General features: G+C 47.3%; 2 protein-coding genes across 2 annotated transcripts; both read left to right on the forward strand.

Moving 5' to 3' along the window:
• Positions 1 to 3,638: 3,638 nt before the first annotated feature.
• On the forward strand, positions 3,639 to 36,340 carry MOB3C (MOB kinase activator 3C). The gene is made up of 4 exons (XM_088458312.1): positions 3,639 to 3,796; positions 15,124 to 15,587; positions 27,879 to 28,081; positions 35,568 to 36,340. Exons 2-4 carry the CDS (start codon positions 15,170 to 15,172, stop codon positions 35,595 to 35,597), a joined length of 651 nt encoding a protein of 216 aa, XP_088314438.1. The 5' UTR covers positions 3,639 to 3,796; positions 15,124 to 15,169; the 3' UTR covers positions 35,598 to 36,340.
• A 15,380-nt stretch (positions 36,341 to 51,720) lies between these two features.
• MKNK1 (MAPK interacting serine/threonine kinase 1) lies at positions 51,721 to 101,366 on the forward strand. The gene is made up of 12 exons (XM_088458296.1): positions 51,721 to 51,913; positions 57,858 to 57,959; positions 64,812 to 64,909; positions 66,702 to 66,781; positions 68,010 to 68,083; positions 71,361 to 71,465; positions 73,101 to 73,156; positions 73,349 to 73,444; positions 98,339 to 98,533; positions 99,325 to 99,489; positions 100,180 to 100,223; positions 100,411 to 101,366. Exons 1-12 carry the CDS (start codon positions 51,904 to 51,906, stop codon positions 100,637 to 100,639), a joined length of 1,254 nt encoding a protein of 417 aa, XP_088314422.1. The 5' UTR covers positions 51,721 to 51,903; the 3' UTR covers positions 100,640 to 101,366.
• Positions 101,367 to 144,179: the final 42,813 nt, after the last annotated feature.

Consider the following 144,179-nt stretch of genomic DNA (forward strand, 5'->3'; position numbering starts at 1 on the left):
TTAGAGACTATAAAATATGCTAGCACCCATTTCCATGTACCCCAAATTTGACAGGACTACTTATTTTCCCCCAAAAATACTGCATAATGCCATTCTTCACCACTTGTGCAAAAACGCTAATAAGAAGCTATTGAAACAAGTTAAATACCTCAAATAGATTTATTAGGGCTATTCGGGCACATCTACATTGATCCCCAATGTTAGTGCATCTTTTTTGGGGGGGGGTTCAGGCTGATTTCCCCATTTCTTTTTTTTTTTTATAAAGTTTTTATTGACAGATTGACAAAATAACAATACATAAATATTGCAATGTCAAGTACACTAGACATAGTAAATATAGCGGAGAACATATATTTAAAATCAATGCAACATTGACAAAAATATGGCTATATTGTTCCCTATCAAATACAGAACAAAACACAAAATAACCATTTAAATCTATTAGAATGGTACACCTGTGGACAATACTTCCAAATTGTACCAGGCTGTTAAACCGAAACATTTTCGCAATGCATCCCTTATAACATCAGAAAGCGTGAGGACATATGGGAGCCAAACATCAAAAAACCTTTCTGTCATTTTCTCTTTATGTAAAGAAGTTTCGGTCCAGTCCATATAAAATAAAAAACAGAATTTAGTATGGAATAAGTGTACGGGGATAGGTTCTGACGAGATCCAGGGTGACAGGATAGTTTTTGTTGCAGCAGCTGCCAATTTAATCAGCATAACACGATTACCTTTTGTTAATCTACACTCCATATAGGTTGGATATATACCCCAAATAACCCATTCTCTAGTAATCGTAAACTCTATTTTCAATATAGTATTTATATAAGTTTGGAGAGATTTCCAAAATAATTGGACTTGAGAACAAGACCATAAACAATGCATAGTATCTGCATCGTGGGTTCCACATTTGTAACAGTTTGAATCTTGCACTTCCCCTATAATAAATTTTAATTTTGGGGTGAAATATGTCCTGTGCAGTATTTTTATATGCATATCCATATATGATGTTGAAACTAAAAGTTTATTGAGTCTCATATAGGCTTCTAGCATGTTTGTCATGGTAAGATCAGGGAATGTCTCCTTCCATTTCAACAAGCCTACCGAACCAGTTTCCAAATCAAGTTCAGGACGGGAATGTGTATATATGGTGGAAGTAGTGAGGGGGTCTTTAGGCTTATAATATAATATCCTATCAAGAGAGCACAGTTGATCTAGCTTAAAATTTTGACTCCTTAAGGAGGTTTGCGCATAGCTGACTGCTTGTAAATACGGAAATAATGGGATAGAAAGGTAGGGAAATTTGTCTTGTAATTGTGATCTAGTAATTGGAGTTAATTCTTCAATATTCAAAAATTGATAAATATAACATAATCCCGCATCATGCCATATTTTAAAAATGGATGAATTCTGGCCAGGTGGAAAACATGGGTTCCCCCATAATGGCAGAAAAATAGATTTAGTTTTGGGCATTTTTAGACTAGATCTAGTCAGTCTCCACGCCATACACGTAGAATATAGCAAGGTATTGTCTTTTAAGTGAAGCAGGGAGAGATGTTTGAGGAGTGTGTAAGGAAGTCAGGTTCCAATCAGGAGTAAAGGATTGTTCAATATGTCGTTGCGTATAAACATCAGAACCCCCAATCCAATCCAGCGCCACTCTATAATTTGCGGCCAGGGTATAATTACGAAGACAAGGTAAACTAACACATTTCCCCATTTCTGACACCACTTTCCGTTTGTTCCGACTTCGCCGCTTGCCGTTTTCGCATGCTTTGGAATTGAATAGGGCGAATAGTGTGGGCGCGCACGATAAGTGGGTGTATTGTGTTGTGATGTTCTCTGTGGTCAGTGTAGTGTCTGTAGTGTTGTTCTGTTCTGTATAGTTTGTGTGGTGCATTGTGCTGGTCTCTGGAGTGGGTGTTGTGTGTTGTGCTGTTCTGTATGGCTTGTGTTGTGCAGTGTGCTGGTCTCTGGAGTGAGTGTTGTGTGTTGTGCTGCTCTGTGTGGTGGGTGTAATGTGTTGTGATGTTCTCTGTGGTGGGTGTATTATGTGTAGAGCAGCTCTGTGCGGTATGAGTAGTAAGTAGTGAGTTGTGCTGCTCTGTGTGGTGGGTGTAATGTGTTGTGATGTTCTCTGTGGTGGGTGTATTATGTGTAGAGCAGCTCTGTGCGGTATGAGTAGTAAGTAGTGAGTTGTGCTGCTCTGTGTGGTGGGTGTAATGTGTTGTGATGTTCTCTGTGGTGGGTGTATTATGTGTAGTGCAGCTCTGTGCGGTATCAGTAGTATGTAGTGAGTTGTGCTGCTCTGTGTGGTGGGTGTAATGTGTTGTGATGTTCTCTGTGGTGGGTGTATTATGTGTAGTGCAGCTCTGTGCGGTATCAGTAGTAAGTAGTGAGTTGTGCTGCTCTGTGTGGTGGGTGTAATGTGTTGTGATGTTCTCTGTGGTGGGTGTATTATGTGTAGTGCAGCTCTGTGCGGTATGAGTAGTGAGTTGTGCTGCTCTGTGTGGTGGGTGTAATGTGTTGTGATGTTCTCTGTGGTGGGTGTATTATGTGTAGTGCAGCTCTGTGCGGTATCAGTAGTAAGTAGTGAGTTGTGCTGCTCTGTGTGGTGGGTGTAATGTGTTGTGATGTTCTCTGTGGTGGGTGTATTATGTGTAGTGCAGCTCTGTGCGGTATTAGTAGTATGTAGTGAGTTGTGCTGCTCTGTGTGGTGGGTGTAATGTGTTGTGATGTTCTCTGTGGTGGGTGTATTATGTGTAGTGCAGCTCTGTGCGGTATGAGTAGTATGTAGTGAGTTGTGCTGCTCTGTGTGGTGGGTGTAATGTGTTGTGATGTTCTCTGTGGTGGGTGTATTATGTGTAGTGCAGCTCTGTGCGGTATCAGTAGTATGTAGTGAGTTGTGCTGCTCTGTGTGGTGGGTGTATTATGTGTAGTGCAGCTCTGTGCGGTATGAGTAGTAAGTAGTGAGTTGTGCTGCTCTGTGTGGTGGGTGTAATGTGTTGTGATGTTCTCTGTGGTGGGTGTATTATGTGTAGTGCAGCTCTGTGCGGTATCAGTAGTATGTAGTGAGTTGTGCTGCTCTGTGTGGTGGGTGTATTATGTGTAGTGCAGCTCTGTGCGGTATGAGTAGTAAGTAGTGAGTTGTGCTGCTCTGTGTGGTGGGTGTAATGTGTTGATGTTCTCTGTGGTGGGTGTATTATGTGTAGTGCAGCTCTGTGCGGTATCAGTAGTATGTAGTGAGTTGTGCTGCTCTGTGTGGTGGGTGTATTATGTGTAGTGCAGCTCTGTGCGGTATCAGTAGTATGTAGTGAGTTGTGCTGCTCTGTGTGGTGGGTGTATTATGTGTAGTGCAGCTCTGTGCGGTATCAGTAGTATGTAGTGAGTTGTGTTGATCTGTGCAGTGGGCATAGTGTATTATCCAGCTGTTCTGTGCAGGTGGTGTAGTATATATTGTGATGTTCTTTGCAGTGGGTGTAGTGCGAGTGCTGTACTGTGCAGAGGAGGTAGTGAGTGTTGTGCAGTGGGAGTAGCATGTAGTGTATTGTGCTTCCCTCTGGGTGTGTGTCGGGGGCCATACTATGGGTCTGACTCAGTGCACACAAGTTGCTACAGGAACAGCTGTATGCTCGGGGAGAGAATCAGGATGTGACATCACTAGCAGGAAAAAGAACAGATCTTTAACACAAACTTCAGAAAGTATCTCAGGGTTCGTGTGACAGGAGCTGGGAGGATTCTCTGCATCTCCTAAATGTAGCCTGACACATTCCCAGGAGCCTGGAGTGAGGTGAGAGTGACACACTGTGTAAGGGGTGTGTGTGTGTGTGTATGTATATATATATATCTATATATATATATATATATATATATATATAATTATATATATATATATATATATATATATAATTATATATATATATATATATATATATATATATATGTGTACCTGATGGAAGGGGTCATGTAGGACGGTCTGAGTATATATATATATATATATATATATATATACTGAATACATACATACAGATATAACTACAGACTGTTATGCAGAGGGGCAGCAATATACTGCTAATATTTGTCTTGTGATGATAATTATTCATGGGGGGTTACAGGATCGCACATATGGAAGTTGTCTAACTGGATACAACAACTTGTTTGAACTTGAATTGTGATGATTCAGACTAACAGTCATTGGGAGCTGCAGATTTATAAGAACAATGTGCTGCACACAGCATCAGCATAAATGACGTATATACCTCACCTTTTATCTGCCACCTGCATCCACCAGCAGCAGATGCCTACGGTAGACTGGCAGTGGCATGCTATACAGTTGTGAAGGAGGCAACAGACTGAGCAGTATTCTAGTAGTATAAAAAAATAGATGGCTGCTGCCAATAATTGATAAAGCTCCTTTTTCTGTGCATAGCTTCGGGAATGGAAATTAAGAGTTACATTTCCATTGTGTCACTGGTTTTGCCAGTGGCGATGTTTCCTGAGCGCTGGGTAACGTACCCAATCAGACAGGAAGCTTCACCTCCCTGTGGTTAGATCTGTGTTATTAGATCAGAGACTGCAATCACACAGTCAGGTTAAGCATAGTCACTCCTATATGGGAGAGTACCTGTGTTTTTCTTGCTGTGTTTTTGGTATGTTCTATGTAAAACATAACACTAGATTACAGATACTCATGGGGAACAATGCAATTGCAGCTGGATCCTGTCATGTGACTTCTTGCATCTAATAATAACCAGCAAATTACAGAAACAATGGAACGTTACATGCCAGGAGTAGAATGAGCAGTTTAATAACTTTATGTATGTATGTGAGATATACACAGGCAGCAGCGCAGTACAGCAGCTGTAAGTAGCATCTCACATGAAATACTACAACACAGACAGGAACATACATAGTAAGGGACATTTATTATGTGATTTGGTGATGTCACGCTGTGCTTGTTGCACGGATGCACCTGGTTTAGTGCGGAGGGTCAAAGATTTACAGGTGCCCTCTTTGCACTCCCTGATGTTAGGATGGATGATGGGTGATTGCTTAGAACCGGATAAGTGCACTTACAGTATGTGCCAACATCCAAAAGCGACTATTGTTACAGGATGAGATTATATACCTGGGATAAATAGGTGCAGAATGGTGTTCTCATTTTTCCAGATGGCACACAGTCATTTCTCCAGACAAAAGGATTTGAGTATTCCATGTTCTTTGATCTGACGGAGATAGTACCGGTAAGGTGCAAAGTATATACAGTCTTCTGAAATAAAAAATGAAAGGCTGAATTTACTATACAGCGCTTTTCAAAGCAGCAGCAAGAGACAATTATATTCAATACGAGACCAGGCGTGTTTTTTATTGAATATAAGTGCCCCTTTAGTTCTAGCATCCGAAGCCACTGAAGACAAGACAGCTCTGAAAAACACAGCATAGTAAATTGAGCCCTAAGAGGCCCATTTATCAATAATCGCATTTGCAATGTGATCTGAGTGCGATATTACCATTGCAGTATGCGATCATAGCACCGAGATGTAAGAAAGTGCACTCGCAGGGACAGGGACTCAGAACAGTGCCCCTCCCTGCCATGTGCTTGGAGTGAAAAGAACGTATTCTGGAGCTTGGTACATATGGGGAAAGCAGGCAGAACTCTGAGTACGGCAGTTTTGGGATTTTTGGTCACGTTTTCCCTTTAGTACATCCCGCCCACAGTCCTGGTGTCCCCTCATTCTTATGACACATGTAATACACACAGTCCTGGTGTCCCCTCATTCTTATGACACATGTAATACACACAGTCCTGGTGTCCCCTCATTCTTATGACACATGTAATACACACAGTCCTGGTGTCCCCTCATTCTTATGACACATGTAATACACACAGTCCTGGTGTCCCCTCATTCTTATGACACATGTAATACACACAGTCCTGGTGTCCCCTCATTCTTATGACACACGTAATACACACAGTCCTGGTGTCCCTTAATTCTTATGACACATGTAATACACACAGTCCTGGTGTCCCTTCATTCTAATGACACATGTAATACACACAGTCCTGGTGTCCCTCATTCTAATGACACATGTAATACACACAGTCCCGGTGTCCCTCATTCTAATGACACATGTAATACACACAGTCCTGGTGTCCCTTCATTCTAATGACACATGTAATACACACAGTCCCGGTGTCCCTCATTCTAATGACACATGTAATACACACAGTCCCGGTGTCCCTCATTCTAATGACACATGTAATACACACAGTCCTGGTGTCCCTTCATTCTAATGACACATGTAATACACACAGTCCTGGTGTCCCTAATTCTTATGACACGTAATACACACAGTCCTGGTGTCCCTTCGTTCCTATGACACATAATACAGGCAGTCCCACTGAATAAGAGCTCCCACATTGGAGTAGGTTGGACTTGATAATGTGATGTCTCTGCTTTTCCATCACAAGTTACCTGAGGTTTTACTAGCTAAGTGCAAAACAGTGATCATGTCATCACCCTGCCCAACATGGAGGAAACACTGAGGAGAGGAATAGGATGGATGTGGGCTACAATATAATAGCTGCAGCTCGCCATCACAATGATGGCTACATGAGTGACTGTGTGCAGCATTATAGGGGAAGGAAGGGGGCTGCTTCATAACGGGTGTGAGCTGTAATCCAGGCGGAGGGTGCGTTATCACAGGGGGTGTGTGCTCCATTACAGGGGGTGTGTACTCCATTACAGGAGATGTGTGCTGCATTACAGGGGAAGTGTGCTGCATTACAGGGGATGTGTGCTCCATTACAGGGGGTGTGTGCTCCATTACAGGGGGTGTGTGTTCCATTACAGGGGATGTGTGCTCCATTACAGGGGATGTGTGCTCCATTACAGGGGAAGTGTGCTGCATTACAGGGGAAGTGTGCTGCATTACAGGGGGTGTGTGTTCCATTACAGGGGGTGTGTGCTGCATTACAGGGGATGTGTGCTCCATTACAGGGGAGTGTGTGCTCCATTACAGGGGAAGTGTGCTGCATTACAGGGGAAGTGTGCTCCATTACAGGGGATGTGTGCTCCATTACAGGGGGTGTGTGCTCCATTACAGGGGGTGTGTGCTCCATTACAGGGGGTGTGTGCTGCATTACAGGGGGTGTGTGCGCCATTACAGGGGGTGTGTGCACCATTACAGGGGGTGTGTGCTCCATTACAGGGGAAGTGTGCTGCATTACAGGGGAAGTGTGCTGCATTACAGGGGATGTGTGCTCCATTACAGGGGGTGTGTGCTGCATTACAGGGGGTGTGTGCTGCATTACAGGGGAAGTGTGCTCCATTACAGGGGGTGTGTGCTGCATTACAGGGGGTGTGTGCTGCATTACAGGGGAAGTGTGCTCCATTACAGGGGATGTGTGCTCCATTACAGGGTGTGTGTGCTGCAGGGAAGTGTGCTGCATTACAGGGGATGTGTGCTGCATTACAGGGGAAGTGTGCTGCATTACAGGGGAAGTGTGCTGCATTACAGGGGATGTGTGCTGTATTACAGGGGGTGTGTGCTCCATTACAGGGGGTGTGTGCTGCATTACAGGGGAAGTGTGCTCCATTACAGGGGGTGTGTGCTGCATTACAGGGGGTGTGTGCTCCATTACAGGGGAAGTGTGCTGCATTACAGGGGGTGTGTGCTCCATTACATGGGAAGTGTGCTCCATTACAGGGGAAGTGTGCTCCATTACAGGGGCTGTGTGCTGCATTACAGGGGACGTGTGCTCCATTACAGGGGGCGTGTGCTGCATTACAGGGGGTGTGTGCTCCATTACAGGGGGTGTGTGCTGCATTACAGGGGGTGTGTGCTGCATTACAGGGGAAGTGTGCTCCATTACAGGGGAAGTGTGCTCCATTACAGGGGGTGTGTGCTCCATTACAGGGTGTGTGTGCTGCATTACAGGGGAAGTGTGCTGCATTACAGGGGAAGTGTGCTGCATTACAGGGGATGTGTGCTGCATTACAGGGGAAGTGTGCTGCATTACAGGGGAAGTGTGCTGCATTACAGGGGATGTGTGCTGCATTACAGGGGAAGTGTGCTCCATTACAGGGGGTGTGTGCTGCATTACAGGGGGTGTGTGCTCCATTACAGGGGAAGTGTGCTGCATTACAGGGGGTGTGTGCTCCATTACATGGGAAGTGTGCTCCATTACAGGGGAAGTGTGCTCCATTACAGGGGGTGTGTGCTCCATTACAGGGGGTGTGTGCTGCATTACAGGGGAAGTGTGCTGCATTACAGGGGAAGTGTGCTGCATTACAGGGGAAGTGTGCTCCATTACAGGGGAAGTGTGCTGCATTACAGGGGGTGTGTGCTCCATTACAGGGGGTGTGTGCTGCATTACAGGGGAAGTGTGCTCCATCACAGGGGACATGCAACAAATTGCATGAACCTGGTGGCCAGTACAGAGTTGGAGGGGGTAATTTAACATGCGAGTGAATAAATAGTAGCGTGCAGAATATCTTAATGAATGGTCACACCTGCATTAGTGGGTTCATGAGCAGACTTATTGGCATCTGTGCAGGCTCATGGGCAGACTTATTGGCATCTGTGCAGGCTCATGGGCAGACTTATTGGCATACTTATTGGCATCTGTGCAGGCTCATGGGCAGAATAATTGGATCTGTGCAGGCTCATGGGCAGACTTATTGGCATATTTGCAGGCTCATGGGCAGACTTATTGGCATATTTGCAGGCTCATGGGCAGACGTATTGGCATCTGTGCAGGCTCATGGACAGACTTATTGGATCTGTGCAGGCTTTTTATGTGACCATATCACATTGTTGTGACCACAACACATGAGTAGCAGGACTGAAATACGTGTATTAAAGCACAGCCTCCTATCGCATTTACACCCCCCCCCCTTATGTCGCTGTTACAGAACCTGTTAAATGAAGAAACATCAGAACTGCCTGTAGGACGGAGCACTGCACACCCCCTATTCTGCACCGTGGTCCTGATTCATAGAAATGCGCTAGTGCCGCCATAGCTGTGAATGTGTACGCGGCGGCTTCGCAGATCCAAGCTACTGCGTCCATAGACATAGCCTGGCCACAGCTCAGTTGATTATCCGACTTCTATGTAACCCTATGAACGGGCAAAACGCCCGCGGGAACTTAGACGACGGAGCCCTTTTGACTGCGTACGGGATCATAAACGCAGACTGAGACACACCTGGGAACGGCTGCGTTTGAGGCGCCCACAAACGGTCCCTGACTGTTAATCACTTTGCGAATAAACACTCACGGGGAGTAATGACACGTGACGCATACGCAGCGCGGCTCAGACACGTGCAGATCACAGATAACCGTCAACAGAGTAACCATTGTCATTGCGGCCATGGCTGGATCAGGCCCCATGTGCACACAGCAGGTGTTACTTTCACAGTCTCCCTGAAATGCTTTCCCATGATAAGTCGGCACGTACAGTATGGTTTGGTGTAAATAGGAATATAACAGATTTTCCTACTTTGCTAAATATAAAAAAAAAAAAACAGAAGTCAGAATCTCTCTTGTACTTTCATTATGTTTAGGAAACCCCTATGTGACGGGGAACACGTACTCCTATGTGACGGGGAACACGTACTGCAAGTCGTCAGCCAATCCTGCGCCACTTCTTGACTAGAGGGCATTTCTTTAGGAGGTGGAGCTGGGCCTTAGGAGTCTTTGGGGGACTCCGATTGGGTAAACCCAGTGGCCAGTAATTGAATTAACGGAGTTAACCCAGCGAGCTATTTCCCCTAGGTGGACTTTCCCTCACAGCTTCAGGAGTCATTGGAAGGGAGGGGGTTTAACAAATTGGGAAATCCATTGATTCTGCAGTTTATGCTGAATCATTTGGTTTCTCCATGTTAACCCCTGATTTACCGTGTGGGGAAAATGCTATTTCCTTGAATAACATTTCCCAGTGCAGTGCGGGTAATTATGAATTGGATTCCCCCTGTATGTGTGATTTATTTATTTATTTATTACCAGTTATCTATATAGCGCACACACATAGGGCTTGATTCAGACCCGGTCGCAAGTGCTGAGCGCTCGTAACCGGGTCGATGGTGGCCCAGAGCGCATGCGCACGACGGCGACGGCTCCGTCGCGCCCATGCGCTAGACCTGGGTCTCATACCAAAGGGGGCGTGCTGTCGATGTTGAGTGACAGCATGCCCCCTTTAGTGGGTGGGCCGGGGGGCTGTCTATATAGTCAGGATTTTCCAGGGCAAATGCCTTCGGTAGATAGTAAGACGGAGGTGCACCCTGGAGGTTGACAATATATGCCTAGAATTTGCTCCCCCACTTTGGTTGCGATGTATAAAGTGTTGCATTGCGAGTGTGATACTTACCGTATGTATAGTGGCATTTATTAACATATGCTTGTAGATTTGCAATTGAAACCACAAAGGACTCTTACACAGAGCTGACCTTTGCGGTGTGAGGACATCCGGTTTTATGACCTGGGAGTTCAAATGCGCATGTGCGTCCGTCGGCCAGCGCATGCGTGAGCCGCGGGGGACCCTGGAAGGGATCCTATTGGATCCTTCTGGGGAATTATGCGGATAGAAGCTCATATGTTTCTATTAGGGAATGCCATTTATATAGGAGCTTGATACAATGCGGTCAAACTGCATTTTTCTGTGTTTTGATCTTTGCTGCCTCAACTACTTTCATAATAAGCCAACTACACATTAATCTTCATCTTATCATTTAGGGGCATATTTATCAAAATTTTCTCTGCTAAAAAATAAATAAATTTGTAAACGGGGCAGGATGTACTAAATGGAAAATGCCATAAAAACCCTGTTTTCGGGATGTTACCACATTTTCTATATGCACTATGGGGTGGCCGCTGGGTCCCTGACGCGGAGCGTAATGCCAGCTTTTCCTGGCGTTACCCTATAGAAGTCTATGGGCTTCTACCGCTTCGCTCTGGTATGAGGGCCCTCCCAGGATGCCCCGTGGCCGCCGCGTCACTCTGTTCATGCGCAGATAGACTCCTGGGTCATAAACCCAGAAGTCCAGGGTGCAGCGCTGATTGCAAATGACAGCTCTTATTGGAAGAACTGTCCTTTGTGGTACTGATCACTTATGTTAGTACATATGCGATCAGTAAGGATGCGGTGACTGGCGGGATGTACTCCGCAGGGTACTCCCAGGGTTTTGTTCATCAAAACCTATTTCTACTGGAGAAATAGCCTGGAGAAATAGCCTAATGGTCTGATCACAGATCCTACTCCTTGTAGCAGGACTGCTGATATAGGGGTCTATCCATGGAGCAGAGAAAAGTCCTGTTTTGCAGAAAACAGAGCTTTTCTCTACTAGGTGCAATTCACAAAGCAGGTTACAGTGGAGAAGTTCCTTTCTCTTCCCGCTGCACGCCTGCTCCGTGGATGAATCACATCACCATACTTTAGTATGGTGAGTGCAGAGGCATATTTAGAGAGGTTTCCCGTGTTCACTCACCATCCGGGGCCTCCTCCTTTCTCTGCGGCGGCAGCGGTGTACTGACAGGTTCAGAAGACTCCGGGCACTAGTCTGTGGACACCACGGGGGCAGGCGTCCGAGGGTGGGGGCGCAATCGCTCCCCCCTGCATATAAAGCCGGGAGAAGAGAGCGCTGCAGCAGCCTCTCTCCCTAGCCCGGCCAGCACACTGCGTGACGGCAGCGTGTCTGTTGGGCTGGGGAGAGGCTGCAGTCAGCCGTCTCTCTCCCTGCCCTAAGTAGCGGTGTGCAAGGGGAGGGGATTGGGGGCGGGAAGCAGGACATGGACCCCTGACGGGCCCCTCCAACATGCCCGGGTAAATCATATCCGCCCCCCCCCTCTCTGCTCCCCTGTCCATGAGCAATCTTAACTCCCTGTAACATGACCTCTGACCTAGCCAGGTTTGCCTTATGATGGCTCAATTTAAGTCCTGCACACATGGTTGCCTAACAATTCCTGTAAGAGAATCTTCCTCCATAGCCTCTCACACCTTTAAATACAATATTATCCTTGGGAGGAGTGTAGCAGAAGTAATGCACTATATTGTGGCATTTTTAAAAAGTTACCACCATCTTTGTAATTGCAAATTAAACCTTATACCTTTCCTAGTTTTGCTACGTTACCAGGATTTTGTAACTGAATAGCTAAAGTCACGACCCCGGGTTTTTGTCATGAAGAAAAGTTGCGCAAGGCGACATTGTGGTTATTTGAATCTGCCCCAATGTGCTAACTGAAAGCTGAAGGCGAAATGTGAAGCTAAAACAGCAACACAGCTTGGATTTGTAATGTCATTTATATTTCAATGGGGCCTATTCATTATCACTTCATTTTGACAAAAGCAGGTGAAAAAGCAAATTTTCACCTGCAATTGTTAAAATTAAGTATTCGGGCCATTCATTAAGAAGGTGAAGCAGGAGATATCACAGATATCTCCTACTTACCTTCTGTTTTCGGAATGGCCCGCTGTCCCCATACACTAGTATCACAGATATCTCCTACTTACCTTCTGTTTTCGGAATGGCCCGTTGTCCCCATACACTAGTATCACAGATATCTCCTACTTACCTTCTGTTTGCGGAATGGCCTGCTGTCCCCATACACTAGTATCACAGATATCTCCTACTTACCTTCTGTTTTCGGAATGGCCCGCTGTCCCCATACACTAGTATCACAGATATCTCCTACTTACCTTCTGTTTTCGGAATGGCCCGCTGTCCCCATACACTAGTATCACAGATATCTCCTACTTACCTTCTGTTTTCGGAATGGCCCGTTGTCCCCATACACTAGTATCACAGATATCTCCTACTTACCTTCTGTTTGCGGAATGGCCTGCTGTCCCCATACACTAGTATCACAGATATCTCCTACTTACCTTCTGTTTTCGGAATGGCCCGCTGTCCCCATACACTAGTATCACAGATATCTCCTACTTACCTTCTATTTTCAGAATGGCCTGCTGTCCCCATACACTAGTATCACAGATATCTCCTACTTACCTTCTGTTTGCGGAATGGCCCGCTGTCCCCATACACTAGTATCACAGATATCTCCTACTTACCTTCTGTTTGCGGAATGGCCCGCTGTCCCCATACACTAGTATCACAGATATCTCCTACTTACCTTCTGTTTGCGGAATGGCCCGCTGTCCCCATACACTAGTATCACAGATATCTCCTACTTACCTTCTGTTTGTGGAATGGCCCGCTGTCCCCATACACTAGTATCACAGATATCTCCTACTTACCTTCTGTTTGCGGAATGGCCCGCTGTCCCCATACACTAGTATCACAGATATCTCCTACTTACCTTCTGTTTGCGGAATGGCCCGCTGTCCCCACACACTAGTATGGGGACAGAATTCATCAAGCTCCGAAAATATTATATCTTCGGAGCTTGACTGTGGGAGCATTCGCCATCTTCAGCTGGCGAATACCCCCGCTTGTTCTTCGCCGCCCGCTCTTCTCTATGGGAAGAGGGTCCGGCTGGCGAGAAGGGATCCTTTTGGATCCCTCCGCCCCTGTCGGACGTCGGAGCTCTTGTGCGCATGCGTGACCTGTAGGTCGCGCATGTGCACCGCCGTCACTGCTCAGTTAGGAGCAGTGAAAAGATTCACTGCTCCGAAGAGGAGTAGTGAAGCCGCTCGCGGGGGCAGCTGATTTCACATCAGCTGCCACCGCTCCGGAACAATGATGAATTGCTCCGGTAGTCGCAGCGAATTAGGGTGTTAATTATATATTGTTCCAGAACAGAACAAGTCTTCACAAAATCATTAGCTTTTACCTGTAAGGACACTGAAATAACCTTCACAAAAGTACTTCTAAATCCAGAACGTGATCATATGGGGCCTCATTTATCAACAATTTTATCACAAAAAACGAGTGATAAAACTCGCTTTGTATGAAAATGGTGCTCCAGCCAATCAGCTCCCAACTGTCATCTGTTTGAAAATTGGGAGCTGATTGGCTGAAGCACCATTTATCATACACAGCGAGTTTTATCACTCGTTTTAAGTGATAAAACCTTGTTGATAAATGAGGCCCCATGTTGTTAAATCCAGGTACATAGCTTCAGTATCACCCAGTGGCGTTGTATATGATGGGCGCAGGGTGTGCGGCATACTTGCCTACTTTTAATTTTCCCGTGGAGAAGCTGGTTGGGGGCGATGGGGAGTGGCCTGATGTTTTGCATCATTAAGCCCCGCTCATTGTGATAAATCACCGCAAATAGATCACATTTAAATAGGGGCGGAGCCAAATGATTAAATTCTTGTAAAAGCACGTAATTAAGCCTCGTCCCCTACTGAGGGACCCAAATCACTGTGAAAATTCTCCCCATTCTGCCCACTTCACTAGGAAGTGGGCAGGAATGCGGGAGAAGTGCCTACTCTACCGGGTTGCGGGAGGTTACCCGAAAAATCGGGAACCTCCCGTGACTTCCGGGAGAGTAGGCATGTATGGTGTGTGGTGCACACAGGCCTTTGGGTCCAGGGTGGCCCACACTGCATACCCTGCACCCATATAATTTGTATACTTACCTCTCTGGAGTCCCACTTCCACTGGTTCTTCTGACTTTAGTCACCGGGAAAATGGCATGGTGGCCATTTTCCTGGAGACCTGTGCATGCACAGTAGACTCTAGCAGAAAGCCAGAGTCTACTGCGCTGCTGGAGAGGAGGGGACCTGAATGGAGGCTGCACACGGGTCCCTTCCTCTCTTTAAATGACCCTGGTATCACCAATAGTTATCTGCTTTGTATAAATAGGGGTATACTTATCACAGGGTAAACAGTCTTATAAGCTGCTCAGCCTATCACAAGCTTGTTCCCACTCTAGCCATGATGTATTGGCTGGGTGGCTAGTGACACTTCTGGGTAATTGAGGAGAGTCATTCAGAGTACAGTGCACTGTAATTAGACTTTGCTTATCCTGTATCTCTGTGAGCTCGATGTTAGTTCGATGTCAGCTGGTGAGTGTTGCACACGAGCCCTAGTATGTTTGGTTTAGTTAATACATACAACAGAGTTTTATTAACAACCTTAGATCAGAGTCAAGCCAGCTCAGCCACTGTGGTATTTAATTTATCTTGTGTAATCTCTATTACTCCTCCAGAGCCAGCACCCAGCATCTCTCCACTGATCCTCAGCCCCTGGAGACTATGGCACTATGCCTTACACAGGTGTTTAATAAAGACAGAACTTTTCGTCCAAGGAAGAGGTTCCAGCCGGGGACGCAGCGTTTTGAACTGTACAAAAAGGCCCAGGCATCCCTTAAATCAGGCCTGGACCTGAAGACGGTGGTCCAGCTGCCACCCGGGGAGAGCATCAATGACTGGATAGCTGTACATGTCGTGGACTTTTTCAATAGGATCAACCTGATCTATGGAACCATGTCTGAGTTCTGCACAGAGAGGAGCTGTCCCGTCATGTCTGGGGGGCTGAAATATGAGTACAGATGGCAAGATGAGAACAGGTATAAGAAGCCCACCAAGGTGTCTGCTCCACTGTACATGAACATGCTGATGGAGTGGATTGAAACCTTAATAAACAATGAAGATATATTTCCAACCAGGACGGGTAAGTGTTTAATTTTTTTTTAATGAGCAACGAATGATCATAATGATTTACAGTAAACAATTCCATTAGTGAGCGGGTGCCTAGCGGCACTGTGGTTATTGGGCTGTTGCTGGTCCTAGTTACTTAGGGGTATATTTACTCAAGTGGTGGTTTTTAGAATTGGACATGTTGCCCATAATAACCATTCAGATTCAAGCTATTACCTTCTACAAGGTGCTAGGTAAATGTTAAATCGAATCTGATTGGACAACAAAAAAGCCCTGCACTTTAGTAAATATACCCCTAAGTGTCTGAATCATAGATGTACGACTAATTTCCCCATCGTTGTGTCTTTGTACACAGCGGCTGTGCAAAATTAAACAAAAGCCGCAGGAAGCGTCTTAGATAAAAACATGACCACTGTCGGCTTCTCTAATCCACTGCAGCATCCGAAGATTTTAAGGGGTAAATTTACTAAAGTGAGAGTTTGTTGGAGATGTTGCCCATAGCAACCAATCAGATTCGAGCTTTTATCTTCTAGAAGGTGCTAGATAAATGTTAAGCAGAATCTGATTAGTTGCCTTGGGCAACAACTCCACTTCTAAAAAGTATTTTTATTGTAAATTTAACCCTAAGTGTCGGCTTTACAACTTCTAACATGATGGTGAAGCGTCATGTCTGAAGTTGTAAAGGCCACACTGTTAAAATACTTTAAATCGCATGATTAACATGTCGGCAGGGTTTGCTCTCACAATGGGCTCTATTTACTACAATCCGCATATTGAATGCGGATTGTAGTGTGATATTACCGAGTGAATTCGCATTGCGAATTCAGGTAATATCACAGGGATTTACTATAAATCCCTTGCAGGGACAGAGCTTGCGATAAAGCTCTGTCCCTGCGGATCCCATCCGCACTCTAGTCGCGGTATTTTCGGAAAAAATACCGCGACTAAGAGCCCGCGCATGCGCCGACCGACCACCGCTACTACCCCCCCCACCGACGCTAAGCCCCGCCCCCCCGTGATCGCGGACCCCCGCGACCCCCCCTCCCTTCTTTACACTTACCTGCATCCTCCTGGCCTCTGGTGGTCTTCTCCGGGCTCCCCGATCAGGTGATCTCCCATACTGCACTGGGGCCCGATCACCTGATGACCAGGCCCCAGTGTACTATGGGAGACCAGCTGACTGGAGAGGAGCCATCACCGGAGGCCCGATCACCGGTCCCTGGATTCAGGTAAGTGAAAAAAAAAATGTTTAATTTTTTTTTTCTTTTTTTTACAGCAATCAGCTTGCGGTCTACTTAGACCACATAGCTGATTACTGGTACCGGCTCCCGCCTCTGCTCTCCCCGTTAGAGCAGAGTGGGAGCCCGGTAACCGGGGGAGACCCTGGATAACGCCACCTCCAGGTGGCGTTATTATCACAGGGCTTCCCCCGGTATTTTTTTACAATTTATTTTTAGTAACTTGCACACAGATCACATTTCCCATTACAATTATGGGAAATGCGATCTGCTTTACTAAAAATAAGTGATACTGGGGGTTGGAGTAGAATTTTACTAATTCTACTCCAATTGCCCTGTAATAAATACAGGTGAAACTAAAATAATGTGAAAAGGGTGTGAAAACACCCTTTTTCACTTTATTTTAGTAAAAATAATGTTAATAAATAGAGCCCTATGTCACCGTTCTCAGTGTCGGCATTTTGACTATCAAATTTGTCATTACATCCTTGGATCAAAGTATCCACTGTGTGCCTGATAATACATCTGGGGGTCTGATTCTATTCTCTGTCCGCAAAATTTCCTAATGTGTTGTTTAGCAAAATCATAGGGAGACGCTGACATCAGAGAAGTCACAGGGATCTTTCTGTCATATGGAATCTACCAAGCATGGAAGGGTAATAGAGCAAGCTTGCCTACCCTCCCGAATATCGGGTGCTGCTCCCAGCCCCCCGGAAAGGCAGGCAAGCCTCCCGGTGGCCGCCGACTCTCCCTACCCCCCCAGAGTAAACTAGAAACCCCCGAAGCGGGAGGGGGGTGATGCGGTTTGCGCTGAATCGCGTCATTGTGGCCCCGCCCCTGCTTCACAATGCCGTGATTTTTGGCATTGTGAAAAGGGGGTGGGGCCTCGATGATGTGATCGCGCAAACCGCATCGATACTGTGCTGGGTGTACTACTTTGAACATAATAGTAAAGCATCATGTTTAAAGTTGCAAAGCTGGTGCAGATAGCATTAGTACTATGTTGGCATGCCAGGTTCGAGATTATGCTGCCCCCCTACCGTTTGTCAAAATATGACTACATCCCAACAATACAATACTGTGTTCTCCCAAGGACCTTCTTGATGGTCGCTCTGTCTGGCATTTTTCTAACACTGCCTGGCTCCCAAAGTGCACTGTCGCCGGCCAGCAGAGAGTATTGTGGCCAATGAGCGGGGCCCACCCTGCACTAGGTATGGCCATAGACCATCAATGATTCATAATCAATGGTTAATGGCCACTGTCGAATGGTATTACCATCGATGGTGGAGAACCAGATGGTTTCCCTCCATCGATGGCACAGCATAACCAAATGTTTTTTTTTTTAAGTTTTACAAGGTGCTGTGACGCTGCACATAGCACCGCCCCAACACCCGCATAGCCCCCCCCCAGGCTCTGATTGGCCCATGGGCCAGTCAGTCAAAGAACAGGGATGACCAGCGGATGCCTCATGGTGTCTCCGCTGCAGGCTTTGCGGACTCGCAGCCCCCCTTCTCCTGCCTGGAGGCAGTCTGGCAGTGGGTGGGATACCGGGTTGGAGGGGATGAGGGTACGCGGTGCCCCCCCCTCTCCTTTCCCCAGCTGCCTCATGGTGTCGCCCGGCTTTGTGGAAATTCTGGGGAGAACACTGCAATAGTATTAGCATAAGTGATATACAAAAAATACAGCTGACAATCGTGCTGATCATCAGTGTATTTTTTGCATAAGGGGTCATAAGTGTAAAACGCATCTCATTGGGCATGGCTGAGGGTGCATAAGAAACACAATAGCATTTGCATCCAACTCTACTTTAGCTCCTGGATATATATATATATATATATATATATATATATATGTCAGGTCCATAAATATTGGGACATTGACAGAATTTTCAGATTTTGGCCTCTATTCACCACCACAATGGTTTTGAAATGAAACAAACAAGATATGCTTTAACTGCAGACTTTCAGATTTAATTTGAGGGTAATTACATCCAAATCAGGTGAACGGTGTAGGAATTACAACAGTTTCAATATGTGCCTCCCACTTTTTAAGGGGCCAAAAGTAATGGGACTATCAACTCAAAAGCTATTTCATGGACAGGTGTGGGCTATTCCCTCGTTATTTCATTATCAATTAAGCAGGTAAAAGGTCTGGAGTTGATTCTAGGTGTGACATTTGCATTTGGAATCAGTTGCTGCCAATTCTCAATATGAGATCCAAAGAGCTGTCACTATCAGTGAAGCAAGCCATCATTAGGCTGAAAAATCAAAACAAACCCATCAGAGAGATAGCAAAAACATTAGGTGTGGCCAAATCAACTGTTTGGAACATTCTTAAAAAGAAAGAATGCACCGGAGAGCTCAGCAACACCAAAAGACCCGGAAGACCACGGAAAACAACTGTGGTGGATGACAAAATAATTATTTCCCTAGTGAAGAAAAACCCCTTCACAACAGTTGGCCAAATCAAGAACACTTGATTTGGAGGTAGATGTATATGTGTCAAAGTCAACAATCAAGAGAAGACTTCACAAGAGTGAATATAGAGGGTTCACAACAAGATGCAAACCATTGGTGAGCCACAAAAACAGGAAGACCAGATTAGAGTTTGCCAAACAACATCTAAAAAAGCCATTACAGTTCTGGAACAACATCCTATTGACAGATGAGACAAAGATCAACTTGTACCAGAGTGATGGGAAGAGAAGAGAAGGAAAGGAACTGCTCATGATCCAAAACATACCACCTCATCAGTGAAGCATGATGGTGGTAGTGTCATGGCGTGGGCATGTATGGCTGCCAATGGAACTGGTTCCCTTGTATTTACTGATGATGTGACTGTTGACAAAAGCAGCATGTTATGTTCTGGGTTGTTTGTGGATCCGGGGTGGTAGCAGGAGTGATCACAGAAGCAGATTTGAAAATAAAACTAGGATTTTTAATAAGTGCTTGAGTAGACATATAATGTGGCAGTAAATAAAAGTCCAGGAATATATAAATGTGCACAAGAGTTCTGTGGTGGGAGTAAAAGGGTTAATGTCCAAGTAGAAACAATTAGAGCTATCCAGGTGTGCAGGTAGTGAAACTGAAAATAATCAAACCAGGTATGCAGGTAGTGAACTGAAAATAATCAAGCCAGGTATGCAGGTAGTGAACTGAAGCGCAGGATGTCAGCAGGCTCAGGCACTCAGGTATGGGCAAGGGTGATGGAGGAAGCGGGGTAGTCCAGTGGGAGCTAGGAGCTGACTGGCAGACAGCGAATTCACAGGAACAGGATAAGCACAGAGAACTCCCTCTCAGCTAGGCTGAGATACATGTTGCACTGGCCAAAGAAGGAAGGCACTGACCCTTCCTAAATACCCCATGCCGTGCTGTTACTGGCCGGAGGGAACATGTGACTCACCAGGATTGGCCAGTCACATCACATGGCCAGAAGGCAAGATGGCGGCGCCCATGCCAAACGGAATGGAGACGCCGCCAGGCCTTACCAGCGCAGAGTGACAACAGGCCCGCACAACAACACGCGCAGCCAAAGCCCTCCGCCAGACACCAGCTCCGCCACCAGACAGCCCGCACCACAATGACCTCACAGGTAACACTCGCTTAGCGCCATGCTGAAATACCCTGGCCGTGACACAGCAGAATGAATTCTGAAGTGTTTTGGGCAATATTATATGCTCATATTCAGTCAAATGCTTCAGAACTCATTGGACAGCGCTTCACAGTGCAGATGGACAATGACCCGAAGCATACTGCAAAAGCAACCAAAGAGTTTTTTAAGGCTAAAAAGTGGAATGTTATGCAATGGCCAAGTCAATTCCCTGACCTGAATCCGATTGAGCATACATTTCACTTGATGAAGACAAAACTGAAGGGAAAATGCCCCAAGAACAAAGCAGGAACTGAAGACATTTGCAGTAGAGGCCTGGCAGAGCATCACCAGGGATGAAACCTAGCGTCTGGTGATGTCTATGCGTTCCAGACTTCAGGCTGTAATTGCCTGCAAAGGATTTGCAACAAATTATTAAAAAGTGAAAGTTAGATTTAGGATTGTTTAGTTTGTCCCATTACTTTTGGCCCCTTAAAAAGTGGGAGGCACATATAGAAACCGTTGTAATTCCTACACCATTCACCTGATTTGGATGTAATTACCCTCAAATTAAATCTGAAAGTCTGCAGTTAAATCACATCGTGTTTGTTTCATTTCAAAGCCATTGTGGTGGTGAATAGAGGACAAATTATGAAAATTCTGTCAATGTCCCAATATTTATGGACCTGACTGTATATAATAGAAAATGTAAGACTTAAGTAACAGTGACCTGGCCCCAGAGCAAAACTGCAAGAGAAGGAGCAATACTTGCCTGTTCACCACTCAAGGCTCACTGAGGGCATGGTCACACCTCATGGGGGTTGTGCCATGTCACACCGGGGGCAGGAGTGGCCCTTTCAATAACTCAGGTTAAACATAACTCAGATACCAGCATGGCCATGGGTAACCTCATTTATGCATTTGCCAGGTCCCTTCCCTAATAACACTCTATTAGTGCAGTGCACGCCTGCTGCTGGTACATCCAATTATCTCCCAACCGTCTTTGTCAGGATAAAAGTTCCACTATTCAGTTTCCTCAAATCAAGACAATTAGGAGGAATGCTATGCACTAATGGGCATATTTTTCAAAGTGCAAAAAGCCCTATTGATGCTGACTACAATGACCAGCAGTCAACCTTACTATTGGTAAGATTTCCCAGTAGAGCCTTTGCATAGGAAAGTCTATTTAATCAGTATCACAGAGGTACTTTACCCGCCACAATATCTATTGCTATCTGCATCTCAGGATGGCGATAGCATATCGTCATGATGTAAAATGTGCTTAATCCCACCTCCTCATTTCTGCAGTGACTGACCTGGTGCAGTGGTATGTTAATCCCTACTGAACTAGGCCACCATCGCCAAGAGCTTTTTTTTCATATTGCAGTAATAAGTGATTTTCTTAGAACTGCAATAGGTAGCGATAAAAAAAAAAAGAAACCAGCTTTATCACAATCGGGATGATCTGATAAATCGGCCATTTGATTTTATTTAATTAAATACATGGTAAAGCCAAGGGTTCATATTAAATGTTTGATTGTAAATATGCATTTCTTACAGACAGTGTGGACAACGTATAAGTGAGGGTAGAAGGTGGAGAACATGCCAGTACATGAATTTATAACGGAGCAAATACATGTGTAGAGAGTGCCCTTGATGTGACTGATACAGACAGCACATGTTCCAACTTGCTCATCAGCACAGTATAATTCAACTAAAATAAATATACTCAATACAAGCACCCAGGGATAGATCTGAATAAGCCCAATGCAGAAAGTTATGAACTCTGGAGATTGTGTTTCCAGCTCACACAGTAAAGTTTGCAGTGAATGCAGGGGACGTTCCGTTCTACTTCCATGATCTCCATTAGAGGGTGCATTTGTGATGCAGGTGGCACAGTGAAACGCGTCATGTTGTCATGCAGAACAAATGACCATGTCCCAGCAGCCTGATACAGAGACCCCTTGCCCCAGCTGCTACAAAGAAGTTGGCACAGCATCACTGCAACAGGTAGCGTTCGACTGTGGCAAGACCATGCATCTGAGAGGAGATAACAGAAGATGTAACACGGTGGCCTCCATCTGTCACAGGGGATGGGTATGGCTGATTGACCGTTAGAATATTGGCAAGTACAAAGGGCATATTTGTCTACTCCTGGAATGACTGGGAGGCTCCCCAAAATCGGGTGGTGGCCGCGGCCATTTTTCCTGCGTTCTGCGCATGCGCAGTAGACTCTGGGCACACTCTAGTGCCTGGAGTCTACTAAGGCTGCGGCGGCTGGCTAGCCGCGTCAGTCAGCTGCCGGCCACCGGGGAGAGACGCCCTCGCCTCACATTGCAGGTATATTCTGATGTATGATACTCAGTCCAGGTCCTGCTTTGTGCCAAGCCTACATCTCATACTGTATTCGTACTTCTATCATTAGCCAATTTTCCAGGCCGTCAATCATCATCGTCATCAGTGCATATTTTGCATCAAGGGTTGCGCACCTCCTGACAGGCGCACCTGAATCTCTGTGCTCCCTCCCTACAGCCTGTCTAAGTACAAGGAGTTGTAATCGCAAAAGGCACCAGAATTTACATACAGATGGAAGAATAACAATTTCTGTGTGCAAGTGCAGCATGAAACAGCGCAATAAGTACTGTACATCAGCCTCATGGATCCTGAGACGCCCACTTACAGCATCTTCGGACAGTGGATTTCCATCGCTGCATGTATTTAGTCGCACCATCCAAACCTGCATCAGCCCTATGGCAGGCGCCGTTTTCTCCGATGGAATGTGGCCTCCTGTGTAAGTGGCTGTGTATCTTCATACGCAGCCGCATTCAGCAACCCGCCCACGCCGACTTTGACATGTTACCTCTCAGGAATTCTCAGACCACGTGTCCACTTCTGTGCTGCATCTCTGTGCGCAATCGGGATGCAATGTATAGTGCGACTCAGATGCATGGGCAGACTTAAAACATTGGCCATTTACGTGCAACATCGCCAATGCGCCCGCGTATGAATCAGGCCCGATGACAGTGTAATTTGCAATACATGTTTGTGGATATCCGCTTTGCTAGCAATATAGAAGGTTAGTGTTCACTCTAGCTACGGCGGCAGGCAGGGCGCCGAAGTTAGAGAGTGCACCTCTGTGCGCATGAAAAGAGGGCGTGGCTATTGAAAAGGGGGCGTGTCTATAAGACGCGTCCCCTTTTCGTTACTCTTGGGGGCGTGCCTGGCACTTACGGACAGGCCGGGCAGCCCCCAAGCGCTGCCGACAGGGAGAATAGATGCTGGATGCACAGCACATTTCCCCACCCGCGGGACACTGCAACCCGCGGGTGAAGACGGCACCCGCAGGCTGTGAGGGCAGGGCGCTTTTTGCCCTCCTTCTGGAGGGCAGGGTGCTCTTTGCCCTCCAGAAGGAGGGCAGGGCGGCGCGCCCCGCTAAAACAGCCTAGCGGGAACGCTAGAAGGTGCCACAACAAGCGTGCTTTCAATCCGTTCATATATCTGCAATTCACTTATTAAGGGTATCAGCTGTGTAAGTGATTTAACAGTCATCCAGTGAGAAGCAATGAGGTAATATTGCTTTTCGTCAAAGTTGTATATTTACACCTGACTGTAACATGTGTAATGGGGTCCATCCATCAGAGATGGATTGCTGCGATGCGGCAACTCGGCATCGCGGGATCGCAAGACATCCAACATGTTGGATTTTCCCGATTTGATGATCGCGATCAAAAAATGATCGCGATCGTCAAATCGGCGACATTTAACATGGAAAATGTCTGTGATCCGGCGACGGATCGCAGAACACCGATGGTGGGAGGTCGGCGTTTCCACCCGGAAATGCCGGCACTTCCCGTCACATCGCCGGATCGCAAAATCCGGTCTCTGATATATGGCCACCTTAATGCTGGGCATACACTATACAATTATCTGTCAGATATCTGTCCAATCTGGCTGGTTGGAATGAAAACCTGGTAATGTATGGGAGCAAATGACAGTCATCCATTTGTTCACAAACACTGGAAAACAGACAAAAATAGACGTTCAGCCAAATTGGTTAAATAAACAAATTTGACCAAGTTGAACAATCGTTTTTGTCTGTTTTCCAGTGTTTAAAACCATATAATTGACTGTCATTTGCTCCCATACATTACCAAATTTTCATTCCAACCAGCCAGATTGGACAGATATCTAACAGATAATTGTATAGTGTATGCCCAGCATTATACAGTATATAATCCTTCTAATGTGAGTCTATGTGCAAAGCTGCTTTTGTGTATGAGACACTTAAAAGTGGAGTTGTTGTCCATAGCAACCAATCAGCTACTAGCTATTATCTTCAACAGGGGTCTTCAACCTTGGCCCTCCAGCTGCTGTGGAACTACACATCCCAGCATGCACTACCACCTTTTTGATATAACAGCGTGCTAAAACTATGACAGTGCATGCTGGGATGTATAGTTCTACAGCAGCTGGAGGGCCAAGGTTGAAGACCCCTGATCTTCTAGAAGAGTGGTTCTCAAACTCGCCCTCAGGACCCCACACAGTTCACGTTTTCCAGGTCACCCAGCAGGAGCACAGGTGTATTCATTACTCACTGACACATTTTAAAAGATCCACAGGAGGAGCTTATTATCTCACTTGTGATTCTGTGAGGAGGCCTGGAAAACATGTACTGTTTGGGGTCCTGAGGACCGAGTTTGAGAACCTGTGTTCTAGAAGGTGCTAGGTAAATAAGTAGAATCTGATTGGTTGCTATGGGCAACAACACCACTTCTAAATACCCGCACTTTAGTAAATATACCCCTTACAGTTCTTACTATGGGGCCTATTCATCATCGAAGGCCGTACGGCCTCCGATGATGAAGTTTAGAACTCGCTGGGAGGGGGAAGCCTGACACCGGAGCAATTCATCATTGCTCCGGTGAGGGGACAACTGCTTCGAAAAGCAGATGTCCCCGTGGAAAGTATCGCCGCTACTACTGTAACGGCGTTATTTACCTGCTCCCCGTCGTCCGGGGAACACATGCGTGACAACGGGCTGCGCATGCGCAAAGCCGCCGAGAGGGAGTGAGGAGGCGGCATAGGGATCCGCTCGGATCCCTCTTTGCATCCTTGGAACTCCTTCCCATTGGAAGGAGCAGGGATCCGAGAACAAGCGCTGCCTGAAGATGGCGCTTGTTCTCGGCAGCAAACTCCGAAAACTTTCAGTTTTCGGAGCTTGTTGAATACTGGGGGGGGTCCTATCGGACCCCTAATAATGAATGGCTCGGCATCTTAAAAATGTGGAAACTAGCGTTTCCGCCTGGTTACCGGGCCATTAATCGATTGATGAATAGGCCCCTGTATCTGGCCTATGTGGAAATGCCCTTTTCATGTACATTCCGCATTTTCAGTCATACAGAGTGAGTTGGGCACAGGTCTGCCCTCACACATATCTAATACACCCGCTGACAGCTGCATATGCGTCTTTGTAGGGGTCTGCACGAGCCCCATTTGCACGCTTTGCAACAGCCGATGCTTTGTGAATCTAGCCGAGAATTTAGAAAAATGATAAAAAAAAATATTAATCAGACCAGAGTCTGATTAATCGACTCTGGTCTGATTAATATTTTTTTTTATCATTTTTCTAAATTCTCGGCTAGATTCACAAAGCATCGGCTGTTGCAAAGCGTGCAAATGGGGCTCGTGCAGACCCCTACAAAGACGCATATGCAGCTGTCAGCGGGTGTATTAGATATGTGTGAGGGCACACTGACATTGACTGTTGCTTCCTCTATGATGGTCGGCTTCATGTATAATGACGCAGACAGTTCCTTCCTTCCTTGTGAAAGTGTTTGTTCACAAATGTCCTCTTTTGAAGTGGTTTGTTCTTATGCTGAAGGGGCTGAACACTAAAGATACATGAAAGAAAAATCAGTGGTGGGGTTTGGTTAAACATAACAAGGGAAATACATTGTGATGCATGTACCATGTACCTAAGGTCACTGCAAGAGAACTAGCAGGAGATCTATCTGGTGACAATATCTATGTTGCAGCCTTTTGTAGTGTGCAGAGATGACTGTAGTACAGTGTGGTACATGGTACCATGAACCTATGCCCAGCTCCCTGCTATCAGTAAGGGTCGTTTTAGGACTTGGGGTAATTGTGCAGCCGTTTTAAGGGGTTACCCGCAAAATGTAAGAATACCCAGGATGAAGCAGATATGAGTTATCTGCTGTGGTTTCCCTACTTCCGTTCCCCCCATGGGCTTTTACAAAGCTTGGCCTCTTTTAGCCAGTGTAGCCTATAGGGTGCTAAAGTTACCAGGAGGTATCCATAGGTTTCCTCCCCAGTAATGGCTGCTCGCACATGTGTGATCTAATGACAGAGCAAGTACAGTAGTGCGGACAGTCCCAAACCAGCAAGTGCAGTGATTGCATAAGTGTCTATCTGGCTTTTCTGGGGGGGTAGTACATTTACTGTAATCCAACTTTTTCAATAGTCTTGGTTTGGATCCGGCTTTTCCTATATATAGAGGGTCGTATTCAATTAGCGGCGAAAAAGCCATAATCTGCGAAAAAATATCGCGGATGACGTCAAACTTTTCGCTGTATTCAATTGCAAAGACTTTTCGCGTACGCGAAAAGCCAATGCAATGTAATAGGCGAAAAAGTTTCACCTATGAATAAAAGGCGGAAAAAAGTGCAGAATTGCGGTTTTGGGGTGCAAAGGTGCGGAAACCACTCTACACCCTTGGGACAGCCCCCCCAAAGGGTACCTGCGTAAAAAAATTTGACAGGACTACTTATTTTCACGAAAAAATACTGCTTAATGCTATTCTTCACCACTTGTTCAAAGACGCTATATAGAGGCAATTGAAAGCACTTAAGTACCCCAAATAGCTTCTGGATGGCTATTTGGGGACATCTATACTGATCCCCAATGTTAGTGCATTTTTTGGGGGATGTCAGGCTGATTTCCCCATCTTTGACAGCACTTATCGCCTGTTTGAGTTTCGCCGGGATGCATTTTTGCGTCCTTTGGAATTGAATACAGCGAATAGCGGGGGAGCGCACAAAAAGTTTTTGAGTACAAAACACGTGAAGTAGGCGAAAAGTGCGGCAGGTGGAAAAGTATTGCGGGTGCAAAACTAATTGAATACGGCCCTTAGTATGGATCCAGCTTTTCTGGAAGTGTGTGTGAATTTAGTGTGGATCAGGCTTGCTCAATAGACATAGAAAGGGTCCGGAGTGTGTGTGTGTTTGTGTGTTTGTGTTTGTGAATTTAGTGTGGATCCAACTTTTTTTAATAAACTTAATATGGATCCGGCGTTTCTGGCAGATCCGGTCTATGGCTCAGCACATGAGAGTCATATACTGGATTTCATCATAAAGTAGTGACTGAAAAGGCTGCTGTTGTAGTGACTGGTTCTTATCTATGCAGTGTCTATCTCGTCTCCTTTTCTGACAGTCCTGTGTTATTGTTGTTGATATCCACAGGGATCCCTTTTCCAAAGAACTTCCAGCAAGTTTGCAACAAGATCCTGACCCGTCTTTTCCGGGTGTTTGTTCATGTGTACATTCATCACTTTGATGGGATCATAAGCGTGGGAGCCGAAGCCCACGTCAACACCTGCTACAAGCATTTCTACTACTTCATCACCGAGTTCAGCCTGGTGGATCACAGAGAGCTGGAGCCGCTGGTAAGAGACAACGGTAACAGTGCAGCAAATTGTGATACCGGGTGTATGACGGCGTCTGTATGGGATGCCGGCACGCAGGATCCCGGCGGTCAGAATCCCACCGCTGGCATCACGACAGGGTTAGGATACCGACACTTGTCGTTCAGTATCCTAACCCTCCCCCTCTCCCTAACCCTCCCTCCTCGTTGCCTAAACCTAACTCCCCCCTAGTGCCTAAACCTAACCTCCCCCATGTGCTCTAAACCTATCCTTCCCCCCTAGTGCCTAACCCTCCCCCTAGTGCCTAACCCAGGCATGCCTACCCTCCTGATTTCGTTGCCGATATTCTAAGCGTCTGCATTCCACTTGCCGGGATTATGACTGGATCCCGTGTGTGACCCACTGATGATTTCTCTATTTTTAATGGACGGAGATTTTCAGTGGGAGTTGTGCCCATGGAGATGATGAATTATACAGTGAATAGAGTGGAGAAGTGGTAACAGTGCAGCAAATTGTGATACCGGGTGTATGACGGCGTCTGTATGGGATGCCGGCACGCAGGATCCCGGCGGTCAGAATCCCACCGCTGGCATCACGACAGGGTTAGGATACCGACACTTGTCGTTCAGTATCCTAACCCTCCCCCTCTCCCTAACCCTCCCTCCTCGTTGCCTAAACCTAACTCCCTCCTAGTGCCTAAACCTAACCTCCCCCATGTGCTCTAAACCTATCCTTCCCCCCTAGTGCCTAACCCTCCCCCTAGTGCCTAACCCAGGCATGCCTACCCTCCTGATTTTAGCGGGAGGCTCCCGATTTTTAATGGAGTCTCCTGCAGCCCCGCAAATTATAACTCATCTCCCGGTTTCTGAAGCTGGAAATACTGAGGGCGACTGCTGCTAGTGAGCTCTGAACAACACTCACAGTGTCATGCAGCTCCAGCGTCGGCTCCTCAGTCCGTCCTCCATAATCACTCTCCCAGCACCAGCAGTCTACAGTCTTCTACACTGGCCGGTGTGCAGGAGGAGGCGGACCCGGGAGGCGTCTCTAGCACTGCACTCCTGACGTCATGGTAAAAGCCGGCTACCGCGGGGTGGGTGCCGGCGGCCAGCATAGGTTACAAATCAAACAGGCACACTAATGCTGGCGGCATCAGCGGCGGGGACGACCACAATGGGTCACGGGTGCAGGCCAGGGAGTCAGGAGTGCAGTGCTAATGCCCGCAGACGCTTCCCCCTGCACCCAGCTCATACAGTGTAGACTGTTGGGAGACTGATTATGGAGGACAGACGGAGGAGCCGGCGCCAGAGCTGCATGACACTGTGAGTGTTGTTCAGAGCTCACTAGCAACTCTTACAAAATGTATTGACTGCGAGAGGAGAGGAGGGGAGGATCTATTTGTGTGAATGTGTCTGGGTAAATGGTTGTGGAGGAGCATGCAAAGGATCTGTCCCACTTTTCAGGATCCATAAAGAATATTTTATGTCCTAGAGAGTATCAGCATTTTTTTCACGACAGCCCTTGGCCAAAAGGTTATTGAGAAATTCAGCAAAAATTATTAAAATAAGTACATTCTTCCTATATGTCATTCTTAGGTTCAGTTATGTGGCGGTGGTGAACAGGGCTGTACTTTTGTTTGTCTGCATATTTTATGATTGTCAGACACCAGCACTGAATTGCCTAAAACATTAGCCATAAATAACTTAATTTGGTACAGGACACACCCGAGTGGCAATATATACGCCCATAGGTGGAGCTTGACACGCCCATTGGGTGGAGCTGGTCACGCCCTCATGCTGCGCTGCGCGTGGAGCCATCTAAAATCTCCCTGAAACTAGTTTTCAAAAGTAGGCAAGTATGGCCTAACCCCTGACCCTAACCCTCCACCTAACCCCACTACTTACCTTCGGGATACCGGCAGTGGGATTCTGACAGGTGTCAGGATTTCGTTGCCGATATTCTAAGCGTCTGCATTCCACTTGCCGGGATTATGACTGGATCCCGTGTGTGACCCACTGATGATTTCTCTATTTTTAATGGACGGAGATTTTCAGTGGGAGTTGTGCCCATGGAGATGATGAATTATACAGTGAATAGAGTGGAGAAGTGGAACATTGGAGAAGTCGCCCATTACCAACCAATCAGCTTTGAGGTAGCAATAATCTATAAAATGATAGTTAGAAGCTGATTGGTTGAGATTCTGAATTCACCACGGGTCCACTTCTTCACTCTTTTCACTGCTTGATACATCAACCCCTAAATTCCTTTAGCCCACTCATCACTCAATACAAACTGACTATCACAGCAGCTCCATTAGCATTTAAATCAACTTATTTGTGCTTGTTTCTTTTCTAATACTGATCCAAACACTGTGGTTGATTCACTACAACTTTATTATATTTTTGAGCTTGCCGCTGGTATTTAAAGAACATCCCCGCCCCCACCACGTCTATGTACAGTACACCAGGCACAGCAACTATTGAGAACATGTCAACTGTTTCCACTTTAAAACTCTCCTTTCCTCCTTTCAATCTGCCGTCATTAAAGCAAAATAACTGAACTGCATAAGTATCAGTAGCAATTGTTGAAAGAGGCGTGCGCTACAGTCTTCCTGCTCTCCAGCCCTGTCATGGCTGCCATGATCACTACTGAGCATGTGCAGGGGTCATCTTGTCTTTACTATGTAACATTGATGGTGGGAACCTGCGTCTCCTACTTAGCTTCTAAAGAGAACCTGGTTTAATACCTGCTTATAAAACTGTTTCAGCATCCCTGCACCGCTACTCGTCTGCAGCTTATAATCCTACAGGTATGCATCATCAGTGCATACCTCCCAACTTTTATGTACCTCGAGAGAAGGAAAAGGGGGCGAAGTGTCTGTGAAAGGGGTTGGAGCATGGCAGCACCCTCCGTTTGCATCACTGTGGGGGCGTGCCCAGCACACTCTGAGATGCTGGGCTGCCCCCAGGCTCCCCCTACGCTGTGAAGAGATGCTGTCCGCTGCATACCCCTAACCCCCCACCCCCACTGCGTGACACTGCGGGCCGCGGCTGGGACAGTCCTAAAAAAACGGGACAGTTAGGAGGTATGTCAGTGTGCAAGTAACAGTGAGTACGGCTATAGCTGCTATCTCTCAATGAACCAACGGCTCGCAGTTGCTAAAATATGCTAATGTTTGCCAAAGCACAGCCGACATAAAGACGCTCACTGCTGCCTTCTCATATCCGTCCAATGCCACACTTCTGTGTACACATCGGTACCATCCACGTACATCGGGCAGTCACGCAGCATTTATTAGCAGTCTAACCAGTTGCTAACACAGCAAGTCTCATCGCACGCAGAGACCTCTCATGCTGCGTATGGAATCGCAGTGGCTAATTTATGCACGCCCTTGAAACAGCGTTCAAATGGACACACGCCTGCGCTTTTACGACCACACCCCTGCCGTCACCACCCCCAAACGCTGACAGCCTGTCACTCACTTTGCGATGGATTCCTGTGTGCGTTCGGAATCACAATGCAGTCACTGTACACACGCATTGTGGCTTATATGCATGCGCGATGGCAAACAAACTCTCGATCTGCATTTGTAATTCCCATCCGCTGCTGAATCAGGCCCAAAGAACAGACTGAAGCTGTACAATATAAGGCCACAATGCACACACACAAACTGGTCACCACTGTGTTAAACTTAATACAAGCTACTAGTGTCAGAGCTGGTATAACAGGTGTATTAGCTGTAGGTCATGAGACCAGCTGCAGACTTCACACGTGTGTCCACTATGTAGCAGGATTATGTAACCGATCTATCGATAACACAATGACTCAGCTATCCTATCCGATGTTTCCGGGTGAGACATGCATGCCAATGTTATTTACAGCTATGAGATAGCCGCTTTGCACTATACAGATAACACAGAATATTCCATAGTTATATTATAGTACATTAAGTATATGATACTATACAGGGCCAGATTGGCCATCTGGCACGCCTCCCAGCGCACTGCTCGGCCGGGATACTGAAAGAAGCGGGCGTGCAGCAAGGCAACACCCCCATGCCGAAAAAACACACCGCCATCCGGTGAGGTCACGTCCCATCTGATGAGGCCACGCCCCCTTTTGACGAGCACAGGGATTCGTGCCAGGGCCGTCCCTGATGTTATATATAGTATGGGGCTCATGTAGAATTGGACACATTTATTTTTGTGTAACATACACATTTTCGCACTGTAAATGTGCACAAAAAAAGTTTTGCATTTCTAAGCGCATTTATATTCCGTTGCATATTACTCTTAGAAAGGTGCGTCTTTAGAGTGGAGGGGGCCCGTGTGCCCCCTCCTCTCTTCCCGCCAGCCGACTGAAGCGGCTGGCCGCCCACTGGAGCATTAGTAGACTCTGGGCACTAGAGTGTGCCCAGAGTCTACTGCGCATGCGCAAAATGCCGGAAAAATCTCCGCCACGGCCATTTTTCTTTTTTTTTGTACAGCGCTGACACCCAGCGCAGGACCTCGGAAAGGTAAGTTTTAAATAATATTGGTGCAGGGTGTGCGGTGCGGGCCCCCCTGGATCCATTGTAGATACGCCCCTGCGCTTAGGCATACCTCCCAACTTTTGAAGGCAGTAAGGAGGGACAACTAATTGGGGGCAGGGCCTATCAACAAGGGACGTGGTCTCGCGGGGAAATGCCGTGCCCTCGAGCCACGTCATGTCCTTTTTTTTTTTTTAATGCAAAACTATGTGTAACCCAAGGAGCCAAAATTCCACAACTGCTTTGTGCTCACCCACATTTCTGGAAGATTGTTAAAAAGTATCTACTGCTAATATATGCTATTTACTTTCAATTAAAATCATGTTTTTTTAACATAAAGCTCAGTAAATCTTTCCATACCTGGCAGTGTCCACTAATAATTATTATTTTTCTCCTGGAATTCACTGTCCTTATTTTTTCTTTAAAAAAAAAGTTTTTATTGTCATTCAAAGCGCTGAACATCAAAAATACGATCAAGGATGAACATGGCTATACAGAGTTGGTTAAACATATTAAATCATGCTTATTTGAAAAAATAACGTCTGGATCTCTCACAGCAGAATACAATCAACTATCATAAATCCGTATAAAATGGTCACAGTGGATCATTTGGAATATCTTGTAATATGGACATATTAGCTCAAAAGAAGTAATTATCCATTAACCAACATATTGAAAAAACAAACAATACATTTGAACAAAAAAAAAGAAATTACACAAAAAAAATGTATAAAAAGTTTTCGTTCAGAGCTGTATACCACCCTGTTCGAATATTAATGAAAAGAAAAAGGATGGGTTACCTATGTCCCTCCCCTCCCCCCCCTCGCCAGACACTTAAAAAAACTAAAAAACTCCTAAATAATAAAGCAAGGTCAGGCATCTAATCTAATTGGAGGATCACCTGCCGCACATTGCGTCAAGTACCACGATGAGTTTTGTAATGTTCTATGGAGCTGGAGAAGAAGAGTACCCGAAAGAGTACCTATGTAGCTCTAAAACATACCAAAAAATCTTTCCATCTTAGATTCTTTTTCTTCACTGTCCTTATTAATGGCATTGTCACACCTGTGTGTAGCATATAATGCACATATTGGTTCTGCACTCAGACACAAAGCAGGGCGCACACATGTGTGCAAATTTAGATTTTTTTGGATTTGACACTTGTGTCATTTAGCAACCTCAGAGGTGGGACAGAGGAGGGAAGAGGCGGCCTAATGTACGCCGAGTACAGCAAAGGTGAGTTTTCCTAATCGCTAGCAGATGCAGACCAGCTCAGGGAGGCATATACACCTAACAAAGCCATACCAATTGTGGGTGTCTGAGGGCTGGTGCAAATCCACACTGATAATGATCATGGCCTCCAGTGCTAGTCTGCTGCCGCTGATTAAGGATTCACCTCTAAAGCTGAGTTTGTGAGTGTATATTAGTAAATTAGTCCAATGCATTTTATGTTTGTGATCTCAAACACAAATACATTCAAATGTTGAGGCCCTTTATGTGCTTTAATGTGTCAGTTGTGTCCCCCTTTCCTCTAAGCCAGCCTGGACAACCTGTGACCATACCTGCCTACTCTCCTGGGAAGACTCCCGGCCGGCGCAACCTGCCCCAGTCCTGTCAGTATCTGCTCCCCCCCTTGTATAAGTGGCCAGTCCGGTGGAACCCGATGTCGCGCTTCTCGTCATCGAGGCCCTGCCCCCGGCTGCACAACGGGGATGGGGCCGCAATGGGGCGATCACGCAATACGCCCCCCCCTCCTTGCTGTGTCGAACTGCCAGATTATCAGCAAGTCTGCCTGTGACTCAACAGGTGTTGTGAAACTATAAGTCACAGCATACCCTGCCCTGCCAACTATTAGTTAGCGCTAATAGCTGCATATGGAGAACCACAGGCTGTCCAGTCCTGCCCTAAAACCTATACAGAGTCTGACCACTGTGGAGAATACTCGCCTTCTCTCCCGGGGACTGTCGGGAGCCTCCCGAAAATTGGGTGCAGCTCCCGGCACCCCACAAGAGTAGGCAAGTCCCCCAGATTTTCAGCCGGTCCCCTTGCGACCGCACGTGAAAGTGGGAGGTTTGGGGGTGGGGGGGTGTGACGTGATTCGCGCTGTAGCTCCATTATAAAACGGGGAGCGGGGACGCAATCGCGCTGGCACGGCCCCGTTCTGCCCCACCCTCCCTGCTGCACCGACCTGGCAGCCCCCTCCTTGAGTTTGTACGTTCTATCTGTGCTTGACTGAGGTGTCTCTGGGCACTCCAGTCTCCCACCACACCAAAAGCATTCTAGGTCTAGGCTAATTGGCTGCTGTCTAAAATATACACTAGAGTGTAGTTGTGTGTCACAGCCTTTACCCTGTAAGCTCCAATGGGGCGGGGACGGGTGTGAATGGCAAATATTCTCTCTGTACGCTGCTATAGAATTGGTGCTGCTATATAAATAAGCAACAGTAATGATCCCTGAAGGTGCGTACACACATAACGATTTTCTGAACGATTTAACTATAACGACGTCGTTATCGTTAAATCGTTTGTAAAATCGTTCATCTTTTTAAGCTGAACGATGAACGATAATCGTTCATGCGCGTTCACGTTTGGAATTTGTAGTTCATCGTCCATTCTGACTGTCCAACAAACAATTTTCATTCAGAAAATCGTTCATGTTGTGCAGAATGAACGATAACCGATGAACAATTTCCATTCACTGTATGCATGATTAAAAAAATCGTTCATCGTTTTTGAAAATCGTTCATTATTTTAGTAACCAACGATTTTTAGTCAACGATTTTCATTCACTTTTTCAAAGGAAAATCTGAACGAAAATCGTTCACTAAAATCATTGGTTACTAACATTGTTGTGTATGTGTATGCACCTTAAGTATTTCATTGTAAGCGTGCGCTGAAGATCCTTTACCATATTGTTTGTGAACAAAATATTTTCATTTACTGAGAGTTCTACACTCTTATACGTTTTCCTTTGTTTCTATAGAGAGAAATGACGGAGAAAATCTGCCACTGACCCAGATCTCCTCTGATAATGTGACCGATCCATTTAATGTGAATCCAAGAAGAGCCTCAATATTTCTCATTCGTGGAACTTGCATCAAGTCAACTAAAACGAGGACCCGATTTATTTATTAAATAATTCCCTCATGATCAGATCAGACTCATTTTCATGGAAATAGCACATGAATAGCATCAATGCAAAACCCTGATAATGAATGAATGTCTCATCGGACCAACAGATGTCTGTGGTCATTTTTACTAACCTGTAATTACCCCATTTCATTCAGTCACTTACACAGTGATTGAAGCAAATGGTCCTGTGTATCGGAATCCCTCTTCTTAACATAACAATGGAAATGATGCATCCCTTTGTGTGAGCTTGCAGCACCCAGTAACAATGCCCTTTATAATGGGCTGTTCCTGCAGCAGATTTACTCCAGACAGAGTGCTGCTGTGACATCCATTCCACACACTCTTTGGGCACGTAGTTGGCATTGGTGGCCCTTTGTGCTCGGCACATGATGTACTGAAGTGCAGTAAGGGATGGGCACACGCAGATGCCCCTTACAGAAGTGACTTATTTTGAAATACATGGATCTTGAAGTACATATACTGAGTGCAGGTTTGGAAGCTGAGGATCATTGTTGCATCTTTGCTTTCGAGTGGACGCATCTATATTCTAGCTATAACGTTCAACACTACAGAAGTGCAAGTCTAAATACAGATGTGGAAACACAAGTCTGCACAAAAGGGGCATTTTTACAATCAACTCCAAATAAGTCCCATAGTAATACAGGAGATAATATTATTGGTATTCCTGGATTACGCCAATGTTTTCCTTCATGTCAGGGCTTTTCAACATGTGGCCCTTCATCTGTTGTTAAACTACAAATCCCAGCATGCTGGATCGTACTCTCACCCCTGGCCACGGACATCTTTCCAAGTCGCAGTGGATTTCTTCTCAATGATGTTCTGCAGTCTTTTTACATGCAGTGGAAGCCATTAGCAGAGGTGTGTGTATGTGTGTATGTTTAGTAGCTCTGGACACTTTACTTGGGAGAACAGACCCACACAACTCAACCTATTGACTAACTGAATCTGCCCTGTAATGCTGTCTAACATGATAACTGCTCCCCTTTACTTTAGCCAATGATGCTGCTCTGATTTATCCTGCTGATATAGAGTCCTTATTACAGGACAGTCATCATTCTGGGGAAAATGTTTGGAGCAAAGGACTGTCCTGTGAAAAACGATATTCACCCCCTACACATTGAAGGACTTCTCTGGAAAATGGGGGAAGTTCCCCACTAAAGGTGGTGCCATCGAAAAAGTAGTTCTTCATGGACTCGAGATGACTCCAGGAATTATGAAAGCAGGTGTCGCGTTTAGCTGCAGGGTGTAACCCTCAGGGTCACGTGTTAATGTGAGCTTGTATGTACAGTGGGCCTGATTCAGAGCAGGACGCTCTGACCAGAGCGCTCGCTCTGAATCAGGGCCCTCCTACATGAAAATGGAGCGGCCTCTTGGACGCTCGCATAGCTGTGGGTGACCACCCACAGCTATTGCGAGCGTCCATGATGATGGTCTTGACCATCGCTACCATCGGGCTTGCGACGGAGACCCTGCGGTAGGGTCTCGCTGCCGCAAGCCCTTTAGTAATTTTGGCTCTATCAGAGCCAAAATCACTCCCACTGACATCACTACTGATGTCAGTGGGGCCGGCTTCAGACGGTAGGCGTTCCCATGGGAACGCCTCCGTCTGGCAGCCACGCCCCCGGCACGCCCACCAAAGGGGGCGTGCTGTCAATCAACATCGACAGCACGCCCCCTTTGGTGCGAGACCCGGAGTGACGGCTACCCCGTCGCTAGCCGGGTCTCGCGCATGCGCACGACGGAGCTCCCTCCGTCATGCGCATGCGCAGTAGGGCACCATCGAGCGGGTCTGAATCAGGCCCAGTATTCTGAGAAAGAACAAACTCTTTGTAGCACTCGGTTGAGAATCCTATCACAGTAAATGTATTCCCAGAATGCACCTTGTTTCTGGTATGTATACCTGAGATCAGGACAAAGTCTGCATGATAGAGGGACCTATTTATCATTATATACTTGCAGCATATTCCCCAAAAACACCTTTTTCAGGGGATATCTGCAAATATTAAGTATCCCCCAGATGTACTATGGAGGAATTGCAGCAGAGTTTGGCCCCCGTAGCTTACACCATTTGAAGATGGCGTTGTGCTGCTGTAGCCTATGGGTTACACTTTGCAAAATTTATACCGGCAGAGGATTCCTCCGGAAACCTCCACAGCAATGGCATTCACATGCGTGGTCTGTAGACCGCCGCACATGCGCAGGAGTCCAGATAGAGGAAAGAAAGAAGAGACCTCTGATGGGGTCACTTTACTCTAAGCACACCGTAGGGATGGGCTCCTTTCATTTGGGTGATATTATCGCATACTGCAATGCCATCATTGCATTCGCTAATATTGCGCCCAGATCGCACCGATTATGTGATTATTGATAAATGGGCCCAAAGCCTTTTCATTATTAATTTGTGTCCAGCTAAGGTTTAGTAAGCTGTCCTCTTTAGGGGGTATTTCTCTTTCGGATTTACTGTGATAGGATTGTACTGCTTGGCATTGTATCGTGAAGCACTGAAACTTTGTGAATGGTTTTGTCATATATGTGTTTTGCTCACTCATAAACCATTTCATAGAATATACAGTGCACATTCTGACCTGTGTCATCCTACATCAAGACGTGGTGAGCGGACACATTTAGACACCCCCCCCCCCATCATTCTGACCGGGACCAACTAAATCTTGTCTGTGTGAACAGGGGCCCTCATTCAGAGCCGGACGCTCTGAGCAGAGCGCACGCTCTGAATGAGGGCCGTCCTCCATAATTATGGAGCGTCCTCCTGGACGCTCGTATAGCTGTGGGTCACCACCCACAGCCTATACGAGCGTGCAGGTTGATGGCCGCGATGGTCTTGACCATCGCCACTGCGAGCCGGAGCCTGCAGTTGAGTTTCTCAACCGCAAGGCCTGGAGTGATTTTGGCTCTATCAGAGCCAAAATCACTCCCACTGACATCAGTAGTGATGTCAGTGGGCCGGCTTCTGACGGTAGGCGTTCCCTTGGGAACGCCCCCGTCTGGGAGGCACGCCCACCAAAGGGGGCGTGCTGTCAATCAACATCGACAGCACACCCCCTTTGATCAGACAACGAGCGAAGGAAAGTCCTTCGCACGTCGCGTCTGGCGCATGCGCACGATGGAGCTCCCGACGTCGTGCGCATGCGCAGTGCACACCATCGACCCACTTGCGAGCGGACAGCCGCTTGCGAGTGGGTCTGAATCAGGCCCAGGGTCCTCTGTGAACTTATGTTACATTAGATCAGTTTTATTCTATTCTCCAACTTCTGCCTTTAACAGCAGTGACGCTAGGAAAAATTATCTCAGTAGCCAACAAATAATTGCAAAAATATTTCACTTTCTGATGCTTTTTGTCTAAACGTTGGGTCTCATCCAAGCAGCTGGGTCTGTTTCCTGTTTCACAAACTTATTTTCTAGAAATATATTTGTTATAATGTTTCTGCTATTATTATATTTTTTACATAATAAAAAAAACAAAAACAAAATCCCTTCTATTGATTCTTGTCATTATTTTCACTGAAGATCAGCAGAGAATAGGTAATTTCTTCCTCAGGGAATCCACAGGGATACCATGGGGAATATTATGGTTGGAGACCAGGCACCAAACAGTTAAAGCTTCAGCTCCCAGGATGCCTTGGGTCCTCCATATATACCCCCCCCTACCATAGGACTTCAGTTGTTCGTTTGGTGCGGCAGAATCAAGGCACACCTTTATAATGGAACTGCCTAAGCTTTTATTTTATGTTTAATTTCATGTTTTTGGGTGGGCAGTACTAAGCGTCTGAATTAAGACGCATATACTGTGACTCCATCTACCTCCAGCGGGCTGCAACACCAGTAACTGGGCTGATTTCGGCGGGTTGCAGCTAAGCTCACTAGCCGCAATGCTGCGACCTGGACTGCAACCGATGTCAGCTAAGGCGATTCCTCGCTGACGCACGGCAGTCCTTGCTTCTGGTGTCAGAGATGCACCAGAAACCGCTGTTGTCAGGGCCCGGGATTGTCCACGTCCTCACTACACCACCGGGGCCTTATCCTCTGATGCCGGGAATTGGCAGCAGACGCATATCTGATGCCACGAGACCAGCGTACCCAGCTGGTTAATGCAGCTTAGGGGAGGTAGGCACTCCCCCAGCAGCTCTTACCCCGACCCAGCCCCTTTCGCACGTCTGGGTTACACCACCAACCCTCCATGTGTAATGAGACGCTCACAATCCACTCTCAGTGTGCCCTGTAGCTGTTAGTCTCAGGAGGGTTTGGGCAGTCTCCCTGTATACCTCTCCCTTGGTTAAGGTATATAGTGCTCTATAACCTACCATTCCTTTGTGTTTGTGTAGTTGATTTAGAGTCGATTGTAATTTTATTACATATGCATTGTATGTGACTGTTTGCTAGCTGCTGTATTGACACTGGGTCTGATTCAGACCTGGATGTTATCCGCAGTGCGCTCGCTATTGCTGAGGTTGCTAATCTGCGCATGCATCGCAGTGTACGTGCGCAAACTACACAGTGTGTTCGCAGATCCCTCGCTCGCAAGCAAAGCCAGCCCAGCAGAGTGAGTGACAGGAGAGGCCGTTTGTGGGTGGTGACAGGGGCAGTCCAGTAAAAACGGGGGAGTGGAGGTGCGAACGCAGGCTTGCCCGAGTGTTTCAACGCTGTTTTAGAGGCGTACATAATTAACAGGCAGCGTCATAGTACACATCACCAGCAGCCATTTTTTTACTCTGCTTTCCTCGCAATGCTTGCGGTAGAAAAAGGCTACCACAAGCACTGCGTTCACATCCAATAGTGGTCAATGTACCAATGTTTTCACAAACTTCGAGATGACGTGGGGCAGTGGGCGTCTCTGCATTTGCTATGGGGAGTCTGCATACACAAAGCAAACGTACGCGAGCGTAAGATGGGTGTGCTTATGCCTTGGCGAGCGACGTACGCTCATAGTGACCGGGTCTGAATCAGGCCCACTGTCTTTTATTTCTGTCTGTCAATTATATCACTGTTTTTCTCTCCATCCTCTTGGGGTGAAGCTTTATTCTGAGTACTTCACATTTGTTAAGATTTTGTGAAGGCTGTCACATAACATTGCAACTATCTCCTTTATATTGAATATGTCAAAAGATAAAAGAATATAGGGGGGGAGGGGGAAGCCCTCTGTGCTGATTTCATATAAATCATGTATGGCTTATTTGTCCCCTCACGACATTAAGGGGCATATTCAATTAGCCGTGGGGTTTCACCAGCGGCTAATTGACAGGCTAAAGTCCCGCGACGCGGGGTTTAGCTATTCAATTAAATAGCTATTTCCCCGCATCATTAGACCGGGACTCTCGCGTGAGAACACACTGATTCCGCGAGAACTGCGGAATCAGTGTGTAATAACCTTTTGGCGAGGCCGAATAGGGCAGCCTCACGCTGATTTTACCTCGCACCTACATGAGGTGCGAGGTAAAGGCAAACAGCGGGGACTCGCACGCGGGGTCTCAGGGACACCCGCGCGTGGAATCCCCGCTAATTGAATCCCATCCAGCACGACAATTAGCTGTGGGGTAAACCCCGCAGCTAATTGAATATGCCCCTAAGTATGGTTTGTGAGTTGTCTGTTATAAAGAGCCACCTCTCCAGTTCAGTTTATCTGTCCCTGGACAAGAGCCTTCTTGGCTGCTCCCACTATGCCTCCTTGGATGGGGTGTCCGCAGCACGCTATGTTGTACCTCCTACGCATCCTTCCTAGAGGGATTTTGATGGCCATTCTAGTCAGAGTATGGCACCATCTATTGTTGATAGCAGACCGGTATGCAGGGCTTTTTGGTTAAGATTCTGGAAAGCTGATACAGGATCAAAGAAGGTGCTGGAAGTTTTACCTTTTTATGGAAAAAACTTTTTGAAGCAGAGTTGGATAAAATGATAGCGACTCTGGCAGCTTCAAAGTCAGCAGGTCTGCCATCTACGGAGACTATAAAGTCCGGACAGGTTTATTTTCAGTCCTTCCGTTCTCAGGGACGAGCAAGAGAACAGCCTTCCTCTAAGATGTCTAGTTTTCGCAAAATATCAAGGCGACAAACTAAGAGGTCTGGCCCGGCAAGACGTTCAGCTTCAAAGCCGGATGACAAACACGCTGCCTGATGGGACGGGCCTCCTTGGGGATCTCAGGGTGGGAGGTCAACTTCTTCAGTTTACGGATTGTTGGCGTCAAACAACAAAAAATGCCTGGGTCTGAGAAGTGGTCTCTTAGAGGTATGTACTCACTTTCAGGAGGTATCCTCCCCAAAAGTTTTTTTGCAGATCCTTCAGCAGATGCGGTAAAAGCTTTGGCCCTTTAGGAGGTCATTCACTCCCTGCATGCATGCGGAGGTAATAGTCCTGGTTCATGTGTCGCAACAGGGAAGGGGTTATTACTCCAATCTATTTCTGGTTCAGAAACTGAATGGGGTACATCGCCTTATAATAAATCTAAAAACCCTCAACAGGTTTTATTCATGTGCCCAAGTTTCATATGGAAAATCTACGATCAATTATTTTGGCAATGGAGCCGGGGGATTACATGGTTTCCCTGGACACTCTGGATACATATCTGCATGTTCCTATTATACCATCCCACCAGCAATTTTTACGGTTTGCTGTCCTTCAGCAAAATTACCAACTTTAGGTTCTACTCTTTGGCCTATCTACAGCTCCTCGAGTATTTATTAAAATAATGGCAATCATGACAGCCTATCTCAGGCGTCAGCGAGTCAGAATTGTGTCATATCTGGATGACCTTCTGATAATGGCACAGACTCCGGTCGGTTTACAAAACTATCAACTGACCATAGCCTGCTTACAAAAGCACGTCTGAATCATCAATTGGAAGAAATCGTCACTTTCTCCAACACAGCAGATGGTACATCTGAGAACTCTTCTGGATTCTCTCGGGTACAGACGGTGTTTCTGACAGAGGACAAGATTGTGGCCCTATCGTTGCAAATATGCAAGCTGCTTCACAAACAACGGGTATCCATTCTGCTAGCAATGAAGGTCCTGGGATAAATGGTATCCACTTTTGACATGGTGGGGTATGCTCAGTTCCATTCCAGGTCTCTGCAAAGATTGATTCTCTCCAAGTGGAACGGACAGTATCATCAAATAAACTCCGGAGGTTCGTCACTCCCTCCTGTGGTGGCTGAGAAAGGATCATCTGAACAAAGGACGCCCATTCTGGATTCCAAATTGGGTGCTTCTCACCACAGACACCAGTCTTCGTGGATGGGGAGCAGTGACATGTCATCACACCTTTCAGGGAAGGTGGACAAATCAGGGAAGTCATCTATAATAAACATTCTGGAACTGCGAGCAGTATACAAAGCACTTGTCATGGCACAGAACCTGTTCCAGTCCAGATCCAATCCGACAATGCGACAACAGTGGCCTACCTCAATCATCAGGGAGGCACAGGAAGTTACACAGCCATGAAAGAAGTGACAAGGGTTCTGGTTTGGGCAGAATGTCATCTTCCAGCTATCTCTGCAATATTCATACCAGGAGTACTCAATTGGGAAGCAGACTTCCTAGGTCGCCATGACATACACGCCAGAGTGTGGTCTCTCCATCCGGGAGTGGTTCAGCTCCTGGTAAACAAATGGGGTCTACCAGAAATAGATCTCATGGCGTAACGTCACAACCACAAGGTCCCCAGGTACGGGTCCAGAGACCCATCAGCAGGCTTTGTGGCCGCACTAGCAGTAAGATGGGACTTCAAGCTGGCGTATCTTTTTCCTCCAATTTCCCTCCTCCCAAGAGTTCTCAGGAAATTCAAGCAGGAAGGCGGAACAGTCATATTAGTGGATCCGGCTTGGCCCAGACGTCACTGGTTCACCGGCATACAGAATCTATCCATAGACAGTCCGTATTCTCTTCCGCTATGCAGGATCTGCTAACGCAGGGTCTCTGCCAGCATTCGGAACTTACCTTGTCTGGCTTTGACTGCGTGGCTCTTGAATCTTCCATCTTTAGAGCAAAAGGTTTTTCCAGTTCTGTAATTCAGACAATGCTTAGGGCACGAAAGCATGCCTCTGCCCTCATCTGTTATAGGGTTTGGCATTCTTTTGGTCAGTGGTGTGCCCACAGAAAGTATGATCCTAAGGTGTTCAGGATTTCCAGGATACTGGCTTTTCTTTAGGCAGGTTTAGACCGTGGTCTCCACCTGGTCACTTTGAAAGTGCATGTTCCCACACTGTCAGTCTGGTTCCAAAGGAAGATTGCCTCATTTCCAGATTGTCAGGATGCAGCCTGGGATCGGCCGCTACTCATCTCTGCGCTGGCGTCCTTGGGCTTAGGTGTCCAGACGCTGGGAGTGAGTGGTGACTGAGTATTCTCCCTGGGGTCCGCTAGGGCTTCTGTGCATGCGTCCTGGTTTCCGGGCATGGGCGCAGCCATGTTGGTTCATATCACCTGACTAGTCTCTCCCAATGGTAGTCCTGTGGTCACTCAGCTGATCCTCTGATCAGCTACCCAGGGGTATTTAAGTCTGACTCCAGGCACAGTTAACTGCTGTTTAACTTCGCTGTTCCAGTGACTTGTGATTTTCACCAGTGTTGCTCTGTGTTTTTCCTTCAGAGTGTTGCTTCAGCCCACTTACAGTTCTCTAGTATTCCTGCATTAGCTTCCATGCTATTTTCTGTCTGAGACTTAGAGCCTGATTCAGACCCAATCGCGAGCGGCTGTCCGCTCGCAAGTGGGTCGATGTTCTGCACTGAGCATGCGCACGACGGAGGGAGCTCCGTCGTGCGCATGCGCCAGACGCGACGAGCGAAGGATTTTCCTTCGCTCGTAGTGTCTCTTCAAAGGGGGCGTGCTGTCGATGTTGACTGACAGCACGCCCCCTTTGGTGGGCATGCCTCCCTGACGGGGGCATTCCCACGGGAACGCCTCCCATCAGAAGCCGGCCCACTGACATCACTAGTGATGTCAGTGGGAGTGATTTTGGCTCTGATAGAGCCAAAATCACTCCGAGCCTTGTGGTTGAAAAACTCAACCACAGGCTTTTGTACGCAGTTTCGATGGTCGCGATGGTCTCGACCATCAAACTGCACGCTCGTATAGGCTGTGGGTGGTGATCCACAGCTATACGAGCGTCCAGGAGGACGCTCCATAGTTATGGAGGACGGCCCTCATTCAGAGCGTGCGCTCTGCTCAGAGCGTACGGCTCTGAATCAGGGCCTTATTTCTCTCCCAGTACTGCTGTCTTGTATGTTTCCATGCCTGTGTGTCTTGTTATGTTCTGCCAGTTCTTCTGCAATTTCCCTGTTACTGAGATGTCAGATTACCTGCTATTACTAATTAGCTCCCAGCTGCATCTCTTAGCATTCGCAGTATATGCCTGTGTTCACTCTGCTCTGTATCTTGTCTGTGCAAATTAGCACCTGGATTTCTCAGTACATTTTTCAGTATTCCCATGCAAGCATGTGATTAGGATCTCTACAGTGTCCTAGCATTTACGTCATTAAATATAGTTCTGGTCTTCTGCCATTCCCAAGTACCTGTCCAGAGGGCCACGACCTGCTCTCTTGGTGCGGCGAAAACAAAATCCCAATTAGAGTGGTCACTGGAGAAAACCACCAAGTGAGTTAGACTCCGTGACTCTGGGCAGGTCTAGCCAAACTTGGGTTTGGCCGCAACTAGGAGACCTAGTTCAGTCACTTCCTTAGTCATCCGGACCCCCCTGGCTCACCGTCCTCCACAGAGGAACACCGGATCGTGACACAGATATTACAATTTTTTTCAGGGAGTTCTGCGAGTTTAGCCTGCTTTTGTTCCACTGGTAGCACCGTGGGATTTGTCGTTGGTCCTTAAGGGGCTACAAGCTCCCCCCATTTGAACCCCTAGACTCTGTAGATTTGAAATGGTTGACACCAAAGACGTTTTTTTCTCCTCACTATCTCTTCTGCCTGCAGAGTCTCTGATTTCGCAGAGCTTTCTTGTTGCTCTCCATTTTTGATTTTTCACCAGGATAAAGCTGTCCTTCATACAAGGGAGGGTTACCTTCTTAAGGTAGTGTCCCGTTTTCATGTGAATGAAAACATTGTTGTTCCAGCTTTTCAGGCTCCAGATCTTTCTGTAGGTGAAGCCTCCTTGGATGTAGTTCATGCTCAACGTATCTATGTGGAGCGTACAAGCTATGTTAGAAAATCAGATGCTCTTTTTGTGTTATATTTTTCACAAACGAGGATAGCCAGCTAATAAGCAGAGTCTGGTGAGATGGCTAGGCATGACTATCTCTCAGGTGACAGCACATTCTACTCAGTCTGTAGGGCCATCGTGGGCATTTAGCTGTGATGCCTCTGCTGAACAATTGTGCAAGGCAGCTACATAGTCTTCTGTCCACATTTTTCTTAGTTTCTATGCCTTTGATAATTTTGCCTCTCAGGAAGCTTCCTTTGGACTAAGAGTTCTTTCTGCTCAGGAGCGTCCCCCACCCTAAGGATGCTTTAGGACATCGCTATGGACCCTGAAGAAAATTAAGAGTTATGGTAGACTTACCTAGATAACTCCTTTTCTTCAGTCCATAGGGTCCACAGGGCACCCACCCTGACGCACCTGGCTGCATGGGTAAATGTTTTCTTTTTGGGCACAGGTTCCTAATTTTGTGTGTGTTTCTGATGTATGATTGTTCTTCCTTCTCCTGCCTTGAGCTTGTTAACTAAACTGAAGTCCTATGGCTAGGGTATATATGGAGGAGGACCCAAGGCATCCTGGGAGCTGAAGCTTTAACTATTTGGTGCCTAGTCTCCAACTATAATATCTCCATGGTATCCCTGTGGGCCCTATGGACCTCGAAGAAAAGGAGTTATCTATGTAAGTCTACCATAACTCTAGCAGTCTAATTATGCGCAACGATCATTTAATTATTAACCACTTGCCTGGAATGGTCGCAATTTTCCGACCACACCAAGCAGATCTTTATCTCGACCAGTCAGATAAACATGAGGCCGGCTGCAGGGAGAGAATATTCCGGCAGCTGCTGCTCTCAGAGGAACCTTTCCGGTCCCTCTACTTGCCTGTACCCTCTTTCCCTGTGTCTGCTATGCTGCCAAGCCCACCCAGCAGCTGTAAAGATTAGCAGCCACTGGGAAAAAGTAAATTAACCTCCCCCCTCAGTATACCTGGTGACTGAAACCGGTGTCAAATTGAAAGTCGCAATGTTTCCGATGATTTCGATGTTCCGAAGTTTGAAAACCTGATTTATTTTTATTTTTTACAAATCTTAAAAAAAAATAAGAAAAAAATGTTTTATTATGAAATCATTTTGGATAAGTTGAAATAGATGTTCCTGACCTAATTCACTCATAAAAAAAAAAAAAACTGACAATTTCGGAGCAGTTCTTAGAAAAAATAAAATAAATCATCAGTTAAGTGGTTAATAGTTATCTATATAGTGCCACCATGTTCCGTTGCACATTACCATGAGGAAGAAAACAGTAAATAAAACGGTATTGACATACCGTGTATGCTTGTGTACTCTCATGGAATTTCTGTCAAATTCCTGCATTTGTGGGAGTTTTCTCGGGTCCTGAGAGCGTGCAGATGCCTCCCACATCAAGGTGGGAATTTGTTAGGCATCGCATCAACATGGCTCCATCCGCGTGTTGGGATGCAGTGAATCACACCATTATGTCTATCATGGTTTGAGTACTGTGATGTGCTGGGAGTGAAGTGACTGCGTCAGCAGTCTCTTCAGTCCTGTGCCGGGGATCCTGCACATGCTATTGCTGGGGGAGGTTCCAATGGACCCTCTCCCAGTAATTTTTGCTATTTGTAACTTATAGGCTATAGTGGCTTACACCATCTCCCCAGATTTCTTGGAGGCCTGACATGAAAAGTAGGTATCAGTATGAGGGCCCTGCTTGTACCTTACAACCTATAGGATGACTGGAGTTTAATACATAATTGTGTAACAGATGGGCTTACTACAGCATCTGGGTCACTATTATAGGGGTTTCATGGAAGTGCCACTAACTGCCTGTTACGGACTCCTCCTACTGCCTTGTAAGACGTTTAGTCGCTCCCATCAACAGCTTCATGGAACTGCTTACTTCTGCGGTTATACAGCTGCAGCACCTATTTGATGTTTCATTTCTCGTGTCTGCTTACTATGGATCAAGACAACTATGGAAGGGTGAGCTCAGAGACAGGAGGATGAACCCATAACAGCCGGAGTCTGATAAGCATTTGCCTTTATCTGCTGGTCGCAGGATACACAGCATGTGTCTTCAGGAAGTAAGATAATGAATAAAAAGGACAGTGTTCTAGAAGCTATTACCAACATGCTGCATATAGATTCTACAAAACTCAGATGTCACACATTCAAGTTGGTCAAGATGAGGTACACACAGTTCATGGGACTCAAAGAGCTTTTTATATACACTTGGCTGGATCAGAAATCTTGCATGTAACTCAATCGGGATGTTTGTACACATTCACATTTAGGGCTTGAATCGGAGTGGGATGTATCTTCAGCCGTTTCTGTACGGCCGCGGCAGCATGCTTACTACCGTTTGCTAATGTAAAAATTGACCGTCTATGCCGAATATATGTCCGTCTCCGAGCAGGTGACCAGGACGCCCACTTTGTGTTTCTTTCCGAAGCCATCATTATTAGTATCAGCACTTACACCCGTCAGAAAAAGGCCACAGTCCATCCGCAGTCTCCAAGCAGGGAGTCGTTCAATTTGCCCACGACACTCCCACAAGACAGAGATCAGGTCACATGGTCACTGCCCAGAAACGCCCATCACACGGAGTGGTCTGTCAACTTATAGATCAATCCTTCCGCATTTTCAATATCCAGCTGTGTGCCTATGCGCAATATGCAACTGCTTTATATAGCGCATGTGCATTTTGCAGATATACGCGAAATACACGTACTTATTTGGCCTTGCGTCCGACTAAGACCCTTCATATTTAGCATTAAGAAGTGATACCTTACAACACAGGTTCTCAAACTCGGTCCTAAGGACCCCAAATAGTGCATGTTTTCCAGGTCTCCTCAAAGAATCACAAGTGAAATAGTTAGTTTGAGAACCACTACCTTACAAAATTGGATTTCAAACTCAATTAACAGTAATCTATCAACTAAGTTCATTCTTTGAATATATACCACAGAGAATACAGAAAAGGGCAAATTAGCCCATGCCATTCATCAGAGCCGTAACTAGATCTTTTGGTGTCCTGTGCCAGAAAGAGCATTGGTGCCCCCCCCATTATTATTCAAATAGGGACATAAGAAAAGCCATGGCCTCATGGGTAAGAGATAGGGGAGGCGAGGAGATGTTGGGGATAAAAGAAGAGGAAGCTACAAGTGAGAATGATAATAAACAGAAATTTGACAGGCTCAAACAGTGTCCCCTGCCCTGCAGTACCCTGTGCCATGGCACTGGTTGCACTATCCTAGTTACGGCCCTGACAATCATTCACACAATACTGCACAAATCAAATCATTTATTTGGATTTCAAGAGTAATATGATTACCAAACTGCATGTTTCCTCAATTTCAAACTAGTAACTCTAAAAAACACAATTTCCAACAACCTGTTTATTTCCCCCCCAAAATTACACGCTATTAATACAACTTGTACACACAACACACAATGGAGAAAATTTACGAAGCAGCAGCGTCTGTAAGCCGCTGCTACCCGGCGGGTTGCAAGTATTTAAAACAGCACCCACAGTCAGTGTTAAGCACGCCGGGCTTTACACTAACTGCAGCTGCCGTTTTAAATATAGACTTGCCGGGAAGCAGCGGGCTTCGTAAATTCTCCCCAATATCTCCTGAGGTGTATCAATGCTAACGAAATGTGTTGCTCGATATAACACCTTCGGGTAATTCCATGCCAAATCATCACAAAAAAAGTAACTTTTCAACCCGGCCATCTCAGATTTTCGTGAAATTTGGTAGAGTGATAGACGGCATAAAGAAACTTTCATATGTAAAATTTTAGCCCTCAGTGATACACGGTGTTCATGCTACAGGGCTGCAAACATGACGAAAAAAAATTAACATTTATGCTAGCACGACGACTAAAACGAATAATAACTTGTTTCTAATTGTAGGCCTGATTCGGAGATGGACGGAATTGCACAGCCGCACACAAGCGGCTGTACAATTTCTTCCATTTAAAATGCAAATGCAGGAGGTGTCACACATTTCCTTGCTACATTTGCATGATCCCAGCGCTGCGACCCAGGTCGCAGCTTGGGGTCACCATCGAAACAATTGCGACCATCCCAAAAGTAGGGAAGTATGATACAGTCTCTCTGCGAAGAAATGCTAATCCATTGCGGTCGCTATGACGTCGCAGGACTACATAAAGACGCCTGCCTTACTTTACACCAGGGGTCTAGCCCGCCACCCGGGGAATCGTGGAGCTGCGCCCCGCGGCCCGCCGGCAGGCTCCATTTGCCAGACGCTCGCTGAGATTTTGTTATCAGCAGGCACCCGGCTCTCTCCACAAGCCAGCGGTAGCCGGAGCTCACTCCTGAGCTCCGGCTTCTGCAATGTGTAGTGCACTATGGGAGAGATGTCATGACGTCTCTCCCGTAGTTCAGAGGAGCAGCCAGGCATACCGAAACGGCAGCAGACGCAGGAGCAGGGCTTAAGGCAAGTTTTAGGGGTTTTTTTTGTGTGTGTAAGCGGCTTCACTACAGGGGGTACTACTTTTGGAGGCATTACTACTGGGGGAACTATATGAGGCACGACTCCTGGGGGCTCTGCATGCAGGCAGCTTTGCAATTACAATCCTTGCAATTATGGTAATGCAGCAATAGGCATCACGCCTCCTGCTGCATTACGTATTTGAGCTGCGTTATCTAACGCAGCATCGGATACTCTGCGGACCATCGGCCGTCTACGTGACCCACGGGGTCCCGCAGCCAGCATTAGAATAAAAGGCCAGGAAATATCCGTCAGCCGATGGAGATCCTGGCCACTTCCCTCCTCCCCAACGGCGGCGAAACGGAGGCCATCGCCACCCCCCTTCCTCGCCCACAAACGACAGCAGACTGTCAATCACTGACAGTCTGCGTGCGGGATCACAGAACGGGTCCAGCAGTGCACGCTGAAATAAGCCCAGAGTTTGGGAACCTCTGAGATAAAATGTCTTAGGGCCTGATTCATTAAGGATCGCTATTGTGATTGCAGCTCTGTAATCGCACACAGCTGCGAAAATATGCTAATGAATGCTATTGCAATACCGTTGCACTGCTAGCATAGACGCCCACTGCCTCACATCCGTAACACCTTGCAAACCTCCATAAACATTGGTAACATTGAGTACCATCGGTACCTCATGCAGAATTACAGCAGCCCTGACATTATTTAGAAATTGCTAACCCTGTTGCATGCAGTGAGTAGTCAAGCTGCGTATGCAATCACTATGGCTAATTTATTCACGCCCGTGTATCGACGTTCAAACAGACACGCCAGCGTTTTTCCACCACCCCCAAATGCTCACTGCCTGTCAATCACTCTGTGATGGATCTCTGTGATCACCGCAGTGCCTTCGCGCAGTGATGCATAAGCATGCTCAGTACGCAATAATCGGCCATCTGCGTAAGCTTTAGCAATAGCAACATTTCTCATCCTATACCTTCAAATCAGGCTGAACGGAGGAATACTCCATCACACTTCAAAACCCTCAGGTTCCCATTTCCCTGTTACCACACTCAAAGTAGTGTGAGTGGAAATCCCCACTTTTAGTGACTGAGAAGCCATACACCCGCCATTTTGTTACACTCCCGCCATTTCCCGGCTCACAGTCACACACACACCCACGTCCTGTGGACTATTGGAAGGAAGTTCAATGAACCAGCAGCCGGAGAGTCCCAGGACAGTGACAGACAGTTACATCAGCGCCGACACTTCCGCACTTCCAGGTGTGCGTTCCACGCCTCACTTCTGCACCGAGATCTGACCAATCAGACGCAGTTGGGTAACAGGACAGCTGAGACGTGGCCAATCAGCGTAGGGCGTGTGATGACAGGCAGCGCTGTGCCCGGCTGCCTGCGGCTCGGCCGTCGTGAAGTGGGCGGGACGAGCAGGTGGTCACTGTGTACGAGCGAGCGGCAGTGGCCGGGTCACGGGTGTCTGCGGGTCAGAGTGGGCGAGATCTTCTCACTGTCCTGGGGAAGCTGATGCCCGCAGGTGAGAGGGGAACCGCGGTCACGGTGCTGTTCTCAGAGCGCTGGGTTTGTTGTCAGAGAGGTATAGTATCTGTGCGGTTGTGTTCTGTGAACAGGGATATCCTGGATTTTGTATATATGTGTGTTTGACCGAGTTATCCTGAGCACCTGATGTGTGTGTTATAGTGACCGGAATATCCCAGGCTCCTGGTGTGTGTGTGTTCTGGGGTATAAGAAATATCCCAGGCTCCTGGTGTGTGTGTGCTCTGGGGTATAAGGGATATCCCAGGCTCCTGGTGTGTGTATTCTGGGGACAGAGTTATCCTTGGCTCCTGGTGTGTGTGTGTGTGCGCGCCCCCTTTGGGAACAGGAATATACAGTATAGTGCTCCTGGTGTGTGTGTGCTCTGGGGATAGGGATACATCCCAGGTTCCTGGTGTGGGATAGCGATATCCTGTGCTCCTGGTCTGTGTGCTCTGAGAACACAGATAGTTAGTGGCTCACAGTTTGGCAGGGTTCTGCCATATTGAGCAATAGAAGGTTTGGACATCAGTTTATGATAAAACAAAAAGGAGAAGTAATTGTCTGTAAAATGACAGTTATGACTGTAGCTTGCAGCCACACATGTATTTTCGTCACCTATGTGAATGTCTGTTTCCATTATTTGTTGTAAATGAGGTGTCCAAGGGTGGAATGGATTTGTGGCCTGTCTGTTGCCATGTAATAAATATAATTTGACCGGTCGGTTTCTTTGTAGTGGGGTAAAATGTGGCCTGTCAGTTGCAATATTATGTATTCGTTGGTGGCCTGTCAGTTGCCATGTTATGCATTAATTTGGTGGCCTGTTGGTTGTCTTGTAGATTTATTGGTGGCCTGTTGGTTGCCGTGTTATGGATGTATTGGTGGCCTGTTGGTTGCCGTGTTATGGATGTATTGGTGGCCTGTTGGTTGCTGTGTTATGGATGTATTGGTGGCCTGTTGGTTGCTGTGTTATGGATGTATTGGTGGCCTGTTGGTTGCTGTGTTATGGATGTATTGGTGGCCTGTTGGTTGTCTTGTAGATGTATTGGTGGCCTGTTGGTTGCTGTGTTATGGATGTATTGGTGGCCTGTTGATTGTCTTGTAGATGTATTGGTGGCCTGTTGGTTGCTGTGTTATGGATGTATTGGTGGCCTGTTGGTTGTCTTGTAGATTTATTGGTGGCCTGTTGGTTGCTGTGTTATGGATGTATTGGTGGCCTGTTGGTTGCTGTGTTATGGATGTATTGGTGGCCTGTTGGTTGTCTTGTAGATGTATTGGTGGCCTGTTGGTTGCTGTGTTATGGATGTATTGGTGGCCTGTTGGTTGTCTTGTAGATGTATTGGTGGCCTGTTGGTTGCTGTGTTATGGATGTATTGGTGGCCTGTTGGTTGCTGTGTTATGGATATATTGGTGGCCTGTTGGTTGTCTTGTAGATTTATTGGTGGCCTGTTGGTTGCTGTCTTATGGATGTATTGGTGTCCCGTTGGTTGCCGTGTTATGGATGTATTGGTGGCCCGTTGGTTGCCGTGTTATGGATGTATTGGTGGCCCGTTGGTTGCCGTGTTATGGATGTATTGGTGGCCCGTTGGTTGCCGTGTTATGGATGTATTGGTGGCCCGTTGGTTGCCGTGTTATGGATGTATTGGTGGCCCGTTGGTTGCCGTGTTATGGATGTATTGGTGGCCCGTTGGTTGCCGTGTTATGGATGTATTGGTGGCCCGTTGGTTGCCGTGTTGTGGATTGTGTATATATAGGTAGAAATGTGTGCGCTGTTTTGAAATTATGACCCTATAGGCCGAAACTGCAACCTACTCAAATAGGATGTGCACCTAGTGAGAAACCTTATTAAAAGGATGAAAGTGGGTGCAGCGCTGAGTCAGCTACACAAGCACTAAAATAAGTATCTTAGTAGTACTCTAAATAATTAAATAAAAACAATGACCCTACATAAAACTGACTGCAGTCATCACATCAAGCAAATAGATCAAATGTTATATAGAAAAGTGATGTTTTATCAGTAGCTCATCGTTCCAAAAGGGATACACGTGTAAGGTATATTCAAAGGGGGTTAATATGGAGAAGCTGTTGATACAGACAAGTTTGGCCCCCTACAGCCTGGGTGACTATCAATATGATAGTTCTACATTAAAATACCCAGAAAAATTGCCTCCCTTGGTCTTTAGGAACAATCTGTCCCTCCAAGGTATAAAGCTGGGTACACAGCTATACAATCATCGGGCCGTTCATCCAATATCGAGAGAACGGCTGCTGGATTGTATAGGTGTATACGCTGTCCCGATGCTGGAGCGTTAGCCGATAAACAGCTTTTAACGCTCCTGCAACGGTCGGGATCGGGAGGTGGCATATTATGTACTGTTTAGTATTTATCGGTTCGCCCTCCCGATCCCATAGAAGCCCGTACACACTGTGCTATGTCTGCACAGTGTGTACGCAGCTCACAGGCAGCTGATGGGGTCACACTGGGGACAGACTGCACGGATGATTGGGACCTGATCAGCCTGCGATCGAAAAAGTGTGTACCCAGCTTAACTTAGATGAACATGTTTGCTGATGTTTACAAGTGGAAGTAGCAGAAGCCACAAGTCTTTCACTGGCTGTTTCTATCTATTGTCAATGGATTGTCCTAATTGTTGTTCTGTTGTACCAGAATACAGTAAGTGGAAGGGACAATTACAGTAATGGTGGATGTAAGTGTACATTTCAGTGTCTCAGACTGACGGCTGCTTGCTGTCTTATGCTCCTTACACTCAGAGCGATCAGCCAGCGATACAATGTCGCTGGCTGATCGTCCTGCACTTGCCCTGTTGTGCTGGATGATCGATATCGATTCCAACGACTATAGCGACCCGCGATCAACGATCGTGTGTCCTTTATAGTAACTTGCTCGATATCGAGCAGGTTGGCCAGTATGCACGGCCGACGGACAATATCGCTATCGTCCATACGAGCCCGCACATCGTTGGTGGGGCCTAAAAATTAACGATATCAACTAAATCGTTCATGTAAATCGCTGCGTGTGTACGCAGCATTAGATGTCCATTGTTATATTAAATGCCACTTTCCAGCAAATCTTTTTGGAGTACATACAATATTAGTATATATCGCATTATTTGCTGCATGTTCTCACAGGTTTGTATTCTATCTTCATTCTGTTAGACCTTCTTCCCATGAAATCTTACTACATACGTGACAGTAAATCATAGCCGGAAAGCCTGTATTTAGTGAATGTGCATGGTCATTTAGTCCAGGAATGGAGGACCTCAGGCCTAGGGGCCGTATAAGGCCCCCGGAATCATTTGGTCTGGCCCTCTGAGCTTTTTTCTGCTAGCCTCATCTGGCACACTGCAGCCAGAATCTATGCAGCAGTGGCCCCTTGAGCGTCCTTAGAACATGTCAGACGGTCACGCCGCTGCCCTTACAGCTCCCTGGAGCATCCTCAGGATGCTCCGGACATTGCTATAATCACTGTAGATTGTGGCCCCACCCCTGTGACATCACACGGAGGGGGCGTGGCCTGCGCCAGGCCCACGAATAATGTTATATATATCAAAATGGCCCTCGGCAGAGAAAAGGTTCCCCACCCCTGATTTAGTCTATGTATGAACCTCAAGCAGTGGTGGGGTCACATCAGCAGTGGTGGGATATACATGCAGCAGGCGCAGTGAGACATACAGATGTCACTTTGTTATTGGGAGCACCATAATAAGTCTATCTTTGCTATACAGTCCGTTCCTATTTATTTTAATTCCTCTTGAACGTTTTAAAGCCTCCAACCTGTCACTGTCCTTAGCCAGGAACACATGCTCTGATTTTAAGTCAAGGTCCTGGATTACAGCTGTTTTGTTGTTCTAACTCTGCTAGGCAAAACTTTTACATGTAGCTTACACGCCTGTGCATGCATGTCTTCCCACATTCCGCAGTCCTATTCATATACCATTATTTTCCCACTAGTTCATCCCGTATAGGGCCTGATTCTGCTTGGATCACAATTGCTAATACGCACTCAATCGTTGCGTTCTGCACGTGCGTATGCATCACAGTGTGCTTGCGCGAGCCGGCCACTGCGATCATCTTCTACGCAGACCCTCGCAGAGTGATTGACAGGAAGTACCGTTTGTGGTTGGTGACGGGGGGGCTGGTCAGGGAAATGCAAGCGTGCCAGTGTGTTTGAACGCCGTTGCAGGGGCGTGCATAAATTACCCACTGTGATGCCCTACGCAGCCTGAGGCCTCATAGCGTGCGTGGAAGTGAGCAAATTCTGAGTAAGGTCAGAGCTTGTGCAAGTGTGCGTGAGGCTGCGGTGGTACTCCATTGTACCAATGTTTTTGCAGTCTTGTTAAACGTTACAGGTGTGTGTAAGGTAAGATAAGATGGGCGTCCTTATGTAGCGCTACAGCGGCATTGCGATCACAATTAATTGGCATACTATCGCAGTTGAACTGCATGCGTAATCGCTATCGCAATAGTGATCCTTACTGAATCGGGCCCATAATAAAAACTACTGGTCTTTCTTTACCTGCTGATAGAATACTAGGCAGGGTTTCTCCAAGACAACCCCTGACGGGCACTGCCACCTGGGACTAAACTAAGACTCGTCTCTGCTACTCTGTTACCAAAATCAAATATTTGATGTTTTTTTTTTGCTAACAAAAAAATACTAAACTTTACTCTTAATCAGAGAGATGGATTTACCAAAGTGTCCATCAACTTTAGGGCTGTGCCCGCCGGTGTTGCATTCGGATAGTGGCGCCCCATATTTAATGTGACTGGATTTGGCATGCAGTGGTTAGTCAGCACTTACCCCTGGGGGGCAGGGTGCTCTTTTTGACCCCTATGGATACCCTTACAGTGAACACAGATCAATTTAGCAGCCAGTACCACAAAGAGCACTAAGGGGCCCATTTATCAATATTCACATGCTCAGTGCGACCTGTTTTCTCCCTCCTGAGGCAAAACGCCTATCCAGAATAAAATAGATGTTGTAGTTTTAAAATCTGCTCTTTTTAATGAATGTTGTTTCAAGAAAATCGGTTATGCTTCTTTTTTGCTATTGGCCTTCAAAGATGGTGGAAAATTGAACGTGAGATTTATGAAAGCAAGTTTAGATGACATTGTCACAGATACAAAGTAACTATTTATAGTCTGCTATTTTATAATTGTGATGGTGTCCACTTAGATCGTTAGCTATCTAATAATGAGATCTGGGCAGCTGAATTCCAGAAAAAATGTACACGATGGATTTTTTGGCCTACTTTTGGCCTCATACTGTCAAACGTACATTTTTGTAAGCCTTGAGAGCGATTTTTGAAATCTGCATGAGAAGTTGTATAAGCCTGTGCACTTCCACAGCGTGTGCTCTCATAGATCTGCCACAGCAATTACTTCAACGTTGCTGATTGTGCACTGTGGAGTCTGTGACCGTTTCACCTAACTCCACTACTACTGCATACTGTGACCTGACACTTTACCAAAGTTAGTCCTACATATATACCAACCTTCATGCAAAATTTCAACAAAACCTGAGATCAAGTGGGAACCCCTGGTCCACTTCACATATATTCTTCTGGGTGTCCCACATTATTTTGGGCTATAACTGTATACAAGAGCTGTGTTCTGGTCTGTACCCTTCAGATACATGATATTGATACTAATATCAGCCAGGCTGTGTAGATACAGTGCTCTATGTTGCGCCCGTACAGCATTGGGTGCGGGGAGTAATGTCACTTTCTTTCTTTGTGGTGCATATGAACCCTACAATGCTGCCATCTATGACTGCTGTTTATTAAGCAGCATGGCAAAGGGCTTCCAGATTCCAGCAAACTTGTCTGGGACACCCCCTTACTGCGTGTGTTTGTATAGCACCACCTAGTGGTCTCAGTTGGTAGGGTGGCTTTCTTACTGATGTAACCTTTATTTTGGCACAGAAATGGTCAGCAGTCAGCACATCCCGATAGATGACGCAGGGAAAAGGAAAAAGAAGAAGCGACGGACGAGAGCAGCAGAGGCCTTCACTGGGAAATTTGCAGGTCATTCTATAGCTAAACACCCATTCTGTTTGTGCTTTGATGAGGAAGGACAGTCACGTACTGTTTACATTAGAGTGAGGCTGTAAACAGCCCCCTGTCATGGATATGATTGCTATACATACACATTTCATCCATTACTGGTCGTCTTTCATTGGCAATTCATCATATGTAATGAGAACAGTAAAACCCTTCAAGTTTGATATGTAACATGTCCCTGGAGACCTTGGTATAGAAATAAGAGGTTTACACCCCCCAGCCACTTAATGTACTGAGCAAAGGATTCCATCGCTTAGGCTGGGGAGAAAGGATGTTCTTGGGGATGAGAGATCGGATGTTTTTGAGCTTTTTAGTTAAATCTAAAAAACCATTTGAGAGTGACTGACTTGTAACTAGTAAGAATCTACAAGGAACTCCCCAATACAAGCCTTCCTCTAATTACCAGTCCCTGAAGGTGCCTCCCCGGGCGCTAGGTTATCGCCCTACAGTCATAACCTTCATTACTAAAGATTCCAGACATTCTTTTTACTCTAAATACTGTGCAGTAATGGCCTTTTTCAAACACCACTGGTTCTGACCTAACTAGGCAAGCATCAGCACATGGCTTGTGACAATGAGGGAAAAACTAAGCAAAAGGCGATTTTTAATTTTTTTTATTTTATATTTTGAAGAAAGAACAAATGATCTACACACAATAACTTTACCACAATTTTCTCCTTCATCCGCTAGGGGACACTGGAGGTGCTTACGCTGGGGTATAGAGGCGTGGATAACTGGAGCTGGCACTTTAAATAATTTAGAAGTGTGAAGCTCCTCCCCCTCTATGCCCCACCAGCCCTCAGTTTAGAAAATGTACCCTTGGAGCTGGTCACAACCTGCTGTGCTCCAGCAAGTCACATAGTTCATTTCTTTTATTTCATATGTGTTTTATTTTTATTTCTTATTTTAAAACATCTTTTACATGTTTCTTAAGTACCCTTCGCCACCTCTCTAAATGTGGGGTCCGGGTTACTGGCACCCTGTTAATGGGTTACAGGAAGGAGTGTGCAGTGCTGAACCAAAAGCATCTGACAGCTCCTTAATGCCGCACACAGCACACACACCACAGGAAACCACATGTGAGTGCTGTTCAGAGGAGCCGTCCGGAGAGGGAGCGCAGTGAGTACTAATCACATGCACATCCCCGTCTCCTGTACCGTGGCCAGCGCTGGCTTCAGAGCGTTAATTACACTTCTCCCCTCTCCCCGCTGTTGAGTAGTGTTCACTCTAGCTCCGGCGGCAGGCAGGGCGCCGGAGCTAGAGAGGGCAACCTTATGCGCGCGCCCGAAAAGGGGGCATGGTCATGAAAAGGGGGCGTGTCTATAAGACGCGTCCCCTTTTCGTCATACTTGGGGGCGTGCCTGGCGCTTACGGACATGCCGGGCAGCCCCCAAGCTCTGCAGAAAGGGAGAATAGATGCCGGGTGCATGCGCCCGGCGTCTATTCTCCGGCGGTGACCGGGACACCGCATGTTTCTCCACCCGCGGGACACTGCGTCCCGCGGGTGAGAACGGCTCCCGCAGGCTGTGAGGGCAGGGCGCTTTTTGCCCTCCTCCTGGAGGGCAGGGTGCTTTTTGCCCTCCAGAAGGAGGGCAGGGCGCAGCGCCCCGCTAAAACAGCCTAGCGGGAACGCTAGATGAGCGCGGCTAGCGGCTGCTACTCAGCGGGGCTTGCACAGGGGGGAGATGATCCTGCAGCGGGGGCAGCCATTTTCCGGCCCTTAGGGCATAAAGAAAGGAGGTGGAGCTTAACAGCGCGGACTCCCTATCTCAATAGAGCCCTGTCTAAATAACGCGGCAGCGGCTGTGAGCACAGCGTGGCTGCCGTGTTTAACCTGTTTTTTAAAAAAACTGCATCTCTTCACTACAGGTCGTATGCAGTATATACAGAAGGCTGATTCTCCTGACTACATCCCTGGCAAGAGGTTGTGAGTAACACTGGGGTGTTTGGCAGGGAATCTAATCTGTGGGAAAGAGTGGGGAGTGTCTCTTCCTCTGTGTCCTAAACCAGCCTTCTGTTTTATTTCTAAAACAGAAGGCTGTGTCTGGGTGACTGTGTGTATCCATGTCAAACAGAACAAAAGCGGCTCAAAAGATGTTTGTCTGTTCTAAGTGTAACACAAACTATCCAAGCCGCATGCTGCTGGGTCCACTTTATGTGATGCTTGTATAGCAGTAGATCCACCTATGGCTATTACGGCCACACCTGCTCCCCCATGGGCCGCTGACATGGTAGGAGTAATGACGAATTTAACGTCTGAGTTAGCGGAGGCACGTAAGTCTCAACTTCCCTGGGTGGCGGGGCTAACCAAGTCTCTAGACACCCTGGTACAGGTTATGGGTACAGTGGTGCCTGCACCCTCCACCTCCTACCAAAGACCGACACAAAAGCGTACCCTGTCGACTGTTCTCCAATCAGAAGAGTCGGACGAAGAATTCCTCGCTACGGAGGAAACAGAAGAAGGGGAATTGGAGGAAGCGTTACAGGACGCTTCCCCTCAAGAATTGGAGTACACTTCTCCCGGGGTGGAATCTCTAATTTTGGCAGTCAGAAAAGTTCTGAATTTACCTGAGGATATAATACCTGCATCCCAGGAGTGTGAATTATTTCATGAACAACCAAAGAGCTCTGCGGTTTTTCCGTTCTCACAGCAACTTCAACAGCAGCTCTCAGTGGCCAGGAAGCAACCGGATAAACTGCTCAAAATTCCACACCGGTTTCCGTCTAGCTATCCTTTTCCATCATCCATGATGGAAAAGTGGGAAACACCCCCTCCAGTAGATGCGTCAGTCTCCTGTCTCTCTAAGAAAACAGCACTCCCGGTAGCGGGAGCTACAGTACTAAAAGATCCTTCGGATGGTAAGTTGGAGACAACGCTAAAATCAATTTATACTGCAGCGGGTGCTCAACTTAGACCCACCCTTGTTACCGCGTGGGTTAACAAGGCAGTGGTCTGCTGGGCTGACCAGTTGATTTCCGGTTTGGACTCTGGTACCTCCAGAGCAGAGTTACATCTACTAGCAGAACACATCCGTGAGTCTGCAGTTGACCTGGGAGAAGCTTCGAAGGATATTAGTCAGATTAGTGCTCGCATATCTGCTTCAGCTATTTCGGGCCACAGAGCCCTCTGGTTGCGTGCTTGGCAAGCGGACGCAGAGTCCAAGCGTGCGGTGGAGGGTTTACCATTCACTGGCGATATGCTGTTTGGCCCAGAACTGGACAAATGGATATCCCAGGCCACGGGGGGGTAAGTCTTTCTTCCTCCCGTCGGTTGCTCCAGCTCCCAGAAGATCTTACAATGGACCTTCGTTTCATTCCTTTCGTGCGCCACATTCCTTTCGTGGTAGAGCCAGAGGTGCTCCCACACAACATAGAGGTGGCAGAGGTAGAGGTCGTCCACACCCTGTTGCACGTAGACCAGAGCCTAAACCAGCGGAAAAGCAGGTGGCATGACGGTCTTCCGTCCCACCTGGGACCTCCTGCAGTGGGAGCCCGCCTGCAAAACTTTCAACAGGTTTGGAACCAGACCTCTATAGAACCGTGGATCCGCAGAATAATTTCCCTGGGGTACCGAATAGATTTCGAAGTCCCCCCTCCACCTCGGTTCTTCACTACAAGTCTGCCAAAGCCTGCAAGCAAGGGCAAGGTTTTACAGGAGGCTATCCAGTCTCTAGTAGTATAATCTGTACTAGTTCCGGTTACGGAACATCAGAGAGGTTTGGGGTTTTACTCTAACCTTTTTGTAGTACCAAAACTAGATGGCTCGGTCAGGCCGATCTTTAAACCTCAAGTCTTTGAACCTGTATCTGAAGATTTATCGCTTCAAAATGGAGTCTCTGCAGTCAGTCATAGCGAGCTTGGAACCAGGGGAGTTCCTATTATCCCTGGATATCAAGGATGCCTATCTCCATGTTCCCATTTGGGAACCTCACCAGGCATTTCTGCGTTTCGCCATATTGAAGCATCATTATCAGTTTCGGGCATTGCCGTTCGGGTTATCCTCGGCTCCCCGTGTCTTCACCAAACTCATGTCAGTCATGATCGCTCTCCTTCGGTCATCAGGAGTGAACATAATCCCTTATTTGGATGACCTGTTACTCAAGGCTCCATCGGTATCTCTTCTATCAAATCAGGCCTTACTGACATATCAGACCATAATCCAGCACGGTTGGATAATCAACTTCAAGAAATCAAATCTCAATCCGTCCCAGAAACTTCTGTTTCTGGGCATGATCTTGGATACAGCATCACAAAGGATTTTTCTTCCAATAGACAAGGCCCGGGATATCCGGTTGTTAGTTCAGCTGGTCCTCAGAACAAGGAAGGTGTCCCTGCTTCTTTGTCTGCGTCTCTTGGGGAAGATGGTAGCAGCTTTCGAGGCACTACAGTTCGGCCGGTTCCACTCCAGGGTGTTTCAGCTGGACCTGCTGGCACAGGGGTCAGGGTCTCATCTGCTTCTTCATCGACAGATCCGTCTGAACCCGGTTACCAGAGTGGCCCTTCTTTGGTGGACACAATCCAACAATCTGTTAGCGGGCAGAAGATTCGGAGTGTGGGACTGGATCATCGTAACAACGGATGCCAGCCTTCGAGGATGGGGAGCAGTAGTCCTCGATTATCACTTTCAGGGTCGATGGTCCCCGCTAGAACAGAAGTGGCCCATAAATGTGTTGGAACTCAGAGCGATTTACAATACTCTGATAGTGGCAAAATACTTTCTAAAGGCTCGTCCGGTAAGCGTTCAGTCCGACAATGCGACGGCCGTTGCTTACATCAACCGCCAAGGAGGGACTCGGAGTCGCATGGCTATGCGGGAAGTATCTCAGATCCTTCGGTGGGCCGAAAAACAGTCTGTAATCCTGTCATCGGTATTCATCCCGGGTGTGGACAACTGGGACGCAGATTACCTAAGTCGACAGGATATGCATCCCGGGGAATGGAAGCTTCATCCAGAGGTGTTCAACGCGCTGATACGTCGATGGGGAGGTCCTCAGGTGGACCTCATGGCATCGCGATTGAATAGTTCGCTCCCAGTATACGTCTCAAGAACTCGGGATCCGCAGGCTGAAGCGGTAGACGCCCTGACATGTCCGTGGATCTACGACTTCGTTTACCTTTTTCCTCCGATTCCGCTTCTTCCTCGTCTTCTAAAAAGGATAAAACAAGAATCAGCCTCTGTAATTCTCGTAGCTCCGAATTGGCCTTGGAGAAGTTGGTTCTCGGACCTTCGGTCCCTATTGTCAGACGATCCGTGGCCCCTTCCTCTACGCCCGGATCTTCTGCAGCAGGGTCTATTCATACACCCCAACTTAGCGCAACTGCGTTTAACGGGGTGGCTCTTGAAACCGATATCCTAAGACGCAGGGGCATCCCAGACGCGGTTATTCCCACCATGCTACGTGCCAGGAAGCCTGTTTCGGCTGCGCATTATCATCGCATCTGGCGTGCTTATATCTCATGGTGTTCCAGTCGGGGTCTTCCGTCTAGAACTTTTCGGTTGTCCCGGTTTCTGCTTTTCCTTCAGACTGGTCTGGATTCTGGCCTTCGGCTGGGAACTTTAAAGGTGCAGGTTTCTGCCCTCTCCATTTTCTTTCAAAGAAAATTGGCCCTCATTCCTGAGGTGCAGACGTTTCTTCAAGGGGTCTTGCGCATGCAGCCTCCTTTTTGTACCTCCGATAGCTCCCTGGGACCTAAACTTAGTGCTTCTGTTTCTTCAGTCGCCCATGTTTGAGCCTTTGGAGGAGGTCGATCTTAAGTACCTGTCTTGGAAGACTGTCCTCCTCCTGGCTCTCGCTTCGGCTCATAGTTTCGGAATTGGGTGCTCTGTCCTGTAAAGCCACCTTACCTTGTGTTTCATGCTGATAGGGCGGAACTCCGGATGGTAGCCACCTTCCTTCCCAAGGTTGTGTCGGCTTTCCATATCAATCAGCCTATTGTAGTACCATCGTTGCTGGAGGACTCTGATGGATCTTCTACCTTGGATGTGGTTAGGGCTCTCCGCATCTATGTTGCCAGGACAGCGTCCCTCCTTAAGTCTGGGTCGCTTTTTGTCCTCTATGATGCGGGTTCGGAGGGGTTGGCCAGGGTCTAAGCAGACTCTGGCACGTTGGATCCGGCTGACTATTCATCAGGCTTATGATAGTGCTGACCGTCGGCCTCCTTCGTCCATTTCGGCTCATTCCACACGTTCTTGGGGGCGTCATGGGTGGCCGGTAGAGGAGCCTCCACGTCACAATTGTGCCGTGCAGCCACTTGGTCTTCAGTTCACACGTTGTCAGGTTTTACAATTTTGATACGTTTGCTACTTCGGCATCCCGTTTTGGCCGCCTTGTTCTGCAGGTGCCACAGAGCGCTCCCGCCCTTGGGGAAAACTTTGGGACGTCCCCAGCGTAAGCACCTCCAGTGTCCCCTAGTGGATGAAAGAGAAAATGGGATTTTGGTACCTACCGGTAAATCCTTTTCTCTGATTCCACAGGGGACACTGGACGCCCACCTCTGCACTCTTAGCCTGCCAGTTCAGCTCGTTCCATATGTTGGATGCTTGTCTCGTGTGTTCTTCTCTCCTTTTTTGGTTTGTTTACTCCGCTTGTTCTCCATCTCCTCTCGGTCTTCATTTTCTAAACTGAGGGCTGGTGAGGCATAGAGGGGGAGGAGCTTCACACTTCTAAATTATTTAAAGTGCCAGCTCCAGTTATCCATGCCTCTATACCTCCAGTGTCCCCTGTGGAATCAGAGAAAAGGATTTACCGGTAGGTACCAAAATACCATTTTCTAGCTTCTTAGATGTCCCTGATTGTCTGTGTTTGCCTTTTGCAGACTTGTACCGGCTGACCGATGAGCTGCTTGGAGAGGGGGCCTACGCCAAAGTTCAAGGATGTGTCAGTTTGCACAATGGAAAAGATTACGCCGTTAAGGTAACGTAGCAGTAAAGACCAATGCTTTCGGCTGTTCTGGCCAGCCCGGTCTTCCTTCTGTAATATTGACTGTCTTGTCAGTGTTCGACAGATGATTCGGTCTGAAACCCACCAGTAAAGCTGGGTACACACTATACAATGTAACGATACATCGATCCTGCGGTACACACTGTACAATCCGCTGTACGTTGGTGCAATGTGGTGTTACATGCTGCATGTAACTGCACCGCATCATTTATTGCATCGTCCCATCTGTGCAGAACGCTATACGATGTGTATGATACATCGTTCCGATCCGCGTCAGAAGATAAATCGTATAGTGTGTACCCAGCTTAAGTTGTAGTCTAGTTTGAGCTGGAACTCGTGCAGCTGTCAGAATAAGGGTAAATGTGTTTTGTGTGGATGCTGCGCACCGTACTGACGCAGATTGTGCTGCCATCTGGTAATGATCTAGAATGTGAGAAGATTGTTTAAAAGACACATTAACATATTATATGGTTTTAAATGAAAGTCCCCCACCAGTTGCAGCTACTTCCCCTTTCAGCACCCAATTTGTATTCTGAATGGGTTTGTGGATTACAGAAGCCGACCAGTACTGAGTGTGCATAGATGTGTAGATCCTTTAGCAAAGTTTGTTATTGTAACCCAATCATGTCAAACTCCTAAACCAACAATGAAGTTTATGCAAGAATTCCCTTTGCCACTTGACCCCCCCTCACATACACTTACTGCCCCCGTCTCCTCACACACACGCTGCCCCCAATGCTATAACTGTGAAAGGTAGGCAGTGGCTGTGTGACTGCACTGACTGTGGCACTTATTAGAGGATGGCAGCACCAGGCAGTACTTACAGGTGTGATATTATGAGTGACTCCAGTCCCGGCTGCAGCGCTTGTCCTGTCCCGGCTGGCTGAGCTTGTTTCACAGGTGGCCTGTACAGGGGTCTGGGTGTGCAACAGATTCAGCTGGGAGCGCGGTGGTAGGCCTTGTGGCGTCTCTAGCAGTGTTACTGCCGGAAGGCAGGCTTGCGGGAACACAGACCTTGTGTGTGGCGTTACTGCCAGAAGGCGGGATTCTGGGGGTGCAGGTCTTGTGGGGTGCGGCGTCTCTTCCCGGCAGCACAGCGCATCATCACGTGACACTGTCACTGTTGGGCTGCATAATATGTGTATTTAGGCCCACATAAAATGTGCATTTGGGTTGCATGTTTGTCATGTCTGTTGTAATCAGTTAGTGGTGATATCACTGTGTGGCTGTGATAAATAGTGACCATATCGTGCTGGTATTAGTTACTGGATCACAGCAGCCGTGTTCTAGAAGTGGCTCTTTTTGATGGTATCAATGCTAAATGTCCATGTATTATACTATTGTTTCATTCATATCTGTCTTCACTAATGGATGTCTGCAATATCAGGGATGTTGTGTAAAGTCGTTAACATGTCCAGTAATCCTTAAACAAGGTCAGTTATTAAATTGTATTGACCTTTGTAGAATGGTCAACCTGCTTGGAAGATCGGTCCAGTGGTCGTCTCAAAGTAGATCTTCTGACACGCTTTGTTGTGGCATAATCCAACTTCATATGATGAAATTGTGGGTCGTTCCGCAGTGAAACGCGTCAGTACGCTACTTTGGGACTACCGCTGAACAGATATTTACAGCACCCTCAGCTTAGTGATTGGTTGTTCTTCTCTTGTGTCAGAGGCAAGAAAAAATGGCAGATGTGAGGCTGGTGAACGCGCTTCCATTTAGTGGCATTGCTGGTAACATCTCGCTTGTTTCCCTCTTCCTGCAGATCGTGGAGAAGAAGGCCGGGCACAGCCGCAGCCGAGTATTTCGAGAAGTTGAAACTCTGTACCAGTGCCAAGGCAACAAGTAATATCACATGTCAAAAATAATCATTGCTTTGTGCCTTTTGATTTGTGTGGATGGGAAAACTGTAATTGAGCTACAAGTTCTGTAATGTGCGGTTTATTGGGAGCACATACAGCAGCTGCTAGAAACTTGATTACTCTTATAAATCTTGACTCCTATACAGAGCTCCCTAATGATACTGCGGAGATGAAACTGGCATGGAGAGGGTGCTGTCCATAGAATGCTAAGAACCCAGAAACCCTTGGAATGAATCATTGTGCAGAGGATAGACTGATAGGTTTATATAGAGTATCTTTTGTGAGCGTGAATCATCTTAGGTGTCTGACTTAGGAGCTCATTCAGATCCGCTCGCTAGAAGCAATCGCTTGCTCCGAGCGTATGGAAATTCGGGTAAGTGATGTCAAGGCAGCCGCTTGCAGGACATGTCCTAAGCACTCCCACTTTGTTTTGGCGAGCGATCACTTTTTGTTTGTAGACACCCACCAACCTGTCTAAAGACGCCCACTTGCGTACGGCATCTCCTGGAAGTGCATGAAACCATTGGTACATTGAGCAGCATCGAATGCAAATGCAACGCTTGAGGTTGACTATACCCTTCCGCAAGCACTACAGTGTGAAATTCCACCAGGTGACGTGACCTATGACGCTGCCTTTTAATTATGCACGCCTCTGAAACGGCGTTGCAACACTCAGGCACGCCTGCGCTCGCACCTCTACTCCCCCATTAGTAGTGCCCTGCCCCTGTTACCACTCACAAACGGCCTCTCTTGTCACTCATTCAGATGGGCTGTCTATGCTGGGCGAGCAAGCCCTTCCAGACCACTCGCAGTGGTTCACGCGCGCGCATTGGGATGCATACACGTGCAGATTGGAAATATCGGCCATGAACGAGCGAGCGGCCGCTTGCGAGTGGGTCTGAATCAGGTCCTTAGTACTTCCGATTTAAGTAAAACAGAAATGGAAGTCCTAAAATCACAGAAGAAGGCAAGAACACCCCTATCCCGACCTTCTCTACTAGGGGTGGGCAATAAATGCCCCCCCCTCCCAGATATAGTAGTACTACACATCCCAGCATGCCCTCGAAACAGTTTTTCTATTTGGCCATGCTAAAACTGTTGCAAGGCATGCTGGGATTTGTAGTTCAACAACAGCTGGAGGGTAATTTATTGCCCGTCTGCAGCCTCCGCCTCTTGGCTTTTGTGTTTATTCACTTGCTTTCTTTTCTTAGGAATATTTTGGAGCTGATTGAGTTCTGTGAAGATGATGCCCGTTTCTATCTGGTGTTTGAGAAGTTACGAGGAGGTTAGTAGGGCAACTTTATACCACAAGTCATCGGTGGGGGGGGCATGTTGGCATGAGATTGCGTTAGCTAGAAATGCGTACTCCTGTTCCTGAACATTTATTGCCGTCCCACTGACAGTGAGCGCATTCAGGTTTTCACTTTCCCGTTTTACCTGCTTCATTGCATATATACTGTCGTCCTGTAGGGGGCGTGCTCCACTCCTGTGTCCATTAGGGGCATATAGGAGGCGATTCAGTTGTTTTTACCATGGCTATTTCTTTTGGGCGCCCATCGGAGCATATGAATTGTTGCTCCATTGGGGCGTGAATAGCCGTGGTTGCACACATTTCTGTTCCCAGCCCCGCGAGGTGGCAAGCAGAAATATGCGATGTCTGCACTTTGGGTCCCCAATGCAGTACTTTTAGATGGGCTTACGGCTAAATCCGGTGCTTCTGGGCGCGCACACGTGTCAATCGCACCCTAATTGTGGAGTAATTAAGTTGCTACGATGGGCGCCCATTACATTTTGGCCACTCAAAAACAATTGAATCGCCCCAATAATGAGGGACATTCTGTGCCTCTAAGCACTGTATATCTGCACTACGCTTTCATTTTATTATCATTTAAAATTGTTTTCTTTGAATTGAGCTGGGCTAAAAATGCAAGCTGTACCAATAGCTGTTACTGGATTTAAAGTATAACATATCCTTAGAGATCATGGTGGAAGGTCTTTTTGGTGCAACTGTATTGAAAATGACGAAAATGCATAAGTGTGCACTGTTTTTGAATGTTTTCAGTTCTGAATGTATGATAAGTGACTAATTCGGGGAGAAGGTTGTGGTTGTTTTGTTTGTTTGAGGTTGTGTTTGTTGTTTTGGTTGTTTTGTTGTGGTTTTTTTTTTTTTTTTTTTTTTTTTTAGCTATTATCTTCTAGAAGGTGCTAGATAAATGTTATGTAGAATCTGGTTTCAACGTCTACACTTCTAAAAACCCACTCCTTAGTAAATATACCCCTAAATACTTATCAAGGCTTCCTGGTTTAGGCAAAGGAGTCTATAAAGCTCCTATGAGATGTATTCTTGATTTTGGTTTACTAAATTGTGACTGTAGTATAACCCCAAAAAAAATCACTTCAGCCTTTTTTCTCTGTGTACTGAGATGTGAATTAGTTCAGAAATAACCCCATGTGTAGACTCCCTAGTGTAAATATGTAACAGATGTAGAATCCTCTGGCTGATGCAATAATTTCATCTCTTCCTTAATAAGGTTTAATTGGTAGATTTTGCAAACCGACGATTCTCTGCATTTTTCACCTCGAAATTTAAAACATTGATATTAAATACATAACCACATGTGCAATTTAGCCTCTCCATAGGAAATGTATACCACCCCCTGCAGCCTTTGAGTGACTTCATCAGTGAAATCTTCTAGGGGTGCATGCTAACTAATTTACAGAGTTGACTAAAGAGCAGTAATATCTTACACTGAAGGGCCAAAAGTCATGGGATAGATGCCAAATATCGTGTGAGACCCCCGTCTAGCCCAGCGAAATGCAGCATCTTGACATGGCATTGATTCCACAAGTGGACAGAAGACCTTGGCGAAATGTTGACCCATGTTGCCTGGATAGCTTCACACAGCTCCCCGATATTTGTAGGTGCAGGATCTTGGGTGTTAATGGACCTCTCCACCACATCCCACATAAATGCTCAATTGGGTTCATGTCAGGCAACGAATGGTGTGACCACCACTCATCAGAACTATCCAAAGTGCTCCTCGAACCAATTCTGGACAACTTGGGACAGTTGACATGGTGCATTTTCCTGCGGGAATATTCTATCGTTGTGGGGGTATGTGAAGTCCTTGAAGGTCTGCAAATGGTTATCAAACAATGCAACGTAGCGGTTACCGGTTAATGACGTGGTCAGTCGGGCCAGTAGGCACAACCCATGCCACATGAACACACCTCACACCATTATGGAACCACCACCAGCCTGCACGGTGCCTTGTTGACAACTGGGGTTCATGGCCTCCATGGGGTCTGTGTCACACCTGAACATTACCATCAGTCTGAAACAACTGGAACCGTGACTCATTGGACCATGCCACATATTGCCAGTCCTCCAGGGTCCAATTAGCGATGTCTCAAGTACAGGTCAAGCGTGATGTTCGGTGTTGTATTGTTAACAGGGGCACTCTGGTGGGTGTTTTGCTTCCATATCCCATGGAAGCTAAAGAACACTGCACTGACCTGCTGGATATGTGTCTGCTACCTCCTGCACTGAAGGTGGATGGGATTTGAGCGAGTGTCGCTTGTCTGTTACCACGGACAATTCTGGTCAAACCCCACTGGTCACGATCTTTAAGCATCCATGTCAACCACTGTGCTCTTCACGATGGGTGGTAATGCCTTCCATGAGGTATTCCTCGTATACACGTGACATCGTAGATCGAGGAATGTTGAATGTCCTCACAACTTTGGATATAGAATGTCCCATTTGTCGGGCACCCACTATCATGCCTCATGCCAACCCTGATAATTCACGTCACCTTGCCATGAGCAGCCTAGCTGGTGTTCATACTGACTCACGAGATGTCAGATTACAACTGATGAAGGTCTGGGCAATTCGAAGACATCACAGTACGGTGATGCTATCCACCATTAGCTTTACGTACTGCTTTCCTATGACTTTTTGGCACTTTAGTGTATTTATCTTCTAACCATAAATTCATTTATTAATGCATTTTCTCAGAGCACTTATGGTGCATACACACGATCAGATTTTTCCTTCAGATATGAACGATAACGATTTAAAAATCGTTCAATCGTTCATATCTGAAGGAAAATCGTTCATATCTGACATGCCTGGACGATCAACGATGCGCGTTCCCGATGGTCAGATAACGATTTCTGACATCTGATGTGTTTGCAGTCAGACTTGGACGATTCCATTCATTTTAATGCAGTCAAAAATCGTTCAATCGTTCAAATCGTTCAAAACTTTGGTAAAATCGTTCAAATCGTTCAATCGTTCAATCGTTCATCTGACAAATCTGACAAGTCTGACAAATCTGACCGTGTGTATGCTCCATTAGAATTGTACTAATTCACTTAATGTGTTTTATAGGGACCAAGATTGCTACAAATTAAATCTGTATAACTGGTACTTTCACATTTATGGCTTCAGCTCTGTACTATGTATACTTTCCATGAAGAAAATAAACTATTATCTGTTCACTTATTATACATACAGGGTGCAGCACTAGTACTGACATAATGGTCTGCATTTTCCCCAGGTTCCATCCTGTCCCATATTCAGCGGCGGAAACACTTCAATGAGAGAGAGGCCAGTAAGGTGGTCCGAGACATCGCCTCTGCCCTGGATTTTCTTCATAACAAAGGTAGGAATTAATTTCCATTATAAATGGTATATATAGTGCTAGAATCTGAATTTAAGATATGTACTGGGAGTACAAGTCTAGTTTGGGAAGACCAGTAAGCAGGAGATTGCAATAGTCCGTGCGGGAGATTACAGTTCTTGCAGTGTCTTGTGTAGGAGGATTTGGATGCAGATTGGATCTGGAACGAAGGGCAGTTTGGGTGTCCTCTGTAGATAATCTTACGAGCAGGGCCCTTTTACCTCATTGTCTGGTAATCCCCAGTCTTGTTCTAGTACCACTTTTGTTCACCATTGTAAAGTGCGGCTGCTAAACGTCTATATATAATATATATCAGTGAGCTTGGGTTGTAGGTTTCATTATCGTGTTGTCACCATAAATACAGATGTTTGGTAGCATATTGGCTTAGTTTGAGGTGGTGAGAGAACATTAAAGGTGAATTGGTACAAAAACAGTAGCGTGGGCTAATACAAATGGTGAAAGTTCTGGGGAGGATAGGTACATTTGGGTCCCATACATCTAGAGACAATCCTGTAATGTGAAAGCGGTTTTCATTTTCCAAGCTAAGTGATATAAATCGCTAGAGGATAGCCAAGGACCTAAGACTGAGCCTTGTGGTCTCCATCTAATAAAGGAAGCGGAGAGGGCTGGATTAAGAGGAACAGTCGCTGAAGAGCAATATGATGAGTAAGATGAGACCCAGGATAGGACAGTGTCCTAATGACCTAGGAATGTAGTGCTTGTGAGAAGAGTGATCAACAGTGTCTAATAGAGCAGAGATATACAGTACCAGAGTATTAGAGGAGCAATGGCCTTTAGACTTGGCAGTGATCAGATCATTCACCACCTTAGTCAGTGCAGTCTGTGTGCAGAGTTGGAAACAGAAGTGGGAATTATTGGTTAAGGCTGGGATGAGTACAGGAGACAGTGAGTAAGCATTGAGTGGGTAGGCCTGAGCGCGAGGAGGAGGACAGGAGATAGTTACCCTTCATTTATGGGCTAGATAGAGAAGGTGACAGAGGGTACAGGGACTAAACATATGTTAATATGACAATATTGTTATGTTTGTGACCATATATAATTTAAAATCCCAAGTTGTTTAAACTCCTGTAAAGTTTATGGGGGAATTCAATTGTTGTAGCCTCCATAATAATAAATAGGCACCTGTCGGAGCAATTTAAATATTTTGAGTGCCCATTAATTATTACGCTTGCTAAATAGCGGTTGGACGCCAAAAAGCCAGGGCGTCCAAATGGAGCAACAATTGAATTGCTCCATCGGGCGCCCGCCACCGACAGCCATCGGCGCAAATTGTTTTTCCTCCCTATGTGTTCTGTATATGTTATGTTCTGTATATGACCACACCTGGGCTAATCAGCTTTGCATAGGAAAAGAGGGAGCTGACCGACTCGGAACATTGGTTCAACACCAGCCACTTGGGATAGAGCTGGGGCAGAGCTAAGGGTTTCTAAGTGTGTGGGGGAGCTGGCTTATGTGACGGGTGTGTGAAGATTGTTGAACATCCTGACAATAAATCACCACCTTATTTAATCAGAAACACTTCTCTAGTTCCCAGTAATGAGATCATTATCTCGTTTTATTTACATTTATTGTTCATCTATTTCCTCTGTCTCCCAGGAATTGCACATCGAGACCTGAAGCCAGAAAATATATTGTGTGAATGTGAAGATAAGGTACACAGCGCTAATGTTAGTGGCAATATCTGCATCACAGATGGCGTTGGCAATAGCATATTAGTATGAACAATAGTGGTAGCATTTTATAATAATGCCAATGTTACTTGGAGTCTACATTAATAGCCCCTGCAGCGGCACCAGTTATTGTAATGTATTCTAAAGTGATGCTTTGTATATGTCTGTTTCTAGGTCTCGCCTGTGAAGATTTGTGACTTTGACCTGGGGAGTGGCGTAAAGCTGAACAGTGCTTGTACCCCTATAACAACCCCCGAGCTCACAACTCCTGTAAGTACAGACTGTACCCGATAATCACTGTACTCTATAATTGGTTCACAGCCATCCACATTAGTCCTATATGGGACTGTAACCCTGTATTGATCTGGTGTACGTCAACGTTTTGTACCTGCTTATAATGTTGTTTCCATGTGCTGGTTACAGCATATAACTACATTGCTATTGATCTGTATATTATACAGCTGGGCTTTCTTTTTGTCACTTTGCTATTTTCTGAGGGATTCTTGTGTTCTAGATCCAACACTTGGTATAAAGTACAGTTGTTTCCAGACTCTAGTTGTGATTTATGTGTTTGGTGCTCTTCCAGCGACTTGTCTGAAAATGTGTTGAGAATTGATGTAAATACAGACCGTGCATAGATGACTGCAAGGAACAGGCGTTAGAGGCCACAGGACTACGGCATTCCCCCTAGATACTGTATGTCTGGTTCTATAAACCTGTCATTCCTTCTTTTCCCAGACCAGCGTTTACCCTCTAACCAGAAGCAGATTTAGCCAATAACTCCGGTGTGGAAACGATAATATGTGTATGTGGATTCAAATGCAGAAAATTGAACTGTTGAGCAACTTTAATGACCAAACCCCTCAAGGACTTTGGTGCCATTCATAGTCACATAAGTGACATCAAATATTTAAAAAAAAAAAAAAATGCTCATTACCTCAATGACCTAAGCTATGATATCATCAATCACCTTAGGTTATAAACATTAGATTTTTTGTGTGTCTAATTCTGGTGGGATGGTTACAGCAGCAGGTGCCCTTAAGAAATAGTAACCTCGCCACCTATTTAGGGGCCTTCATACTATGGGTCCACATAACGCCATGACCTATATAAAGCAGCCCTTGTCCTATCCAGTTGTGGCTGGCACCTTAATTCCCATGTAATGACAAATACCAGCCTGTGGGCTATTCAGTGCTGAGTATACCCTCCCCTCTTTCTTACTAAATCAACATTTTTCTTTCTCAGCACCCTGGGTTCCCCCGTTCCCCCGTATCTGTCCATCATGTGGGCTGCAATAAATGGACATTGCAGGTTCTGTATCTATGCGACATACAGTACATACATACATACATATGCCGTAACGTGGACCTTAATTGTATGAGGAGTAGTCGTATAGGACGATTGGATTATACTCGTATATATTGTTGTACAATCAAAGCAACATTATAACTTCAAGGCCATACCTGGTGTCATTCATTTACATTTCTGGGCTGAATCATTTCAATTTGTTATGCACATAGCTTTGGGGGTAGGAGGGTCAGGTTCTGTCTATGGGTCTGATTCAGAGATGAATGCAATGGCGTTTACAGGTGTGGATCGATTGTTTGTTTTCGCAGTGTGCATGTGTATAAGTCTCACTGCGCGTGCGCAGAGATCGGTTTGCGATTACAGACGCACTGAGGATCCACTCACAAGTGAGTTACAGGTAGTGTTTGGGGTGGTCAGAAAAACAGGCGTGTCTGACCAGTTGTACGCCGTTACATGGGTGTTCATACATTAGCCCTTGCGATCTTGTAGCATGAGAACCCTCTGCGAGTCTGGAGAGTTCCCGAGTCTGCAGCTGGTCAGACCTGCCGCAAGGGCAAGATGGCCGCTTGATGTGTGTCGATGTTACCGATATTGACGCACGTAAGCGACGTCTAACGCATATAAGAAGGCAGACGTGGGCATCCTTATGCTCGGACATTCTTTGAAACCATTAGCATATTTTCACAGCTGCGATCACATTAGTGTACATCTCTAAATCAGGCACAATGTTCACCACTGGGTTGGAAAAAAAGCTTTTCTCATTGCTTGCTTTACGGTTTACACAACAATATACTCACGTTTTATGGAAAGACTCGGTTTTGCGTTGTATTTGGACCATTCCACACTCTCTATATTTTAATGAAAATTGCCAATTTGTGTCTCCGTGTATAGATCAGGTGAATGAGGGCTAGCTCCACACTTACCATTTCACTTGACAGCACTTTTGATTACATACATCTGGGGGGACCTTTCCTAGACTTAAACAAAACTGCAGGGATTAGGGAAGGATGGGGGAACTTAATATTTTAAGGCAACAATTGAGGTCGTGTAGGATATCTGCCGCTACAATTGAGGTCGTGTAGGACATCTGTCGCTACAATTGAGGTCGTGTAGGATATCTGCCGCTACAATTGAGGTTGTGTAGGACATCTGTCGCTACAATTGAGGTTGTGTAGGATATCTGCCGCTACAATTGAGGTCGTGTAGGATATCTGCCGCTACAATTGAGGTCGTGTAGGATATCTGCCGCTACAATTGAGGTCGTGTAGGATATCTGCCGCTACAAGTGAGGTGATGACGTCAGGCATCGGGCACCATAGAGTTAAGTTTTCAGCCTCCCATGATGCACCAGGTTCCCTCTCCTATACCCCACCCCCGAGCAAAGGCATCTCAGTTTCGTTGGTGCCCGGCTCGAAGTCGGAGCACATATTTAGAGGGGGCTAAAATTAGCCCCTAAAGTTTTCTTCAACGGCAGCTGTGGCTGCACATCTGGGAGCACAGCATGGACTGGACAGTCAGTACTGACATCCATGCGGATCTCTCCTTCACCCCGTCGGTACTGATCCGGGGATGCTGGTAAGTATCTGGGGTCACAGCTAGCGGTGACCCCCAGATGCTACAGACCGTGGCCGGATCCAAGGGGGACAGGTAAGAGGCGGGGTCCCGCGGTGGCTCCCCGCTGAACACACGGTCTAGAGTCCCCAGGCAAGGGGCTCCCTGGGGACTGGCTGCAGCATGGAACCAGGTACTAACCTGCACTTCCACTATACCCCAGGGACAGCAGGCCGCGGCTGAGTGGCAAGCGCTACGGCGTCCCGGGGGTTAATTGCATGCCAGGGGAGCGCGCCTTCCCTGTTCTCAGCCGGCGCCTCCCCTGCTGCACCCAGTCCTGTCTGCACCGACCAATTGGTCCTGTGGCAGCGCTCCTCCCCCAGGCCGGCCTCCTCTCTGCTCCTCGGTGGCCATCTTCTTCAAGTATGGTGAACGCTGCTAGAAGCTGAGTGTCGGTGGCATCGTGGTCCCCCTGCATACCTCTCCTCCGATAAGGTCAGTGTATGCAGCGCTGTGTCCTACCAGACTCTGTGTCTGTGTAGTTGAAATCAGCGCTGATAGTGCAGGGAATTGATTTTCTTTGCATTGTATGTGACTTACTGCTAGCGCTGCTGCCTGTACTTTCACTTTCTACTGTCAGCCATTTACTGTCCCTGCTCTTACTCTGCTAAAGCCCTTGCAGTGCGGTGTTGCAGGGTGTTCTCCCACTATACTAATAAGTATCCGTGAGAAGGACACATACTTTACCATCATGTCTGAGTGACTTTCCTCGCCAGCTTTGTGTACTACATGTAGTGTACCAATAGCGGATGGAGATGGTAACGCGGAGGGGTTATGTTGACAGTGTTACTTATTGGCGCGCCCAATTACTGTCACTGCTCAGGTGCAGGAACCTCCCTGGGCTTGTTTCGCTAAGGAGCTTACATCCCTGGTGGACCAGTTAGCTCCGCCTCCTGCGTTCAATCAAATGGGATTATCCCAGCAGCCAGTGGTGTCGTCACCCATGCAAGGATTTCCGGGACAGCTGATGGTACCAGAGCCTGCGTGGGTTAATTCATTGACAAATACGGTACAGCATTTGTCGGATGTTTTACAGGGAGAGTCTGTGTTGCGGCCACATAAGCGGCCTTTGGCGTCTCAGTCTGCTCATTATGATGATGACGTGACGACCGATGATGGGGAGATTCTTGACCTATCTGATCAGGAGCCTCTCCGTACTAAAGAGTCGGACGCTAGGTCCAAGGTATATATTCCTGGCCTTATACGGGCAGTCCGTACGGCTTTAGTCATTGATGATGACGATCCTCTGGTGGCCAAATCCAAATATGCCTTTTTCAAGGATATTAAGGGGGATGCCACAGTATTTCCTCTTTCTGGTCAGCTGTTAGATCATTTAGAGGAGGCGTGGAAAAATCCTGGTAAACTGTTTCAGCCTCAGAGGCGATTGGCGGTGGCTTATCAGTTTGCAGATAATTATTTTTCTAAGTGGGAATCCCCTCCGCAGGTGGATTCTCATGTGACACGTCTTGCCAGAAGTGCTACTTTACCCATGCCCTCCATGTCCTCCCTGAAGGATGCTATGGACCGCAAGGTTGAGATATGCCTTAAGTCCATTTATTCCCTTGCTGGAGGGACTTCCAGACCGACTATGTCTGTGTGTTGGGTAGCCAGAGCTATGGAGCGCTGGGCTGATAGCCTGCAGGCGTCCTTAGACTCGGACTTTCTGGCGAAACAGGCTGAGTTAGTGGGCAATCTTAGGGACAGCCACTTATATTAATGAGGCGGCCCTGGATATCAGTCTCCTCACCTCCCAGGATTGCCTCTGCAGCTATTGACGCTCGTCGCACCTTATGGTTGCGTTCCTGGAAAGTGGACGCAGATTCCAAAAAGGACTTAGAATGTTTGCCTTTTAAAGGAGAAGTCCTCCTTGGTCCTGATCTGGACAAGATAGTAGCTACGCTGGCAGCAGCCAAGTCTGCATGTCTCCCGTCTGCAACAGTCCCTTCAGGTTCTGGTACGTCGTCCTTTCGGCCTTACAGGGCCCACCGTAGGCCCAAAGCACAGTCTTTTCCACGACAGGCTGGCCCCAAAAAATCTGCCAAGCCCAGGAAACAGGCCTGGAGTACCAGACGTCCGGCTCCCAAGTCGGATGACAAGCCTGCAGCCTGACGGTCCGGGCCTTCCTTTGGGGGATCCCAGTGTGGGAGGCTGCCTGCTTCAGTTCCCCCAGTGTTGGTTGACAAAAACGCGGGACACTTGGATTCACGAGGTGGTTTCTCGGGGGTATGCCCTCTCCTTCCGGATCAGGCCTCCCTCCCGGTTTTTCACCACCGGCCTTCCATTAGACCAGCACAGGGCATTGGCTCTGTGGAAGGTATTGCACACTATGCTCCAGGCTGGAGTTATAGTACCTGTTCTGTTATCCCAGAGGGGCCAGGGTTTCTATTCCAATCTATTTTTGGTGCAGAAACCCAGTGGGTCTTATCGTCCAATTCTCAACCTCAAGGCCCTCAACAAGTGTTTGAGGGTGCCTTGGTTTCGGATGGAGACCCTACGGTCCATTATTCTGGCTCTGGAACCTGGGGATTACATGGTGTTGGACATCCAGGACCCCTACCTGCATGTCCCTATTCTTTTGCGTCATCAGCAATTCCTCAGGTTTGCAATCTGCAACGACCATTTTCATTTCCGGGCGCTGCCTTTTGGCCTAGCGACAGCACCACGTTTTCACCAAGGTCATGGCTGCTCACTTGCGAACGCAGGGAGTCCGATTGTTGCCGTATCTGGGCGACCTACTGTTGTTGGCCGAATCCCCGGAGATCCTCCTATGCCATCTGGAACTGACAATTTCGGTCCTGCAGAATCACGGCTGGTTGATAAACTTGACAAAGTCCACTCTTAACCCATCTCAGAGGATTCGACACCTCGGGGCCTTGTTGGACTCTCAGCAGCAGCAGATCTTTGTGACTGAGGAAAAGATCTGCAGGGTCACCGAGTGTCTGTGCACTCGGCAATGAGGCTTCTGGGCTCCATGGTGTCAGTATTCGACATGGTGGAATATGCCCAGTTTCATTACAGACCTCTGCAACAATTGATCCTGTGTAAATGGAATGGGTTGCCTCAGAGCTTAAGGTCTCCGACAATGGTACTCACTCCGGAGGTTTGCCTGTCTCTAACCTGGTGGTTGCAGACGACCCATCTCAACAAGGGTCGCCCATTTTGGGTGGTGAACTGCGTCCTTTTGACAATGGACGCCAGCCTCCGGGGATGGGGAGCTGTCACGGGTCCACACTTGTTTCAGGGCATGTGGACTCAGGAGGAAGCAGCGCTTCCAATAAACATCTTGGAACTCCGCGCAGTGTTCAATGCTCTCCAACAGGCACATCAAGTTCTCAAAGGACAACCGGTGCAGGTCCAGTCGGACAACGCCACCACCGTGGCCTACATAAACCGCCAAGGAGGAACCAGAAGTCGGGCAGCACTAGCAGAAGTGTTCCGCATCCTGGTTTGGGCGGAGCACAATCTCCCGGCCATATCAGCCGTATTCATCCCGGGAGTCCTCAACTGGGAAGCGGATTTTCTCAGCCGGCAGGACGTGCATCCGGGAGAATGGTCTCTGCACCAGGAAGTCTTTCAACTTATGGTGGACAGGTGGGGTCTTCCGGAGATAAACCTCATGGCGTCCCGTCACAACAACAAGTTGCCGGTGTACGGGTTCCGAACAAGAGACGAAGAGGCGTCTCTGGTAGATGCACTGTCCATCCGGTGGACGTTCCAGTTTGCCTACCTCTTCCCTCCGTTTTCCCTTCCGAGGGTAGTCCGCAAGTTCAAGCAGGAAGGAGGCACGCTCCTGTTGATAGCTCCCGAGTGGCCCAGACGGCGCTGGTTCTCGGACCTAAAAAGTTTATCAGTAGACGTTCCTCTGCGGTTACCACTACGTCCGGACCTGCTGTCACAGGTTCCTTGTCTTCACCCGGACCTGACTCGGCTGTCTTTGACGGCGTGGCTGTTGAGACGGCCCTGTTAAGGTCCAGAGGGTTTTCCGGCTCTGTGGTGCAAACCATGTTAAGAGCTCGGAAGCCTTCCTCTGCAAGAATTTACCATCGTGTGTGGCATACTTTCTTTCAGTGGTGTCTGCCCTGTCAGTCTGGTTTCATCGTAGGATTGCTGCGCTCCCTGATGTCCGCACCTTTATGCAGGGAGTTCTTCGCATTCAGCCACCTTCTATTCCACCGGTGGCTCCTTGGGATTTGGCTGTGGTCCTGAGAGCTCTTCAGGGACCGCCGTTTGAACCACTGGGCTCAGTGGACCTCAAATGGCTTACAGCTAAAACTATTTTCCTTCTGGCCATTGCCTCGGCCAGACGTGTCTCGGATGTAGGGCTCTCTCATGTCGACCCCCTTCTCTAATTTTTCATAGGAACAGGGCGGTGCTTCGCACTCGTCCTGCATTCCTTCCTAAAGTGGTATCAAGTTTCCACATCAACGAAGAAATCGTTGTGCCGGCCTTTAATTCCCCTGATCTTTCAGCGGGTGAGGCTACTCTGGATGTTCTGCGGGCTTTAAGAATTTATGTTGACCGCACCTCTTCATTTCGGAAATCGGACGCCTTGTTTGTCCTCTCTGGCTTCCGTAAAAAGGGTTGGCCTGCTTCAAAGCAAACTTTAGCAGGATGGATTCGTATGGCAATTTCGAAAGCTTATCTTCATGAAGGCCTTCCGGTTCCATCCTCTTTGAGAGCTCATTCCACTAGGTCTGTAGGTCCTTCGTGGGCAGCTCGACGTGGTGTCTCTGTTGTCCAAATTTGCAAGGCTGCCGCGTGGTCTTCTGTCCATACCTTTGTAAGGTATTACGCTTTTGACACCTTTGCCTCTCAGGATGCTTCCTTCGGGCGGCGGATTCTCCTTTCAGCACAGGAGCGTCCCCACCCTTAAAGGATACTGCTTTGGGACATCCCCAAGGTATCCTGTGGATACCTTATGGACCCTGATGTAGAAAATCTGAGATCTGGTAAGAACTTACCTTTGTTATCTCTATTTCTACGAAGTCCATAGGGTTCCACAGGACTCCCGCCCTGACGCACCTGTATTGCAGATGGGCTTTCTTCTAGTCTCCTTCTGGTGAGAATGTGATTCTTGTGTGTTTCCAGATCTTTCTTCTCCTCCTCCGGCCTATGGCTTGTTACGTAACTGAGATGCCTTGGCTCGGGGGTGGGGTATAGGAGAGGGACCCTGGTGCATCCTGGGAGGCTGAAAACTTAACTTAACTCTATGGTGCCCGGTGCCTGACGTCATCACCTATACCCCAAGGTATCCTGTGGAACCCTATGGACTTCGTAGAAATAGAGATAACAAAGGTAAGTTCTTACCATATCTCATATTATGTATGTAGGATACTATCCTGGGGGAATTCAATTGGTTTTTGTTTTGGACACCCGTTAGTAATTTGGCACCTAACTGAGCTATTCAGTTGTTGCTCCGATCGGGCGCCAGTGCCTCGTTTGTCGCGCCCAAATGCACTGGGTTCAGCAGTCTAAAGTACCTTGTAGCAGACCAAACAGCAGTAAGACCAAACGCCGACTTTACGTGATTTATGCTCGCCACCTCAGGACAGTGCAAGCAGAAATCTACGCGGGCATGGCACTCGCACCCGATCGCATCGACAATTAAATAGCTCCGTCAAGCGGACATTACTAAAGGGCATCCCAAAAATTTCCCCCTTGGAATATACCATCTGCTTTCCATGGTATTGAGTTGGTTAATGATAACTTTGTGTATATAACATTCAAATCCCATTACTTGCTGGGGATTTGGGCTGTGAGCGCTGTATTAACATATAAATTAGAAGCTTTGATGTCTGTGTACGAGAATTTAACATGTGCTGGGTTTATGTATTTGAAGACTGTGGCCCCCTCCCTTGAAGACATTCTTACTGATAATATATTCTGATGTAATTACTGGTTGTTTACGCTTTATTAGCTTGAACGCCAGAGGACATGTGACCTGCCACATTTAGCTGTATCCAGTCAATGGCCGGCCCACCGTCAGACGATAGAAATATCATGCGTGTTGCCTTTTGGAGTATGCATTATCATTTCTGCACATTACCACTATAAAGAGCCTAAAGCCAGATTGAAGCCCTGGCTCTCCAAGTATCGGTGAGAAACACCGGTTTCATATCCAGTTTTCAAACTCTCCCAGTTATCAGTAATTGGATCAGAACAAGCAAAACAGCTTATCGGTATATTAAGGCTCTTTTACAAATGTGCGCAAATGCTACTTTGTGACATCCCATGCAGCCTTTTGCAGAAATTAACCAGTATGTACAGGTATGGATGGCTTCTCTTGCTTGGTGCAGGCTAGGATCGTGAATGAACCTACTTATGGGCTGTGTTCTGCTCAGCGGAAAGTTGCTGAGTATTTTTCTCCCTGCAGAAAGACCTATTATTTTCTGGTGCTTTTACATTTTATATTGGTGATGTAGGTTTTAGGCACGGGTGCACTTAATATTGCACCCTCATTGCAAAAGGATGGAACGTTTATTAAATCCTGACGAAGGCATATTTCGTGGTATTCCCAAAATGATGCATGAAATCTGCTTAGGAGGGTGTACAGCCCTTTTCTCCCTGCACATTGAGCCTCCTTTTCCATGGCCTCTGAGGTGTTGAACACTGAGCCCAGTCTTATACTCTGAGTATTTTCACCTTTGCAGTAAACTGCGTTTCTGGGTGCACTTATAGTCATAGGTGCCAGCGCTATGGGTGCTTGAGCACTCCTATTATTTGTTTTGTCAGTAACCCAACCTTGTCTCTGTATTTTTTTTAAATAATTTCGGCGGTGGGGGGGTTTGACTTGAGCACATACATTCATTTTAAAAAGGTGGCTCCACCGCTTGGTACAATGTATGTACAACTTAAAACGCAGTAATGCCACATGTAATACTGACCTTCCCTAGGTCCCCTCCCTCTCATGATCAATTGTATCCATAAATGAAGCCAAGCTGAAGTTTATTGAATGAATGAAGGTGGTTTTGCAGTGTTTGTAGGGAATACATTGTAGTAGCCTTTGTTTATTATGAATTAATGCAGATAAATTGTAATTCCACTTTTTTGTGCTTGGATACAGCATGTTTCTGTTCCTAGACCTTTCATCAGGTGTAAGTGATTGCACAAATATGTATATTGTGTAGTGACTCCGGTTATGTGGGATCCTGTCATTTTCACATAGTTGAATTTAAAAGAAGGCTTATGCCAAAATGTGACTTTACTCACCTTTCATGATGAGTGACACGGCAGCATTGTTTAGGAGGAGGTCGATGTAGGAGTGACACAGAGAGGCTAAGAGCCACTGCAGCCATGTGTTGGTGGAGGTCACTGTAGGAGTGACACAGGGAAGGGTAAGAGCAGCTGCAGCTGTGTTTTGGGTGGAGGTCACTAGGCGTGACACTGGAGGGTAAGAGCAGCTGCAGCCATGTGTTGGTGGAGGTCACTGTAGGAGTGACACAGGGAGGGTAAGAGCAGCTGCAGCCGTGTGTTGGTGGAGGTCACTGTAGGAGTGACACAGGGAGGGTAAGAGCAGCCGCAGCCGTGTGTTGGGGGAGGTCACTGTAGGAGTGACACAGGGAGGGTAAGGGCAGCTGCAGCCGTGTGTTGGAGGAGGCCACTGTAGGAGTGACACAGGGAGGGTAAGGGCAGCTGTTGCCGTGTGTTGGTGGAGGTCACTGTAGGAGTGACACAGGGAGGGTAAGAGCAGCTGCTGCCGGGGCGTGGCACACACAGTTGTGAGCTCTCCAATACTTACATCCTGCATCACCTCCTGCTACAGCACTCTGGGGACACAGTGGACTGGGTAACCGTCGGAGGTTCTGGAGCACCTGTTGCGCCGGCTGCGGGAGCATTTTACAGCCTCCTGAGCCCATAAGAAGCAGTCTTCTTGGCGGGTATAATAGCCGCGGTGGGTCACGTGGGATGCCGGCGGGCTCCGTGTCTCCGCGCAGCACTGCCATACACAGCCCTGCTTGCCTTAGCCCTGCTGTCCTTGGTAAGGAGTCCTTACAGCTGGCTCTAGTGGTTAATCCTATCACCTACTGGAGGCCCCTGGAAGCCCTTGCTGTTGCCCTGATCCCTTGCCTGGTGCCTTTCTCTCCTGAGTGTTGGAAGTGCTGCTGGCCGCCATTTCACTCCCTGGACTGTGTGTTGAGTCTGTGACCTCCTTTGTTACAATAACTGCAGTGTTGGTGCTCCTGATATCTATTACTTTATATTGCTATACTGCATCACCTATTTAATATGGGGAAAACTCATCATGCTGCTGCAGCAGCGAAGCTGGAGCGTTATTCTCGTTCATCAATGCCGCAACCCCCGCCCTGCGATGAACGGGATGTCGGATCTCCTCTTGCCGATACTATACCGGTGGACTCCTCTGCGGCCACTTTGCAGAGTGTACTTTATGCGGTCACGGCCAGTGAGAAAAGGCTCGCTGATAACATTTTCAAAGTACAGTCTGACCTATCTATAATTCACCATGATCTGCAGCGTGTCTGGGAGAGAGTGGGAGAGGTGGAAACACGTACCTCTACGCTTGAGGATACAGTATCTCCGTTAAAAGAGAAAGTGGCTGCTTTGGATTCCCAGATGGCTGTGGTACATAAGATGATGTCGGATATGGAGGGGCGCCTTCGGCGTAATAACGTCAGATTTGTGGGGCTACCAGGAAAAGAGGAAGGCTCGAATCCGGAGGAATTTCTTGAAAAATGGCTGCTGGAAACATATGGCCAGGAGGCCTTTACTTCACACTTTGCAGTAGAGCGGGCTCACCGTGTGCCAATCAGACCGCTTCCTCCTGGAGCACCCCCGCGTACTTTCATTGTCAATTTCCTACACTATCAGGATCGGGATACTGTGATAAGGCTGGCTCGCACTAAAGGTCCTATGGAACGTAATGGCTCTAGGATTTCAGTGTTCCCTGACTTCTCCGTCGAGGTTCAAAAGGAGAGGGCACAGTTTCTTCCAGTCAAGCGTCGCCTGCGGGATCTCAGTCTTCCATACGCCATGCTGTTCCCTTCTAAATTACGAGTGGTCGCGGATGGTGAAGCAAAATTCTTCACCCCGAGAGAGGCTGCTTTGTGGCTGGATCGCCGTGTCCCGGCCAGGAGGCCGTTAGTTAATGACTGAACATGGACCATAGCTCCTGAATTGCGCAGCACGTAACTATTCTATATATGTGTCTGCCAACATGGTCAAGTGTTCCTTTTTTTTTAGGTCTTACTAATATTGAACTAGAAATGTTATCTTAGATGGTATGGGAATACAGTGACAAAATTCACATATTTTTTTTTTGTTCTCTGAGATTACGTATATAGTTATTTTAATTGCTGTGGGATAGTGCGGTTTGATATAATAACTATTTTCTCCAATATCTGTATAATATTTATGCTCCCTAGCCTAGTAGTATTCTATTTTGGGTCAGGACAATATTTTGTTTTTATTTTTATTCCCATGGTGTGAAATATTGGGGGGCTCCCTGTGTTCAGGGGTCATTATATATTTTGCCTCACCCTGTATACGGGATAAATTGTTATGTTTATTTGGTAAACTTATTTATTTTATTTTTTTATTGTTTACCTGTTGAGGGAAGGGAGTGGGAATAGGTATGCCACAGTTGAGGTTGGGTATACAGGGAGGGGGGACAGAAGGGATAAGGGTTGTAGTTTTATTATTTTACTATTTTTTGTATTTTTTTTTTGTTTGATTTTTTTATGTGGTCACAAATTATTATATATTGCAATATTGTGTTTAATTCAGGGTGTGCTTGTATCATGGGTCTGTGCGGGATTGCCCTCTGGATATATATCTTGGAAGGAGATGTTATAATAGCTGGAATATTATGACGCAAGCTAATATCAATGTTCTCACTTGGAACGTACGAGGTCTTAATGACAAAATAAAACGTTCCCTAGTGCTGCGACAACTTAAACATTATGGGGCAGATATAGTCTGCCTTATGGAAACGCACCTGATAGGTGGTAAATTGCTCTCCCTTAAAAAGACGTGGGTGGGTTGGGCTTATCATGCATCACACACGTCCGTTTCTAGGGGGGTTTCTATTCTTGTCCGCAAATCGGTCCCTTTTGTAATGGAGTCGGTTCAGATTGACCCAGGGGGTCGTTAAGTTTTTTTGAAATGTAGGATTAATAATCTAACGCTTTTATTGCTGGCATTATATATACTGCCTCCTTATTCTCCTATAGTTTTAAAGAGAGTGGCGGAGTTTATGGCCCTGCCCCCGGGAACAGCTACAATATGTGTTGGGGATTTCAATAATGTTTTGGATCAGGATTTGGATAGAAAAGGTACAACTCGGAGGAATCCCTCATCACACGGCAACAGGTTTTCAGCTTGTATCTGGGCTGGGCTTGGTCAATGTGTGGAGGACGAAAAACCCTACTGCAAGGCAGTTTTCCTGTTTTTCGTATTCTTATCTCACGGTCTCCCGGATTGACCTGGCGCTGCTCACGCGGGATATGCTGCCTAGAGTTAAGTCTGTGCGTTATGAGACCAGGGGAATCTCTGACCATTCTCCATTGACACTTAGCTTAGATCTGGGATGTCAAAGAGGCCAATCGTTTTGGAAACTTAATTCATTTTGGTTGACCCTCATGGGGGGAGGGCTCTGATTTGGAAGAAATGTGGAAGGAATATTTTGAACTGAACTGTGGTACGGCCCCAGCTCAGATAATATGGGACACTTTTAAGTCTTTTCTTAGGGGGACTTTGATTAAACGTGTCTCTGATTTAAGGTCTTTTTACAAAAAAAAAAGGAATTAGAGCTGGAGGCTTCCTATCAATCACTAGAGCTTACTTACCTTGCTGATGGATTAGAGTTGTCCAAGGTTGTATGGCTGTCTGCACAGAAGGCATGAAACGACTGTTTGACACAGAAGGCTAGATATAAATTGCTATTCAATTCACACTCTAGATATGCCAGACAGACCTGGAAGCTATTTATGCAATTTGGCAAGATTGGACCGTCCTTCAATAACTATAGTAGAGATTGTGGGTCCAGGGGGTATAATTTATGACCAAACACCAGATCTCACACAGGAGTTTGTTAGATACTATCAACGACTATATAGCTCTGGCGTGTCATATAGTATTACAGAACTACACCACTATCTTATGAATATAGTTCTCCCTAAATTATCCTCTGGGGCTAAAGATTTCCTCAATTCTCCTTTGACTATGGAGGAAATTGATACAGCTATAAGATCCTTCCCAAACGGCAAGGCCCCGGGGTTAGACGGGATTCCCTTGGAATTATATAAAAAACATTGCCAGTTGTTCCCCGCCTACTAGAGCTATTCAATCAACTGTATGAATGTAATTCTCTCTCTCGCTCCATGTCAGAAGCCCTTATAGTAGTGTTACCAAAGCCGGGAAAAGACCCTAAACAGACTGAGTCATATCGGCCTATTTCTCTCCTCCCTACAGACATTAAAATCCTTGCTAAAGTTCTGTCCATTAGGTTAAATCAGGTGATTGCCCAGTTGATACATCCGGATCAAACTGGATTCATGCCAGGAAAGTCAACCTCGCTTAATCTCCGACGGCTTTTTACCCAATTGCAGATCTCACATGAGGACCCCTCTTCTAAAATAATAGTGTCACTAGATGCCGCTAAGGCGTTTGACTCTGTAGAATGGCCATTTCTATGGGAGACAATAAGTGGCTTTGGGATAGGCTCTGGTTTCACTAAATGGGTTAAATTGCTGTACTAAGCACCTGTGGCCAGGGTATCGGTCAATGGATATACTTCATCTCCCTTCCCTCTTTCGAGGGGTACACGGCAGGGCGGCCCCTTGTCACCCATTCTATTTGCTATGGCCATTGGCTTGTTTGATTAGGGCTAGTCCTGCTGTTCAGGGATTTTCCATGGGAACTAGATCGGATAAAATAGCATTATATGCTGATGATATCCTGCTCTTTGTCTCAGAGTATGACACTTCCATGCCTAATGCTCTTGCAATTATTAATTCCTTTGGAAAATATTCGGGTCTGTCGATAAATTGGGACAAATCGTGTACTTCCCATTAGGGGAGCGCGTCCTGTTGCTTCGCTTATACCACTCCCATTAAAATGGGTAGACTCGTTCAAGTATTTAGGTGTATGGATAACTAACGATCCTCATAGTTATGTCTCTTTTAAATATTAAGCTGCAAATAGAATATTTAAGGTCCCGGGTAGATACATGGGGGAAATTGCCATGAACGCTCACTGGCAGAGTAAATCTTATAAAAATGGTTCTACAACCCAAACTCCTTTATGTGGTGCAACATTCCCTAATTTATCTCTTGAGTGTGTTCAGATAAATAGATAGATTGTTATCCTCCCTGATTTGGGTTAAACGTAGAGCCGGTATTCAATTGAATACACCTACTTGGCCACGGGATGCTGGGGGACTGGCACAATCCCATTTTAAGTTTTATTACTATGCGTCACAATTGGCGCAATTGTGGACATGGACACAGGTTTCGGAGGTAGATGAATTATCTGTTCTTCTGGTGGGACAGGAATCTAGGGGGCATACTCCACTTCAAATGTTACTTAATAGCAACCTGAAGGGTGTTAGAGCTCCATTAGTTAGACAAGCGGTTTTGATTTGGAGACAGGTCACGCAGATTTTTCAGGGACAGGGATGGGATCCTGATACCCCCCTACTTAATACCAAGGGGCTTGAGGAGCTTGCTTTGCTGCAGATTAATAAGGCCTGGGGGAAATGGGGGGGTGAACGTGTTAGGACAATTATATACGTCTGGGGTGTTTAAGACGTTTGAACAACTGCAAAGTGAGTTTAATATCCCAAGACAGTATTTTTATAGATATCTTCAGCTTCGTCATGCTATAGACGCACAATTTGTGGATGCCCCTCCAGTATTCCTAGATTCCCCTGTTAAAATTTTATTACAGGCTGCTGGACCAAGACATTTGGTGTCTGTTATGTTATGCAGCCTTGATGAGAGAATATCATGGTACGGATTTACCATCTATTAGGCAAAAATGGGAAGCTGACCTTGGACTATTGCCAGATGATGTGTGGAAAGGAGCACTGGGTAGTCCAAAAATGGCTACTACAACAATTCTGTTTCAACAAATTCAGTTGTTCCTGTTACATAGAATATATTTAACGCCAGATCGCTTCTTTAAATTCGGTGGTAGATCTGATTCAAAATGTAATTCCCCTAATGGTAGTTTTTGGTACTTATTATGGACATGCTCTACAGTCAGTTCCTTTTGGGAGAGGTCAATTGTATATTGGTGTCCACTGGTGTTCCCCGGGATGTGCTAACTCCAATGGTGTACACTCTAGCTGCTCTTGGAGAAGATACATTGGATAAATATTTTGCACAATATGTTGTTAATTTATGTATGCTTGCCAAGGTTTGCATAGCTAGAACGTGGATGGCCCCTGAAGGTCCAACGATAGGACAATGGATAGCACTGGTAAATGAGACCTTGGCGTATGAGAAATTTGTGTACTAGAAAGGCTGAAAAGAAATGTCATCTTATTTGGGGTAGATGGCTGGATTCATCATATGTGCGGAGACTGGGTGAGACTAGACTTGATACTATGCAGATAACCACTGGGGATAGAGCTGTGCGTAGTACTGAGATTCCTCGTATTTAATGTGATGTAGATGAGGTGATATGTATGTGAACAGGGATATATATTTGCATAAAGAAGTTGTGTAATTGCTTCAATCTTGTTGTATAATTTATGCCCAGGGTGTATGTCCTGAATGAGAACCCTTACTGTAGTATGCCCTGTTTGATTTATACTATTGTATAGAATATATGTAATATGACCCCACACAGACTGTTTACTGTGCAGTAAAACAATTTTTATTTTTATTACTGTTAATATTTAAAAAATTTTCTTGAAAACAAATAAAAAATGATAGAATTAAAAAAAAAAAAAGAGCAGCTGTTGCCGTGTGTTGGAGGAGGTCACTGTAGGAGTGACACAGGGAGGGTAAGAGCAGCTGTTGCCGTGTGTTGGGGGAGGTCACTGTAGGAGTGACACAGGGAGGGTAAGAGCAGCTGCAGCCGTGTGTTGGGGGAGGTCACTGTAGGAGTGACACAGGGAGGGTAAGAGCAGCTGCAGCCGTGTGTTGGAGGAGGTCACTGTAGGAGTGACACAGGGAGGGTAAGAGCAGCTGTGTGTTGGAGGAGGTCACTGTAGGAGTGACACTGGGAGGGTAAGAGCAGCTGCAGCCGTGTGTTGGTGGAGGTCACTGTAGGAGTGACACAGGGAGGGTAAGAGCAGCTGTTGCCGTGTGTTGGGGGAGGTCACTGTAGGAGTGACACAGGGAGGGTAAGAGCAGCTGTTGCCGTGTGTTGGAGGAGGTCACTGTAGGAGTGACACAGGGAGGGTAAGAGCAGCTGCAGCCGTGTGTTGGAGGAGGTCACTGTAGGAGTGACACAGGGAGGGTAAGAGCAGCTGCAGCCGTGTGTTGGGGGAAGTCACTGTAGGAGTGACACAGGGAGGGTAAGAGCAGCTGCAGCCGTGGGTTGGGGGAGGTCACTGTAGGAGTGACACAGGGAGGGTAAGAGCAGCTGCAGCCGTGTGTTGGAGGAGGTCACTGTAGGAGTGACACAGGGAGGGTAAGAGCAGCTGCAGCCGTGTGTTGGAGGAGGTCACTGTAGGAGTGACACAGGGAGGGTAAGAGCAGCTGCAGCCGTGTGTTGGAGGAGGTCACTGTAGGAGTGACACAGGGAGGGTAAGAGCAGCTGCAGCCGTGTGTTGGAGGAGGTCACTGTAGGAGTGACACAGGGAGGGTAAGAGCAGCTGCAGCCGTGTGTTGGGGGAGGTCACTGTAGGAGTGACACAGGGAGGCTAAGAGCAGCTGTGTTTTGGGAGGAGGTCACTGTAGGAGTGACACAGGGAGGGTAAGAGCAGCTGCAGCCATGTGTTGGTGGAGGTCACTGTAGGAGTGACACAGGGAGGGTAAGAGCAGCTGCAGCCATGTGTTGGTGGAGGTCACTGTAGGAGTGACACAGGGAGGGTAAGAGCAGCTGCAGCCGTGTGTTGGAGGAGGTCACTGTAGGAGTGACACAGGGAGGGTAAGAGCAGCTGCAGCCGTGTGTTGGGGGAGGTCACTGTAGGAGTGACACAGGGAGGGTAAGAGCAGCTGCAGCCGTGTGTTGGGGGAGGTCACTGTACGAGTGACACAGGGAGGGTAAGAGCAGCTGTTGCCGTGTGTTGGGGGAGGTCACTGTACGAGTGACACTGGGAGGGTAAGAGCAGCTGTTGCCGTGTGTTGGAGGAGGTCACTGTAGGAGTGACACAGGGAGGGTAAGAGCAGCTGTGTGTTGGAGGAGGTCACTGTAGGAGTGACACTGGGAGGGTAAGAGCAGCTGCAGCCGTGTGTTGGTGGAGGTCACTGTAGGAGTGACACAGGGAGGGTAAGAGCAGCTGCAGCCGTGTGTTGGGGGAGGTCACTGTAGGAGTGACACAGGGAGGGTAAGAGCAGCTGCAGCCGTGTGTTGGAGGAGGTCACTGTAGGAGTGACACAGGGAGGGTAAGAGCAGCTGTGTGTTGGAGGAGGTCACTGTAGGAGTGACACTGGGAGGGTAAGAGCAGCTGCAGCCGTGTGTTGGTGGAGGTCACTGTAGGAGTGACACAGGGAGGGTAAGAGCAGCTGTTGCCGTGTGTTGGGGGAGGTCACTGTAGGAGTGACACAGGGAGGGTAAGAGCAGCTGTTGCCGTGTGTTGGAGGAGGTCACTGTAGGAGTGACACAGGGAGGGTAAGAGCAGCTGCAGCCGTGTGTTGGAGGAGGTCACTGTAGGAGTGACACAGGGAGGGTAAGAGCAGCTGCAGCCGTGTGTTGGGGGAAGTCACTGTAGGAGTGACACAGGGAGGCTAAGAGCAGCTGTGTTTTGGGAGGAGGTCACTGTAGGAGTGACACAGGGAGGGTAAGAGCAGCTGCAGCCATGTGTTGGTGGAGGTCACTGTAGGAGTGACACAGGGAGGGTAAGAGCAGCTGCAGCCATGTGTTGGTGGAGGTCACTGTAGGAGTGACACAGGGAGGGTAAGAGCAGCTGCAGCCGTGTGTTGGAGGAGGTCACTGTAGGAGTGACACAGGGAGGGTAAGAGCAGCTGCAGCCGTGTGTTGGGGGAGGTCACTGTAGGAGTGACACAGGGAGGGTAAGAGCAGCTGCAGCCGTGTGTTGGGGGAGGTCACTGTACGAGTGACACAGGGAGGGTAAGAGCAGCTGTTGCCGTGTGTTGGGGGAGGTCACTGTACGAGTGACACTGGGAGGGTAAGAGCAGCTGTTGCCGTGTGTTGGAGGAGGTCACTGTAGGAGTGACACAGGGAGGGTAAGAGCAGCTGTGTGTTGGAGGAGGTCACTGTAGGAGTGACACTGGGAGGGTAAGAGCAGCTGCAGCCGTGTGTTGGTGGAGGTCACTGTAGGAGTGACACAGGGAGGGTAAGAGCAGCTGTTGCCGTGTGTTGGGGGAGGTCACTGTAGGAGTGACACAGGGAGGGTAAGAGCTGCTGCAGCCGTGTGTTGGAGGAGGTCACTGTAGGAGTGACACAGGGAGGGTAAGAGCAGCTGTGTGTTGGAGGAGGTCACTGTAGGAGTGACACTGGGAGGGTAAGAGCAGCTGCAGCCGTGTGTTGGTGGAGGTCACTGTAGGAGTGACACAGGGAGGGTAAGAGCAGCTGTTGCCGTGTGTTGGGGGAGGTCACTGTAGGAGTGACACAGGGAGGGTAAGAGCAGCTGCAGCCGTGTGTTGGAGGAGGTCACTGTAGGAGTGACACAGGGAGGGTAAGAGCAGCTGCAGCCGTGTGTTGGAGGAGGTCACTGTAGGAGTGACACAGGGAGGGTAAGAGCAGCTGCAGCCGTGTGTTGGGGGAAGTCACTGTAGGAGTGACACAGGGAGGGTAAGAGCAGCTGCAGCCGTGGGTTGGGGGAGGTCACTGTAGGAGTGACACAGGGAGGGTAAGAGCAGCTGCAGCCGTGTGTTGGAGGAGGTCACTGTAGGAGTGACACAGGGAGGGTAAGAGCAGCTGCAGCCGTGTGTTGGAGGAGGTCACTGTAGGAGTGACACAGGGAGGGTAAGAGCAGCTGCAGCCGTGTGTTGGAGGAGGTCACTGTAGGAGTGACACAGGGAGGGTAAGAGCAGCTGCAGCCGTGTGTTGGAGGAGGTCACTGTAGGAGTGACACAGGGAGGGTAAGAGCAGCTGCAGCCGTGTGTTGGGGGAGGTCACTGTAGGAGTGACACAGGGAGGCTAAGAGCAGCTGTGTTTTGGGAGGAGGTCACTGTAGGAGTGACACAGGGAGGGTAAGAGCAGCTGCAGCCATGTGTTGGTGGAGGTCACTGTAGGAGTGACACAGGGAGGGTAAGAGCAGCTGCAGCCATGTGTTGGTGGAGGTCACTGTAGGAGTGACACAGGGAGGGTAAGAGCAGCTGCAGCCGTGTGTTGGAGGAGGTCACTGTAGGAGTGACACAGGGAGGGTAAGAGCAGCTGTGTGTTGGGGGAGGTCACTGGAGGAGTGACACAGGGAGGGTAAGAGCAGCTGTTGCCGTGTGTTGGAGGAGGTCACTGTAGGAGTGACACAGGGAGGGTAAGAGCAGCTGTGTGTTGGGGGAGGTCACTGTAGGAGTGACACAGGGAGGGTAAGAGCAGCTGCAGCCGTGTGTTGGTGGAGGTCACTGTAGGAGTGACACAGGGAGGGTAAGAGCAGCTGTTGCCGTGTGTTGGGGGAGGTCACTGTAGGAGTGACACAGGGAGGGTAAGAGCAGCTGCAGCCGTGTGTTGGAGGAGGTCACTGTAGGAGTGACACAGGGAGGGTAAGAGCAGCTGCAGCCGTGTGTTGGAGGAGGTCACTGTAGGAGTGACACAGGGAGGGTAAGAGCAGCTGCAGCCGTGTGTTGGAGGAGGTCACTGTAGGAGTGACACAGGGAGGGTAAGAGCAGCTGCAGCCGTGTGTTGGGGGAGGTCACTGTAGGAGTGACACAGGGAGACTAAGAGCAGCTGTGTTTTGGGAGGAGGTCACTGTAGGAGTGACACAGGGAGGGTAAGAGCAGCTGCAGCCATGTGTTGGTGGAGGTCACTGTAGGAGTGACACAGGGAGGGTAAGAGCAGCTGCAGCCATGTGTTGGTGGAGGTCACTGTGCTAGTGACACAGGGAGGGTAAGAGCAGCTGCAGCCGTGTGTTGGAGGAGGTCACTGTAGGAGTGACACAGGGAGGGTAAGAGCAGCTGCAGCCGTGTGTTGGGGGAGGTCACTGTAGGAGTGACACAGGGAGGGTAAGAGCAGCTGCAGCCGTGTGTTGGAGGAGGTCACTGTAGGAGTGACACAGGGAGGGTAGGAGCAGCTGCAGCCGTGTGTTGGAGGTGGTCACTGTAGGAGTGACACAGGGAGGGTAAGAGCAGCTGTGTGTTGGGGGAGGTCACTGTAGGAGTGACACAGGGAGGGTAAGAGCAGCTGCAGCCGTATGTTGGAGGAGGTCACTGTGCTAGTGACACAGGGAGGGTAAGAGCAGCTGCAGCTGTGTGTTGGAGGAGGTCACTGTAGGAGTGACACAGGGAGGGTAAGAGCAGCTGTGTGTTGGGGGAGGTCACTGGAGGAGTGACACAGGGAGGGTAAGAGCAGCTGTTGCCGTGTGTTGGAGGAGGTCACTGTAGGAGTGACACAGGGAGGGTAAGAGCAGCTGTGTGTTGGGGGAGGTCACTGTAGGAGTGACACAGGGAGGGTAAGAGCAGCTGCAGCCGTGTGTTGGTGGAGGTCACTGTAGGAGTGACACAGGGAGGGTAAGAGCAGCTGTTGCCGTGTGTTGGGGGAGGTCACTGTAGGAGTGACACAGGGAGGGTAAGAGCAGCTGCAGCCGTGTGTTGGAGGAGGTCACTGTAGGAGTGACACAGGGAGGGTAAGAGCAGCTGCAGCCGTGTGTTGGGGGAAGTCCCTGTAGGAGTGACACAGGGAGGGTAAGAGCAGCTGCAGCCGTGGGTTGGGGGAGGTCACTGTAGGAGTGACACAGGGAGGGTAAGAGCAGCTGCAGCCGTGTGTTGGAGGAGGTCACTGTAGGAGTGACACAGGGAGGGTAAGAGCAGCTGCAGCCGTGTGTTGGAGGAGGTCACTGTAGGAGTGACACAGGGAGGGTAAGAGCAGCTGCAGCCGTGTGTTGGAGGAGGTCACTGTAGGAGTGACACAGGTAGGGTAAGAGCAGCTGCAGCCGTGTGTTGGGGGAGGTCACTGTAGGAGTGACACAGGGAGGCTAAGAGCAGCTGTGTTTTGGGAGGAGGTCACTGTAGGAGTGACACAGGGAGGGTAAGAGCAGCTGCAGCCATGTGTTGGTGGAGGTCACTGTAGGAGTGACACAGGGAGGGTAAGAGCAGATGCAGCCATGTGTTGGTGGAGGTCACTGTAGGAGTGACACAGGGAGGGTAAGAGCAGCTGCAGCCGTGTGTTGGAGGAGGTCACTGTAGGAGTGACACAGGGAGGGTAGGAGCAGCTGCAGCCGTGTGTTGGAGGTGGTCACTGTAGGAGTGACACAGGGAGGGTAAGAGCAGCTGTGTGTTGGGGGAGGTCACTGTAGGAGTGACACAGGGAGGGTAAGAGCAGCTGCAGCCGTATGTTGGAGGAGGTCACTGTGCTAGTGACACAGGGAGGGTAAGAGCAGCTGCAGCTGTGTGTTGGAGGAGGTCACTGTAGGAGTGACACAGGGAGGGTAAGAGCAGCTGTGTGTTGGGGGAGGTCACTGGAGGAGTGACACAGGGAGGGTAAGAGCAGCTGTTGCCGTGTGTTGGAGGAGGTCACTGTAGGAGTGACACAGGGAGGGTAAGAGCAGCTGTGTGTTGGGGGAGGTCACTGTAGGAGTGACACAGGGAGGGTAAGAGCAGCTGCAGCTGTGTGTTGGAGGAGGTCACTGTACTAGTGACACAGGGAGGGTAAGAGCAGCTGCAGCTGTGTGTTGGAGGAGGTCACTGTAGGAGTGACACAGGGAGGGTAAGAGCAGCTGTGTGTTGGGGGAGGTCACTGTAGGAGTGACACAGGGAGGGTAAGAGCAGCTGCAGCTGTGTTTTGGGTGGAGGTCACTGTAGGAGTGACACAGGGAGGGTAAGAGCAGCTGCAGCCATGTGTTGGGGGAGGTCACTGTAGGAGTGACACAGGGAGGGTAAGAGCAGCTGCAGCCGTGTGTTGGAGGAGGTCACTGTACTAGTGACACAGGGAGGGTAAGAGCAGCTGCAACTGTGTGTTGGGGGAGGTCACTGTAGGAGTGACACAGGGAGGGTAAGAGCAGCTGTTGCCGTGTGTTGGGGGAGGTCACTGTAGGAGTGACACAGGGAGGGTAAGAGCAGCTGCAGCCGTGTGTTGGGGGAGGTCACTGTAGGAGTGACACAGGGAGGGTAAGAGCAGCTGCAGCCGTGTGTTGGAGGAGGTCACTGTAGGAGTGACACAGGGAGGGTAAGAGCAGCTGCAGCCGTGTGTTGGAGGAGGTCACTGTACTAGTGACACAGGGAGGGTAAGAGCAGCTGCAGCTGTGTGTTGGGGGAGGTCACTGTAGGAGTGACACAGGGAGGGTAAGAGCAGCTGTTGCCGTGTGTTGGAGGAGGTCACTGTAGGAGTGACACAGGGGAGGGTAAGAGCAGCTGCAGCTGTGTGTTGGGGGAGGTCACTGTAGGAGTGACACAGGGAGGGTAAGAGCAACTGTGTGTTGGGGCAGGTCACTGTAGGAGTGACACAGGGAGGGTAAGAGCAGCTGTTGCCGTGTGTTGGAGGAGGTCACTGTAGGAGTGACACAGGGAGGGTAAGACCAGCTGTGTTTTGGGAGGAGGTCACTGTAGGAGTGACACAGGGAGGGTAAGAGCAGCTGCAGCCGTGTGTTGGAGGAGGTCACTGTAGGAGTGACACAGGGAGGGTAAGAGCAGCTGCAGTCGTGTGTTGGGGGAGGTCACTGTAGGAGTGACACAGGGAGGGTAAGAGCAGCTGCAGCCGTGTGTTGGGGGAGGTCAATGTAGGAGTGACACAGGGAGGGTAAGAGCAGCTGTGTGTTGGGGGAGGTCACTGTAGGAGTGACACAGGGAGGGTAAGTGCAGCTGTTGCCGTGTGTTGGGGGAGGTCACTGTAGGAGTGACACAGGGAGGGTAAGAGCAGCTGCAGCCGTGTGTTGGGGGAGGTCACTGTAGGAGTGACACAGGGAGGGTAAGAGCAGCTGCAGCCGTGTGTTGGGGGAGGTCACTGTAGGAGTGACACAGGGAGGGTAAGAGCAGCTGCAGCCGTGTGTTGGGGGAGGTCACTGTAGGAGTGACACTTGGTAAGCCAGTCTCCGCATTCTAATTGCAGTTTATGGGAAGGCAATGAAGGAACAGATAAGGAAGGGCAGGACATTCTTGCAGAACCATTCATGGCTGGCTGCATGCTGATAGTCTCGCCATCCATAGCCAGGCAGTAGTGTAGGTGGGGAAATTCTAAAGAATTGGATATTCTAAAATATGCAATTTAGCTGGGTACATTTTTATTGCCAACATACAACATTTATATAAGGTAAAAGATTTTTTTATTTTTTTTTTTAACCTGAGGATCCTGGGTTAGGGCTCAATACGAACATTTCCTGCTCACTCCCCAAATCTCATCCTACAGTTCAAATTGTCACTTCTTTCAGCTGTCCCATTCCTTGTCCAGTATATGACGTAACGTTATGTTGCTGCTGTGGTGCGGCTCGGCACTGATGTAATGGGTCATGCAGTGTGACTTGATGCTGATGTACCTGTATATTATTGTTGTTGCAGTGCGGCTTGGCACTGATGTAATGGGTCATACAGTATAGCTTGCCATTGAAGTACCCATATGTTGTTGCAGTGCGGCTCGGCACTGATGTAATGGTACATGCAGTGTGACTTGATGCTGATGTACCTGTATGTTGTTGTTGCAGTGCGGCTCGGCACTGATGTAATGGTACATGCAGTGTGACTTGATGCTGATGTACCTGCATGTTGTTTTTGCAGTGCGGCTCGGCACTGATGTAATGGTACATGCAGTGTGACTTGATGCTGATGTACCTGCATGTTGTTTTTGCAGTGCGGCTCGGCACTGATGTAATGGTACATGCAGTGTGACTTGATGCTGATGTACCTGTATGTTGTTGTTGCAGTGCGGCTTGGCACTGATGTAATGGTTCATGCAGTGTGACTTGCCGCTGATGTACCTGTATATTATTGTTGTTCTAGTGCGGCTTGGGAATGATGTAATGGGTCATGCACTGTGGCTTGCCATTGACGTACCCGTATGTTGTTGCAGTGCGGATCAGCAGAATATATGGCTCCAGAGGTGGTGGAAGTTTTCACAGAAGAAGCCACATTTTATGACAAGCGCTGTGACCTGTGGAGCCTGGGGGTCATCCTGTACATAATGCTGAGTGGCTACCCTCCCTTTGTGGGTAACTGTGGGACAGACTGTGGCTGGGATCGCGGGGAAGTCTGCAGAGAGTGCCAGGTAATATGATACACTCTATAAAATGTTCATTGTGAACCATGTCTTCTACCTTCATTACACTAACCAGTAGGGATTTGCTTGTATCTTCCATATAATATAGTACTTTTAGAAAACCCTTTGCCAATCTAACCTTTGCCAATAGGCCGCCTCTGCTGCCCCATGAACTTGCCATTACACGGAATTGGGGAGGCGCTCTAAGACTGTAAGCTCTCACGAGCAGGGCCCTCTTCCATCATATGCTTTTCCTTCCCTTACTTCTACCATCTTACCTTTCCCACTGCTTACAATGGCACCCAATCATTGGGTTCTGCCACCCTGCTGCAATGTTTATAATCAATGTCCATGTTCTGCAATGTTCTGTACTGTATGTCACTCTCATCCTGTGTTTCTGTTCATACGGTTTGTGTTTTTGTACTGTGTAAGGCGCTTCGGACCCCTTTGGGGCGCCATATGAATAAAGGATGATGATATTGATAGTGTATTAATTCCATAAGTCTTACACAATAGAGCTCTATTTGTAGATTTATGGCCATCCTGTATGCACTAATTTGTCTGTAAGGCACTGTTCAGCCCTGTAGTTTCCTAGTGCATAATGGAGTGGACCATCCAATCATATTTGAAAAACTGACCACCGTATGTGAAGCTGGGAGTTATCACAACCATTGTTTTTCTGCTTATTAGCATCTTAGTAGTACTAACTCTTATGAAGATGGTCTTTTGGCTTGTGTTAGTAATAAAAGTTCTTATTAATCATTTTACTTTTTTGTTTTCACTCATGTGCTAATATATAGAACAAGCTGTTTGAAAGTATTCAAGAGGGCAAGTATGAGTTCCCAGACAAAGACTGGTCCCACATCTCCAACCCAGCCAAGGATTTAATTTCAAAGCTGCTCGTACAGGACGCCAAACAACGCCTCAGCGCTGCCCAAGTTCTTCAGCACCCATGGGTGCAGGGGGTAAAGGAATTAACTTTCAATCCTTTGGAGAATTTTCTCAGTCTGCCCTGTAGCCCTTTCGTGATAGTCCAGTCTCTTCATGTTCTAAATCTCTGTATACCTCTGCTGATACCCCAGTCTGCTCATGCTCTAAATCCTGTGTATGTGTACCCCTATCCTGATACCCCAGTCTCTCCACGCTCTGAAACACCTGTACCCCTATCCTGATACCCCAGTCTCTCCACGCTCTGAAACATCTGTACCCCTATCCTGATACCCCAGTCTCTCCACGCTCTGAAACACCTGTACCCCTATCCTGATACCCCAGTCTCTCCACGCTCTGAAACACTTGTACCCCTATCCGGATACCCCAGTCTCTCCACGCTCTGAAACACTTGTACCCCTATCCTGATACCCCAGTCTCTCCACGCTCTGAAACCCCAGTACCCCTATCCTGATAGTCTGTTCATGCTTTGAATTTTGTGTACCCTCCACCTGGGGTATCAATCACAGTACCCCTATGTTGTTACTCAACTTCTTCATGACCTAAATCCTCTCTACCCTTTGTAAGATAATGGGTAAATCTTAGGTCAACATTGATGGTAATGATGATGGATGCTGTTGTGTCTAGAAAACTCCAATGAGATAAGGAATAGTGATGAGTAAAGAGAGATCACTATAGATAATCTTATCTTCTTTCTTTTTTTTTAGGGTGCCCCAGAAAGAGGACTGCCGACTCCACTGGTTCTTCAAAGGTAAATTTCTGGTTAGATCTTATGGCAAGAGCATGACCCCATTTATCTCATTGCAGATAAGCTCCTACTTTCCTAAGCAGTGTACTGTAACTTTTATACTTCCCTCCCGATGTACACACCTCCCCATTATTACCATGCAGATTATCTGCCAGGCTTTACTGCTGTTACTAACCTCTTTCCCCAACAGGAACAGTAGCACAAAGGAATTGACCCAGTTTGCAGCAGAAGCCATTGCTGTGAACCGTCAGATTTCCCAACACGACAGTGACCTGAGTGAGGAGAATGAGAGTTTCATCCAGAAGATTTGCTCCATGAGGCTCTCCCCTCCATCTAACTCTCGTCTGGCAAAACGGAGGGCGCAAGCCCACGCCAGCAAAAGTGGCGGCATTGGGAGTGCGAGCTTCGTGGGTGTCTGAGCTGTATGGACAACGTACCGCTCTTTTCTCCAGACCACTCTCAGTGACTGTTCTAAAATAATTTTTAACGTTTTAATCTACCCCCAAATGCCTTTCCGCTGCATTGGAATTAACTTTTTTTAAAGAAATGTATAAATAATATTAAATAACTGTGACACACAACTCGTTATGTGTTCCCCAAATTATACCAATATCCCTGGTGCTATCGGTGACATCTGCACGTCTGTCACCATTGCTATAGGAACACAAACCTCTGTTAGGAGATAAATGTAAAAACCTTCCCCCCTCCCCTTATTTATTGTTTCACAGTTTTCCAGCACAACTGCCTCATCTTTATTTTTGTACAACTTTTTTTTTTTCACACACTGGTTTTTATTTTCATTTTTTTCTTTGTGTGTTTGTTTTGTATTTTGTTTTATGTTATGTTTTTATCACAAATCCACAGTGAATGCAGCTGAGCCTAAGCTGTGTTCTTGTAACTTTTTTTTCCAGAATATTTAAAGATACATTTTATTTTTTTAGCACTTTAAATAGTATTTTTTTAATGTGGGGTGGGGGAGGGAGAGCGTTTTGTATTGAAGCTGATATGTAGCTGCCTTGTCAGTGACTGATCTATGAGACACAATTACTGCATAATATGTGAAAGTCCTAACGTCATCTGGAAGAGTTTTGTTTGTTCATGTTATTTAACACTTATACTAAAATAAATTTCCATATTTTTATCTTATGAGTCTTGGTTCATTCTGCACGTATGCAAATAGTAGATGACAAATCTGCTTTCTTTGGTGGGTGCTGTATAAGGTGGGTGCTGTATAATGTTTCTTGCCTGGGTTTGTTGTGGCACCTAAATGCATATTCCCCTTTTTGGATTTTCATAGGTATAATATCCCATATATAATGAAGTTACATAACACAGCCAGAGGTCAAATGTCATTTTTTATTTTTTTGTATTTTACTTGATTTCCAGTTGAATCCCAATATTTCAGAATTTCTGTATTTTATTTTAAAATGTGTTTTATTGATTTCAAAAGCATTTTGAACAAAAAAAAAATCTAAACAATGTCATATGGATAAAGTCATACAGACAAACCAAATATGTGTTTGTCCTACGGATATATTGTATGTGGTTTCTGTATTTTTTAACTAGATACAAGGCTACTTTACACTTTGTGTGTGTGTGTGTCTCTACACTGCTAATTGAAAAATCTACTCCTGTGGGACAGTCTTTATATTCTTCTCAAGTATGTGAAGTATTAATAGGGCTATACAGAAGACTGCTGCCACACTAATTCAAATAAGGGAGTTGTTTGTGTTCATATATTCCATAGACAAACATTACGGTTTTACATGTCCCGTTAAGGCTTCTTAGACATGATCTGAAATTTCACAAAACCTACTGAATTTGTGCCACTCTAACTACAAAAAAAGCAATGAAATGCCGATCATTAAGTCTGACGCCTTAATGGACGTGTTCCTTGCGCAATACAGATATGGTATGCCATCACACCCTGTGGTTAACTGCAGACTCAGCACTCACAGAATGAGATTGCTGTCGCTCACAAAATGGTGGAGCTGATAATTCACAGAATTGTGTGCTCATTGGAATACACACATGCAGGTCTCGGATCTGAACGATATGTGATATCTGTATTTAAATAAACACAGAAGCAGGGACGTGTCAGTGAGACCCCTCTGTGCTTCTGTGTTTAATTAGAAAAAAAAAAACCTGTGTAAAAAAAAAAAAAGGGAGGCATATAGGGGAAAAGAGTTGTTAGCAGCTAGGGCAATACCGGGGGCAAGAAAGAGATTGGGGCAAGCAATACTGGGTGTAGGGAGTGGTAAAGGTAGATAACTAGGGCAGTACTGGGGGGCTAGGAGGGTGTTAGGGGCAGTGGTGATGGTCAGGGTAGGAGCTGGGGCAGCACTGGCTGTAGGGACAGGGCAAGTGTAGATGGCAGCATGGGGGCCAAGAAAGAGGTTAGGGGTAGGCAGTACTTGGGGTAGGGTAGATATCAGCTAGGGCAGTACTGGGGAGGCAAACAGGGGGTTAGGTGCAGTCATTACTTGGGGCAGTGCTGGGGGTAGGGAGAGGGTTAGGGTAGCTAAAACGGGGCAGTGGGTTACCTCTTTTGCTTCTGCTGGGAACCCTTGGCCGGGTCACTGTTGTCCGTCTGCAGCTCCCTTCTGCCCCAAGCGCTGTCCACCTCCTGCGTACGGAGAGCTCAGCTGGCTGAAGGAGTGCCGGCTGCTAGCGTGTCCTGGCACCAACGACAACGCTGCTGCAGCCAAATCGCCCACTGACTTCTGGCGTGGGGACCTGCTGCACAGCAATTGGCTGGGGGTGACGGGGCCGAGTGGTGTATGGTTGGACGCCGCTGCATGGCGATTGGCTGGGGAGAAAGTGCCGTATGATTGGCTGGAGGGGCGGTGCCTCGTGAATGGCTGGGGGATGCCACTGCATGGCGATTGGCTGGGGGGATGGCGCCGCCTGGTGATTGGCTGGGGGGAGCTGCTGCACTGTGATTGGCTGGGAGGACGGCGCCATGTGGAGAATGGCTGGGGGCATGGCGCCCTGTGGTGAATGGCTGAAGGGACGCTGCTGCACACTAATTAGCTACTGAGGTAAACACAGCGCCAGAGCGTCCTCCGGGACCCGATCAGTTTAAAAACTGGGTCCCAAGTTTGATATAGCGCGTATTTTGCGAACCCTGCACACACCGTAGAAAAGTACAATTTTATTAAGACATACATGCACACACACATGTATACACACATGTATACACACTATCTCACCTAGTATCCCTGAAGCCAATCTGTCCTCTTCTCCAGTAGACCAAAAATATACTGGTAGGTTAATTGGCTCCCAACACAAATTAACCCTAGTGTGTATGTGTGTGCGCATGTGATAGGGAATATAGAGTGTAAGCTCCACTGTCGCAGGGACTGATGTGAATGACCAAATATTCTCTGTAAAGCGCTGCGGAATATGTGTGCGCTTTATAAATAACTGGTCATAAAAGAGCTTAAAGGCCGCCGCCCTCCAGGTGAAGACTCCGTAGAAGTCCTGGGGCGGCGGCAGCCATGGAAAAGAGCTTAAAGGCTGCCGCCCCTAGGTGAAGGTGCGACTAAATAAAATATTTTAAAAACTGTTTCTTTGTTTTATTTTAATATTTCTTTTGCAGGGGTACTATAGGTTCCAGCAGGCCCTTAATGCCCCGCCTGCTGGTAGGTGAGGGGGTGATTATGGAATTTTTATTACAGGTAATCCATTGGATTGTCTACTGGAGAAGAGGACAGATTGGTTCAGGGATACTAGGTGAGTATGTGAGATAGTGTGTATACATGTGTGTGTCTTAATAAAATTGTACTTTTCTTTGGTGTGTGTGTTCTGTGGATTTTTAATGCTTTTGCTGTGGAACTATAGGTACCAGCAGGCCCGTAATGCCCCGCATGCTGATACTTGTGGTTTTCCCAAGTACCAGCATGTGGGGGAGGCTTGCTGGGAACTGTAGTTCCACAGCAAAAGACAATATTTTAACTACTTGCACAACACTACACAATCAACCGGGCTATCGGCCTGGGATGCCTAGGAGAGGGGGACCCCTTTATTAGGGGGGTCCCCAGCTCCCCAGGGAACCCCAGCCTGGTCTGACTAGCGGTCGGGGTGATGTTTTGGCTGGGGGGCCGGTGAAAGGGCTCCCCTGGCTGTGGCATCATCCCCCCTGCTAGAAAGAGTCTGGTTGTGGTTCTGGTAAATACAGGGGGACCTTACGCATTTTTTTCCCCCTGTATTTCCAGAACCAGGGCCGGCTCAGAGCCCAGTGCTGGTTGTGCTGAATACAGGGGACCCCTATGTCATTTGTCCTTCGTATTTTGGCAACTAGGACTGGTTCTGAAAAGCATGGTGCTGGTTGTGCTTCATACGGGGGACCCTATGTCATATGTCCCCTGTATTTAGCACAACCAGTACTGGCTTTCCAAAGCCCGGTGCTGGTTGGGGAGGGGGCCATGCCATTTTTTTTTTTTAATGAAACACAAGCGTCTCACTGACCCGTCCCTGCTTCTGTGTTTGTTTGGGTTTTTTTTTTAAACAGATAGATGCAGGTATTATGGACATTCCAGGTCCGAGCCTGCATCTGTGTGCTGCTACCTCCCCCAGGTCCTAACGCCTGCTACACCACCGCCCGCAGTGCCGCCGTTCACGCCCACTACCGTTCCTGGCCGCAGCTAATGCCCGCTACCCCGTTCCCCCGCAGAAAATGCCTGCTTTCTTCCCCCGGCCCCCGCTACCGTTCGCAAAAGGCAGCCATCTTGCTCCACCCAAATTAAGCCACATTGATTACACCTGCTGAAGGCTTGTACTGCGGCTGCGCAAGGAATTGAAACTTCCTATCAATAATGGTGGATTTGTGAGGTAATAGTTTAAAAACTGTAACTTTCTACTTCAGGGTCCATAGGGTATCCACAGGATACCTTGGGTATAGGTGTGACGTCAGTCGCAGGGCACCAAAGAGTTAAGCTTTCAGCCTCCCAGGATGCACTAGGTCCCCCTCCTATACCCCGCCCCCGGGCCAAGGCACCTCAGTTTAGTTTGGTGCCCGGCCGGAGTCGGGTGCACCTGTTGGAGTGGGGGCTAGAAGAGCCCCTGAAGCTTATTCTTCATGCAGCTGTGGCTGCACATCTGGATGAACAGCATGGACAGTCAGTCCTGACGTCCATGCTGTCTTCCCTACACCCCGCCGGTACCAGAACGCCGGTACTGATCCGGGGATGCTGGTGGGCGTCTGGGGTCACAGCTAGCGGTGACCCCAGATGCTCCGGACCATGGCCGGATTCAAGGGGGACAGAGGTAAGCAGCGGGGTCCCGCGGTGGGTCCCCGCTGATCACATGGTCCTAAGTCCCCAGGCAGGGGGCTCCCTGGGGACTGGCTGCAGCGTGGAGCCAGGCGACCAACCTGCGCTTCCACTACCCCCTGGGACAGCGGACCGCAGCAGAGCGGTAGCGCTGCGGCGTCCCAGGGGTTAAATGCATGCCAGGGGAGCGCGCCTTCCCTGTCTCACAGCCGGCGCCTCCCCCGCTGCACACAGCCCTCTCTGCATGCTGCCGACTGGTCCTGTGGCAGCGCTCCTCCCCCAGGCCAGCCTCCTCTCTGCTCCTCGGCGGCCATCTTCTCCAGAACGCATGGTGAACGCTGCTGGAAGCGCTGGACGGAAGCATCGTGGTCTGGGTCCCCCCGCATACCTCTCCTCCGCTGTGGTCAGGTCTGTGTATGCAGCGCTGTGTCCTACCAGGCCCTGTGTCTGTGTAGTTGAGTGATCAGCGCTTTTAGTGCAGGAATTGTTATTTTTCTGCATTGTATGTGACTGTGCTAGCGCTGCTGCCTGTAATCTTTTCTTCTCTAAACTGTCAGCTTTATTACTGTCCCTGTTCTTTCTGCTAAAGCCCTTGCGGTGCGGTGCTGCAGGGTGGTCTCTCGCCTATTTAATACTTAATTGGTGAGAGAGGTCACATACGTGGTGCCATCATGTCTGAAAGTGATTTTCCCCTCCGGCTACAGTGTACCACGTGCAAAGTACCGTTAGCGGAGGGGGAGGGTAGCGCGGAGGGCCTTTGCCGGCAGTGTTTGTCCATGGCGCGGCCTATTACGGTTACAGCACCGGTACAGGAGCCGCCCTGGGCTTGTTTCGCTCAGGCGTTAACAGCTTTAGTGGGCCAGTTAGCTCCGCAGCCCGCGTTTACTCCGATGGGTTTGTCCCAGCAGTCTGTGGTGTCGTCACCCATGCAGGGGTTCCCACGACAATTGGTGGTACCCCACAGTCTCCCTATTTCCCCGCTCCCGGGTTCTCAGGAGCCAGCGTGGGTTAACTCCCTGACAAGTTCTGTACAGCACTTGTCGGATGTGTTGCAAGGGGAGTCTGTGATGCGGTCTCATAAAAGGCCGGTGGCGTCTCTGTCCGCTCCTTATGAGGATGACGAAGGGACGTCTGATGATGGGGAGATTCTAGATCCTTACGATCAGGAACCTCTCCATACTAAGGACGCTGATGCTAAGTCCAAAGTATATATTCCTGGACTTATTCGGGCGGTCCGCACAGCCTTGGTGATTGAGGACGAAGTTCCCCCAGCGGCTAAATCTAAGTATGCCTTTTTCAAAGATGTGAAGGGCGATGCCACAGTCTTTCCTCTTTCGGGTCAGTTGGTGGACCATTTAGAGGAGGCGTGGAAACAACCTGGCAAAAGATACCAGCCGCAGAGACGCCTGGCGGTGGCTTATCCGTTCGCGGATAATTATTTTGCTAAGTGGGAATCCCCTCCACAGGTGGATTCTCACGTGACCCGTCTTGTCCGTAGTGCCACATTGCCGATGCCATCCATGTCCTCCCTTAAGGATGCTACGGACCGCAAGGTAGAAATCTGCCTGAAGTCCGCTTATTCCCTTGCAGGGGGGGCAGCACGGCCGGCTATGGCCATTTGCTGGGTTGCCAGAGCGATGGAGCGCTGGGCGGATTCATTAGAGGCTTCTTTTGAATCCGACTGTCCGGCCGATCAGGCGGAGTTGATTGGCAATCTCCGTGATTCGGCCACCTACATCAACGAGGCGGCTCTAGACATTAGTACTCTGGTGTCTAGAATTTCTTCAGCAGCGGTAGCTGCTCGTCGCACCTTGTGGCTGCGATCCTGGAAGGCGGACGCAGATTCCAAGAAAGGTCTGGAAGCGTTGCCGTTTACCGGAGAAGTTCTCTTCGGTCCGGATCTGGATAAGATTGTGGCCACGCTGGCGGCAGCCAAATCTGCCTGTCTCCCGTCGGCCGCTGCTCCTTCTGGTTCGGGACCATCGTCCTTTCGGTCATCTAGGGCCCAGGGCAGGCCCAAACCACAGTCGTTTCCTCGACAGGCTGGCCCTAAGAAATCGGTCAAGCCCCGGAAGCAGGCATGGAGTACCAGACGTCCGGCCCCCAAGCCAGATGACAAGCCTGCGGCCTGACGGTCCGGGCCTCCCTTTGGGGGATCCCAGGGTGGGAGGCCGCCTGCTACAGTTCGCCCAGTGTTGGTCGACCACTACGACAGACACTTGGGTTCTGGAGGTGGTTTCCCACGGATACGCCCTCTCCTTCCGGCACAGACCCCCGGCTCGCTTCTTCACCACGGGTCTCCCATCAGACCGGAACAAGGCTACGGAGCTGCGGAAGGTATTGCACACTATGCTCCAGGCTGGAGTTATAGTGGCGGTTCCATTCTCCCAGAGGGGCCAGGGTTTCTATTCAAATCTATTTTTGGTACAGAAACCCAATGGGTCATATCGTCCGATACTCAACCTCAAAGCACTCAACAAGTCTTTGCGGGTCCCGAAGTTTCGGATGGAGACCCTACGGTCCATCATTCTGGCGCTGGAACCTGGGGACTACTTGGTGTCATTGGACATACAGGACGCTTACCTGCATGTCCCTATTCTTTGGCGCCATCAACAGTTCCTCAGGTTTGCAATCAGCAGCGACCACTTCCAGTTTCGGGCGTTACCTTTTGGCCTGGCAACAGCACCACGTGTTTTCACCAAGGTGATGGCGGTCATGGCGGCTTCTCTGCGGCTGCAGGGAGTCCGCATGTTGCCGTATTTGGACGACCTGTTATTGGTGGCAGGATCTCCAGAGCTCCTGTTACGCCACTTGGACCTGACCATTGCACTGCTGCAACGGCACGGCTGGCTAATCAACTGGCAGAAGTCCACTCTAATCCCGTCTCGGAGGATTCTGCATCTTGGAGCCTTATTGGACTCGGGACAGCAAAGGATCTTCGTGACGGAGGACAAGATCTCTGCTTTACAGTCAAGGGTGCGCAGTTGTCTGCACAGCCGCCGGGTGTCCTTACACTCGGCGATGAGGTTACTGGGCTCCATGGTGTCGGTGTTCGACATGGTGGAATACGCCCAGTTTCACTCCAGACCTCTGCAGCACCTGATCCTGTCCAAGTGGAACGGGCTGACTCAGTCTCTGAAGTCCCAGACGATTGTGCTCACCCAGGAGGTTCGCCTGTCCCTTACGTGGTGGTTACAGACGACCCACCTCAACAAGGGACGTCCGTTCTGGGTTCCAAATTGGGTCCTGTTGACAACGGACGCCAGTCTTCGGGGCTGGGGAGCAGTTTCGGGTCCACACTTGTTCCAGGGCAGGTGGACGCCGACAGAAGCGGAGCTTCCAATAAATATCTTGGAACTCCGTGCGGTCTTCAATGCTCTCCAGCAGGCACAGCGGTTTCTCCAGGGTCGCCCGGTGCAGGTCCAGTCGGACAACGCTACCACCGTGGCCTACATAAACAGGCAAGGAGGAACTCGCAGTCGGGCGGCTCTCGTAGAGGTCTCTCGGATCCTGGTTTGGGCGGAGCGCAATCTTCCGGCCATATCAGCGGTCTTCATCCCGGGAGTGCTCAATTGGGAGGCGGACTTTCTAAGTCGCCAGGACGTTCATCCGGGGGAATGGTCCCTGCACCCGGACGTTTTTCAACTACTGGTGGACAGGTGGGGTCTTCCAGAAATCGACCTCATGGCGTCCCGGCACAACAACAAGTTGCCGGTGTACGGGTCTCGCACAAGAGACGAAGGGGCGTCTCTGGTGGATGCTCTGTCCGTCCGGTGGACGTTCCGGTTCGCATACCTGTTCCCTCCGGTCTCCCTTCTTCCACGGGTAATCCGGAAATTCAAACAGGAAGGAGGGACGCTCCTGTTGATAGCTCCCGCGTGGCCCAGACGGCACTGGTTCTCAGACCTTCAGGGTCTGTCCGTGGACATTCCTCTGCGGTTGCCGCTACGACCGGACCTTCTGTCTCAGGGTCCTTGCCTTCACCCGGACCTGACTCGGCTGTCTTTGACGGCGTGGCTGTTGAGACGGCCATGCTGAGGTCCCGGGGGTTTTCCAGCTCTGTGGTGCGTACCATGTTACGAGCTCGGAAACCGTCTTCCGCGAGGATATACCATCGCGTGTGGCATACGTTCTTCCAGTGGTGTCGACCGAGAGGTTATGCACCGCAGGAGTTTCGTCTGTCTCGGATTCTCGCCTTCCTGCAAGCGGGACTAGATCATGGGCTTCGCCTTGCTTCTTTGAAGGTACAGGTTTCGGCCCTATCTGTCTGGTTTCACCGTAGGATTGCTACAATCCCGGATGTGCGCACCTTTATGCAGGGTGTTCTCCGCATTCAGCCGCCCTTTGTTCCACCTGTGGCGCCTTGGGATTTGGCTGTGGTCCTGAGGGCTCTCCAAGGACCGCCGTTTGAACCACTGGGCTCAGTGGATCTTAAATGGCTAACAGCTAAGACTGTTTTCCTTCTGGCCATTGCTTCGGCCAGACGTGTTTCTGAGTTAGGGGCTCTTTCTTGTAGACCCCCTTTCTTGGTTTTTTATGGGAACAGGGCAGTGCTCCGCACTCGGCCCGAGTTTCTTCCCAAAGTTATTTCCCAGTTTCATATTAACGAGGAAATAGTTGTTCCGGCCTTTAACTCACCGGGTCTTTCCGTGGGTGAGGCCTCTTTGGATGTTGTGCGGGCCTTAAGGACTTATGTTGACCGCACTTCTTCGTTTAGGAAGTCGGACGCTTTGTTTGTCCTCTTTGGCTTCCGTAAAAAGGGTTGGCCTGCTTCAAAGCAAACTTTGGCAGCCTGGATCCGTATGGCTATTTCTGAAGCTTATCTTCATGAAGGCCTACCGGTCCCTCCTTCTCTGAAGGCTCATTCCACTAGGTCTGTGGGTCCTTCGTGGGCAGCTCGACGTGGTGCCTCGGCAGTTCAGATCTGCAAGGCTGCTACGTGGTCTTCTGTCCATACCTTCGTGAGGTATTACAGGTTTGACACCTTCGCCTCTCAGGATGCTTCCTTCGGGCGGCGGATTCTCCTTTCTGCACAGGAGCGTCCCCACCCTTAAAGGATACTGCTTTGGGACATCCCCAAGGTATCCTGTGGATACCCTATGGACCCTGAAGTAGAAAATATGAGATATGGTAAGAACTTACCCTTGTTATCTCTATTTCTACGAAGTCCATAGGGTTCCACAGGACTCCCGCCCTGTCGCACCTGTGCTGCAGATGGGCTTTGCTCTGGTCACCGGTTTTCCGTCTCCCTCTGGTGAGAATGTGATTCTTGTATGTGTCCAGATCTTTGTTCTCTCTCTTCCTTCTCCTCCTCCGGCCTATGGCTTGGTAACTAACTGAGGTGCCTTGGCCCGGGGGCGGGGTATAGGAGGGGGACCTAGTGCATCCTGGGAGGCTGAAAGCTTAACTCTTTGGTGCCCTGCGACTGACGTCACACCTATACCCAAGGTATCCTGTGGAACCCTATGGACTTCGTAGAAATAGAGATAACAAGGGTAAGTTCTTACCATATCTCATATTTTCTCAATTACCTGAATCCCAAAATGCCCTATTCTGGAACAATAGCTACTTAATAAAACAAACCCCAAGTCTAAATTTGGCCCCTACCCTGAGTTATGCCTTCCCAAAAATCCCCCATTGAGAACAGCAGAAAAGTTGTCCTAATTGAGAATGTCAGAAAAAAGTTGGAGCTTTTGATTACTCCCATGTCCTCATTTTTTTTATGTTTTTGCCCTGAAATTTTGCATGCAGCATCGGGCAACACTTCTACCTGTCCGTGCCAAATTTCAGCCCGGTACCTCCAATAGCTTTTGAGGTGTTTCCTCTTAAACACCCTGCCCCCCCCTTTGGAATTCTCTATGGAGATTTGTGTTTTTTCTATTCAGCCTTAATAAATAAAATATATATATATATATATAAATTATATTATAGTACTGTGCAAAAGTTTTAGGCAGATGTGGAAAAAGTGATGCAGAGTAAGAAAGCTTTCAAAAATAAGTGTTAATAGTTTTATCAATTAACAAAATGCAAAGTGAATGAACAGAAACGAAATCTAAATCAAATCAATATTTGGTGTGACCAACCTTTGCCTTCAAAACAGCATCACTTCTTCTAGGTACACTTGCACACAGTTTTTGAAGGAACTCGGAAGGGAGGTTGTTCCAAACATCTTGGAGAGCTAACCACAGATCTTCTGTGGATGTAGGCTTGCTCAAATCCTTCTGTCTCTTCATGTAATCCTAGACAGACTCGATGATGTTGAGATCAGGGTTCTGTGGGTGTCATATCAGCACTTCCAGGACTCCTTGTTCTTCTTTACGCTGAATATCGTTCTTCTTAATGACATTGGTTGTATGTTTGGGGTCGTTGTCCTGCTGTAGAATACATTTGGAGCCAATCAGATGCCTCCCTGATGGTACTGTATGATGGATAAGTACCTGCCTGTATTTCTCAGCATTGAGATCATCATTTAATCCTGACCAAATCCCCAACTCCATTTGCTGAAATGCAGCCCCAAACTTTGTTCGGTATGCCGGGCTCCTGACGTAGGTAAAATGACAGGCGTCGAGATTTCGACGCCTGTCATTAGACCCCTGCCGGGATTAGACAGTCGGGAAGCCGGCGGTTGGGATTTCGACCATCGGCTTCCTGACTGCATCCCCTGTGTATTGAATTGATAGGCTCATGTAGTAGTTGATGAAGTAGTTTGTTGATATAAAAAAATAAATATGGGAGATTACTGGAAAAATGCTCCCTGGAAACGTATATGTTAGATCTGTAATGTGGTTACTGCAAGGTAAATCCGACATGCTTGGTGTAGTCTGGGGCATGATGACGACCTACTAGGAATAACTGGGGAATAGGAGCCGAATACGTCTATGATTGGAGCATCCTGACTTTCCCTTCAACAAGTGTCCGATTTCTCTGCTTCCATGGAAACTGGTTGCCAAGACAACTCCTAGGCATATGAGGTATGTGGACTATTGGATTGTTTGGTGTAATCCTCGCATGATTCAGCTGGAGATACTCTCTAATACGCTGCTATTTATGAAATACTTTCAGTACTAATAGATTTAGGGCCTGATTCAGAGCCGCTCGTAAGCGGCCGCTCGTTCGTTCCGAGCGATGTTTGCCCAACTGCGCATGCGTACGGATCATAATACGCATGCGCGAACCAGTCAGTGCGGCCGAAAATCGTTTGTTCGCTAAATAGCGAATGCCTGCTATTTTGAGTGACAGGAGGAGGCGTTTGTGGGTGGTAACGGGGGAAGGTGCTTGAAAACGGGGAGTGGAGATGTGAACGCAGGCGTGCTTAAAGGTCAAAACGGGCGTTTTAAGGGTGTGCATAATTAATACAGCAGCGTCATTGACCGCGTCACTGGGTTATTTTATAGTCAGAACTGCTCGCATGATTGCGGTAGGAAAAACCAACCACAAGAATAGCGAGCAGTTCATACGCTGGTTGATGTACTCGATTAATCTAATAAATAGCGGACATGACGTAGGATGCGAGCGGCCAGGGGGCGTAGTTTCCCTAAAAACGACCGCAAGTTTTGTTCGCTCGTTCAGACATAAAGGCGTGAACAGACCGCAAAGAGCGAACGGTTCATTTGAATAGCCACCCCTTTTTTCAGAACGAACGACCGCAAATAGCGTCCGGCTCTGAATCAGGCCCTTAGTCTCCAAACATCACATTTACTCAGCCCACAACTGCCCTCCAGGGTAATGTACAGGACGGCTCTGCACTGTTCTTTTAAATCACTTTAGATTGTGAGCTCCTAGTGACTGTGTTTCAGTCATTGGATGTAAAGGAATTGTTGGCAGAATGTTCTGATGTAGGATAGTACTGTAGCCTGTAACTACTACGGTAACATCTAGGAGGTTAAATACCTTTAGTATTTACATTGATGTTTGTATGGTAATAGGGATCTAGCAAAGTAATCTGATCTGTGTGTACAAATACATAACAGTTCTGTGCAATCCAATAGCTTTATATGGTGCAAAATGTTATGTATCAGCGATGACAGCCAGTGCAGGAAAAGGGCAGATAGACAATACTGTAGCTCACAGGTTCTCAAACTCAGTCCTCAGGACCCCAAACAGTGCATGTTTTGTAGGTCTCCTCACAGAATCACAAGTGAAATAATTAGTTCCACCTGTGGATCTTTTAAAATGTGTCAGTGAGTAATGAATACACCTGTGCACCTGCTGGGTGACCTGGAAAACGGGAACTGTGTGGGGTCCTGAGGACCGAGTTTGAGAACCCCTGCTGTAGCTGTATGACTGGGAGAGTGACAGGGTGCATTATCCTACTGGCAGCAGCCCTAGGATGATGGGTAAACTCAGGGCTGGCTCTACCATTAGGCAGCTGCCTAGGACGCCAGGGGTGGGGGGGGGGGGGCGCCACTGGGTCTGCCCATCACATATTAATGATTTCTCTGAGAGAGACATCCTTATTGTACTCAGTGCAGGCACTTTCACCCTTACTGACTGGTAAGTGGGTATAAGTGATGGCAGGTAGCAGTAGGCTGAGGTTTTGCCTAGGGTGCCCATAAACCTTGCACCGGCCCTGGGTAGACTGTGCCCATAAATGGATGTACATGGTCAGCAACAATATTCGGGTATATTGTGGCATTTAAACTGCTTAATTTTTGTTAAGGGATCTAATCTGTACCAATAAAACATTCCCCTCACTATTATACTGCCAGCACCAGCCTGAGCCACCATGGCATGTGAAAGGAGCAGGGCATTGACAGAGTCATGGGTGCCGTGATGAAACGGCATATTACACGGTTTGACGAGCTTCATGCCTTACGTGCACTTTCAATGGCCTCGGCTCCCATCCGATGGAGACTGTTTGAGCTTCCTCTGGGACAGATCTCCCGGTAATCCTCCACTGGGGACCGGAATCGGAGACTAATGATCTCGGGAGTGTGCTCCTAAATTACAGATACTCCTCTCAGCTACACGATCTCCAAGGATACCCGCACTGGTAACCTGTTCTGGACTTTATTATTATATGGCCCAATAACACTCTGAAATTATATATTTCTTCTTCAGGGTCCATAGGCTCCACAGGGAGACCTTGGGGTGTAGGTTGGATCTGGAGGCCGTGCACCACGCAGTTAAAGCTTTTGCTCCCAGGATGCACTGGTCCATCCTCCCTATAGCCTGCCCCCGAGCCAGAGACACCTCAGTTTAAGTTGGTGCCCAGCCGAAGTCGGGTCACTGTATATGCAGGGGGGCTGTTTAGCAGATTTTGGTATTTTTTTTTTCCATCTTCAGAGACGAGCTGCAGCAGACTGTCCATAGGACGCCTGCACTGCCGCTCCTTCACCCTCCCGGCGCTGCAGAACCAGTACCAATCTGGGGATCTCGGCGGGACCCAAGGGTCTGTTCTAGCCGGGCCCTGCGGGACATCCTGAACTGTGGCCGGACGTACGGGGACAGGTAAGGCAGGTCACCGCTTGCAGTGACCCATGTATTAGCAGTCCTACCTCCGATCTCAGGGGACAGACCGGAGGTGCTGACTGTGGAAGCAGGCACACAATACCCTGCGCTCCACTAGACCACCAGGGACTTTTATTTGATGAGGGAGCCAGTGTCCTAGGGGTTAATCGTCAGCCAGGGGAGATAGCCTTCCCTGTTTAGTGACTCCTCAGCTCAGCATGCCTTTCCTCTGAGGTCTGGCTTTGCTGAGCTGCTTCCTCCTGTGGCCACGCAACCTCTGAGGTCTCCGGCGGCCATTTTCTCTTGGTGCATCGCAGATCTCTCAGACAGCGTGTGGTCCAGTCCCCCTGCGTACCTCTCCTTAGGGTCAGTGTATGCAGCACTATAGCCTTCCCAGACCCTGACTCTGGGCAGTTGATTCTAGTGCCAGTTTGCAGTATATAATAAAATTCTGCTTTGTAAGTGACTTATGCTAGCGCTGACTTTTTCTTTTTTCTCATCTGGCAGTTTATATCTATCCCTTTCCTTTACTACCAGCCCTAACAGGTGTAGTTAGGGTGGTTCTTTGGGTATACAGTCGGGATGCCGACGGTCTAAATGCCAACCGTCGGCATCCCGACTGTCTAATCCCGGCAAATGTCTAATGACAGACCTGTTATTAGACCTACGCCGAGGAACCCGACTTACTGATCGAAGGTAAGCCGGGCGCGGACAGCCGCGGGGAAGGGGAGAATTAAGTTAGGGGCTCCCGGGGGGGACTTAGGGTTAAGCACCCCCCTGGGAGGTTAGGGTTAGGCTAGGGGAAGGGAGGGTTAGGGAGGGAGCTGTCGGGCTTACAGGGCTGGGGGCGTGACATGGCCAAAGGGGGCGGGGCCCAGCACCTGATGTGTTGTTGGGGGCGGAGCATGGGGCGATTCAGCGCGAATCGCGTCACCGGCCCCCCTGCTGCCGGTGTTTTTACCTAAAAGTGCGGGGGGGTGCGGGCACATCGCCGGGGCCCGGAAGATTGCCTGCCTTCCCGGGAGGTTGGGAGCGGCACCCGATTTTCGGGAGGGTAGGCAAGTATGCCCTAAGGGAGGGTTAGAGGGGGGGGAGGTTAGGTTAGTAAATAGAAAAGATACCTGTCGGGATCTTCACTGCCGGGCTTCCGCTGTCGGGCCGGCAGCAGTTAATCATACTGATTCCGGTTCTATGACCTCACATAGATTACTGTATGTATGAAGTCTGTCACATACGGTTGTGTGCTGCACGGTGCCATATTGTTGGACCAGTGAGTTGCATATGTTGTGAGTGGGGTCTGACCGCTATTCTTAGCGTTAGTCAGCTCTAGTATAGTGCTTCCTGATTTTCCAAAATATATATACACAGTGGCAAACGCAGGATTTCTAGAGGGGGGTTTCCAAATGCCTGATTTTAGAGTGAGTATGGCCAGTCCATGAAGATGATAGAATTAGCAATTAACCAGCTTTTTTTGTTTTTATTTTAGATGTGGGCACCATTCCAGAGTATTAGAGCAAGTCCGGGAGTCTGGGGGAGCATCAGAATAACCGAGCACTGCCCTGGACATATATGTACATATTGGGCTCTATAGCAGCACATCCCTAACAGTGAATGTTTTCCAGATCTCCTAGTTGGTGCACAGGTTATTTATTACTGACTGATACATGTTAAAGGTTTCACAGGTGGTGCTAATTATTTCATTTGTGATACTATGAAGAACATGCAGCACTAGTAAAATTCTATTATATTACTATTTCTATTGTGGTCATGGTGTGGGCTGGGAGGGGGGTTTCCAGGCAGACGGAAACCCCCCTGCGTTTGCCTATGATACATATATGTGTGACATGTCTGACAAGGAGGTCGAGCTGCACCCACTCTGCTCTCCTGCCGACTCAGTGCTGCAGGGGTGAGTAAGGAGGATTTAACTCAGGATTGGTTGTGTGAGGTGCTATCAGTTGCCTGGCCTCTTAAAACCCCCCAACAACGGGACAGGATCCCCCTTGGGCGGTTATTTCTCAGGTTCTGGCCTCTATTGCCGGTCGCCTGGTGGTCCTGGCTGTTTTACCCCATATGGGGGTTACCTCAACAAGTCATCCTTCCCCCTCAGGGTATCCTGCATTGTTTGCAGTCTACTCCTGTACCACAGTCTGTCATACCCTACCAGGGATTACCGTCAGGCCCACTGAGAGCCGCGGCGGGCCCGGGTAAAGGGTGGGTGGCCTAATCGCTGGAGGCATGGCCACGCCTCCTTCGAGAAAAACAAAGCAAAGTTTGCTCTGAACCCCCTCACCCCGGTGCATGCATAATCAGTGGGGGGAGCGATCAGTTTGAGACTGCTGTGGCTGCTTTATAGCAGCCGCGAGCAGTCTCCCAGTGCAGCCCAGCACACAGCAGCGTGTGCTGGGCTGCTGTGATGAAAGAGGGGGGGGGAGTGGTACCGGGCCCCTCCAGCAAGCCCGGGCCCAGGTAATTTGTATCCGCTCCCCCCCCTCTCAGCGCCCCTGATTACCACAGTATATTCAATTCCCTTTGGTATCACAACAGTCTGTTATTCCCTTCCAGGGATTAACACAAGCTGTACAGCCGCCCTGGGTGGATGTTTTATCTAGTTCAGTTCAGAGTTTGGCAGCTTCCTCTACAGCCTTTCAGACCATGTTGCGGAATGAAAGACCTAAGAAGGCATCTACACGCACTGTATTGTCATCCCAGTCTATACACAACTATCAGACTTCACAGGAGGTGGAGTCTAAATCAAGTGTTAATGTTCTGGCTTTGGTGCGGGCGGTCCGATCCATACTAGATAGAGAGAATGAGGTTCTGCCCCTAAATCCAAATACCCTCAGTTTAAACAGGTAAAGGTGACTTCTGCAGTTTTTCCTCTCCCTGATCAGCTGGTAGACCATGTGGCAGAGGCTTGGCAAGCACCTGGTAAGAGGTATCAGCCGCAAAAGCGTTTGGCCTCATGTTATCCATTCCCTGAGGGGCACTGTATGAAGTGGGAATCACCTCCTGCAGTGGATTCTCATGTTACTCACTTAATAAAAAGTGCCACGCTACCCATGCCCTCCATTGCTTCCTTGAAGGATTTTACGGATAGGAAGGTGGAGACGTGCCTGAAATCGATTTACTCTCTCCGTCCATGGCTATCTCATGGGTGGCAATAGAAAGTTGGTCAAATGTTCTTGAGGACACTTTACCCGAGGAGGCTCCTGAAACTTAGAGGTCTTTGGTGGACCACATTAGAGATGCAGCTGCTTATATTGGTGAGGCTTCTATGGATGCCAGTCTGCTGACCTCCAGAGTCTCGGCCGTGGCAGTGTCTGCTTGCCACTCCCTGTGGCTACGCTCCTGGAGGGCGTACGCTGACTATAAAAAGGGCCTGGAGGCCTTGCCCTACAATGGCGAGATATTGTTTGGCCCGGACCTGGACAAAATCGTAGGCACACTGGCAAAATCTAAATCAGCAATTCTGCCATCAGCATCTGCACCTTCCAAGGCTAAGTCCTCAAGAAAAGCCCAAAGGACCATCTTTCTCTATACCATCAGCAACCAAAACTACCACCAAGCCTAAGAAACAGGCCTGGAGCGCAAGACGCCCTGCTTTCAAGTCTGAGGATGAACCCTCATCCTGATGGGATGGGCCTCCCTCTGGGGGATCCCAGAGTGGGAGGCCGACTTCTTCAGTTCGCCCAGTGCTGGTGTCACCCCACCAAGGATGCTTGGGTAAAAGAAGTGGTCTCCCAGGGGTACAATCTCATTTCGGTGAAGACCTCCCCACCAAATTTTCTGTACAAGCCCTCCTCCCAACAAGAACAAGGCCTTGCAGATCCAGGAAGCCATAGAGTCCTTGCTGAAAGCAGGGGTACTTGTACCAGTTCCACTATCTCAACGAGGGACTGGTTATTATTCTACTCTGTTTCTGGTTCAGAAGCCGAAGGGGGTTCTCATCGACCTATCCTCAACCACAAATCTCTGAACAAGTTCCTCAGGGTGCCCAAGTTCAGGATGGAAACTTTATGTTCCATCATACTGGCTATGGAACCTGGGGATTACATGGTATCCCTGGACATTCAGGATGCTTACCTGCGTATCCCCATAACGTCTTCTCACCATCCTTATCTACTGTTTGCTATTCTGCACCAACACTTCCAGTTTTGGGCGCTGCCCTTTGGCCTATCCACGGCTCCAAGAGTCTTTACAAAAGTTATGGTTGTCATGGCAGTCATGGTATATACAACTCCTCTCATACCTGGATGACCACCTCTTGCCGGCAGGTTTTCCAGAGGTGCTTCAACACCACCTACGCCTGACAATCGCTTGTGTACAAGCGCACAGGTGGCTAATCAACTGGAAAAAATCCTCCCTAATTCCCTCATTTGAGAGCCTTTCTGGATTCTCACCAGCAGAGAATCTTCCTAACTCCAGAAAAGATCTCCTCGCTGCAACTGCGAGTGCGCAGATTACTCCGCAGTCGTTTGTGTCAGTACACTCGGCGATACAGGTTCTAGGGTCCACGGTGTCCAAATTTTACATGGTGGAATATGCTCAGTTTAATTCAAGGCCGCTGCTGGGGCTAATCCTCTCCAGATGGAACAGCTTAGCCCACCGGATCAAGGCTCAGACGATGGTGCTTTCTCCGGAGGTGCGCCTGTCTCTGTCATGGTGGCTACTGACGCCTCATCTCACCAACGGTCACCCCTTTTGGATCCCGGACTGGGTACTCCTCACGACAGACATCAGTCTTCGGGGCTGGGCTGCAGTGACCTGTCCGCACTCATTTCAGGGCCATTGGACAGCAGTCGAAGCAGCCCTGCTCCTCAACATATTGGAACTTTGGGCCATGTACAGGGCCCTCAGGATGGCAAGTCACATTCTTCACGGAAAGCCCATACAGGGTCAGTCCGACAACGCCACCACAGTGGCTTACATCAACCATCAAGGAGGCACTCGAAGTCGGGCAGCAGTTACAGAAGTGTCACGCATTCTGACATGGGCAGTTGCCATCTCCCGGCCATTTCGGCAGTGTTCATTCCAGGAGTTCTCAATTGGGAAGTGGACTTCCTCATCCATCACGACGTGCATCCAGGGGAATGGTCTCTTCACCAAGAGGTGTTTCAACTCCTAGTGGACAAATGGGGCCTCCCAGAGGTGGACCTCATGGCCTCCCGACACAATCACAAGTTACCAGTGTACGGATCCAGAACCAGGGATGCCGAAGCAAGCTTGGTGGACGCTCTGTCAGTAAGGTGGACCTTCCAGTTTGCTAACCTCTTTCCTCCAGTATCTCTGCTTCCTCGGGTACTTCGGAAGTTCAAGCAAGACAGAGGCACAGTCCTGCTGGTGGCTGCAGCTTGGCCCAGAAATCATTGGTACTCAGATCTTCAGAGTCTCTCCATCGACACTCCGTTCCTGCTGCCTCAACATCTGGACCTGTTGTCTAAGGGTCCTTGCCTTTACCCGGACCTGGATCGTCTGTCTTTGATGGCGTGGCTCTTGAGACGTCCATCCTAAGGTCCAAAAGATTCTCTAGCTCAGTCATCAGCACGATGCTCCGAGCACTTAAACCTGCTTTGGGCAGGATATACCACAGGGTGTGGTATACATTTTTCCAATGGTGTCGCTCTCAGGATTACGACCCTCAGGTATTTTGTATTTCCAGGATTCTGGCATTCCTTCAAGCAGGAATGGACCTCTGCCTTCACCTGGCCTTTTTGAAGTTACATATCTCCGCACTGTCAGTGTGGTTCCAACGAAGGATAGCTCAGCTCCCGGATATACACACCTTTCTACAAGGTGTTCTCTGGAATCAACCTCCTTTTGTCCCTCCAGTAGCTCCTTGGGATTTGGCAGTTGTTCTTCAGGCCCCCCAGAGTCCTCCATTTGAACCACAAGATTCGGTGGATCTCAAGTGGTTAACAGCTAAGACGCTCTTTCTCCAGGCTATTGCTTCTGCCAGGAGGGTGTCAGCATTGGGGGCGCTCTCCTGTCATCCCCCTTTTCTGATATTTCATCTGGACAGGGTTGTGCTTTGCACCCTGAGTTTCTTCCTAAAGTGGTTCCTAATTTCCATACTAATCAGGAGATTATTGTACCGGCCTTTCAGTCACCTGACCTCTCGGTAGGTGAGGCCTCATTGGATGTGGTCCGTGCTCTGCGGATTTATGTGCTCCTGATCAGTTCCCTTCGGAAATCAGACTCCTTATTTGTGATCTATGGATTTTTACAAGAAAGGATGGCCAGCCAATAAACAAACATTGGCCAGATGGCTTCGTATGACTATCTCAGAGGCTTACAAACAGGCAGGCTTGCCTGTTCCGGCTTCTGTTATTGCTCATTCTACTCGGTCTGTGAGCCCCTCGTGGGCAGCTCGCTGTGGTGCCTCGGCTGTTCAGCTTTGTAAGGCGGCCATGAGGTCTTTCATTCAGACCTTTCTAAGGTTCTATGCATTTGATACCTTCGCCTCTCAGGATGCTTCCTTTGGGCACCGGATTCTCCTCTCAGCGCAGGTGCGTCCCCACCCTTAAAAGGACTGCTTTGGGACATCCCCAAGATCTCCCTGTGGAGCCTATGGACCCTGAAGAAGAAAATGAGAGTTATGGTAAGAATTTACCTTGGTAAACTCTCTTTCTTCGAAGTCCATAGGGTCCACAGGGTACCCACCCTGACGCACCTGGCTTCATATGGGCTATGTTGCTGGTAAAAGGTTTCCTGTCTCCTCTCAGAGTCTGATTCTCCAGTGTTCCAGTCTTCCTTCTCTCTTTTTCCTCCTCTGGCCTTTGGCTACTTAGCAACAGAGGTGCCTCTTGCTCGGGGGTGGGGTATAGGGAGGGTGGACCAGTGCATCCTGGGAGCAAAAGCTTTAACTGTGTGGTGCCCGGGATCCAGATTCAACCTACACCCCAAGGTCTCACTGTGGACCCAATGGACTTCGAAGAAAGAGAGTTAACCAAGGTAAGTTCTTACAATAGCTATCATTTTTTTTTTTACTATTTGCAGTCATACAGCTATGCTTAATTGCTGCTATGCTGGCCATAGACTGAGATAAAACTCCCCATCTGATAGACAGACCAATTATCTGACATTGCCATACACTGTCAGATAATTGGTGCCTCTGTCTGATGGGGAGTATATCCACTATCACAGAGGTTCTCAAACTCTGTCCTCAGGACCCCACACAGGTCACGTTTTGCAGGTTACCCAGCAGAAGCACAGGTGTACTCAGTACTCACTGACACAATTTAAAACATACACAGGTAGAGCAAATTATTTCACTTGTGATTCTGTAAGGACACCTGCAAAACATGCACTGTTTGGGGTCCTGAGGACCGAGTTTGAGAACCTGTGCTCTATCCGATCTGAGCACAAGAGTTCTCATGCCCTACTGTGTAAAAATTTGTGCTCGGTCACGGCCATACACTGCAATTATCGGCCCAATCAGCTCTCTCTCCCTTTCCCCCCATCCCTTTCTCCCTCTTAGCGAATTATGCCTCTATTAGCTCACCCCCCAGCCCCCGGCTCTCTCTCCCTTAGCTCAATCTGCCTCTGTTAGCTCACCTATCTCTCACTCACCCCCTGTCCCTCTCTCTCTTAGCTAATCCTGCCTCTGTTAGCTCACCCCTCTCCTGCTTTCTTAGCTCTTCTTCCTGCTCTATGGCAGCAAACCCTTTGGACATGCACCAGGATCTGCCTGGACATCAATATGGGGACTTTACAAAATGATACACAGTGCAGAGGCAGCTCCCATTTGTCCATTTCTTCTGTTCCAGAACTTACCCTAGAGCTAGGGGTCTTCTTTTAGCCCCTTACATGTACTTGCATGCATACATACATCACTACATACATACATACAGTGCCAACAGTAAAGCATCCTGAGACCATTCATGTGTGGGGTTGCTTCTCAGCCAAGGGAGTGGGCTCACTCACAATTTTGCCTAAGAAAATAGCCATGAATAAAGAATGGTACCAAAATATCCTCCAAGAGCATCTTCTCCCAAGCATTCAAGAACAGTTTGGTGATGAACAATGCCTTTTCCAGCATGATGGAGCACCTTGCCATAAGGCAAAAGTGATCACTAAGTGGCTCGGGGAACAAAATATTGACATTTTGGGTCCATGGCCAGGAAACTCCCCAGAAATGAATCCCATTGAGAAATTGTGGTCATTCCTCAAGAGTCAGGCGGACAAACAAAAACCCACAAATTCTGACAAACTCCAAGCACTGATTAGGCAAGAATGGGCGGCCATCAGTCAGTATGTGGCCCAGAAGTTGATTGATAGCATGCCAGGGCGAATTGCAGAGGTCTTGGGGAAAAAAAGGGTCAACATTGCAAATATTGACTCATTGCATAAACTTAATGTAATTTGCAATAAAAGCCTTTGACACTTATGAAATGCTTGTAATTTTACTTCAGTATACCATAGTAACCAGAGACGGCCCTAGGCCTAGGGGCGACTGGAATGCCCTATGGGCATTCCAGGGCTCCGCCTCTATCAGCCAGCCACTGCCACCACCTACCGCACTGTCAGGAACCCGTCCCTGCCCGCCCGGTGCTGCTTCCCTCCCTCTCTCCCAGCGCGCTGCCACGATAGGAGCTCTCCGATCTGGCAGCGCAGTGGATGGCCAGGCCAGTCATGTGACTTTTGGCCGTGATCCGCATCCGCCTGGCCCTTAGACAGAATGAGCTTCTTCACAGAAGTCATTCTGTCTATAGGAGGAGACAAGCTGGCCACCGCCACTGCCACACCTCCCATGGGCCTTTGCGGAGCAGAGACGTGAGTGACCTCACGGCTCTGCTTCCAGATTAGCCGCCGCCCACCACTGCCCAGCGCCCAGCCCTTGGACCAGGCATCAAGAGCAGCAACATTAGCTGCATCGAAAAGTGAGTTTAACCAGGCACTGTAGGCAGAGAGAGGGGCTGAGCTGTGTCATTTATACTGTATATATCTATATATTATAGATATATCTATCTATAGATAGATATATCCGAAAAAAACAACATTATCATATATATATATATATATATATATGATGATAATATATAAAGTGCACAAGAATGTCAGCACTCTGTGAACTTCAAGAAAATAACCACAGCACAAAGCTTAATATTGGTGAAATGATGCATTGTGCTGTGGTCATTTCCTTGAAGTCCATGGAGTGCTGCGCTTCTGCGTTTGTTTAAAGGATGTGCACCCTTGCCGTTTATATTTTGTGGCACCGGCCTCTGTCTGTATTCTATATATATATATATATATATATATATATGTGCATGTATATATGTGTGTGTATGTATATATATATATATATATATATATGCCACTGTGATATTTTCGGCATCCACGTATAAACACTTAGGCCCCCGTTTATCAACTATGGTAAACAACAGCGCAATTTGTCGTTTAGTATCACTGTGATACAAACTAAAAATGTACTGGTATTTACTAATACTTAAACCTCCTGTGAGGTCCACCTCCTCTACGAGGTCCTCCCCTGGGCTGCTGGCTGCCTAACGCTGCCAGCGACAGGCCTCTGGTGTTATGCGCATGCGCAATGGTCCGTCTGGGCATGTGCACAACACGGGGAGCCGGCAGTGCCTGGAAGGCTTTGCTGAAGCCGGAAGGCACTGCTGGTTCTCCATTGCTGGCAATGGGGGCCGCATCACACTCACCATCTAAAAGATATTGAGAGTGATGCTTGACAAACAGCTGTTTGTTAAATCCAGAAAAGATGGCATAACCCCTTTAGCGAGTGTAAAAGGGGGATATGCTTCGTTGACAAATGGGGGGGCTTTGATTGGTGGTGGGATTATGTGCTAGGGGGCACTAGTCAAAATTTGGCCTAGGGCACCAAATTGGTTAGGGTTGGCTCTGATAGTAACATCTGACATAAAGGTCTAAAAACACTGAAGCGGAAAACTTTCTGAAAACCAATACTTGTGTCATTCTCAAAACTTTTGCCATGGCTGTATATAGGTAGATTAAAGACCACAAAAACACCTAATGCATATGTTTTAATAAGGCTATCATTTCTTCAATATTAGTACAATTAACACATTTCAGGGCTGGGGTGTAATATTGTTACCCTTTATTTATTGAGGCCAGTATTTGACAGCACATTACAGGGTATGGTTTACTCACTCACACCAGTCACTGTCCCAGTGGATCTTACAATGTGAGTTACCTACCAAATAAACATATTAACAAATATATATATATATATATAATAATATATTCACACCACACACAGTGTAATAACTGGTGTATAATTACCTCTCCGGAGCCCCGTGTTGGCCGTTGCTGCAGACTAAAATCTAAAAGATTTGCGCATGCACAGCAGTGATGTCTCCTGGAATATAGCATGGACTCAATGCTTCCTGAGGCCTGCACATGTGCAGTAGACTCTGGCACAAAGAGTCTACTGCACTGCTGGAGTGGACGAGGCCCACTTGTAGGCTGTACACGGGCCCCCTCCTCTTATATATATATAATTTTTGAGATGTGCGCCGACCCCAGTGTTTTGGATCTGGATCTCCCCTGGTTTTGGATCTGGATTGGTTTTGCCAAAACCTCACCTCTGTGTTTTGTTTTGGTTTTGGATCTGGATTTTTTCTTAAAAAATAAAAAAACAGCTAAAATCACATAAAATGGGCCTTTTTTTGTTCCTACAGTCTTAATAACCTCAATAATTTATTTCCACTTGTTTCCAGTCAATTTTGACCACCTCACAGCTAATAATATTGATTTTTTTCATCTAGCTATAGGGCCAAAAGGTTGCATCCAGCTTGCTGGCTCAAAACTGATTGATATAATTATTAATAGAGTTGAGGACTGTGCACAGATGATGGTTGGGATACCCTTGAGGATTGAAGAATTGATAGTTGGTAATAATTAATAAATTAATTAAAAAACAATTAATTTGGTGCAGCCCCTGGCTGAATAATTAATAAAAAGAAATTCATTGGTGCAGCCCCTGGCTGTTAAATTGATAATACATTAATTAAAAACAATTCATTGGGTGCAGCCCCTGGCTGTAATATAGATAATAAATTAATTAAAAACCAATTCATTGGGTGCAGCCCCTGGATGAATAATTAATAAAAAGCAATTCAATGGTACAACCCCGGCTGTAAAATTGATAATAAATTAATTAAAAAACAATTCATTGGGTGCAGCCCCTGGATGAATAATTAATAAAAAGCAATTCATTGGTACAACCCCTGGCTGTTAAATTGATAATACATTAATTAAAAAACAATTCATTGGGTGCAGCCCGTGGCTGAATAATTAATAAAAAGCAATTCAGTGGTACAGTCCCTGGCTGTTAAATTGATAATAAATGCATTTGAAAATAAATCATTGGTTCCTAAACCAACCATAACATTAATTTAAAATGTCAAGCAGAAATGCCCCAATCAGCACATAATGGAATGGAAAAAGGTGCAAGATGGAACAGTCCTTGGGCCCTCGCACCCACCCTTATGTTGTATATGCAACAGGACAGTTTAACAAACCAATCATTTCGGCGACTAGGACTGCCAATTGTGGCTGAAATGATCGGTTTGTTTGGACCCCCATAAAACAAGCAGCCAATGTGCATTGGATATGGAAATGAACATAATCCCATATACAAACTGGCTTTACATTACAAGTTGTCGTCATCCTCATCCTCGTCATCCCCATCAGTGTGTACATCCTCTTCTTCACACAATGTTAATTTATCCCCGCTGGATTCCACCATAGGTGCCTTTGTAATTTTTTTATGTAATTGTTGGTAGAGGTCTACTTCGTAGAATTTGTAATTCATTTTAATGAACACCATCTGTTCCACATTTTGAGGAAGTAACCTCCTATGCCGATCACTGACAACGTTGCCAGCTGCACTGAAAACTCTTTCAGAGTACACACTTGAGGGTGGGCAACTTAAGTAATGCAAAGCCAGTTTGTGTATGGGCCTCCAAATTGCCTCTTTTTCCTGCCAGTACTGAAAGGGACTGTCTGACATGCCTATTAGGATGTTATCTCTGAAATAGTCCTCCACCATTCTGTGAATGGAGACCGTATCACACATAGTCACGGTAGAAGACATGTCACTAGTAGGCAGTTCTCTCAGGCCCGACCAGATGTTATTGTTTGGTGACTGATCTGCATGACCAGCAGGCATTCTGTAGGGAAAATTTAGTCTTTTCCTGGCAGCTGCAGAAACTGGAGGAGATGATGGCATTTCACGTGTGGCTGCAGCTGACAATTTTTTTACCAACATCTCTTTGCATAGTTTTAGATTTTTGTCTGTTGGAAAAAAACTCACAAGGTAGGATACAGAATGGTCGCCAAAATATATTTTTCAGATTTCAATAGATTGACGACTCTTGGATCCTGGTGAAATGAATCAAGGGCTTGTTCCACCAGTCCATCATACTTTGCACAATCGCTCCATTTCACCTCCTCCTTCAGTTTCTCCAGCTGTTTTTGCAAAAGTCTCATGAGGGGAATGACCTGACTCAAGCTGGCAGTGTCTGAACTAACTTCACGTGTGGCAAATTCAAAGGGTTTGAGAACCTTGCACAACATGGAAATTATTCTCCACTGTGCTTGAGTAAGGTGCATTCCCCCTCCACAGCCTATGTCATAGTCCATTGTATAGGCCTGGAAGGCCTTTTGCTGTTCCTCCATAGAGGGTAGAATTCCACCAAGTTACTACCTCTTGCTTCAGCTGATGGAAGGGCAAATTTAACAGTACCTGCTGGTCATACAATCTTCAACAAGCGGTCGCCGAATGTCTAAAATGTCTGGATATTTTGCGGGCCACCGAGAGCATATCCTGCATGACCGTATCAGTTTTTAAAAAACGTTGCACCACCAAATTAATTGTGTGAGCAAAACATGGGACGTGTTGGAATTCGCCCAGATGTAATGCTCTCACAATATTGCTGGCATTGTCCGAAATCACAAATCCCGAGGAGAGTCCAAGTGGGGTAAGCTATTTAGCAATGATTTCCCTGAGTTTTTATAAGTGGTTCTCAGAGGTATGCCTCTTAGTGAAACCAGTTATACAAAGAGTAGCCTGCCTCTGTATCAGCTGTTTTTGGGAGATGTTACTGCTGCTGTTGCTGTTGTAGGCAATACACCTACCCAGTGGGCTGTCACAGTCATGTAATCCTTAGTTTGCCCTGTCCCACTTGTCCACATATCAGTGGTCAAGTGGACAGTGGGTACAACGGCATTTCTGAGGACATTAATAAGTTTTTTAATGTCTTTGTACAGATTTGGAACTGCTCTTCTAGCGAAGTGGAATCTAGAAGGGATCTGGTAGCGAGGACACAGGACCTGAATTAACTTTTGAAAACCCACTGCAGTAATGGCGGATACTGGATGCACATCTAATACCAGCATAGCTGTTATGGCGTCAGTAATCCGCTGTGCAACTGTGTGATTGCTGTCATACTTGTTTGCCCTTGCAAACGATTGTTTGACAGTTAATTGTTTTTTGGAGGATTAGCTACAAGTAGTCTTCCTCCTGGTCCCCTTCTGGGATGAAGATCCACTCACAGCAGCAGCAACATGCGTAGTCATCAAGGATCCTTCTGAGAAATCACAGATAGGAGAGGTCAATCATGCTTCAAATACCAACATTGGACGCAGCAGGACTACTCCCCATGACGAATGAGGATGTTGATGATGCAGGTGTTGGTGTTGGAGATCGAAGGCACTTGGATCTCACAGAGAGGGAGCAGGTAGGTGACACTGGACTTGTTATGTTTTGAGTTTTGGAACTTGGCGACGTACACTTTGATATTTGATGAATGCGCTCCAAGTGACGTAACAAGCAGGAGGTTCCTAGGTGGTTTATGTTGAGCCCTCTACTCACTCTTGCATGGCAATGGGCACATATGGCTTGACAACTGTTGTCCGGATCGGGGTGGAAATAATTCCACACGTGAGACGTGGATTTTTTTTGTCTTTTGTTCCGGCATGACAACAATGGGCTTTGGCTTTTTCAATCCATGGGCAACAGCTGTTGCCTTACTTACACAAAGGACATCCTCGGCATCAACATCCTCATCACCAACATCTTCATCATCAACATCCTCATCAGCCTTAGCGCCTTCAACTACCAAAATATCCTCCTCCTCCATGTGCAGTTCTACAGAAGCATCCTCACTGAGTACATCTGCAAGATGCTGCCTGCCCTTCCCCACATTTACAGAGGGCACACAAATGTTGGAACTTGGGGGATCCTCCAGTACACTAGTATTTAGGTCTGGCTCACACATGGCAACTGCGGACACACTTGCACTCTCCTCAGGGATTGTGATTTCGATTTCTCAGGGCACACCGTTGTTTTTTCCGAAGGGCTATCAGAATCAGCAGTCTTCCTAAAGAAAGTCCAAGGCCTTATGCTTTCCTTGCCACTTCGTGTAGTGAAGGGCATATTGGTAATGTTGTTTTGTTTATCTAAAGGCAACTTGGCTTTTTTTTTTCTTTACTACTGTAAAAGTAGCTTTACCATATCGATGGCGTGACTTAAGCCCTGGGACATGGGCCTTCATAGAGGAAGAGGAAATTGATGGCCTTGCACTGCTGGCAGCAGCTACAACATGTGGTTCTTGGCCTTGCTCTCCTGTCATGTGACAGCCCTCCATATTTTCTGCGGTCTTGAAGCAGTTGCGTTGCGTTGCCGACTTGATAGATCTTGTGCGGCTAAGCCTAACACGCACAGACAATTATTAGAAAAAAAAAGACAAGTTATTTTTATTTTTTTTTGTTTTGCTCCAGAACTTGCACCCCAGAGCACAGTTGACCACTGGAGTCGGGCAGCACTAGTTTGCGTTGTCGACTTGATAGATCTTGTGCGGCTAAGCCTAACACGCACACAGACAAATATATATATTTATTATTACACATAAAAAAGACACTTTATTTGGGTCCAGAACTTGTGCTCAGATGATGCAGCAGATAGCACCAGTCCAGATGGACACAGCACAGCAGACAACACAGCACCAGCCCTGATGGATCAGCAGCAATTTCCCAGATGGACACAGCAGACAGCACCAGCCCAGATGGACACAGCATAGCAGAGAACACAGCACCAGCCCTGATGGATCAGCACTGCAGCAACTGCCCAGATGGAAACAGCAGACAGCACAACACAAGTTACACAACAACACCAGCAATGGATCAGCAGCACCAGCACCTCTCACCAGCCCTACACCACCCACCCTCCCTGCTCCCTGTCCACAGCCAAAGTAAAAAATGGCGCCCGCTGCATCCCTTATATATGAGACGAAAGCTTGTGAGCCGCGAGATTTCGTCTCATGCGTTTTGCCTCGATTTGGAGAACCAAGTCGGCGGGAAACATCGAGCCCGCTTGGATCCGACTCGGATTCCCTTAGTTCGGGTGGGTTCGGATCTGAGAGATCTGAATCTGCTCATCTCTAATATATATATGACAGGTGCGGCACTTGTCAAAAAGGAACCACTAAAGTCATAAGAGATTGTATTAAAGCACTGAAATGTTGATATATCTTCAGACTTGAGTGGTTGCTTTTGTGACGAGTGCCACAACACTGTCACATTTTATGGATTTTATGTGAAGGCAGATAAGTGGTGGTTGTTAGGAGTACTGGACCACAGGACATATATATATATATATATCTATATATATATATAAAAAATATCATACAAACTCGGCACTCACATGCTTTTCAAACTGCAACTCCTTTGAACATAGGGAATGTTGGTTCCAAAATATTGCAATAATTTGTTAAGCTGGCCACCGCTTCACGGTCATTCCCATCTAGCCAGTCCCTACACTGATTCTCAGATAAATGAACTTGATCTGCCATCTTGGCCTCAAGCTTGCATACATTATAAACAGAAAACTGGGTCCTGCCTTAAAGAGACAGGACCACACCCAGGGCTATCAGTTAATAAGCACCTGGAAAAAGAAAAAAGTTTGTCTTACATTTGAAAAACAGGGTGCCCTAGCAAGTGTGACCACAAAATTTAAATAAACGACAGGCTCAATCCACGGCACTCGACCATCTGGGGTGCCCTTGGTATGTGACCACACCATCTACATAAAAAACAGTTTTCTGTTTATAATGTATGCAAGCTTGAGGCCAAGATGGCAGATCAAGATCATTTATCTGAGAATCAGTGTAGGGACTGGCTAGATGGGAATGACCGTGAAGCGGTGGCCAGCTTAACAAATTATTGCAATATTTTGGAACCAACATTCCCTATGTTCAAAGGAGTTGCAGTTTGAAAAGCATGTGAGTGCCGAGTTTGTATGATATTTTTTATGTAGATGGTGTGGTCACATACCAAGGGCACCCCAGATGGTCGAGTGCCGTGGATTGAGCCTGTTGTTTATATATATATATATATACATATATATCTATATCACAGGGGCTCTGCACTCACCATAATAACTAATAATATTATAGAGTAGGGGGGACTTGCAGTAAAGTGGGGTCCTGTGACGATAGGCTGCAAGCTTAAATGCATAGATCAATTCATGAAACAAAACCCCACTGTTTATTATGTTTATTATTATTATTATTATTATTAGTTATTATGGTGAGTGCAGAGCCCCTGTGATTTCTATTTAAACAATGTGGTCACATACCATGTTGCACCCCAAAACTAGGAATGGTGAGTGCCGTGAATTAGTGCTTTTTATATATATATATATATTTAATAGTGTGTGCGCGCGCGAACGTCCGTGTCTATGAATACACTGGAATGTTATGTTATATCTGAGATATTGCACAGTGTGTAGCCATGATATCTGCATTCCTCCCCTGTGAACAGGGCCGTAACCAACCTGTACAGCCACCCGGAGCATCCTGAGAACACTCCGGACAGTGCAGTATTTCTCGGTGCTGGCAACCCCGCCCCCCTCTGCATGAGGTCATGCGCTCTGGGGACACGGATGGGACAAGACAACAGGAGAAATGTTGGCCGCAACAGCGCATTCACTGCCAGATGTTGCCAACCAATTTTTGGATATTTCAGACATGCTGGATTATTTCATCATGTCCGACAGACCGATCTTTACTGATTGGTCAATCAGATGATTATCGGCTGATCAGGATGATAAATTAACAATGTATGCCCAGAATGTGTATTAGTGATAAAGAGTACTGCGATAATAATAATTGTTGTTATTAGTATAATTATTATTATTGCCAAAATTAAGCAATGGTCCTACCAATAATACAATTATTCACTGTTAAGTTTATATTAGACTGGGGTCTACTTTGCTACAGGAAGTCTGCTGTTATTTGATGGCTACTTTGCATTCACAATAAAATTATCCGAATTCTTAATTATAATAGAGGCCAATTTGTATGTAAATGCAGCACAGAGAAAGCATAAACAAGCACAATAATATAAACGGCTTCTAGGCATACAGGATGCGGAGCACACAAAGCTCTGTGTGACACACCGGCTGGGCCATTACTCCAGCAATACATGCTTCGCAGATGTAATCACATGAAATACAGCGCTTTGCAGCTCAGGTGGCACCTATGCTGCAGATACAACATGCCCCTCACACAACACAACGGAGCCCAGGCACAGAGTGGAGGAGAGCTGTCAGTCTGTGACTAATGATGACTATGTTAGGATATAATTGTCTCTGGAACCAGTGACATAGCAGCCACTGCATGCATGCATCACACGCCCTCTTTGGCGCCCCTAGTTTTCCCTGTCGGTACCGCCGGATGCTTTAGCTGGTTTCAGCACCACATGAGTGGACAGCGCATGGACTCTGCTACCTGATGCTGTGATGGTCACAGAGGGTAGGTGTGCGTGGGCTGAAGACCCCCTTTCATGGACGTCACTGGGGTGAGAGACCATCAAACAACAGCTATAGGATCGTCCATCCAACTTTCTCCGGGAAGATTGCAGCAATAAGGCATGAGGTTCGTGGTGCCTCAAATTCCCAGCTGTGTCGGGATTTAGTGGTGTTTGCGGTAAGTGAATCGCACTATTATCTTTTGTGCATTGAGGACCAATGAAATTCTGGGGTTTGATCTGTGCATTGATCTTTGTTCTACCGAACTCCCCATTTATGGCATTAGCGTTATTTATCAGGAGCTTGGGGAACACAGGTTGTGCCAGGTTTAGGGGTACACCGCTCACAATGAATAGGGGGCGGGGGCTGTTCAATGGAATTAGAACTATTTAAATGAAATGAGAGCAGGATTTCTATATACTATTAATATATAATATGCTCATTATATAGTACAATTATATTGCTCGGTGTAATGTGCAGACTGGGGGTTGGGTTATAAAATCCGTCTTTGTCTTCTATTTCTGTATCTATAATAACATTTTATAAGATACCGGGGAACCTTTTATTATTCATTGCTGCCTGGGGCGATATTCATGTCGGGATTCACCTATTGTGCTGGTGTGGGGGGACCTGGCAGCGAGACGGTTACTGATCACAGTGGTGAAAGGATACTTATGTGTCTTATATGAAGTCACCATGGTAACAAGATCACTTTCTACATGAGATTTTAGGGCCACTAATCATCACCCCTACTCCAGGCAGGATAATAATCTTTCCTCTTGGAACATTAAGCCCCTGGATGTGTAGAAGATCACATTGACATCGTAATTGCTTCCCAAATCCAGGGACCCTTGATAGCTGGGCAGCTGCTCCTATATACTGGTATAATGTGTAGGAGACCCCATCTAGGTTCTCTAGATGCAGCAAGCGTGAAGCCTATGATTCTTGAAGCTAATACTTATATTCCCTTTTACAGCCACCAGATGGCAATTGGACAGAATGATGTAAGTCAGATGAATGAAAAGAATGCAGGGCATGTGCTCTGTGATTTGTGAATCAACTTACCACATCGGAGTCACCGCTTTTATTAATAGTTTGGCTGGCTTTGTGCTCTGAGAGGAGGCGACTGTCAGTCACTTGCAGGAATAAAACAGAGCGCAAAGAGTGTCGAACTACAAGTGATTGACAGTTGCCACCACTCAGAGCACAGGTGCTGCGTTACATAATAAATACAAGTACCTCAGCACTACATACCACAACTGGATCTAGGGGCAGGGGTTGCACAGTAAACTGCAATCCCCCTCCCACCTCCAGACTTTTCCAGCTCCACAATAAAAAGGTCTGTAGCTCATATTGACTGTAGAGCAGAGCCGGCCCTAGCCAATTTGGTGCCCTAGGCAAATTTTTGACTGTTGCCCCCTAGCAGATAATCCCACCACCAATCAAAGGCCCCCACCAAATCAAAATCCCACCACCAATCAATGAAGCATAACCCCTTTAGCACTCGCTAAAGGGGTTATGCCATCTTTTCAACAAACAGCTGTTTGTCAATCATCGCTCTCCATATCTTTTAGATAGTGAGTCTGATGCGGTTCCCATTGCTGGCAATGGAGAACCAGCGGTGCCTTTCCGGCTTCAGCAAAGCCTTCCAGGCACTGCCGGCTCCCCGTGTTATGCACATGTGCAGACGGACCATTGCGCATAACACCAGAGCCCTGTCGCTGGCAGCGTTAGGCAGCCTGCAACCCAGGGGAGGACCTCGTAGAGGAGGAGGACCTCACCCGAGGTTTAAGTATTAGTAAATACCAGTACATTTTTAGTTTGTATCACAGTGATACTAAACGACAAATTGCGCTGGTGTTTACCATCATTGATAAATGGGAGTCTAAGTGTTTATACGTGGATGCCAAAAATATCACAGTGGCCCAGATTTGTGGCTCCAGACAATCCTGTCTCGGAGGTCTACAAACAATTCCTTGAACTTCATGCTTGGTTTGTGCTCTGACATGCACTGTCAAGTGTGGGACCTTATATAGACAGGTGTATGCCTTTCAAAATCATGTCCAATCAATTGAATTTACCACAGGTGGACTCCAATTAAGCTGTAGGAACATCTCAAGGATGATCATTGGAAACAGGATGCACCTGAGCTCAGTTTTGAGCTTCATGGTAAAGGCTGTGAATACTTATGTACATGTGATTTCTTAGTGATTTTTTTAATTAAATTTGCAAAAATCTCAAAAAAAACTTTTTACACGTTGTCATTATGGGGTATTGTGTGTAGAATTTTGAGGACAAAAATGAATTTATTCCATTTTGAAATAAGGCTGTAACAACAAAATGTGGAAAAAGTGACGAGCTGTGAATACTTTCCGGATGCACTGTATACATGACACAGCTCAGCCCTCCTCTCTGCCTACACTGCCTGGTTAAACTCACTTTTCAATGCAGCAAATGTTGCTGCTCTTGATGCCTGGTCCAAGGGCTGGCAGTGGCAGGCGGCGGATAATCTGGAAGCAGAGCCGTGAGGTCACTCACGGCTCTGCTCCGCAAAGGCCCATGGGAGGAGTGTGGCAGCGGCAGGGCATGTGCAGCATGCCCTCCGGTGGCCATCTTCTCTCCTCCTATAGACAGAATGATCTTCTGTGCAGAATTGTGTCTAAGGGCCGGGCGGATGCGGATCACACCCAAAAGTCACATGACTGGCCTGGCCATCCGCTGCGCTGCCAGACTGGAGAGCTCCGATCGTGTTAGCGCGCTGGGAGAGAGGGAGGGTAGCAGCGCTGGGCGGGGATGGGTTCACTGACAGTGCGGTAGGTGGGGGCAGCGGCTGGATGGCAGAGGCAGAGCCCAGTCGCCCCTAAGCATTTGCTTATAATGCCTATGCCTAGGGCCGGCTCTGCTGTAGAGGTTAGAGTAACGGACAAAGTTGGGACTCCTCACCACTTCAATTAGTCTTAATTAACACTGCCCACTTTCCTGAAACTGTTGGGTTGGAAACCTTGACACTTCAGGGGACCAAACTATATTTATGAGAATGGCAGTCACAGGGTCGGGCACATGGCTAATAGCATGGGAGCATTTTTGAGAACACAATTATCTTCTCTATTAAATCCCATGTCGCAGAGTACCGCACTGTAGGGATCAGCCATTGATCTCTATGGTGCTTTAACGCTTTTTGCTATTCAGCAAACCAAAAACAGTTAAATTACGCGCAAAATATTTACTTTATATAACGACATCTCAGAATGGCTTCATATGAGAAAAAACTTAATAATCCCGAAAACTGCAGGGACAGAGGGATATTTTCCCATAAGTCCCTGCAGGATCTTAAAACTCCGACCAGTCTCCGTCCCTGCTTTGCGGTGACCGCCGACAGGTAAGTAGACATCCAGCCTGTCAAAACTGCCTAAATTGATTGACATGTGCACACAGGCTTTATATTTGTCTGTATCCATTTATATTTATGTGCTTTTATGTTTCAAATTTATGTATAAATTTGATATATAATAGCACATAAATATAAATGTAAAAAGTCTAATATAAAGTCTGTGTACACAAGTCAATCAATTTAGGCAGTTTTGACAAGCTCTAGAGTGACTTACCCGCCGGCGGTCCCCGCAAACCAGGGACGGAGACTATTCGGAAGCGCATGACTGAGCATGTACGGAAGCAGAAACAGAAAGTATTGTTTTCACAATCTCGAATACAATGCCTTCTGTAACATCGCAGGGACAGCGTGTTACCGCCACCGCTATCCCTGCATAAAAAAATGCTGAGTAGCTGACATAAAATTTAACAATTGATAAAAAATCGTGACAATGTTGCCCGATAATATTCTGGGCAACATCGTCACTGTTGCTGAATAGACCCCAAAAAATGAATGTGCAGTGGGAATAGGAATAGCAGTGTATTTTTACAAACAGATCGCCTGATTCGGACCCGCTCGCGAGCGTTGAGCACTCGCAAGCGGGTCGATGGTGCCCTAGTGCGCATGCACACGACGGAGGGAGCTCCATCGTGCGCATACGCGAGACCCGAATAGCGATGGCCAAGCCGTCGCTATGAGTCTCGCACCAAAGGGGGCGTGCTGTCGATGTTGATTGACAGCACGCCCCCTTTGGTGGGTATGCCGGGGGCGTTGCTGCCCAGACGGAGGCGTTCCCATGGGAACGCCTACCGTCTGGGGCCGGCCCCACTGACATCACTAGTGATGTCAGTGGGAGTGCTTTTGATAGAGCCAAAAGCACTCCTGGGCTTGCGGCAGCAAGACCCTACCGCAAGACCATCGTGACCATCCTTTTGGCCGCTCGCATAAGCTGTGGGTGGGTAGGAGGGCCCTGATTCAGAGCGAGCGCTCTTGTCAGAGCGTCCGGCTCTGAATCAAGCCCTGAATCATGGATATTTTAGGCATACAAACATCTAGGACTGTCCTTGTAATCTAAAGGCATTGATCAGTTATATAGAATGAATTTGTGGGGAATAAAGGATATCACAAGAAAATGAGAAACCGCACTACTATACAAAGAATGGAAATGTTTTAATAATAGGTAGTCAATAGTCATGACTACAGTAATAAATACTACAATAGGTACATAACAAGTGCATAAAACAAATGGAGACAATGGTAAAAAGATTGAATTAACAAAAGTACATATTCAGTGGTTGAAGTATTGCAATGAAAAATGGCCACTACATAATGTTCCAATAAGATGATTTTTCACTGTCAATTGAGAGCAGGTATAAATCCAAATCTTGGGTTGATTTATAGTGTACACTATATTGAAATAGTAGACAAATAGAACCAGCGCTCTGTAGTGAATAAATATTAAAATGTCACAGTTGCAAAAAAAATTGTCCATTACTAGCAGTGATCCATGTACTGATAAATTGTATCTGTTTAGCTACCAAAAAGACGTGGCATAGGGCTCTGTCCGTTATAGGTAAAGCCGCTGTGACTGTCTGACACCAGAACACTCCATCTAATAGCCTGAATCCCCCGTCAATAGTGGATACAATATGTAACACCAAGATGTGATAGCAGGCTCACGTGTAATTCGGTGACCGGCTCCAGTGGCTCAGATATACTCACTGGTGTGTGAGAGAGCCGCCAGTAATAGGATGCCTGAAGGAACACTGAGACGGAATCCAAGGTGTACAAGGCACGGCCGCGGCTTGTAAATACTCCACCGGACACACGTGTAGGAAGGTAACGAAGTTGGCTAGCGGAGATAGCAGCAATAACCGGGCAGGTCAAGAGGGAACAGCGACGCGTTTCGTCCCGGTCTCGGGACTTTTTCAAGCTTGGATATAGTTTGAAAAATATATAAGGATATAGCTTATACCGTATGTGAAGAAATCCCTAAAATACCTTTTCAGTGCATGTAATAGCAGTATGGTGATTAATAGCCGACTCGGTGTAACTCTGCCTATGTGATGTTATATATTCCTGTCAAAATTATTTAAATTGTTATTGGCAGAAGTAATAATTAGAGCCAGTTTCTGGGGCCCATATATCGGGCATCTATCAGGCCAATTCCCCATTTTTCCCATGATGAGGTCGGGTGATAGGCAAAATCCAATGTGATCGGAATCAGCAAGTCGGGGAATTTGAACATGTTGTGTTATGCCAATACCCGAGAAATCGGCATTCACAAAAGTCCGCCGATCGGCATTGGAGCATCGGGGATTCGCCCGCCAGATGTATGGCCCGCATTGCATGCACTGAGGCTCCTGCACTGAGAGTACAAAGATCACTCATCTGTATCTTGCTTATGCCTTATGAATGTTACAAGTAACACATGTTGTGTAATACTTATCAGCTACAGTATGAAAACATGTATCTGTATCTATCTTATTTGAACAGCAAAAAGGCATTCTCTACATTACTGCACTTTCTGATTCCATGTTCTGATGTTATATAGCAGGTCATCCAACTGTTACTGGTGTTTATCAATATGTGGTGGTATATAGAGGGGCGTTGGGAGGGGTACTACTCACCCATGCCTGGGCCAGCTGGAGGGCCCAGCGGAGCCCAGGTCAGTAGCACATTTGGCAGGGAGAGAGAGGAGACTGCTGCTGCTCAACTGTCTCTCTCCTCAGCACAGCAGCAGTCAACTCTCTCTCCCTGCAAATGTGGAGGTGGTGCGAGGGGGACAAATCCGCTCCTCTTCTCCCCTTCACAGCACTAAACACTGTACTTTGAAGAAGAAGAAAAAAAATTGGAGGGCATGTGGCCACGCCTCCTCAATTTGACCATGCCCCCCCCGCTACCCCCACCCCGTACCCAGGCCAGTCACTGCTTTTGATGGCCATGGGAATATGGTACCTCTATAATGACTCAGAATCATCAATCCACCACTCAATATGTCTGTCCAGAAATCACAACTGGGGGGGCATTTAAATTTGGTCGGCTGGTTGTGATGTCAGTGTCCGTGGTTCCTGCGGCCAGTGTAATGGGTCTGTCGGTGGGTCGCTTCTAACACAGTGGCAGATGCACAAGATATTATAGCTGCAAGATATATTGCATTTGCTGTGCTGCACAGCTACACTATATATCTGTACACTGTTCACAGGTATATTGTGTACACATGAGTCGACACACACTTAATATTCAATTCGTCGGCTTTAGGAACGCTATATCGCACAGTGTGTCCCCAGCTTTAAACATAATTTATTTCCTTTACAGTATACCATTCCAGTCAGATACAATCTTTCTTTAGTCATAATTATAAATAAAATGTTGGTAATCATAAATGGCAATAGTGAAGACTAGTCTGATCCTTACTGCCCAGTGTCACGTGTATGGGATATAGTCACCATCCCGGCTCCAGAATTACGACCACTGGCATCCTGATGGTAAGTGTTAGGGTCAGGGGAAGGGTTAGATTTATAGGTAGGGGTTAGGAACTAGGGGGGATTAGGGTTAGGCTGCGGAATGGGATAGGGTTAGTGTTACAGGGGGGAGCATTAGGGTTAAGGGTTAGACTTATTCTACTTACCTTCAGGCGTCGGGATTCTAACTGCTGGCATCCCGTATCCAACCCCATGTGTATACATACAGTATGATTTCTGGCACCTTCAGATGGGTTATCTGCATCCTCTTCTTCCGGATGTTTGGGTACAACTGTTTCATTCCAATCTCCTTGTATATTGGTCTGTCCCTGATACTGTATCTGGTCATAATCCCGACAGTCGAAATGCCGGCACTTAGAATGTCAGCGTCGGAATCCTGACACATGTCAGAATCCCAACGCTGGCATCCAGAGGGTAAGTACCGGGTTTAGGGGGAGATTTGGGGTTAGGCACTAGGGGGAGGGTTAGGGTTATGCACTAAGGGAGTGGAGGGTTAGGTTTAGGGTGCGGGAGGGAGAGGTTAGGTTTAGGTACTAGGGGGAGAGGGTTAGGTTTAGGGTGCGGGAGGGGGAGGTTAGGTTTAGGTACTAGGAGGAGAGGGGGAGGTTAGGTTTAGGTACTAGGGGGAGAAGGTTAGGATTAGGGTGCAGGAGGGGGAGATTAGGTTTACACACTACGGGGAGAGGGTTAAGTTTAGGGTGCGGGAAGGGGAGGTTAGGTTTAGGTACTAGGGGGAGAGGGTTAGGTTTAGGAACCGGGGAGGGAAGGTTAGGGTTAGGGAGAGGGAAAGGGAGTGGGTTAGGATACTGACTGACAGCTGTCGGTATCCTAACCCTGTCGGGATTGGGATTCTGACTGCTGGGAACCCGAGCGCAAACCCCCTGATACCTATCACCTCAGTGTACCTGGTGTCATAAATCTGCATCACATGAAATCATTCTTATTCATCATCACTTAATTTTCACAAAAGCAGGTGACAATGCACATTATCGGGACATTCATCAAGAAGGTAAAGCAGGAGATATCACAGATAGCACGCTGTCCCCATACACTAGTATCACAGATATCTCCTGCTTACCTTCTTCTGGCAGAATGGCCCACTGTCCCCATACACTAGTATCACAGATATCTCCTGCTTACCTTCTTCTGGCAGAATGGCCCGCTGTCCCCATACACTAGTATCACAGATATCTCCTGCTTACCTTCTTCTGGCAGAATGGCCCGCTGTCCCCATACACTAGTATCACAGATACCTCCTACTTTCCTTCCTCTGGCGGAATGGCCCGCTGTCCTCATACACTAGTATCACAGATATCTCCTACTTACCTTCCTCTGGCAGAATGGCCTGCTGTCCCCATACACTAGTATCACAGATATCTCCTATGTACCTTCCTCTGGCGGAATGGCCTGCTGTCCCCATACACTAGTATCACAGATATCTCCTACTTACCTTCCTTTTGCGGGATGGCCCGCTGTCCCCATACACTAGTATCACAGATATCTCCTACTTACCTTCCTTTTGCAGGATGGCACGCTGTCCCTGTACACTAGTATCACAGATATCTCCTACTTACCTTCTGTTTGCGGGATGGCCCGCTGTCCCCGTACACTAGTATCACAGATATCTCCTACTTACCTTCCTTTTGCGGGATGGCACGCTGTGCCCGCACACTAGTATCACAGATATCTCCTACTTACATTCCTTTTGCGGGATGGCACGCTGTCACCGTACACTAGTATCACAGATATCTCCCACTTACCTTCCTTTTGCGGGATGGCACGCTGTGACAATTCACTAGTATGGGGACAGCGCTCCAAAAATATTATATTTTTGGAGCTTGGCTGCTGGAGCATTTGCCATCTTCACATGGCGAATGATCCTCCTCTCACATCGCAGCCCGCTCCTTCCCTATGGGAAGAAGGTCCGGGTTGCAAAGAGGGATCCTTTTAGATCCCTTCGTCCCTGTCCGGCTCCTTCCGCCGGACGTCATGGCTCTTGTGCGCATGCGTGACCTGTAGGTCGCGCATGCACACTCCTGTCACTGCTCCGAAAAGGAGCAGTGAAGCTGCTCGCCAAGGCAGCTGATATTGCATCAGCTGTCACCGCGCCGGAGCAATGATGAATTGCTCCGGTAGCAGCGGCGGGTCCGTTTGGACCCTGATAATTAACATGATGAATAGGCCCCTTTGTCTGTAGTCTGCTTATTCAAACTTCCTGTTTTTCCCCCAATACATGCACAGCGTTGCCATGCAGTAACATTGGGCTAAATAATTAGTTAAAAGCAGTTTATTCTGTAGAAGCGCAGGTTGGTGTTAGACCTTTTAGAAATAATATGCTACTTCAGCAATAACACAATATACATTACTTGCATAAAATACAAATCAATGAATTCATTAATAAATACTGAACACACACACACATACAGTCACACACACACACACACACACATACAGTCACACACACACACACGCACGCGGTTCCTCTTGTATACAAAGGCATTATTCGGCAATGGATTCTCTCAGCTCCCATTATGTGAGTCAGACTCTTCACTGGCTCTTGAAATCTCAGCAAATCAGGGATTTTGTGGCATTTCAGACCACTCCAGAGCTCTCTTATCTGCCTCTTTATCTATTCTTCAGTGAAAGCAAAGTGTTTGCAAGAACAATTTATACAAATGATGAATGTGACACAAGTTTAAACCTCCAGTGTGGGATAGAAAGAAGACAATCTATCAAGACTGGTCCCTGTGTCACTACAGCCACAGATTCTCAGATGTACAGTACATAGCAAATCTGCTTTCCATCCTCCATTTATTCTGCCTTCTATTTGTTTGTTTTATCAATCACTTTTATGGAAGTTCACAATATTATATTAATAATAATAATAATAATAATAATAATAATAATAATAATAATAATAATATGTTTTTATTATTATTATGTTCATTATTATTATTTTGTTCTTTTAAATATGTGTGAATATTATAGTTTGCTTTGTGTTCAAATTAAATAAAAATATTCCATTTCTGTTTTAGCACTCTATGTAGTGTGACAATACATTTATAAAACAGATTTATAGAATTTAGAGATAATTGCCAATGTCTAAACATGTAAAAATGACTTCAGCTATTTCTAAAGCTGCATACACACACAACGATTTTTTAATGATTATCGTTAAACGATATCGTTTAACGATAATCGTTTGAAAAAATCGTTCACTTTCTGAGTCAAATGATGAACGATTATCGTTCATGTGCGTTCACGTTTGTAGTTTGTAGTTCAGTCAGACTTGTCAACTGAACGATTTTCATTAAGGGAATATGCAAAAATCGTTTGTAGTTCATAAAAATCGTTCATTACACTTTAAAAAATCTGAAAGATAATCTGACAGATAATCTGACAGAAAATCGTTCATAAAATCGTTCATAAAATCGTTGGTAACAAAATCGTTGTGTGTGTATGCAGCTTTATGGAGCGTACACACGGTCAGATTTGTCAGACTTGTCAGATTTGTCAGATGAACGACTGAACGATTAAACGATTTGAACGATTTGGACGATTTGACCAAAGTTTTGAACGATTTGGACGATTTGACCAAAGTTTTGAACGATTTGGACGATTTGAACGATTGAACGATTTTTGACTGCATTAAAATGAATGGAATCGTCCAAGTCTGACTGCAAACCCATCAGATGTCAGATATCGTTATCTGACAAACGGGAACGCGCATCGTTGATCGTCCATCGTTCAGGCATGTCAGATATGAACGATTTTTCATCAGATATGAACGACTGAACGATTTTTAAATCGTTATCGTCCATATCTGAAGAAAAAATCTGATCGTGTGTATGCACCATTAAGCTGCATACACACACAACGATTGAGTTAATGAACGATTTTAGTAAACGATTTTCTACCTTGAAAAAATGAACTAAAATCGTTTACTAAAGTTGTTCATTTACTATGTTCATTTAAATGTAATGAACGATTTTTGCATATTAACTTAATGAAAATCGTTGAGTTGACAAGTCTGACTGAACTACAAACTACAAACTACAAACGTGAACGCGCATGAACAATGATCGTCCATCGTTTGACTCAGAAAGTGAACGATTTTTTCAAACGATTATCGTTAAACAATATCGTTCAAAAAATCGTTGTGTGTGTATGCACCTTTAGCCCTAGAAGACATTGACAACACCCAAGCACGTATGTACATACCAGGATATTCGACATAAAGAAATAAATGGAGTAAAAGTGATTTACAAAGTTTCTATAAATTGTAAGGAGGGAGTCTGCAAAAACATTTAGACGAATAATATAATAAATGAAAAAGCAAAAATAAATAAATAAAAAATGCAAAAAATTTAGATAAAAAGGTGATTTTGAAGTAATTTGAGGTCACTTTAGTTTTTTCTCAAACAAATGTAACAGAAATGATAAAAAGCTATTATTTTTCATATTTTTTTTTAAATACTAAATTTGGGGTGCCTAAACTAATATAAAAAGTTGTTTTGGTCATAATTTGAGTCCATTTTTTAACACCCAAAAATGATAATGTAATTATTGGGCCAATTAAACTAA

Source organism: Taudactylus pleione, unplaced genomic scaffold (assembly GCF_031769625.1).
Source record: "Taudactylus pleione unplaced genomic scaffold, aTauple2 ptg000824l, whole genome shotgun sequence".
NCBI lineage: Eukaryota > Metazoa > Chordata > Amphibia > Anura > Myobatrachidae > Taudactylus > Taudactylus pleione.

What these genes read in the sequence shown, in the direction of transcription:
- MOB3C (XM_088458312.1), top strand. Translation starts at nt 15,170, where the DNA reads ATGGCACTATGCCTTACACAGGTGTTTAATAAAGACAGAACTTTTCGT. An exon ending in TATATTTCCAACCAGGACGG is followed by an intron (nt 15,588 to 27,878) that starts GTAAGTGTTTAA and finishes TGATATCCACAG; the next exon opens with GGATCCCTTTTCCAAAGAAC. An exon ending in ACAGAGAGCTGGAGCCGCTG is followed by an intron (nt 28,082 to 35,567) that starts GTAAGAGACAAC and finishes TTGTTTCTATAG; the next exon opens with AGAGAAATGACGGAGAAAAT.
- MKNK1 (XM_088458296.1), top strand. An exon ending in CTTCACTGGGAAATTTGCAG is followed by an intron (nt 57,960 to 64,811) that starts GTCATTCTATAG and finishes TGCCTTTTGCAG; the next exon opens with ACTTGTACCGGCTGACCGAT. An exon ending in TGTGTGAATGTGAAGATAAG is followed by an intron (nt 73,157 to 73,348) that starts GTACACAGCGCT and finishes GTCTGTTTCTAG; the next exon opens with GTCTCGCCTGTGAAGATTTG.